Here is a 116866-nt window from a genome sequence, read left to right as displayed (position 1 = left end):
CCTCCAACCAGACCTATTCTGCGATTCTGTATGCACAGCACCGTTAGTCCCTCGGTTCTCCCGGAGCCCCAGAGCGCCGGGCGTCGAGCTGGAGCCCCGCGGTCGGGACGCCACTCCACGTGCGGAGCCACCGCCCGCCGGGACTACACGCCCCAGAATGCCACGCGGGGCGGGGGCGGGACCAGGGCCGGGATGCCGCACCGCCATTGGACCGGCGTCCGCCCGCCCTGCGCGTCACGTGCGCTCGCGCCCCCCGTTCCCTCTCCCAGTCACTCAGCAACGGCGCGCGCGCGCCAGCGGCCTCCCCCCCTCCCCTCCCCGCCCGTTTTCCCCCCCGCGCGCTCGTCACGGCGCGCGTCCCGCTTCCCTCCGCCCCTCGCGCGAGCCGCCGCCGGGAGCCGCCGGAGCCGCCTCGCAGCAGCCGCCGGGAGCCGCCATGGCCGAGAACGCCGCCGCCACCGGCCTGGAGAGCCACCGCATCAAGAGCTTCAAGAACAAGGGCCGCGACGCGGAGGTGCGTGCGGGGCCGGCGGGGCCCCGGCCGGGCCCGGCCTCCGCCTGCGCCGGCGGCCGCCAGAGGAGGGGCCGGGCCGGGCCGCGCTCGCGGCGGGAGGAGGCGGCGGGGGGAGCGCCCGAGGGGGGTTTTTTCCTTCGCCGTCATGCGGGCGGGCGCGGCCGGCGGGGGGCGGAGGCGGCGGCGGCGGGGGGAAGGGTTGGCGCGGCCGGGCCGCCCGCGGGCCCCTCCGCCGGCTCGCCGGGGCCCGGGCACGGCCGGCGGGATGCGGCGCCTTCTCCTTCCCGCTCCCGGCCCGCCGGCCTCCCCGTGCTGCCGCCTTCCCGGGGCTCGGATGGGGCTTCGGACAATGGTGCCCGCCGCCTTTTGTGCCGCCCCGGGGCGGTGGCGGCCCTTCCGCCGGGGCTCGGGGCTGCCCTGCCCTCGCCCCGCCGTGCCGCTGCCGCACACGGGGCCTGGGCCGGTGCCTGGGGCCGCTCCCACGCTCTGCCGAGCCTTCCTACGGTGTGCTGTGCTGGCCCGTTTTGTTCCCTGCCCTACCGTGTATCAACGCGTTTTTTCTTTTCAGTTTTTATGTTTTATTTTCAAATGCTGGTAGGCACATCAGTAATGGTCTGCTGGGCGTCTCCGTCTAAATGGGGGAGGAGTGCGGTGCTCGGTAAGGCTAATGGGGTAGTAGTTTACTCCCCGGAATTTGGGAGTTTCAGGGTTATTGGGAGCTTATTCCCTAGATATGTTCCAGTGGTCTACTAATCCGTGTCATTATTGGACACCTCTTCAGTTCTACTCGCAATTGAAAGAGGAAATCCCAAATCTCGTGTTTAAGTTTCTCTAATAGGAAAGGGGGGGGGAGGGAGCTCTGAAATCAGGCTAGGATTGAAATCGGCTTAGGATTCGCTAGAGTGAAAACCTAAATATGTGTCAGATTACTTTGACTTCACCTGAGGGTGTTTTCCATGTTTCTCTTGATTTTATCACATAACTTTTCTAATCAGTAGACTGGAATTTTAGTCCTCTGAAAGCACATTTTGTATTTTATCAGAATTCACACTTCTGCTGCTATTGTTTGGGTGGAGACAATTTTATGCAGGTCAGGCTTAGCAGCAGCAGTGTCTTTAAGATGACATTCACAGCGTAAAGTAATCTTTAATTTTTATCTAAGTCTGCAGCAGTGAATCTTTCTCACAGAATATATTGCGTGTACGGAGTATGATAACTTCAACACTTCTGGCTAACATTAGTAGATGTTAGAAAGTAACTAAAAATTGCCCATCCTTCTGTTTAGCAGTTGCTTCTCAGGGTAAGGAGGGGGCGTGGTGCATTTCTCTTTCCCCTTCTCATCCAGTGAGGCTCTTCCTGCTGCTCCTCATTCATTTTGCCCTTGTCTCATCTCTCCGTATTGGTTACTGGCTTTGTTGCTGCTTTCTCAGGCACTGGCCTGAATCCATCAGAGCTCTAAACAGGGAAAGGTTAGGTATGTTCATGCCTAGTGTGAACTGATCTGTCATCCACGCTTGCTTATATTATAGCTTGCCTAGGACTAGGGGAATTGAATATCTGCCTCCATGGGTAGGAAGGAGGGAATGGACTGCCTAAGCTTTGCTGAGATTACTTCTGCCAGGCCAGCTAAGGTAGTTTAGCTCTCATTTCCCCCTGAAGGGGAGTAATTGTTTTGGAGTAGTGTATTTTCTGTTATGGAGAAGTATATCACTAGGGTTGTCTGCCAGTATGCTGACTGATTTCCTTTCTGTGGCTGAGCCTAAGGCTGGTGCAGAGCTCCAATAATGGTACTGTAGTTAAAGCTGTCATATCTGCTTTTGAAAAGGGTTAAAATCTGGGTAACATATTTATTTTGCACAAACAAATAGATAAAATGCAGAGGTATTTTAAAGTTATGTACCTATGGAGATATGCTAAAATGAAATTTGGGTTCATTTAAAGGACTTTGAAAGATTGGAAATGTTTCAGTGTCTTTCAAAACAACTTCATTTGTATTAAATGTCTCAGATTTTCTACCAAACCTCCTTTTTGGCTCTTTCCTGATCCGGGTATTTAAAAGCTGATGTTAGGAGTACCCTTCTGGAGTAAACTTTATCTAACTTAAGCCTCTAAAAGTAAAACAATGTAAGTTGAGTTTAGAGTGGAGATTGAATGAGCACAGCAGAGCTATATAATTGCCATTAGTTACTGTGCTTCTCTTGAGGAACTGGTACACAGACTGACCTGCTGATTGCACAGATTGTGTAGTGAAAGTTACTGGCTCTTAACAAAGTATTTGTTTTCTAAATCAAATATACCTAATTCCCAACTGTCAGGAATTAAATACACTTGGTTTGCTCCCTGTACTGCAATAAAGAGTTCTACATGGAGATCTTGCCTCCAATTTTCTGTACTCAGCTTTGGAAATCAGGAGGCATCGGTGTTTTCATTGGCATTGATCTACATCTTCTCATTTTGTCAAATTCCACCAAAGAGAAATGAAAGGTTTAGAATGATGGCATAATAAGTCATGGTCTAGATTATGTCCTCTGGAAAATCTAAAATATTCAAAGCTGTACAGTTTCAGCTGCAGTTTGAAAACAGTGGCACTTGAGTCACCTGGAAACAGTCATTGCCTTTGAATACATCCTTTAGTAATCTTCCTTTGACTGCTATTAAATACTTGTGAGTTACTATTGATCCCCTCTGGGTACAGACTCTTCTGGCAGACAAAAATACTTACTCCTTTAATTTGTAGTTAACTCATATTTTATTGCTGGGTTTGCTGGGCCATATAATTGTCTTTGCTTTTTTTTAATGCAACTTTGAGGGAAACAAAAGATGAGTAAGTACTTCTGGATTTTGTTAGGTACCCCGTGCAACTTCTCATTGTGCTTTTCTAAGAGCAAAGGAACAGATCTGTTGAGCAGAAGCATGCACAGGTTCATTCTTCTTTCTCTAGTTTCAGGTTTGGGTAGAAATTCCTTTCCTCTTCGTTGTTTTCCTCTTTCAGGGAAGTAGAGTTGTTAATATTGAACTGAAATTCTGATTTGGGATATTAATATTCCAAAAAATATTGAGCCCTCAAAAGGGATAATAGCAAAATCAAATGCCAGAAATTAAGTGTTCTTCACTTAATGAGTTTCTGTTCTTTCTTTTATTAGTAAGATTTTTCTGTTTTTATAGGTACTGGTGTGATTAGCAGCAGGCAAGTTAACCTCAGCCTGCAGAACTGATCAGTAAGGATCATGGCTTCATCTGGACAAACAACTGCCAGTTCTCTCCTCACAGCCTTCTGAAATGTGTGTTCTCCTGAGATGTGAATGAGGTTTTTGAATTGTTACACAAAATGAAAAGGCTTTCCTGTGTTGATTGTGGACATGAGTCTTAAGTCTCAGCGATTTTTTTCTTCCTAAATATCCAGCACTGATTATTCCAGTACAGCTGAAGGGGACAAAATTAAACAGTTGCCCTCACTTAATTTGTGACACCCATTGTAACTGTGTTTATTTGTTTATAGTGATGTCTAAGCTAGCCTACATTTTAGAAAACCTAATTTGAGCCTTCTGATTTTTGCAGTTCTTCAGTTTCATTCTTTGCTTAGGAACATCTTTCTTTGCTTTATTTACTCCTTCAATGTCTTGGATTAGAATTGTTGCTTATTCTTTATTGTAATAGCAGGCACCCATTTGTTGACTCACAATCCTGATGTTTAAGGTGATGGATCAAACAGTCAATCCATTTCTTTCTGTCAGGATTAGTCAGCATCCCTGACTAAAACTGAGGAAAATGTTTTGGTGAGCAGAGGTGTTATGATTTGTAGGGCTGTCTGCATGACTTGCTGGTGTTTTTTGTGTGTGATATAATGAGACTGTGTGGTCATGTAATTAGAAAAGTGCATACTAAATTAAAACTCTTATGTGCATTCATTTAAAAGAAAACCAACCAGAGAAAGGAACCTAAAACCTAGGAAGAGGTTAGTGTGTTATAAACTGAATAACTTTATGTAAAAACACTTCAATGACTGGGATTAAAATTTCCTTTTTGTATACTTGTCATGCCCCTAGTCATAAGTCAAAAGAAGACAAGTCCATGATCTTCTGTTGGTTAGGCTCTAGCATTATTGTTCTGAAATTTGTTGAGGGCCATTTATCAAAAGAAAGTATAACCACTCTCTCATCTTTCACCTATTCATGCTCTATTTGATTTTTTAGTTTCAGAAGTCCTAGTCACTGATGTCTTTTTCCCAGTTACAGGTAGTTGTGTAGCCTTTAAGTCTATATCACCTTTGGGATCAGGAACTTTGAAAGATAAATTTTTATTCTGTACATTCAGCATCCTCACCCCAAATGAGGCAGAGAAAGAAAGTGGGCTTAGCCCAGATCTCCATCACCAGCTCTGGCAGATTGTCTGTTTCCTGCTCCTGCATTGCTAACAGTGAGGATTTAGTTTTTGGGGATGCTTGCATTCAGATTTTTCTACCATGATGCCATGAATTTTTTGCAAGCAGAGGAACGTTGTTCTGGGGAGGCCAGATCTGTGCAGTCTCTGGGCATTTGGGAAAAGGTACAGGTTGACTTGAAGCCATGCTCCTGTCAAGTGTCAAAGGCTTTTTGAACTGGAGGTTCCATACCTGCACAGTGTTAGTGAATGAGCAAACGTGCTGCTGCCAGCTCCTTTCTGGATGCTGTTCTGTGCACTAAGTAGAGTTTTTGCTGTCTCCCTGTACTCCCCTCTAGGGCTTCATGAAACAAGTAAGCGTTGTAGCAGTCCCTGAAATCCTGTTACTCCTGGCTACTTTGTACCAATGCAGTTTCTTTTGAGATTTCACAGTACTGATTGATCAGCTCTCTGCTTTTCAGTTTGAGGCAGGAAAGGGTATCAGAAGACAGTAGAGCTTTAACAGCTGATTTAGGTAGGTTTAAGGTACTATGGACCTGCTGTCTTAAAAGGTTCACTGGCTTGTTAAGTCTCAGTAGGTAAAGTGAAAACACAGGTGTAAGGTAACTTCCTATTGGGAACTAGATGTAATACAAGATCCAGTATTCTGTAGAGTAGAGTTTTTAACTCCTCCTGGTTTTTTATTACCCTTTAAACCCAATATGTATACTCTTGGGAAGACAAGTGCACATGTTTGTACCTTGGGAAGAATTACATGGGTAGGAAGTAAGGTACAGATGTGGGAAGCCTCTTTGGTTCCTGTTGCTGCAGAATTTTCCAGTCTTTAGTCTACAGGTAAATAGCACAACACTGTGAAATGTTCGTGACTCTTGGCAGAAAGCAAACACCTAATAATTCAATTTAGGTGCACTTTGTAGTGTTTTCCTTGAGGTTCAAAATCAATTGAATGCATTGCATTTTAAAAGATTTAAATACACAGATACATTAGGAAATCATGGTTTATTTCCAAAATACCTGTGGAGAATGTAATTCGGAGATGATATCTCATGGTGAACATAATCTTCATAAGCTGATTGGGATCTGTGCTTGCTGTATTGAGGCCCAATTACTGTTGTTTGCTGTTGTGATATACCAAGCCTCTGGTAATCTTCCTGTAATTACAGAATTTATTTTTCTTCGTTCTTGTGTATTTCTAACACTACAGCAATGGCACTGGTATCTCTAAAGCTTCTTTTATGAAAGGATTGATTTTTAATTTGTAGAATATTGAAGTCTGCTCACAACTGGTAGCAGTGTAACAGTCCAGTTTTAAAGAGCTCTTTAACTCTTTTTTACGTAAGTTCTTTGAGGCTTTTACAATTGTACAGTTCTAGCACATAACCAAGCAGGATGCTTGCCCTCTAAAACTGCTATATGAAAAGAAAACAATTAGGAGGATGCACCAGCTACAAGTAATAGATCAGGTTTGTATTTGTTTTGGGATTAGACGTGGAATGAGGCATCTAATTTATAACAGGCTAGGGGAGGCCATGAATGAGTAGAAATGGGTTGTGTCATCAAGTAGTAAAGATAAATTGTCAACTGACCTGATTTGAAAAAGAAAGCCAAAACCTGTATCTTTTCCAAGAATAGAGTCTGTCAGTTATTTCCAAAATACCTGCTATGGGAAACTCTTGTACTGAATTGACATTCCTGACTGCTAATATAGTAGTAGAAACCAGGCTTTGTATTCCATTTCACAAAATTTGATGTGTGTCTTCAAAAGCACGTTTTTTTTTCCAAAAAGTTAGTTCTGCATCAGAACTGTCTGTGCCTTGGGCTGAACTAGTTGCAAAGCTCTTCATGTTTCTTTAATTTTCTGCTCCCTTAGCTTCCTGAGCCAGCCCTTCACATTTGGAGAAGACCAGTGGTGGCTCAAAGAGGTCAGTGTGAAGGGGAGAAGGTGTATCTTGTCTAGTGGTATTTAACTGTTGGATTGTTATCCCTTCACAATCAGATTAACACTATTAAATCTACGGGAAGGCTCCTCTGGGTCACCTGATACTTGTCTCCTTTCTCAGGCTAAGAAAATGTTGCAGTCAGCTTTAAACTTGATTTTGTATATATTTAAAAACACAGCAAGTACAAAATAGGAATATACAATGTACTAGTGCCTGTAGAAGAGGAGACAAATTTGTATCTTCTTCATTCAAACACCCGTTACTGAATTACTCATTTCCCTCATACTCTGTCGTGTCTCATCAGCTGAGGACCTCTTTTTGGGCATTTTTAACCTTTGCTATTATCAGACTCAGTTACAGGCAGACTTTGGAGGTGGTGGTAGAGTAAGTGATTTGCAAAATCAGTTTGGAGAAAGAGCTTCCTTTCAAGACTTGTAAGCCTTGTTGGAGTTGTGTTTTATTGAGTGTTCAAGCTCCGCTGCAAACTTGCTTGTGTGGAGCATGGTCAGAGCTCATCTGTATGGGGAGAAGGTTTCCAGTCTCACAGGGTGCTAGGGTGGCTTGTGCCCAGGTTTTCAGAGGTACAGTAGGGGATTCCTGACCAGGTGCAGTGTCAGATTTCAGGTTTGCAGTTCTTGGAGTGCTAGTTGTTGCCTTTTCTTAGTCAACCGCAGTGTAAGTCAGGTGAAATTCTGCTGAGAGATGTCTTGCTGGGGTAACTGAAGTCACCCTAACCAGCAGGTACTCTTTGCATGCAGCTTTCTGGCAGCAGGGCCTCTCACTTCTTTTCATGCACGTGTAATGTTAGATGCAAAGTCAGTGATTTCTCTGCAGCAAAAATCTGACTTTCAGCCAAATACAGGAAGGCTTTCTACATCAGGAGAGGGTCCTGAAATGAGAGCCCCGCTGCGATTCATCAGGGTCCTGTTAACCACTGTTCGCCAGGTGTGCAAGGAGAATCTGCAGTGCTCATAGTGATGATCAAACAGCACTGAGGAGCAACCTTCCAGACAAGAAGAGGCATTAAAGGAGCACTGACATTTGCAATCAATGTGACAGCACCTTTTTTTTAATGGAAGGATGTATAAATTGGAATTTTGAGAAACTGAAAGAAATCTCAAAGAGAGAAGAATGATAAGCAAAATGTTCAAGTAATGTAAGCACACTGATTCTGTGTTTCTGTCACATTAAAAAGTGAGGTAGAAGCATCTAGAATTCAGAATACTGAAATGATTAAATCAAAAGGGCAGCTGACAAGGTTCATAAGACTGTGGGATGTTGCTAGAGTGTATTTTCTAATTCCTCATGCTCCATCTTCTTCCTGTGTTGTCAGCTGGGTTTGTTGTTTTCTCTTGCATCTTGAGCAGAATGATCTCTTCATAGATTTAATTAGGCAGTTAGCACATGTTTAATCTTTTTTTTGCCTTTTGATTATATCTTTCAGAAAAACAGCAAAGAAAATCTGATTTCATTTGAGCCCTGTAATATTCCAAAAAAGTTTGCTGTGGTTGAATATGGCCTAGCTCTCTAGGGAATTGATTTGTTGTTTTGTTTTTTTTGTTTTTTTCATGGCACCCTGTGAATATATGCAAGTTGCCATTATTCTCCCATTTTATAGATGGAATAACTAAACTTCTTTCTGCACTTCACAGGGAGGTGCTTATAAATATATCATGGATTCATAGAATGATCATCTGAGGTACTTTGATATTACAATTGAAGACTGTTTAAGTATCTGAAAAGGGAGTGTCTTTATTCAAGCACAAATTGCACAATAAAATATCTGGCTAGTATTTAGCTTTGTATGTTTTCTTTTTTTTCTTCCCAAGGGAAACTAGTATAAATATTTGGCAAGCTTTAGAATTTCTGGTCTTGTGGTGTTTGCCCCATAAATCTGTGAAGCCTTTCTGACCAAACACTTAATTTTGTAATTAATTTCTTGAAAGTGGTTATCTACAATTTCATCTAAATTTTTTCATTTTCAAGTATTTATGTTGATCTGTAGATCAAAATTTTAGTCAGTTGTTTGTACTTAGTTACCATGAAAGGTCCTAATTTTTGCTCTGCTGCTTTGATGTCCTGTATCCAAGTAGATATGGTGTTTTGTCTGTGAAATGTGGTATTAGGTAGTGGGTTTGGTTTCTGCTAACATGTATTAGTAAAAAAATGAAATTGTACCTGAGTTGGTCTTTTAGACTCTTCCTCAGGCTCTTCTAGGAGTGTGGAAGGGAAAAGGGCCTTCTTGTCTTCTGTGGAGGCAGTCAGGTTTTCTGCTTGACTAGACAGGTCTGCTGCTTTCCCTGCTCAATAAAGGGATGGGAGGGATGCTTGCTTAGAAACTTTAGGAGAGGACAGAGGGTGTGTCATATCTTGGGCAAGATCAAGGAGCTGTGTAGATACTTCATTTGTTCTCCCTCAAGGACAGGTTAAGCTTCTCTTTCCAGGAAACTAAAGCATTTACTGCACTGCTCATGCAATATAGGAAAGTAAATAATTACCTTTTTTGAAGTTTGTGTACTGGCAAAAGCAGATTCCTGTAACATAAAAGTACCAAATCTCAAGTCTTTGTACCTATTTAATGTGTCAAGAAGCTTTAATCTTCTAACTTACAAAAGAGGTATGAATAGGAATCACTTGTAATTAGACTATCTTGGTTTCCACTATTCTTGGTGTTTATTTGGTGTATTACAATATTCAGATAAGGCAGAGTTGGCATCTTTGTGAAATTCAGTATACCCTTCTCTTTCCAAAGGTTACAGGAGAAGAAAAACTTGATGCTGGTATCCATCAGTTTCTTTTGCGCTGCAGCATAAATGACCAAACACCACAGTTAAGTTTTTCAGGTTAGACCTTGTCAAAATGGAGATGGCAAGTGACTTCATTGCCACTGGTTTTGTGACATTCTGTGGAGAGGTTCCTTGCCTTGTTAGGACCAAAAGTAGGTCAAAAGTAGTACTTGGAATTAGTTGGTGATCCTTGCTGCCTGCCTATTGGTTTGTGCAGACCAGCTGTTGTGCAGTGATGAGTTTTTCTTGGTATGCTGTTATATTACCTGGAAACTTGATTTTGCCTTCAGGTGTGGTCTTTGGTCTGATGCCAGTAAAGGTGTGATGAACAGTGTTAAGATCTACATCTGAATGGAAGTGCTGTACAACTTCTGACAGGAATGTATTCTTCTTGATTCACACAACAGCAGTAACTGGAAATCAGCTAGGTTTTGTATTCCTTCCTTGGGTTTTGATGTTGAATAGAGAATTCCAGCTCTTTTATTCTGTATCAAACCAGCAGATAAATGTTCATTGTATTCCTGACTGCTTCATGTCCTTCAGTATTGGTGCAGTTTATGGTGAATGCAGCCAACGAATTTGCTTCAAGTCCAGTCTCCTGAGGGTTGTTTGATAGATTTGTGCATGTAAACTGGGTAATTGGTATATGGGAATGGAAACATGAGTGCTCACTTTTCACTTCTTTGCTGGTAGTAGCTCAGTATGGTGGTTGAACAGTTGCAGAGAGGACATCAGGACCTCAAAGAATATCCTTACAGAAGAGGTGGTATGAAATAAACATGGCATTTGCTTTTCTTCCAAGATCTTTTGGAGCAGTAGAAGCAGACAGTGTGGATAGGCAGCACTGTCTGCTTCCACAGGGCTTTCAGGTGAATCAGCATCATGAACGGTGATAATTGGAGGTTTGTGGCTTTCCATATTGGCATCAGAGTCTGACTTCAGTGAGTCATTACCCACCACTAAGTAAAAGAGTTACGGTAGATCTCTCATTCATCCAGTTTGCTGAGGCTAGCCAGGTTCAGATACTTGAATTGTCTTGCCACAGGCTAGTTAACAAAAGGCAGCTGGGCTTTAATTTCAGGGGCCCCAAACTGGGAATTTAAAGAAAAAAGTGTGGCTGCTCTAACTGCAAAAGAACTTGTTTTCTTTTAGTGGCCTTTATTTTAACCCTGAGGAACAGAGGTCCCAGACAGATCATGGCATAAAATACAGTAGCATAGATACTGCACTCTGCTCTTAATGTACTTAGTACTGTATTAAATGTTACAAGCCAGAAGGAAGCTTTAAAATATTATGGTCCTGCAGCACACAGGGAATCTCAACAAAGTTTTAATACCTTCTGCAAAATAATAGAATTGCTTACCTAAAAGAGGAGCAAATACCTTTTGACTCAAATAGTAATCAAATGAAATAAAACTGTCTTGGAGTATCAGACACATTTTAAGTTTGTTTGGCTGCTTGGGTAAATCTGTTGCTTGTACTATGGAATTCATGCCCCCTGCCTGTATTTTTAACTGGGTCAGCATAATTTAATGTGAGGCTGTGATAACAAAGCTAGAAGTGAAGTTGTTCAAACTTTGTAGTTTATACAACTGGGGAAAAAAAATCCCTTATTTTCTTAGAAGGACAATTTGGTGCTTTATATAGGAGCACTTGGTAATTAGGTAAGTCTCAAAATTTGGCTTGGGGAGCAGGAGTCTGCCTGGAACATACACGGTGGAGAAAAAGATGGGTAATAATCCATGTTGCTTGTGAATAAGGGAATAAACCTAGATAGAAGGGTTAATTTGGACTAAGCATTTGGCTTACTTTGGCATGGATGTCAAATCTTTGTATGTCCAAAAGAACTAGATGGAGTTGGTGTCCAGGGCATCATTGTTTTTGATTCCTCCAGTTGTGCTTAAGTAGTTGCATTCAGATCATCATGATGCAGTCCCAGAATTCTTCCCTCCTGTATTGTGATATACTTGCAATTCTTGGAGTAAGGGATATGCACTTTGAAAGTTTGAACAGGTAGAACAGCAGTGTCATCTCCTGTCAGTCTTCTTTGTCTTTGTTTTTAACTGAAGCCAGCTGTTATCAGAACAAACAGAACAATATAATCAGTTTAAACCTCAACTTTACACATACTAATTATATGCCTATGCAAATTAGGAATATTTAGCTTCTGATGTTAACGAATGATAGGTAGCTGACAATCATTTCATCAATTGTATACAAACAAGCATTTTTATGGGGAATTTTCTGCCCCAAACCAGCGTGGCTCCTCAGGCTTCTGCATTTTCATATACATTGCAGTATTTCATACTTGTTAAGAGGTGTCAGGGAAGAAATAGGGAAAAGAGGCCAGTAAAGCAGTTTCTAAAAAAGCATAGTGTTTACTTCATCAATACAAAAATCACCTTTTACTGTCTTGCAGCTGCATCTATGTTGTGAAGTATATAAATTCTACTCAGGGATATCCTCATATGCAAGAGGGAAGGCAGTAGTTAAGTCCAATCCAGCTGTTGGAACTGGGCCAGTTTTTTTCTTTCAGTTAGGCAGGTGGAAGTGGTCTAGAATTGACTTGCAAATGCTAAGCTGTTTGGGCATCCTGTATGTTTAATCAAGCTGCTTTACTAACCCAGCTATGTGTTCAGGGTAGCTCTTTCCTCTAAGCATGTAACTTCTGATTTTCTGAGACCTATTTCTGTAATGTGGAGAGGCAAAGGCAGAAATAAAGAATTTAATAATGTTTGTAGATTCAGAGGAATTAGAATTGGTCAGTGAATTTCTCACCATTTAATAGCTGAATTTTCAAGGAATTAAACACACATCATACTGAAGTTCCTGGAAACATAACTTTTGTATCCACAGAATAGCCAAAACTGCCATTGGGTTGTGTTCATCTTGTCAAGATGATCCTGGCTTTCTCACCTCCATGAGCTAGCTTGAGACTGGTATGTGCTGGCTGGCCTGCAGGAGAGTGGGGGTAGGCTGTGGGTAGATTGTGGGGCAGCTGGCAGTATTGCCTGGATAAAAACATCAGTTTCCTGTGTCTTCATTTCTGTTGGTTTGTGGACTTGCTTGCTCAAGTTGTAATGCAGTGGTCTAAATGTGTTGATTAAAAGTTGACTGCTGGAGGTATCCCACTTAATGAGGTGGATGCTCAGGATGAGCACCATGCTGAGCTCTCTGTCTTGTTGTTACAATGGTAGGTAGATTTTTAGTTGTTAAATGCTGGTTATGTTTAACCTTCCTTCTGACACAATTGGTATAGCTGTAAGTAGTTAAAATTATTAAAATTCATGCCACTTACTGTTGCAGCATTTGATTTTTTTTTTCTTTGCAGAGAATGTGCATTATTAAGCACCCTGTACATGAAACTTAATTTTTAATTTTGCTTAAGGATTCTGTGTCCCAGCATACAAAATGAAATGTAATGACCTGACCTTCTGACTAGCTGTATCACTCCCACGTTTAAATAGTTTTGGTTTGCCGATTTGTATAGTAACTGGGGATGAAGTAATCTTACCAGGTGTCCAGAATTCTGTGATTCCAAAAGTGATATACTTAAGGGACTTCAAAGTGTTTATAATCAATGAAGATTGATTTTTAGATATTAAGTAGAAACTTAAAATTAACAGAAACTCTAAGACTATTTCTGATACATAGTTGTGGATGAGATTAAGCTTGCTCAAAGTAGTAATGTTGTTTTAAAACATTGTTTCATAAATCGAAGACTGTTCTGACGGCTTTGTTTAAGGTGTGATTTTTTTTTTTTTTTTTTTTATCCTTTTGGGTTAGCTTGATTTACTTTTTTTTTTTTTCCCTACAGCCTGGTATAACTATAGTAGGGTTTGGGTTTTTGTTCCCCTACACTCTGGTACAACACTTTATATGTTTGCTACAGAGGATTTTAAAAAATATCATCTTGTTCTCATGTACAAGTACAGCTGATTGGTTTTGGGGTTCCTTGATTTTTTTTTCTTTCTATTATTATTTTTTTTAGTCTACAGAAGCTGTATGGGTTGCCTTTTCAAGTAGTTTAAGATGTTACACAGTTAAATGTTTGTAATGTTAAAAAATTACCCAGCTTGTTAGACTTATCTCCATAGAATCTCAATGTTATTCAACACTTCAAAGTAATCCTTTTTCATTGCAGAAAGGTCTCCATGGCTCGTGGTAGGGCACCAAGTGGCAATGTGACAGTTGTATTGGCTCTTTAACATGTATTGAGCATCCAGTGCACCCTCATATGCAGTTTCACAAATGGTACTTGTGTGGCTTGTGTGGTTCTTTGAAAGGTTCCCAAATATTTGGTCACTGAAAAATAATTCTTTGAATGTGCTGGCAGTACAGCTTACACTGATAATTCAGAATTTCAGAGGCTATTGCTTTCTGATATCAAGAGTTTGATGCAGTTTTATGTTCTGTCATAAAACAAGTATCAACTGAAAAATAAGGAAGACATTTCACTTCACCTCAGGTGGCTGAAATTGAACTTTTGAGTTTCTTGTCATCTTGTTGAGAGAGATGCCGCCCTTGTTGAGAGATCTGAAACCCTGATCTGATGAGGATAGCTGTTCTGTGTTCCTTCTGTGCCCATTGAGTGTGTCAAAGGCAGTTTTAAAGAGTCTGTGGCATTCTTTTCCTCTTTTTTTCCCGAAAGTCTAATGTCTCTTAGATCTCGTCTTTTGTCAGTTTAGCATTTTTGTGTTCTGCATCACAGTGAAACAAAGTTCCCTTGCAGCCCTTAACAAAGCAGCCTTAATGTGTGCAGTGATTTTTCTTCTTTGGTGTAAGAAATTAATTTCAGATTTGAGGGAACTAGGAATTATTTTTCCTTCAAGTGGAAGATAAGGAGAGATTCTTCATAGGTAACTGTTTGTATCTGACTTTAGAAGAATATTCAGAAATTCAGGATTGAAGTGAAATGCTGATTTTTCTAACAACATCTAGCAGATCTTTTGGGGGGGGTTTTATGCTTTATTTTATCAAATAACAAAATGCTGAGGAACTTGAAATTAGAAATACTGCTCAGCATCTACTTTTGACTTGTAACAAGACTTACAGTACTTGGCACATTACTGTGGTTATGTCAGCCTGTCAAACATACTGGTAAATAATTGTTCCTTACATATGGTGAACTGGGGAGAAATCTCATGTTACAAAAGCCTTATGAGCTTAAGTGTGCTTTGAGTCGTGTATAACAATTGAGATGTAATGTTGTAGTACAGCTTGATGAGTGTTGTGTTCTTATTTCTTAGTACTGACTGGTAGTTACTCATTTTTACTGTTTGCACTTAGTGCATGGTGCATTAATACCTTGTGTTTAGGAGTGTCCTCATAGTTCAGATGCTGCAGGATTTGTAGGATTTTGCATGTGCCATGTTTTCCCTGTCTGATATTTGGAGACTGTATTTTTTTATTCAGTGAAACAGTTGAGCCTTGGCTTGGGGGTTAGTGTTGAGATGTGTTGTTTCAGTGTTCCATGAAGTTACTTGTTTAAGCACATTATGCTGAGATGTGATCATAGTCAGAAGCTGTAGATGTCAAACCCTGTATTAGATCCATTGGTAACCTCTTGCTAGGCTTCAGCTGGTTTGGTATCTGTAGACTTCAGCAGATGCCCTCCCAGCCTGGAAGCTGGGAATGAATCCTGGGTTAAGTTGCAGAATAATTTTGTCTCGTTCTGTTTTATCTGACCTCTACTGGCTGGGGAAAATGTTTAGCCTTTCTGCTAGTGTATAAATCCATTGTAAATGCCTGTCAGTTCCCTACATGCTGGGTTTTGCAGGTTGTGTAAAAATGTGTTATTCTGCTTACAGTGGTAATGATTCCTTGAAGGGAGCCTAGCAGTGGTACTTAAGACTGCTTCTTTTATATGCTATTGCATTATAATATATGTGTTTCTTCTGAGTCTGTAGGAAGGTGCTGATGACCTGCTGTATTTCTAAAATGGTTCATCTGAAACACAAGCTTTAAATACTTTCCTCTAAAGAAATGCCAAATCAGGACAAAGAATTACCTAAATCATTTAGGTCTGTTTTTTGGGGAATAAAATCTGGGCTTTGTCAGTCTTCCTGTCCTATCCTATCCTACTCTTCCCACCTCACCCCTCCAGGTAAGATTGAAAATTGTGCCTTTTGATCTGCAAGTTTTAAAATAAAGCTTCCAAAAGTCCATCAAGATATGCAGGATGAAGTTGAAATATGCTTTAGGTCTTCCAAGGCAAGGATGACTGAATTGTGAACATGCAGAGTCTTACCATAGAGCAGTCTGTCACTAGTGTGTCAGCTCGAATAATAAAGAGGAGAAACAAGCTGGGCAACAGTCTGGAGAAATCCTCAGTAAGCAGCATTTAAAATTAGGTAATCAAGCCAATGTAAAGTGCATTTGTATGTTTTTCTTGTGCAGTCTGTAATTGCCACAGTTAACAAGTATTAATTAAATGGAATCCGTGGTCTTAAACACATTGATATGCAGCGGTCATCTCATGTGTCAGGGACACAAAGTGTCGGATTAGAAATAGTGTCAGCAGACTTCAAGCAAGGAGCACTGATCATGATCCAGCCATGGCAACCAAGTTAACTGCCAGAATGCACCACAGGCTCTTTGGGAACTTCAGTCCCATATGCTTGTAGGAAGACTCTAACCCCAACATTGTATCACTGATTCTTGGTGATCCTGACAAACAGATTTTTTTTTTTTTTTTAGAGGTACTGTGCTAGCAGGAGTCCCTGTAAGAGACTCTGGGAGCCCTTAGTTTAGTGGGGGGCAGATAACAATCATTGGTCCATGGAGTTAAAAGATATCCCAGTTATCAACCTACTTGCTCTGTGAATGGAGAGGCATCACTGACTTGGTGATGAGTACTGCCTGTTCTGCCTTTCAGGGGAGAAAGGTAAAAAGAAATGTAACGGACCAGAGCTGCTTTAAAAGATAAAACACTCAGTAAGTTTAAAATTAAATACAAAAGAACAGCTGAAAGGGTAAAACTCATAATATGGAGATTGCCTGAAGAGTATTAGAGCTCAGAAAATGTATGGTACTGGTCACCAAAAATGTCTGCAGAGGTAACAACATTTTTTATGGATCTTTCTAAAGAGTGCTAGCTCTCTAAATGAGGAAAAGATGGGACATTTTTGCACATTAAGTGTGAAAACTTATGGAATAGTGAAATATTTTGAAGATCAGCTTGATAAAAAACAAGAAGAAAAAGAGTAAAAAAATATTGCGACAGAATCAGAGAGGCTGGAGTAATGCAAGTATGAAACAATGAAACAATCCTAATGGAAAATCTTTGTGAATTATTTGCACTTAGAAAGGAGGTTGGAGTCTTCCCAGTAGCAACTTTATGGATGGCTGACTCTGAGTAACTGTCTTTAGTCAAAGTATTGTTAGAGAAGGTTTTAGAGTAAATTGATGAAATGAGTAGTAATGCCTTGCCTGGGACTGCGCTGTATTTGGGTTTCTTCTGAGCCAAAAATATCAAGCTGCTGAACTGTTGAGCACAGCATATAGTATTCCTTAAATCTGCACTGCTTCCAGAAGACTGGTAGGTGATAAATGTTATCATTGTCTTCTAAAGAACTTCAGATTTAGTGTCTTTTTTTTTTTTTTAATCTGTTTACTATAAGTGTTCTAGAGTATTCTTGCATAGAAAAATGAGTAAATTGTAGATAGAGTGCAAATCCAGAAGTCAATTGTGCCTTGCATCAGTTAAAGCACTGAGACTTCAAATTTGGACATACAATATTGGATTTTGGAGAGGAAAATTCCAGTGGACACTAGAGTTGACTGATTATAATAGGGTATGCCTTAAAATTTAAGTAGGAATAAAAGATGAGCTTTTAGGGGAAGGTGGGATGATGTTGCTAGCAAGAAGTTCAGTAAAGAGTTTTGGTATCTAGAACACAGAATTATCAAGAAAGTGAGAGGTTACAGCATTTTTTAATTACATTTTTTATTGAAAGGCAGAGTTACAGAATCACAGAATGATGTGAGTGGAAAGGAGCCTTGGAGATCTAGTTCCAACCCTCCTGCCACGAGCAAGGATACCTTCCACAAGACTAGGCTGCTCAAAGCCTCATTCAATTTGGTCCTTCACAATTCCAGGGTTGGAACATTCACAATTTTTCTGGGAAGCCAGTGCCTTACCACCCTCACAGCAAGGAATTTCTCCTAATATCTAATCTACATCTGCCCTCTTTCAGTTGAAAGCCATTCTCTCTTGTCTTATCACTCCATGCTCTGGTAAAAAGTCCCTTTCCAGCTCTCTTGTATCCCCCTTTAGTACTGGAAGGCAGCTGTCATGGGGAAGAAGTGTTAAAAAACTTCAGGCTATATGGTGTCCTTAAATTTGACACCGTTATTTATATTATTGAAATATAAAGTTCTAATAGAACAAGAAATTTGAATGACTGGTCTTGCTAATTGAATGTGATGAGTTCTTGAGTTCTTTATTTGTTCAGAGAACAAATGCCCTCCCATTCCTCAGCTATCCAGTCCTTATCATACTGAGCTGTTGCAGCAGGCTCAGAGTGTCCCAAGTATCAAATGGTTTACCAAAATGATGAGGGGGGAAATCTGTGCATTTCTGGTAGATGCTGTATTACTGGTGTCCTCTTGCCATAATGAGGACTTGCTTTCTTTAAAGTAATAAGAGTTCAACCCTGTAGATGTAAAATGAGAATTTTGTCCGTGTTTACATGAGTGAGCTGGTTAATTGATCAATGGGCAGGAAAACAAACCTTCCTTACTTTAAAGTGAACCCAAGGTAATGAATTTCAGAATGGAGATGAGACTGCTTCAGGGGGACCTCATTGCAGCCCTCCAGTACCTTAAGGGGGCTTATAAAAAGGAGGGAGAGAGGGTTTTTAATATGGGCAGGTAGTGACAGGTCAAGGGAGAATGTTTTTAAACAGAGAGAGAGTAGGTTTAGATTAGATGTCAGGAAGAAGTTCTTTACTGAGGGAGTGGTGAGGCACAGGTTGTCCAGAAAAGTTGCTTGCTGCTCCATCCCCAGCCCTGTTCAAGGCCAGTCTGGATGGGGCTCTGCGCTATTGGTATAGTGAGTGGCACACCTGCCCATGGCACTGCTGTGCAAGCTGGCTGAGAACAGTGAAGCTATTGTAGTTACTGCCTGTATATATTCATGGTGTGAAATCTGCTCATTTTTTCTACCTGTGTTTCATCTTTAGCATGTCTGGTATTTTCTTAGATGGCTGATGGGCAGTGCTGGTGTTTATTGTATGCTGCTGGTCTTCACGGGTTTTGCTCAGGGTGTTATTTGTCCTAACTCAAAAGGAACATGATAGTGGCAGTGAAGGTCAGTTGCAAGGATAGGACATAGAAAGTATTTTAAAAGGCTAATTTTAGTTGGTGTGGGTGATCTGTCTGGACTGCCAGCAGTCATCCAGTTCTGATCTCCTTTGATTTGTGTTCTGATGGTACATGTCTTTTCCTCCCTAGGTTCACTCAACTTCAGCAGGCTAGAATTATTTTTCAGTCTTCTGGTCTCATCTAAGAGGTGCAGCAGCATTGTCAGGAATGTGTTCTGAGTGCCCAGAATCTTTAAGGAGCCGAGATGCTTACATGCTAGATTTCCTTTGCAGTATTTAGGCCGTAGATCCTAAGGAGACTCAGTACCACTGTGCTACTTTGTGTCCTTTTCCTGCAAGTCTGATTGGTCTTGTTGCATTGAGTTCAGTCAGTCAGTCGTGATTGATTTTGGCCAGAGAACCGGTACGGTTTATGTGTTTAGGTTGTGAATGTGATTATATGGGATTATGAAATTGTCTAACCTGGATCTACTGCTGCCTTTGGGTCTGCACATGTAAACACCTGGAGAGTAATTTCAGTGAAAACATCTGGAGAATCATTCTAGTAAAACTCCTTGGGGAAGTCGATATTTTGTACCTTTGTGGTACTTCTTGTGTTTTATGACAAAGCTTTCTATAAGGTATATAATTAAAAGAAAAAAGAAAAAGAGGACAAACCAACCAACCAAAAAAAAAAAAAAAAAAAAAAAAACCCCAACCCAAGCGAAACATCACAAAACACATATGCATCCTCCTAGGAAAGATTGAGTTATAAATTATGCACAATTTTTCATGTCTTTAGATAAATAATCACTTTTTTCCTAGAAACAGCTGATTACAAAAGAGAATACTACTTTCTTGACATACAATTTTTTTTTATTTGCAGACTATGAGAAGACACAGAAATGAAGTTACAATTGAATTGCGGAAGGTGAGTCTGATTTTGTTTATCAACTGTGTTACTTTGCTAACAGTAGTCTGGTGTTTTAACTAAGTATTTTTCCATAAGCTTTGCTTTAAATCCCCATACTTACATAGAAAAGGTGTAAATTTGTTAAATACTAGCTGTTGATTTTAATTTATTTTTCTTCTCCAATTTGTGAAGCTCATACAACAGAACAGTACTGCTTTACTTCACTTATCACTTGGAAATAATATTCAATTTCTGTACCAGTTATTACAGTGGAGCTGTCAGCTGTTCAAATGTTTAAAACCTCTGAATGGGAAAAGAGTGAGTTCTAACCTTCAGAAAGTGAGGTTGTTAATTTATTTTGTTTCCTGAAAATTATTGTTTCTGTGCTGTAAAGGGAGTTAATTTAGGGGTCAGATTTTGGTTATATTGGGTAAATGTCAGTATAACTGGGAAGATCATGAGTATGAGAGCTGATCTAGTTTACTGCTCTGCCTAATTAGAGCATTAGTTACACCCTTGTCTTTCATAACTCTTCCAACAGCCTTTCTAGGCATCTCAAAGACTTGCTCCTGAAGGATGTTTTACAAGCTAAGAGAAAGGGTAAACTTTTATTGGCTTTTGGGGTACCTTCAGTGTATTTGAGGACTTCATACTGGCCCCTTTAGCTTTATCCTGTTGAGACACCTTCCGTTCTTCACCCTTTTCTTGAACATTCTCTTTCCTTTGATTTGACTTGTTGCTGCTTCTCAGATCCAAATTGCCTGTATTTTTTTGAAGGTGTGGAAATCTGAAAGGATGGAGGCTGCAGCTGAGTTTTAAATAGAATAGTGAAAAACAGATCCTAACACAGTAATCCTCTTTATATTAAGTATCTTGTTGGTAGGCACATAGTCTGTGTATGCTTTGTACACTTCTTAGAGTACCACAAAGCAAATGTAGTTGTTTGTTTTGTTTCCATAGTTAAATAAATGCAGTTTTGTTTTTCTTTTTTACTTCTGAATTACATCAGTTTTTTCCAGGCTTTCCCATTCTGTTCCCATGTATGTTTCAGGGCCTCTCCAGCTTGGTATAACCTGTATTTTGTATTATTTTCATTAATGACCTGATAAGTGTTTGATTTGAATATTCTCAGTATAGCCCAAGCTCCTTTTGGTCTCTGATTTGTTGCTTATCTCCCCTTTGCCGGTTGAGTCCTTGATATTTTGAGTGGTGCTTGCTTAGGAGTGCACACCTACCAAATTCCATCTTCTTTTTTTTTTTTTTTTTCATTATTTGCAGACTGAGAAGAAAAAATCCTTTTTAAAATCAAAGTAAATGGTTTGTAAATAGAAGCTATGTTGATAGAAATCAGCCTGACTTGTTTTTGAGAAATTTTGTCTGCACTTATCATCTGATTGTATAGGAGCAACCAAAGAATCTTGTGCATTTTCCTGGGATCCTTCTGTTCCTCTTGGGAAAAGCGACTTGGTTTTTTCAGGTCTTACAGAAAAACTTCTCTATCTTATTACAATAAAAATAATAAATATTTCTAAGATTCATCCTGAGACTGTAATAATTAGTCAAAGAAATCTGATTTGACCCAGATGACTGGCAGATGATCAGCAATGGGAGTTTATGCTGGTGTGTTAGAGGCCCTCTTTGTTTAGATCTGGTGTAAAACTTGCTGTGTTACTGTGAAATCTGTACTGGGAAGAGTCATTCATAGCACTTGGGCAGCCTGTGCCTGCTAGCAAAACAAACCTGTAAAGATGGCTTAACTAATGCAGCATTATACATCTCATTAAATTGAGATGGCATGTGAACGTTCCAATGCAGTCTTTGGAGAGAACTTTGCAGTGCAAAATGAGACTTTAAATTTTAAATTAATTCTTATAATTGGTTTTTGTAACAGGTCACACTTTCAAGGCCAGTTTATTACAGAAGCATGGTGGGGAGCAAGTCAGACACTTAAGGCAAGGGATTGTCCTGTGTGGAAGGAATCCAGCATGTGGCAGTAATATGTGAGTGAAAATGAGGAAGGAAGCCTATGAGCTGCCACTGACTTCTCACTGAAAACTGCTTGTGCAAAGATCAGTTACACATTGAGAGGAGAAGGCTGAGCACTTAATCTAGGTCAGACTGTAAATCAAGAATGAACAGCAATTGCAGCACTCTGAAATGCAGGAATTGGTGTTTTTCTGGAGTGTTGGTTAAACATCTTCACTGCAGAGAACCCGAAAAAATCTCCTTTAATAATAAATTCAGCATGTGTCAACTCAGCTGGTGCTGGTGGACAATTGGTTTGCTATGGGAACTCTGGCAGATGAGATTCTGTACCATTGCTTCTGGTACAAAATTGGGACTGAAATGGAAAAGGATATGTTTTATCAAGCTCCAGTAGTGGAAAGGTGAAGTTGTAATATCATTGCTTCAATCTTTACAGTTAACACTGCTACTCTAGCATGAGTATGCCAAAATCAGGAAATTTTTGCCATAACCTTAGTAATCCACCGGTGCTTCTTCAAAGAAAAGAGATGTCTTCTCTTCATCCCAGCTACCCAGATACTGCATGTGCACCTGGCTTTGAAGAAGAGACAAATTGAGTGTATTCTTAATCTGTATGGTTGAAGCACTGCGTACGTAGTCATGGGTTTATCTTTTGAATCAATGTGGATATAAATATTAAATGAATTGATCTGATGAATTTGCTTACATCTCTGTTTAGTAAGATGGAATAAATAAAAAATCATAGCTTTGAACAGTAGTAAACAATTTCTGCATGCCATCAGTATGAGATGTTTATTTTCTTGAAATGACAGACATCAAGGTGCATTTGCAACACATTCTTTGTTTCAAGAATATATTATCTCTATTCAGTATCTTCACACCACAGCTCTTACTCAGGAAGAAACTCTATTTTTTTCTCTGGTTTTTATTTGTCAATCACTTATTATTTGTTTAGGCATTTAATTAGCAAAGATTAACAAAGCTATCTGACACAAAGGTAGCAGTAGTCTGTCAGATTCCAGGTTGAGGCATGGGTCAGCATCATGAGCCAGTCAGATGACACTCCTCATGGTCAGGTGCCCTTTTACTGATTCCATATTGGCTTTGTGTTCTGTGCATTTTGAGAATGGATCTATTACATTTCTGGAAAGATGCTCTTGGTCTCTGATTATATTGTTTGTACAGTAACAGGTGTGAGAGCTTAAATAATAGCTATATCCCAGTCCTGACAGAAGAGTGTCAGTTTTGACCCTGTCAGTGTCAGGTGATAGAGAATGAATCAGGATTCAGAATATAAAACTTTTCGTTGCAGTGTCTTGGTGAAGTCTGATTTAGAGTGTTCATCACTTGATTTCAGCATCCCAGAAACCTGAAGGCTGCTCTGTTAGTAACAGGGACTCTGGAATTAATTGGCTTAATCTGTTAGTCTCAATCTAAAGGAGTGTATGGTGGATGAGCAATGGTTAGAATTCAGTTTCAGGTTCTATATCTAAATAAATCCTGTGACTCCATTGCTCTGAGACATCCTTTAGTTGTGCATGCTTGGCTTTTTCTGAGGATAAAGTTTGACTTGGGCCACCATGTGCCTAAAGAAAGGTAGTCCTTAGCCAGGTCAATGATATTGTCATTGAGTTAGATGTCACCCTTCAAAGGAAGCCTTAGCACTCCTAACCTCAGCAGAAGCACAGGATACTGTGCCACTAACTGGAATCCTAAGAACTTCCATGATCTCTTGCAAGGTTTATTTTTGGCTTTCTTGGCAAACTCAGCTGCCCCTGAGAGCTCATAGACATAAGCTCATGAAAGCTCTAATTGCCAATTAAGTTTGGTGCAAGGCAAAGCAGTTATTTGCTAAATAAGTGGTGGATTAAAGAGTCATGGGTATATATCTTTTTTACCTCTTTCTCTGGCATACTGTCCTTGTTTCTACTCTGATCTTTCTTAAATGTGATTGCTTATGTCCACGATAGCCCCTAAGTAAAGTAGAAGACTCCTTGAAGAAAGGAATCTGTCTTTCATGTTGCTGGAAACATTGTATTGGAAAAAATTTTCTAATTCTCAATAAGTCTGAAAATCCAAAAGAAAAAGAGAATACTTAGTTTCAGGATAGTAAAACATATCAGTTAAGTGTCTTTTCCATTTCAGTGTGTATGTATATCTTTTCATTTGCTGAAAAGAACATATTTCAATATATAAGTGTACCAGTTTGAAGGATGACTAGAATGACAGGGACACTGAAGCACTATTAGTATGTTTTTCTGGAAGCTTCCCTATCAAGTGTTCATAGCACAGATTCTTGGAAAAGAATTTGCATTTACCCTGCCTCAACAGATTCATCTTTAAAAAAATTTCCCTAAGAGGAAAATTGAATTCCTGATGGATTCTTTTAGAGGTTTAGTTGAAAAGGACTACGAAGAAATTCTTTGGAGGCTTGCTTGAATCCATTTTGGTGAGATCTTGCTGTTCCCTGCCTTAAGAGGTTTCAATCTTTGCAATCCATTCGTAGAGCTTAGGCTGTACTGTGTGTGTCTACTTATTTTTAGTGAATCTTTTCTTCTGAGAAAGATGAGCACTAACCAAACAGGAACATTATGATTGCTCTGTGTCACAAAGGTGAATTGGCAGAAATCAAATGTAGGAAAAGTTGCCTATGTCTTCTGTGTATCTGTAGCTATGTGCTTCATCTGAAGAAGAATCTTGGCATCTGATTTGGAATCATGGTAGCTTAAAAGGGATGTCCAGAAAATCTGAATCTACCTTCGTTACTGGCTTGAACCGTTAGTCTTTCCTTGGATGTAATTGCAGGGGCAAGAGCTGCTAATTGTTTTCTGTGAGTATATCTAATACTGACTAGCATTAGGAACCCCAGTTTCTAATGTTGAAATGTTCTTGAAGTTCTGCTTTTTGTCCTCAGAAGACTCTTAATTCTCTTAGTTTCATGCCACAAGAACTTCTACTGGCTGCTGAGCTCCTAAACTTTCCCCTGACCTGAAGAAACATTTTGTATTGGTACTTGTTACCTGTCAGCGAAGATTTTCTTGTTTATTTATTTTTCCTTTTAATCTTGAAGCCTGCCCAGTGGTGAAAAATATGTAGAAATTCATATTTGAAACCTTTCACAGTTCCGTTAGAGCATCCCATTGGCCATGTCCACTAGTACTAAGTGCAGTGCAGCACAGAGCTTTTTGGATGTTCCCTTTACCCACAAGGACTCTTCTGTTAATCATGTTTTTGGACATTTGGAACTTGCTTGCATTTTTTTATATTTTTTTTAAAATCCTGTGGCCATCTTCCAAGAAGATACACAAAAGAAGTACCAGGATCTGCAGGATTTGAATACTTACTGTTCATGTAACTTGACCATCCCACTGTTAGTGAAGCAAATTATGAGCATCTGTCATAAAAACTGGACAAGAAAGTGCCCTCCTAGTATCATTACTATTATCTATTCATTTGGCATGTTTATCAATGCCTTTTGTTTGTACAGAAACCTTTGTAGGCTGCTGTAGTGAGATCTCTACCAGAATGTTGGCAGTGCTTATAACCAGCAGTCAGCACCTGTTTATGAACTTCCATACTTACTGTACGTAGCACACATGGCTCAGGCAGTGTTGAGGATCTCCCCTTCAGAAGGAGATCTACTGAATTTTGTTTGTGACAAGGTTTTAGCCTTCCTCAGACATTGCACTCTGATGCCTCTACCTTTGAAAGGGCTCCCTTGGCAGGCTTTGAACAGGACAGCCGTATCCAGGTACATTCATTTGTCTTTCTTTTCACCACAGGAGCCTGCAGAAGAAGTCAGTGTTTTGATTTAGGCAAAACCTTTTTGAGTTTGCTACAGCAGGTCAAAATACAAGTATTTTAAAGCCATGGTGGGCTGCAAATCATCTTCTTTTACCTTATGTAGGAGAGTGACTGGCCTATCAAAATTACTGGAGGGAGCAGCTTAACTGTCCCGAGATCAGACACTTTTGCTGATGGGCAGAGCTATTTCAAATAGCCTTGGAGACACTGTTTAGGACTGAAAGGTTTCATGAACACTTTGACTTTTATTATAAATGCTAATTAGAGTAGAAACTTTTAGTGCTTCTCAGTAAGTACTAGCCTCTCTGCCTCAGGCTGCTGTGGAAGTTCCTCTGTATTGGATCTGACAGTTGTTTTTCAACCTAGCCACCTGCAAACAGTGAGTAGCTACAGGAACATTCTTGCTCCTTTCTTTCCTTGGCTGAGGTAATTTTTTCTGGAGGCCATCACACCATATGACTGATGGCCTGAAGACATTGCCTGCACTTGCAGAAATTGTAGCATTGGTCATTCTGTGGTCAGTTATGTCCTGTGAAGTTTCTTTCTCTCTCTTAAGGGGGTGTAATGTCTTGGCCTTAGAATATGGTCTGTTACTTGTACATATTTTGGTTAAGGTTAACAGTAAGGAGGCATTTCTGAGGTATACTCATGGTGCCAAAGGATTGGATAGTTGTGTGTGCAAGTATAGAGGGCTTACTGGAACAGGAGAGAACCAGGCTCATGTTCAGCTCAGGGTCTGGTGTGGGAAAATCAGGTAAATACATTACAGGTCTTTTTGGTCAATCTCTCAGTTGATGCATTCCTACTTGATGCAGTTTATCTTCATAACACTACTTTCTCAGTGTTTAACTGCCTGCTCCTTTCCATCTTCCTTCCCTCCAGATCCACTTGCCAGCAAACTACCTGTGGTGCTTGTTTGTATGCATGTGATTGATCCAGTATGCAGCCATTGCTGCACAGCTCTGTAGAGGCTGCCACAGACACTCTAGGTGGTTTGTGCACTCTTTGAGGACCTAGTTTCTGTACTTAAAACTTGGCTAAAATTAAACTATGCTAAGCCAGTGGAATGTTGTCTTCTGTATCAAAGGGTTATTCTCGTGCTTGTTTGTTGTTCTAGCTTTGTCTTACCTGAAAAAAAAAAGCAAAAACAACTATATATTGACTGGGAGGATTTCAAACTTGTTTTAAGTTCTAAGATGTCTGAAAGGTAAGCAAGTCCCAGAAATGTTGGACCTGGAATTGCTGGTTTTTATAACATAAAATAAAAAACACCTTCAACAGATCATTCTATTTAGAGGCTTTTTTATGTATTACAAACAAGTGTGGTATAATAAAATCTCTTTATTGGGTACTGTAGTTGTCAGATAATTGGAGACTGAAAAGCCTGCCTTTCCTTGCTAGTATACTAGATTTCTTCTAGATAGCTAGCTCTTACTGTTTTTCAACATCTTGCATCATTAAATACTTGAATCTTAATTAGCTAACAAAAAAAATCAAAACCAAACATAAAGACTTGTTCAGATATATATACTGCATCATCATCTTCCATTGCCCCTATCAAACAAAATATGAAGTCTAAAATTTAGAAGAGACCATTTAATATTTTTGGTACAATACTTTTAATACATTTTAAATTTGTAAAAATATGTAAACAACTGATGATTTGTTTGCTTTCTTTTTAAATTACTGCTTTATGTCTTGAAATTCATTAAATTAGGAAAGTTAAAATGAAACATCAAATGCGTATTTGATCACTGAAAAGATAATTTTATTTTTTTGTAATTCCTTAAAGGAGCTAAGACTGGAGAGTGCCTTGTTTTGAGTCAGAAATTAGGCTAACAGCATGAGTGGGAAATGCAGCAAGTGCCAGTGTGCTTGGAGCATGCTACTTTACACAGAAAATGCAAATAGATGTGACCAGGGAGCTTCAAAACAGGTCTAGCTGAAAAATAATCATACACTGAAAAAGAATTTTTGTTATGTGTGGCTAAATGTTAATGTCATGCAGAGGTGTGAGTATTGTGAATGCCTGTTAGAAAACCAATCCCCAGACTGTAAGTTTTAATTAATTCAAATGTAATGGATTGTTGTAGATCTGTCTGATTAGCAAGCTGTCAGATTATTACAGCTAAAATACTGCAAATTCTATTTGCAGTTACAAATGCCTTTAAAAAAAGGCAACCTTATCTATACTTATGTGTTGAAAGGGTCCATTGTGTATCACCACCTTGTACTAATAAGCATTAAAAGTGGCTTTATTTTTTGTCATTTCTTTACAGAACAAAAGAGATGAACATCTTTTGAAAAAAAGAAATGTTCCTCAAGAGGAAAGCTTAGAAGATTCTGATGTTGATGCTGACTTCAAAGCAGTAAGTTCCTTGATTCTGGAATTATTTTTAAAACTTTGGTGATGCCTTTAAACAATGTATTCTGTTATCTTGCAGTTACTTGAAAGCATAACTGATACACTGATAAAATAAGCTTGCTTGTATTAGATGTTTAAGAAGGCTATGATCTATCAGCAAAATTACTAAAACTTTTTGTTTTTCCCCCCAAGCAAAATGTAACACTAGAAGCTATACTGCAGGTATGTTACGTTTAACTTTTTTTTTTTTTTAAACCAGAAGGATGTGTTGTACATTTTTAATTTTTACTGGGTTTTTAAATTATTTTTTCAGAATGCCACAAGTGACAACCCAGTGATCCAACTGAGTGCTGTCCAAGCTGCAAGGTAATAATAAATAAAGATACAGAAACATAACTTATATACATTTTTTGTTATGAAAGTTACTTACTTTTATTTTGATTTCACAGAAAACTCCTATCCAGTGACAGAAATCCACCTATTGATGACTTAATAAAATCTGGAATTTTGCCAATTCTGGTAAAATGCCTAGAAAGGGATGATAAGTAAGTATTCTTTTAAAAATCTTTACTGTTACTAGAAATTTGCATTTAAAAAAGAATATCATTATTTGAAACGAAACTGAGGATTCCAGCACCCTATAATCTGACACAGTATATCACATTCCATGATGATAAATCACAAGTTCTCCAGGGATATTTATTTTGGCATTGAAATGTCATTTAATTTTTTCAAGCTTGTTTAAGCATATCCAACTAATGGAGAAAACCTTACTGCATTTCCCATTGGTTTTGAGCACTTCAGCCTTTTACCAGCTCTTCTTAAGAAACCTGCCACAGACTTCCTGTATTTGTGTGAAGGGAGAGAACATGCCTGGTTGTGAACAGGGTTTTTTTCCAGAATGCATTTGTCTTTTCCACTAAGATTACTAGGTTAAATTTCTGGTTTCTTCTCACTGCAAGGTGTGTTTCCTTCTGGCTCTCTGCTGCTCTCTTATGTGATGGTAGAACATGGTGAGCATGCTCTGAGTCTTTTTTGGAAAACTAAGGGCTTCAATAAAGAACGTAGAGAGCACTGAGCATATAGCTGCAAGCATTTAATGACATGTAAGAAACAAGACATGCCAAATTCAACAAATCTTGTGCCCCTGATTCAGATAGATAGGGATTAACACAATTGAGGTAAATATTTTGGCCTTTGATCTCAGGCAGGCATGAATGTATTTATAGTATTTCCATTTTCAATGTTATTTCTGCAGCTATGAGAGCTAGGAAGTTAAAAAATATGGTTTGGTATATTTTGATGGCTGCAAAACTATGAAGTGCTAGTAGGTTGTTTTTTTTTTTCCTAGCTTGTTTAACAAAACAGTTGCTTAGAAGGCAGCTGACAATAACATTCAAATCAAGAAAGCTTTTTAAAATGGGTTATGAACGCTTGTCTGCTCTGAAAGTAGATGGTTCAGTGCTTTGAAAATTCTTTTAATTCAAATCTTCTGCTAGTTTTTGTATGATTTACCCTTGTAAATGTTTCATAAGTCTTCCAAAATTGAACTCAACGTTTTTTTAAGCAGTTCTTTTAATCATGATTGCTATATAATATTTAGCTGAGTTAAACTCTGAAAAGACTTTGCATAACAAATTATTAAAGCTGTTGTTCATGTTATACTTGAAGGCTTATCATGAGAGAAAGAAAAAAGAGACTGACCTAAAACTAGAGTTTTAATGCACTTGATCCTAAAATTTAAAGGTTTATAGGTAGCTGCTGACAGGTATGATTTGTTTTTACTTAGTTCTTTTGCAATCCTATCCACAATAAAACCTCAAATTGCTTTGGAAATTAATACACAGAAAAGTTTAAAAGAAGCAGGTACTTATTACTGTATATAAAAAACCATGACTGATAAAGACACAAAACCCATGGAAATGAAACAGTCAACCTAACAGTAAATATTCTCTATTCATCCTAAATCCAGACACTTACAGTTGTGCTAATGACCATGGGCTGTAAACTCTTTTTGTAGCTTGTGGAACTCTTAACTGCTGTCCAAGCAAATACTTTTTCATGCAAACTGTTTTACTCAACTGCTGTTGGCATAGACAGCAGTTGACAGACATCTTGGAAGAGATTTCTCCCTTGAAAAAGGGAAGAGCTTTCATGACATTTGTAACTAATTTTATCTGTATTTAATAAGTCAGGTGTGGTGCTGTCTTTTCATACTGATTCCAGATCATTCTCCTGTCTGTGATGGTGCAGAAAAATATGTATCCAAGTATACCAGCTTGCACTTGGTCTGAAATGTAATGTTGGAATAATCAAGTTTGATTGGTGGCTTGGGTTTTTTTTGTTGTTTTTTTGTTGTTGTTGTTACTAATATTAATTCAGAGTGATGGATGGTTTATAAAAGGTCACAGAATGCAAGGTCTCTTTTTGCTTACAGCTTTTCCCCTGAAAAGTCCAGGCTTAGATATTGGAGGTTTTTTTTTTAATTTAGCCCAGTAGTAATGCCTAAATGTAGAATATTTTAGATGGATACAGCTAGTAATACTGAAATTAACCATAAAATAGTCTTCAGATATGTTTCAACTTACTGGTATAAAATTCTTCCATTGCAGTCCTTCATTACAATTTGAAGCTGCATGGGCATTGACTAACATAGCATCAGGCACTTCTGCACAGACTCAAGCTGTTGTACAGTCGAGTAAGTATTACAACTTCAGGGTTTTTGGGAAGGAGGCAGTGGGGGTGGATATTGTGGGGAAAAAAAGGATGTGGATAACAAATGCCATTTCTTATCATTACCATTAAAATAATAAATATATGTTTATCCTAAAGATTTATTGAAGATTTTTGAAAGATTTCTACATTTGCTCTTAAACATTAATCTGCTTGTCATTAACAATTAATGTTAAGGATCCCAGACAGGATTTTGTCATAAAGTAGATAGAGAATTACAGATGATGCAGTATCTAGGACAAAAATCTAAGTCCTTTCTCATTCTTGGTTTGATTTCTGAAATTATATACCATTAATTTCTCTGTGGCTAACACTTTTGGTAGGAATTAATTCTTTCTACTTCAAAGGTATGTTTATAAATCTTACTAAAGTTGTTAAATACCTACAGTTATGTAAGGTTACACATTTAAATACATTGTTAAGAAAATTACCATCCTTTCCTTGTCTGTATGATTAGTATCTCCTGTACACACAAGTTTGTTGTGCTGCATTAATTTCTTGCTTAACCAGATAGTGAGAAAGGAAAGAAACTCTAAAGTTAATCAAAGAATTTTTCAGGATTATATCTGTAGCTTTTATGGACTGGCAAACTTATCTTAAAACAATCATGCTAAATACAATATGTTGTCATTAAACAGTAGATTATAGATAAGCAAATATATAATAAACTGTTTTGACTTACTCATATTCTCATTTTTATATGGAATAATGGTGAGTTGGTTGTTTGATTTTTTTTAAAGTGTATGAATCTGCCTTTCAAATGAAAATGCTGGTTTGTATGTTTTCATGTCTAATAAAGTAACTGAATAATTATTAGATTCTGTGTAGTTAAGATACTGAAGCAGTATAATAATAATAGTAATAGTAATAATAAACAATGAAAATAAGATTTTAATAAAATGATCTTACCAAAATGAGTTTTGGATAAAAATCCAAAGGCTTAAAAAAAAAATCAATATCTTGAATTTGTTTTTAAAATTCCTGATGTGATTTGGGCACCTCTGTTTTTAGATTGCTTTTCTGGTGTCTAAGTACCTTTGAAAATCTACTCCCAAGTGTTTTTCTTCCTTCTCAACTTGTTCATTGGTTAGTCATTGTTTTCTTTATTTTCCTGTCTCACAATGTTGTCCTGTTTGAGTGAAGCTAACAGAAAGGATATTTTTAGTATTAGCTGTGCAGGAAAAAATCTCAAAATAAAAATTAAAAGTAGAATAACAGTATGTACAACACAACCAAAAGCACTGTTGTTACCTGAGCAATTACTAGAAGTTCAAGCTCGACCAAGTTATTCCCAAAATCTGTTTAGTTAATGCTTGAAAAAAGAAAATAAGCTAAATTGACTTCAGAGAATAAAAAAACATTTTACTCATGAAAAGAAAACGGGTAAAGTTTAGTCTAAAAGTCTTGTTGCTTTGACTGAAAGATGACCAAGGGAAAACAGTCTCCCACCTCTTCTCCATTTAAATAAGGAAAGGTTTGAGGAAACAAAGCAATAGACCCTTGCAGCTACAGAAGAGGCTGATGCAGCCTTAATACAAAAGAAGGCAGCCTCCTGCAATCAGGAGAGACAGATGGCACTTGGAAAGCCCAGCAAAAGAGGACAAAGTACTATATGCACAGAATACCTCTTGGCAGGAGCCAGTTTGTAGCAGGAGTAATTAATTTTTGTAGAGTGGTAGGTCAGATAACCTCAACTCATGCTCTCTCAGGTTGTCCTCCTGCCTGAGTGCTATTATGAAATAGCTTCATTCCTGGTTTTGAAAGCATACCAGGATTGCAGTGTAAAAGAAACTACATAGTTGACCCTCTTCTCTGAAAAATGTTGAATGCATATATGGCTGAATTGTAATCTCAGTAATTGCTGAGAAGGAAGCTAAAATATTCCACTTGAGCTAATGGAAGTGGGATGATTATTATAAGAGTGAGTGTTCTTAAGCAAGTGTGTTGCTATCCCTGCTTGTCAGTTATAGGCAAGGGCTGAATCACCCACCTGGGTGGGGTATGAATTTTAGGTTGTCGTTATTAATTGCTCTGTAGTTTTCAGGAAAATACATAAATTTTTTTTATCTTATCACTTTGCATTATCAACACAATATTGATTCACAGTTGCTCACAAACTGTGTTGCACTTTCTAAAAATTCATGAAGCTATTTCTGCAAGAAGAAATACTCTTTAACAGTATATAAATTGATCTAGTTTATTCAGACTATAGGATGAGTATGATCATATATAGATTTTTTAAATTGCTGCAAGAATTACTGTCTTTCAAACAGTATGGGTTGTCTGAAGGAAAACAGTGTATAGGAATAGTAGTGGGATGGTTTCTTAGCTCTATCAAATATATTTAATTCCACAGAGAATGATACTAAAATCAGTACCACTTCCTTAATTTGGTATGTTGCTGTCATTATATAAGAACAAATTGAAACATGTCTTGGGACTGGCAGATGGATGTAAATCTTCACTGCATATGGAAACTAACTATAGCCACCTCTTGGGAGGAAGCTGTTTTCCTCAAGTCAAGATATGAAGCACGTTTGCACAAGTAGGCATGTCGTTCTGCTTGGTATGTCTTGTGATCCTGGATATCTGGAAAATGTGAATTACTGGGACGTGAAACCTCATGCCTGCATACTTGAGGGTCTGCCTATCACTTTGAGAAATACGGGGAAATGTTTAAATGCGGGGAGCATGAGCAATAATTCTGTTATCAAGTCTATTTTTCCCTTCTATGGATATATATAGAAATGTTCAACCCTGGTTCTGTGCACCCTTCATAATAGAAACATGTATAAGGCATGGTAGAGAATTTGATTTGTGTGTATCAGTTAAAATGTTACTCATATACTAAGATTCAGTATTAAACAGATCCAATCTTTGCATTCTGCAGATGCAGTACCCCTCTTTTTGAGACTACTTCATTCACCACACCAGAATGTTTGTGAGCAAGCTGTCTGGGCTCTCGGAAATATTATAGGTAACTTATTGTTTTAATGATTTGAATTCAGGGAGCATTCCACTTTAGAACTTGACTTTTTAACATTGGCATTACCATAAGAGACTATGTTTCCTCTGAATTCTGTGTCTTGATAAAATTTTTTTTAAGTATTTAATATGGCCAGAATTGCATACCTACCTCCTGGGTTTTTTTCCTAAATAATAGTATCACTTGCTATGCGAAAAATAGCAGGATAAATTTTGTGTTTCCTAAAATATACATACATAAATTTACGTATGTATATTTAACAAAGTATGTCCTTTTAGTAGTAGTCTGTTGGTGAGGAAACATAGAATTTCAGTATCCCAACATGTCATTGCATACATTTCAAGATTTTCCATTTTTAATGTAATTTCTTTTGCAACAATTTTCATTTCTGTAGGTGATGGTCCTCAGTGTAGAGATTATGTCATATCACTGGGAGTTGTCAAACCTCTTCTGTCCTTCATCAATCCCTCCATTCCCATCACCTTCCTTCGGAACGTCACATGGGTCATTGTAAATCTCTGCAGGAATAAGGACCCCCCACCGCCTATGGAGACAGTTCAGGAGGTAAATAAATATGAGATAGATAATGTTTTATACTCTGGGCTGGACGCCAAATGTTTTACACTGTCATACTATGAATTTTTGCTGGTTTTTTTGGTCACTGACATGTGTTGTGCCATTCTACCATTTGTTAGATGAAACAATTTGACCAATTTGGTGGTTCTTACAACAGCTGTAATAAAATGAAACTGAGTAGGACTGAAGTGATGTGCTATACAACAAAAAATTAACACACTAGAAAGCATTAAAATACTTGGCATTACATGTTTTCACTGAAAAAAAGCTAGAATTTGATTCTGTACATAAAGAGTTAAAATGTAATTATTTTCAGCAAAAGGAAGTGTAAGTAAACTGTGACATGTAGCGTGGTTTGTGTTTCAATTCATTGTGCTCATGCAGTCAATGGCAAATCCCAACCTGAGCAGAAATCCTGAAAATCTTTTTAAACTGGTGAATAGAACAAATGCTCGGTTGATAGGGTTGGCACAGTTAATGAAATTGAGCTATTTGACTAGAACTGTAATTGCAGGTAAAGTTCTTGACTTTAAGATAAATTCAAAAGTGTACATACAGATTTTGGAGCCATGTGAAGTATGTCACTGTTAATAGCTAAACTTAATGAAGTTTTAAAAATGAAGCAGAGAAACAGGGAAAATTTACAAGTAATGCTTTACTAAACAAAACACTGTTCAAAGCAGTTTTATCACAGCCCGTTTTTATATTTTTCCATATGTGATTATAAAATTTAAACTTTAATCCAAGAGATTTATATACTGTTGCTAAGCTAGTAATTGTTATTGTGTATGATAAAAAAGCTTTTAAAATAGCAGGTTGTCTTATCTCTGTTATTTGCTTGTTATCCCTCAAAATACAGTCTACATTCTGTGTCTGGAATATGGTACTGTCTCATATTTTTACAAATTTGAAATACAGATAATACAGGTATTTTTATACATACTTTGAGGGAATGACCAGCTGCTAGAAAGTGTATGATTACAATATACTAAAGCAGACTGAAGCTAAGCTTTGTGATTGCAATACTTGGATTCATAACTTATACCACCAATTTTGTTCTACTGTAATGACTGGTGGACTTCTTTTCAGATTTTGCCAGCATTGTGTGTTCTCATTTACCATACAGATATAAACGTAAGTAATTTCTAAAGTTTTAGATATTAAGATTCTTTGTTTTCTCTAGAAAGATAATGCTGCAGGATTGTGTTGAAGTGGTAAACTTGGTTTTGTGTGTTAATTTATGTGTAATTGTCATAAATGCATAATTAAACATGAAGACTAATGTGATTGTAGTCATTCAGAGCATGAAAAATGTGCAAATACCATTTCTGAAATACCTTTTGTAAAATATGGCCTTTTTTATCCTGTACATTTGAAATAGCTTTTGAAAAATCCTATCTTGAATTGAGAGCTAGAAAATTCAATAGCCAGTTTTACCATCAACTGCACTTTAATTCTGCCCCAATTTATAATTTTGCATAGATGATATGTAATATGTGTAAAAAAAGTACATGTAATTCTGTATATCAGTCCAGTCAAATTTTGTGATCATAAGGGTAAACCTAATTTCTGTAATCTGTTGGGTGCCTGACTTTGCAATTTTTAATTAAAGAAGTCGCAAATGAAAATATATTTAAACAAACAGCAATAAATTATAAACTATTGTTTTGTGGCACCTTTGACAACCTTCATGTTTTTAATACTAAACCTTCAGTACTTCCCACATTCCTGATTAATGAGTTTACCTGTATTTTTCCAAGTAATACCCTAGGGATTTACATTATGAAGCCTTATATACTGGGACTTTAGAACAAAGATCTGTGTAACTGAAGGATATTTAGCTGCTTTTCTCCTTCTATCAGGACTTTGTAATCCTTATAGTAATCCTTTAGTTTAGGAAGGAAGGAATTAAATCCTTGTGTTGGATTTGGGGATAACATAAAGCACAAGATCAGTGGGACTGTCATTTGTTAGTTCAACCCTGTAGTAGCAATGTTTCTGCTGCTTTTTTAATGGTAAAGTGGGCTTGTCTCCACAAAATATTTGTACAGTTTAAGCTGGGATTTTGCCAGGGTTTTCGCGGTGTAATGTGAGTGGGAGACAGCACATGGTGGCTTTTCAATGAGTAATTTGGACAAAACCGAAGGGAATTAATTGCAAAACCAACTTACTTCTAACCTGTAGGCACTTTTTCCCTGCCAAATTTTAAAGCTTTTTTACCAAGCAATGATTGTATGAGAGCTCACTTATGTAGGTATGAGACTGTGATGCCAGGTTTTGACTGATCTCAATTAGGGTGTCCGTCATTTTGATCCTGAGAGTCAGGTGCTAGTTTGGAGGTACCAGTCTGGTCCCAGCCTCTCCATACTGGAGCAGCAGACCTATCTTTGGAGATGAGTCAGTGATGCAGGTAGGTCAGCCTACAGTCCTGTGAGTGCTTCTGGCGGCTGCTGCTCTCGTCACCAGCAGGGCTGTGGGGCAGCAAACTGGTGAGGCACCATCTCTCACTGCTTCTGCTGCCATGGTGGCTCCACTGCAGCACGTTCTGCTGTCCCTGCAGCACAGGAGGTGAGGGCAGCAGCAGGCTGTGGCAGGAAAGCTTTTGGGCAGTGCTGCCTGGCATCCTGAGCCGGGCAGCAGCAGCCTGTGGATTAGGACTTTGAAGTCCTTCCTGTGTTCTAGTGCTGCAGTATTCAGCTGTTCTCATAACTGGAAATTTTAAATGGGTATCTATTTTAAAAGTAGGCTAGATCTAGGTACTTTAACATATTCTGTCCTTAGTGGGGTCCAGATTTCTTTTCCTGCAGCTCCTAACATCATCTCTATGTGATGTGATATCCCTCTCTGCTGGCTTTGTTTCTGCTTCAGGTACTACCTTTCAATGACTAACTTTTGTACCTGTCTACTTTTGAGGGCTTTCTAATCATCGTTATCAAGTCATCAGTGACTTTTTTTTTTTTCTTTTAAGATTCTCCGATGGCCCTGCATGATAGACATTTCTCTTTGGGTTTTGCTTTGCTTGAACACTTCAACAGTTGCCACATTACAATAGTTGCTAGTCCTTTAGCTGGTATAAGAACTCCTTTCCTTTGCTGTGTTTTTATTTTTAATATAAAGGTATACATCCAGACTTGTTTCACTTCAGAACTGTGCTATTGATCAGAAATGCTAATGTGTCAGATGGACTAGAGACTTAAGGGAATTTATGTATTCCATAATCATAAGATAGCACAGCTAACAAATTACAGCCATACTGAGTAGGCTGTATTGGTATTTTCTTCAGAAAGTTACTAGCACAACTACTTGCCTAAGCTGGTTGTCTATCTTGGAGATGCAAATCAAGCCCAACAGTTTACTTTTGTGAAATTATGTATGCTGTCACTTTATGCACCAAAATATGGTATTTAATTAAAAAGGAATTTGAGAGGACATACAGAAATTACTCCGATGGAACAAATGGCCCTGGTTTTCATAGCTGTACATAATAATCTAACACATTACTGATTAGGTCTCATCACAATCGTGTTTAAGCTTTTCCTGTAACTAAATTGCATGGTTTCCCCTGTCTACCTCCAGATAAGTGGAATGTTGTTCACTAAATTAAGCCTTCATTATATGGATTTTTCTGTTCAATGTGTAAACCATGTTCTCTCCAATTTGTAGATTCTTGTGGACACTGTTTGGGCTTTGTCCTACTTAACAGATGGTGGAAATGAGCAGATACAAATGGTGATTGATTCAGGAGTTGTACCTTTTCTAGTTCCCCTTCTGAGTCATCAGGAGGTTAAAGTTCAAGTAAGTCTGATTCAGTTTTTTGAATAGTCCTTTGTATGCTATGTTTGCAAAAACAATGTTCCTTACGGTATTTATTAGTGCAGTTAGTGAGATGAACATTTATAGCTACTTTTTTTGCAGGTAAAACTGAAGAAAAAATGTTTCCTACACTGGGGAAAAATATTAGAAAGAAAACTCAAGCAAAACAGTAGTAACACAGTTTTAAGGAAAGTGACAAATTAATGTGTAACTTCTATTATGTGATTACTAGGATAGCCTTCCTTTTGTACTTCTAAAATATATAATGACAATAGATTTTGCATTTTCCAGAATTCAAGTAATATGCACTCTTTCTGGTGCTGCATACATGGATTTGTGCATATTCTATCTGAATAACTCATGGAAATGGATATTTTGGAAATTTAGAGTATGGAAATATTTGCAAATGCTGCATCCTTTTAGTAAAGTAAATTTGTAATTAGCTGTGAATGGTTAACTGAGCTTACTTGATTAATTTTAAAGACAATTTAGTTAATGTGTACTGGGTATTTTATGAACTATCCGCTGTAATACAGAGCTCTTCTGTGTATCTGTGCATTTGGCATGTTTGCCTAGTTTGTACTTTGGATGAGATTTGGCTGTCTTGAAATTTGTCAGACTAGTTCACCTGATGAAAGAAGTCCCTCCAGTGTTCTGTCACTTGTAAAGCGTTTACTGACCGATACATAAAGATGTAAAATCCTTTTCTGTAATCACCTGAGACACTCAGTAGTTGTGAGGTTTTGAATGGTGTAGTGGGGAACTGAATGGAGAAATGAGCAACCTCAGCACACATAGAGCCTAGGAACTGTTGTTAGAATTGTAACACAGATCAGGTACATGATGAATTAATTTTCTAAACACAGATCAGGTACATGATGAATTAATTTTCTAAACACAGATCAGGTACATGATGAATTAATTTTCTAAAGTTTTAATATTCTTTTAATTTCTAATCTTTGCCCTTTTTGAGTTGAGCTGCAGTGCATTTATTCTGTGATATACTGTGTCTTTTGATGAAAGAGTATCCATTTTTCTGATGTAGTTCAGAGGATGAAATGCTAAATTGTATTTTGCAAAGTGTTTTTATAGAGAGACATCTTAAAATTATCTTTGTTGTAGTGTAAGTAATAGCAATGTCTTTAACCTGCAATTTTTTTTCCTTTCCACTTTGGATATTCAGACAGCAGCACTGAGAGCAGTAGGCAACATAGTAACTGGTACTGATGAGCAGACACAAGTTGTTCTCAATTGTGATGTTTTGTCTTATTTCCCACATCTCCTGACGCATCCAAAAGAGAAGATAAACAAGGTATGATTTACTTCTTCCTAACTTAGTAATTTCTTTTAAGAAATAAAAGAGTAACTTGTGGAATGTTACAGAGAAATTTCCTACAGCTCATATTTCGGGCATGTGAGCAATTTTGTATAAAGATGCAACCTTTGAGGCTGGTGCTTAATTAGGACTGAAACCAGCCATACGGAGTATCCGTGCTTTGGTGTGATGCCTCATGCTTTCTGGGAGGCCTGAAGGGTTTTGCTTTGGAGTGAGATACTTTCTATTTGCAAAGGTAGTAACTAGCTAACTTCAGTTACAGCTTTTCATAATTTTAGTTGAGTCCAGTGAGTTGCATAAGACTAATCCAGTTTTCCCACGCCACCTTTTCATAGTGAAGTTTGGTTGCTTGTTCATCTTCGCCTTCAGGGAAAGTGGGTGTATCACTGTCCTTTCCTGAAAATTGTCTCAGCATTTCATCTCCTTCCTTTTGGCAGAAATAACTGCTGCAAGGATTGAGTGGAATAGGAAGAGTTTGATGAAAGTAATCAGTGTCTCTTTTTTCAGAGCTGTATTTCATGATATTTGGGTTTTTTTAGTCATGCCATTTTCCATTACAAAGATGTGATGGAAAGGAGGAGAAAGCTGAGGAGAAGGCTTTTTGGTTTAGATTATGTGATTCCCTATATAATGTATCATTGAGGAGAAATCTATTTATGAGGAATCTCTGTTTCTTCTGGCCCTGTCAACTATGAAGATTTCTGAAGAAGTTATCTTTGACAGTCAAACTGATATGATCTATTTTTGCCTGCCCTCTTAACTCTCACAAAAGAATGATGAAGAGCTCTTTTGAATGCCAAGGAATTCTTTTTGTACCAAAACAAAAAAACAAAAAAAAAAGTCCAGAAATGCTTTGAATTTTGTTTAAGTCTGTATTGTGAGTGCAAATAGAAATAAAAACAAGATACACATTCCTAAAAAGGCGGGACTCATGTTTTTTTTCCAGCAGTGCTTCATAATTGCCTGCTTACCACATCTTTTACTTAAGATTGGATGCTTTTGAAGATATTCTGGATTGTCATGACAAGTATCCCTCTTTCTAACTGGGAATTTATAACTGCCACGAGATAGGTGGTAGCTATGAGGATGAACCTTCCGAAGGAGTAACTGCTGAGCAAAGTCACAGGATGGAGTGTCGTGTGATACTTCAATGAGATTTATGAACACCATGTTACACAAAGAAAATGGGAGGTGGAGTCTTCCTTTTATCATAGCAGAAAGGTACTACTGAGCTGTCAGCAGCAGGATTACAGGGCAAGGCCTTTTATTATGGTATTTTACCAGTTTTCCTATGTTCCTTCTAAAACTGATTGAAAGTTTAAAGCCTGTCTCTCCAGCAGTGCAAACTGGATATAAGGTTTGCATCAGTATTACTCCTGATATATGGAGACACTACTTGTGTGAGAGAGAATCTGGCCCTGTGAATCAATTAATTTTACATTGATTCCCTGTTGTCTTTCACAGTAAAAGTTTGTGTGCTAGAAGTGCTTTTGAGAAGGAAGCCTGTTTAGTGATTGCTCATGGTATGATTAGGTTCTGAGGTGGTCAGGTTTGGTTGAGTTCTTTTTTTCATCTGCTGACTAGTTTTTAAAAGTGCTTTGCTTTTTTGCTTTATCCCATTGTAGGAAGCAGTTTGGTTCCTTTCCAATATCACAGCAGGAAACCAGCAACAAGTTCAGGCTGTAATAGATGCTGGGCTAATCCCCATGATCATACACCAGCTGGCTAAGGTCAGTCAAGCTATCAGCTATGCAAGTTGTCATCCTCTTTTTATAAATCTGACATGACGAGTTTGTGATTTTTAATAAGTTTGACAGATGTTTCCATGCTGATTTTAATGAGCTATTAATTTTATTTTTCAGGGGGACTTTGGGACACAAAAGGAAGCTGCTTGGGCAATTAGCAATTTGACAATAAGTGGGAGAAAAGATCAGGTATGTGTAGTGGGATTTCAAGTTGTCACTAAAATGTTGCGCATGCAGTCATTTATGTAGAAACACAATGTTGAAAGCATTTTTTTTATTTTAATTATTTAGGTTGAATACCTTGTACAACAAAATGTAATCCCACCATTCTGCAATCTACTCTCAGTAAAGGATTCTCAAGTGGTACAGGTTGTGCTGGATGGCCTGAAAAACATCCTGATAATGGCTGGTGATGAGGCTAGCACAATAGCTGAAATTATAGAGGAGTGTGGAGGTAAGAGCTTGCTAGGCTTTTAAAAAATTTAATTGGCTGCATGGTATTCTGTCTTCCCCTTGCTGCTGTTGATGTTTACTGCAGTGTAATTTAACATGGGCTATTTGAGTAAACAAAGGAGACTTTTTAATGAGAGACATTACTTTTTTTTCCTGTTTATTTCAGTTTGGAGATGGCTGTGTAGAGACAATTGTTGAAGGAATTTTCTATAGCTTAGGTATTTTTTAGATTTCAATGAGAATTTTAATTCTTTTCATTTGATAATTGCGCATACTTCGTCCTGCAGTAAAACACAGAATTCTTGCTCTGGTTCATTGCCTTGGAAGCAGTTTTAGGGTCATAATTGCATTACAGACCAAAGCAGTATGAGGAGTCTTTTCAGTATCACAATCCAAGTTGTAATGTATGCTAATTAATGTATTATAATAAAGAGATCTTGAAGAACATAATGCACTGGAATCTTTTCCCTTGCGTAATTCCACATCCAGTTTCAAAAGGGGACTAGTGTTTTAGCTGCTTTGTCACCTTGCTGTTTTAAACTTAAAGGCAGCACACAAATGTAGCCACTTCTTTTGGGAGATGCATAGAAAGCACAATGACTACCCAAAAATTATGTAGTTGACAGAAGTTTTAAAAAATAAGAGTTTTATCTAAAAAAAGAAAATACTCCATTATCCATTGTTCATAAAATGAAATATTCCCTGGCGTGTAAAGTTTGTAAATTACTTCTTTCCTCTTAGAGACAAGATAGCTGCTGTGTAGATCATATTTTCAAACTGAGCTGCATCTTTTCTGTTTAAGTAGTAATGTTCAATAGTTTTTCTTATTTTTTAAAGTAGTCAGTAACTCTGGTTTAATCTCTCCCATTTTCTTTTATTCAGGGCTAGAGAAAATTGAAGCCTTGCAACAGCATGAGAATGAAGACATTTATAAACTAGCATTTGAAATTATAGATCAATATTTCTCTGGTGATGATGTAAGTATGCTAAAGATGGAAAAATATATCCACTGTGCTCTTAGCTTAGTTAAGTGCATTGTCACTGTTCCTCAGCTCCAGTGATCACAAACATACATTATCTCCAAAGTCAATTTTCCTGGTCCTTGTTCCAGTAGAGTTTTCCTCAATTTAAAGTCTTGAAGAGTTTCTCAATATCAGGGCATTTTTTTTCAGCAAAATCAAGAGGACTACTCTAGTTTTGCCTAATGAATTAATTGATGCTCACTTAATTTTGTCAGATTGACATGTAATTACTTGTGATTAGAACCCAGACAGTTCTCTGACTCTCCTTTTTATTTTTTCGTATATCAGTCTTTGAAAGGGGCAGCAGATCCTTACTTTCAGATAAATGTTTGTATTTCAACTCTGTATTTGCTCAGTCGGGATTCTGCAGTGAAAAGAGTCATCAAAACTATTACCTACTTTTTGCAACTGTTTGATCTGGACCATCCAGTATTTTGTTGCACCCAGATCAGGTATTTTGACCCTCTGGTTCTAGCTCCTCCTGCTACTGGCTGCCTGTGAGTTCCTGAGGAGCACTTTAATTTGAAGACAAATCATCTTTTCTAGGCTGTCCAGGGTGTCTGTAGTTCTGCAGCCTAGCAGAACTATGTTTTCAATTCATGGGCCCATCATGCAATTAGGAAGTTAGTCACCAGAGGTTAAGATATATGAAAAGTTCCCTATGCCTGTCTGTAGTGATTCTGTGAGCAGTGTCTTAGAGTCTCCATAGAGACCCTAAAACAACTTGATCTAACTGAAAAGCACAGTCTTGTTGATGTGAGTGCAAAAATATCCCAGTTGAGGTTAGTACTCCCTTTTGTGCATTTACTTTTTACATTGACACAGTTTAATCTATGCCTGATGGGCTGAGTATGTCTCCTTTGCTCAAGAGCAGGACTTACCTTCAGATTGTTATATTGTTGCTATGCTTCTGAAAGTCAAAATTTTAGAAATTCCATAACTGCTTCAGGGAGACAAGAGGTTGGTTATGGTAGTGTTAAGATTGATTGTCCAGGAGTGTTCTCGGTTGCCTTCTGTCACTTTATTCCCATGAGATATTGCTGGCTGCTTGATGTCCCTTCATTGCTAATCCCATCTGTTCATTTGCTGAGCCCTGTCAAGTGCACAGCCTGTACTTTAGGACCAGCACTAAGACCTTCCTGACTTCAGTTTCTTGTGTTAAAGGCAGGTGATCTTAGGTGGGGTTACTTCATAGTACCCCTGCAGAAGGCAGAAGTGCCAATTTATCATAACAAAACCATTTTGCGAAACATTCTGAAACCAGACTCTTCATGTGGGCATGACATGCAGATTGCTGTCACGAAAGGCCTCAATCTCTTCCCCCCAGTTTAAACAGTGTCTCCCAAGGTAAAGAGAAAGATTTTAGTTGAGTCAATTCTGATGTGTGCACTTCTGCAAGGCCAGGTCTCAGAAAGCTGTTCAGACCCCCCACACAAGGGCTCTTTCCTGCTTCAGCATGACACAGGATCTCAAATGAGGCTCAGAAAACAGCTCTGAGGAAACTGGCTGAAGTTTGCTGCTGAATCCTTTTGCTCCGTATCCATAGAGCAGTGAAGTACTTCTGGTTTAAAACCAGATTCAGATTGTGCTTATATAAAACTGCTCTGAAATGAGTAGTTCTAAATCCTTCAAATTCTGGTAGGAGATACTGAGAACTCTTATAAGCTTTATGTAAGTATTTCTATCAGCTGCTGATAAAAATATGTTTTCATGTTGAAAGAAAATGGGAAAAAGTACAAAACTAATTTTGGAATCCACAACTAGTGATTAGCCAACTCCAAAAGTACTAAAAATTGGCACTGAAAATTAAATTGCGCAGCTAAAATAGCAACTGCTTTGACCAAACAGAGCACTGTCCATAATCATTACAATTTTTGGTTTCCCTGATGGTATTAGAACAGAGTTGATGTGTTGTTCCTTTTAAACATATTTGGGGAATTGAATGGAAAAATGGATCTAATTTTACTGCAAGAATATTAAAAAAAAAAAAAAAGCCATGAACTTTTGTGAATATCTTCTCTGTGTAGCCAGCCATGCAGGAAATTGGTCTCTCATGTGTTTCTGCTGTTGTGTTTTGTAGATCGATGAAGACCCCAGTCTCATTCCTGAAGCCACTCAAGGAGGTACTTACAACTTCGACCCAACGGCCAACCTTCAAACAAAAGAATTTAATTTTTAAGTTCAAAAAAAGTGCAGCTTCTCTTGTCCCACACCAGTACGAAGCACCACCAGATGGCTACCAAGTGAAGAAACAAAAGGCTCCAAGACACACATGCCTCTTCGTTTTGATGCTTCTAAAGCAAGCCATGTATTGGTCACTTTGCAGTTGCCAAACATCACTATCACATGGACTGTAAATGCATATGCATGATCTCTTAAACTGTTTCAGAATTCTTTTTAACAGTCCCAACTACCTTTTTTTGCCTTTTTCCTGGTGCCACATGCTGACAACCGCAATCTGCAGTTTTGTTAAGGATATTCCATAGTGGTGGCACATTGGCTTTCCACGGAAAAGTAGCTTCTTTGGAAAATGGTGCGCTGTGGATCAAGACACTTTGGTATGATGCATATATTTTGGAAGACTTTACAGGGGCCCAGTTTGCTCTGAGCCTCCATCATCGTCCTCCACAAACATATTTTCATAAACTTTATGTGGAAGAATAGATTCAAAAATGCAAGCCAAATGAATTTCATTGGTGAAACTGAAATAAAAGTAACTTATAAAAACACAACACTTGGCAATTGATTAAACACTTAAGTTTAAAGAAACAAAAAAACTACTTCAGCTATCAGTAATTGATGTGTGTTCATTAACTGCCTCAGAAACCAGGGTTGGAGAATGAACTGTAGATTTGGACTGGTAAAGCTTTTGCCATTATACCTAATTTTTGAGAACAGCGAGCCCTATTTGACCACTCACTTCAGCCTGTGTGTTCCTGCTGTTTTGAAGTAATCAAATGCTGTGCATGGTATTTTACCTGAGCTACAACCTGTTATGGACTTGAACTTCTGTTTAAGCTGAAAGCAAGAGTCCCAGACTGTAGAAAAAAAAATTCTGTCCAAAAAATGTATTAGTTAAAAAGAATCTTGCTTTCAACTTTCAGTAGTCAATATCTTCTGTTTTAAATTGATAATTGGATATGGTTGATTTATATTGGGTTTAAACTGTGGAGCTTTCATGTTTACTGTAATTTAGTCTTAAACTATTTTTTACTAGTAACCAGTGCTTATGATGATGTGGTTGGCAACAAACCAGCAACTACTTAGAAGCGTCATAAAAGCTTCATTCTTGGAGTATTGGAAGAATAATTCACAAGTTAGTCTCAAATCTTATTCATGTGATTAAAAACATACAAACTGGTTGATGTGTGAGGCTGTATCGAAGCTGCCGTTACTCAGCGTAAACTGATGTGCAGCGCACATTAAATAACTCTACATGAGGTATGTGAAGTCATTGCTTTTGGAAAATGGCCTGACCCAGTCACTTTCAAAGGGATATTGGGGCGAAGATTGGTAATTTTGAAATTCTGTAAGCTATCACACAAACTGGTTTTGTTGCTGTTGTTTACTGGGTGTAATTTCCCAATGCATTGATGTGAAGGGATAGAAAAATCTAAACTAATTTAGTTATTGGATGTGGGTTGTATTTACTGTGATGAAGATAAGGACAGATGCCATCAGAGCTTTGTGGATCAGCTGTTTTTCCACTGATGAACAACACATAGCAGGTGTGCATTCATTAAATATATATCTGCCAAGGTGGAGCCACTTTAAAGAGTGAGTTGTCTTGTATCTCAGCTGGATACAAGCGTATGTTTAAACTGCAAGATTTTTACTTGCTAGATAATCTGTTTTAATATAGTGGTTTGGCCTCTGATTATTTATAGGTTTTATAAATTTTAGAATCAATTTCTCTTTAAGGTGGCTCAGATTTTTCAACTCTTGTGCACATAAAATTGAGTTGAAGTTCATTGTGCCTTTTTTCTTTTCCCAGAAGTTGAGTTGAAGCTTCATATGGTAACTGCATCCTATTCACACACTATAGTCTAAAATCTTGAAACTGTGTGGTGTTCGCTAAAAAACTAAACAATAAAAAGTCAAAGTTAGGTAAGGTCACAAAGTTTTTGTGAAATTAGAGTTCCAGCAGATATTATTGTGAACAAATATTTCTCTCCTTTTAATTCAGTCTAGTCTCCTGAACGCCATATAGACTGATGCATAACCAGTTCAGCCTACACTCACTGTTATTCTAGAGATTACGTACAAATTGATACTGAAACAACAGTTTTCCTCTACTGTAAAGATTCGATCCTTTTCTTGCACTCAATGCATTACAATAAAAGTGAACATCAGAGAACTGGGTAATGCAGAACAAAGTGCTTGCTCAGTTCTTTCTGCTGTGACCTTATCAGCTTTTGATTGGGATTGCACCATTTCATAGTTAATAAAGGAAACAAAGTATATTGCTGCACTTTTACGTTTTCAGAACAGTGTTTAAAATTGCATTGTTTTTATTATTTTTTTAAACTATCAGTTAAAATAGACTAAAACGTTCTTTCAAAGAGGCATCTAAATGTGTTCCTAATTTTGTATATGGGCTTAGGTTTTGTAACCAATAAAAAGCTGCTATCAAATACTATAAAACATTCAAGAACTTATTTTGAAGGTTATGGAACTGCTTTAGTCTTCATGGATTGACTTAGGGGTTTTTGTCTTTGACTAGATATTAGTTAGCAGAACTCCGCATCAAAGTTTGAAGTATGTTACAAGTATGAATAAAGTAAGCTAATGCAGTCATCTCTGAAACTTTGGATACGGAGTTTTATCCTTTGTATGGAGATGTTTTCTGGGTGTGTACAGGGGGCTGTGGTTAAGTAGGCTGCAGCTCTTCCATGTAATTATTGGAATTGTGACTTCAGTTCAAAGGCTTGAAGGTGGTCCAAGACTGTCGAGGAACTGCCACTGTTGTCTTCTACCTCCAAAAACATCGTTTCAGGCTCCTGGTGCAAGGCTGAGTGCTGTTCAGCATTAATTCAAGCTCAGGATGCTGCACAAGGGGAGCCCAACTCCTGGCCAGTGTGGGTTGGGAGGGAGTGTGCACCAGAAGTGGCCTTGGGCTGGACAGCCTTTCATGGCCAGTGTCACTCCCCTGGCACAAGTGAGCCCATGGAGGTGCTGTTTGGGAACAGCTTGGAACTGTCAGAGACTCGCATTGTCCAGCAGCCTCCTAATTAGTACAGTCCTGCTTTAATTGCATGAGAGCACCAGTGGAAGGAGACCACTTGACCTGTTTGAAAGGTGCCTCTGACTGCATCTGTGGCTTTGCCACCCTTTCTTTGTGTCAGCTGGCTGAGCCACCTGGAGAAACCTCTGTCCCTGTGGGTGGGAGATGGAGGTGAGCTTCCAGTGCTATATTTAAATCTTTACAAATGCTCATCCATGGGGATATAAAGGACAAAGATTTCAGGAGAACCTAATTCCCCTTTTCAAAGCTGTTTAATCCCTTTATTCCTTCAGCTTTCATTTGCAAACTGAACTGTGTAGAGTTTTTGCAACCTGTTAATCATCCTTTAGATCCTATCTGGAGGACTTGAAAGACACTACATTGAAATAATTTATTACTTTAAGACATATTCCTTAGAGCAAAACTTAGATGATACCTTAATGTTCCCCATACTTGTAAAAGTACAGGCACTTCCATTTTGTTTGCTTGATCTGCTAAGCAGAGAAATGAGTAAGAAGAGCCACTGACAGGCAAATGTTTAATTGATTTTTTTTTTAAATCTCAGTGGGCTCAGTGATAGTTGAGGCCCACTTTGTTATTCTGTTCTTCTCTTAATGCCCTCTAGATTCTGAATGTCTTTCAAATTAGTCCTTTCCTCCAAATGCAGTGTGCTGTGTTCCTTCTATTTTGTTGCATAAAAAGTACTCCTTTTTGTGGCGTAATTATGCTTCTATTCAAACATATGTAGGACAACAAATTATGCCAAGCCATTAGGAAGCCCTTTTCAGGAGGAAAAGGAAAAAACCCAATCAGTAGAAAACTGTGGGCTCCAACAGGCAAAACCTTGGGAGATTTTGCTGCGGGGGTTTGTTGTGATTGTCACTGTCACCTTGACAGCAGCATGAGCTGGAGCAGCCTGAGCTGCACAGGTCTGCTTCAGGCTGGGACATTACTGGAGACTGCTTAGGAAAACTGGTCATGTCAAGATGCAGGGTTAGGAGCTGGAGCAGCTTTCTGCTTCTCTGGTTTGTGTGTGCATCATCCTGCCCCAGAAATGGTAATGGGCAGGTCTGCTCCGTGCTGCTGGCTTGGCCTCAGAGCTCTCCAGCTGCTGCAGGAACACGAGCAGCTTTGTGTTCAAATGCACTCATGATACAGATTTCTTGAGCAGCATCCCAGTTTGTAAAGGAACCTAAAAAGCTGGGGTTTTTCCAACCTTAGTTATAAGGTTTTAATGTTGTAGAGACTGCAACATTGTGTCACACCTAAGAATGTTAATGATTCTCTTGCTTGTAAATGAAGGTTGGGTCATTTAAGCTGCTCTCTGCCTTCATCTATAGCAGAACAGGTGAATGTCACCACACAGCCTCAGAGGAAAAACGGCAAGTTGTGTGAAGGATTTAGATACCCTGCAGGGAGACTCTCCTGGACATAGTGAGGGAACTGCAGGAGGAGGTTGGTTGTCCATTTGCTCAGTTCATTAAGTAGGCTCCAGGGACACCTACCTCTTTACTAAGCAGAGTCCTGTGGAAAACTGGTGGTTGTTTTTTTTTTTTTTAAATATACTGAAAGGAGGTGTAAGGGAGCTCATGTCTGCATCTGCTATTTGCAGGCTGATCATCTTTGGTGGCTTAGTTTGTTTTTAACCCTAATTCATAGAGCCAGATGATCACCCATACAAAATTGTTTGTACATGAAGAGAGAGGATGAAATTGAAATACTTCGCTAGTGGGCTTCAGCAAGTTCAGTTATAGGTTTGTGCAGAGAAATGCTGAAGGGAAGCTGCAGCTCTGAGATTAGACCCATCATCATTCCACTCTGATGCAGTTTGCAGCTGGTTTCCCCTGCATTTCATACTTTTATATCTCAGTAGAGCTCCCTCAAATCTGCATACTGCCAGCATGTTGTAACATTGAAAATAAGGGATAAATTCCTTCTGTTCTTGCCATAATGATCCCAGCTTGCATTAAGAGTATTTATTTGACATTGGTTCTCTAGGAGTGGTTTGCCTGGTCCTAGGTTTTGTCATGTTAAGCACGGCAGCACATAAATCTCAGGAGGTGATAGGTATAGAGGGAGCATTTGGACTTGTCAAATTCTCGTTTAAATCAAATATGTAGAAAATGTCAGAAAATGTGTTGCTTTGTCAGAAGAAAAGTGCTCTTTCAGTTGATTCAGATCTCAGTCACTGCCTTTACCAGTTTAGAACAAACATCATTTTTTTAAAAAAAGAGGCTAAACCCCCCACTTTTTTAATGCATGTTTGTTTCAATTGCTGCTAAAATGTGGCATCTCACATGGAAAAATGTCTGTCCAAAGGACTCATTTGTGAACACTTCCAGGGAGCTGGATGTGCTGGATACTTAGCGATAATATTTCCAGCTCTGTAATCTCAGTCTCAAATTCTCAAATTTCGGGGCTTTGTGCTGAAATATTTAACCCTGTGGTGAGAAAAGGGCCCAGTCCAAGGGGAGTAATTAACAAGGTGGCACCTTGCTCCTGCAGCAGCAGCACGCTCCTTTCTCCCTGCTATCAAACTGCTGGGGTTTTAAATGCAACCTTATTGCCAGCACAGAGCCAACTGTTTGCACTGAGCTTTGCGTGGCTGTTGGTATCCAAGGAGGTTTTATTTCTGTGAACTCAACCAGAGGTCTGGTCTTGAAATATTAAAAACTGATGGAAAGGGAAGAAATCACTTCTTGTAAAGGTCACAGTTTTCTCTTTGTTTGATAATTTAATCTAAACTCTTGAATTTTTCCAGTAGTTTTACTCACCTCAGTTGTGTATTAGTTAAAATTTAATAGAAAAATTACTTGGCCCCTAAAGATGGGGAAGAAAATTTGCAAATGTGGGTCCTGCATGTTTAGAAATGGGAAGTTTACTAAGGTCAATGATTTTTCCTGATGTAACCTGGGGGCTGCTTCTCATGCTTCCAGTTGCAAGAATACAAGTACTCTTGTATTATTTTATCCCAGGGCCTTTGCTCTTACCCCAGTCCCAGTCACCTACTCAAAGAGAAGCACTGCAAGCACTAAAGTGTTAACACTGAGAACTTGGGGACTCTCTTCTCCCCTCCCTGGAAATCATTAGATAATCATCTGATAATAAATCAGATAAATCATCAGGCTGCTGAACTGCACCCATGTTCCTTCCAACCTAAGACTGTGCAAGGGCTAAAAGCAGTGGCAGAGAAGGAAAAGCTCCTTGCTGGATGGGTGTCAGTGCCAGCTGCAGGCTCCATGCCTGGGGACTGAATTCCCAAGTCAGGCTGTCCCCTTCCATTACACCAGAGAAAGCTGTGCACACATAACTGGCTCCTTACTCAGACTGGAGTTGCTCAGGGTTATAAAGGACATGGCTGGAACTGAACAACTGACTTGAGGCTGCCTGGGTTTTGTTTTGCAGCTGAAATTTCCTGCACTGTCCCTGTTGTTTAGGGCTTGGGTGTTTGTTTTGGTGGGGTTTTTTAACAGTTGTATTATTTATATTGCTATTCTATCACGGGTATAACATGTGGTAGGGTGCAGAAAAGAACAACAAAAATACTGAGTCTGGACTTTTTTGTTTAAGATAGAGTGGCATTTCCCTGGATAAAATCTGCTTCTTCCCTGGGAGAAAATACAGGACAATAGAAGTCTTTCCAAGGGAGAAAGCCTGGGGGAACCAAGGGGTCAAACCAGCACCTTCCTGCCAGGCTAAGGTGCCTGTATCACTCAAAGGCCTAGAGCTGCTTGCAGCCATCTCCAGCAGGACATGTCCCTCACCCTCCCAGTCATTCCCAGGCACTGCCTTTGCAGAGCTGCTTTTTCTCAGCAGCTCAGCAGACATCATGCCCATTCTTCCCAGGGAAGCTGGGAAGACTCAGGATTCTTTTCCCATGTTTGCAGCCCAAAACCTGCTCTTCCTGGCTGAGCTTCCCTTGCTTTGTTGTGATGGGTCCACCACATCATGCAGAAATGGGGCATCCCCAGGAATGATCTGTCATGTTTTGTCTCTGTATTGTCCTTTCCCAAGGAACAGGGGGAAGCTACTTCTCCATCCTTGTGCAAGCTCCACCCGGTTGTGCAGACACCTTGCAGCTGGTGCAGTGCTCAACCCCTGCTCCCGCTCTTTACTGACCCAAACCTCATATCTCTGAAAATACTGCCTGTGTTGAAGGGTGGACTTTTAGCATTGGTCTTCATTTACACCATTATTAAACAAAAGGACTACTGTTAAGTGCTGACAAAAGCCAGAAAATCATGAGGTGTAAATTTTGTGTCTTTATGAACAGAACAGACTCTCCCCTGATCCCCCAGGAAATGAGGGCCCCAACTCTCAGCTGGTATTGTTATTCCCCAGGAAACCCCCAGTTTAGTCTTTCCAGAGTCCCTTCCCAACATTATCAAACCTCACATGGGCCCATGTGACTTTGTTCTCCCTCTGCAGAAACCAGTGGCTTTGTAACCCCACCACTGTTTGGTTAAAAGGGAAATATTTCTCCTGTGTCCAAGGCAAAGCATTGCTGCAGCCACTGATCACCAAGCAGAGTTTTTTTGTGCAAGTGGTTGTGACCTGTTGGAAAAACCCCTCATTGCCACATCCAAATGTGTTTAGCCAGCACAGGCCAAAATCCCTAATAAAAATCTGAGGTGTAAGGGAGAACTAAAGAAAAGTTTGTCAACTCTAGGAGCTCCAGGCAGATTTTTTTCTCACAGCAATTAGCAGACAAGACATTGATGGTGGTGGTCTGCTTTAAAGCATTAGAACTTTGGAGGGGGGAAGTGTCCAGGTTGGGCTGGAGCAGAGGTTTGTGCTTCTGGTCTGACCACAGAGAGGCAGGTGGGGCACAGGCAGAGGAGAACACACTTGTCAGGTCTGGGTCACAGCAGTTGGTTACCTTTAATTTTTTTCCCCCATTTGGCAGGAATTTAAAGCAAATCACACTGTGAAATATGAGATGTGGGGATGATGCACTCCTGGCCATGGATGCATGGCGGAGTTCCTAACCCAAATCCCAGACTTCACCTGGCATTTTTAACAATCTCCAGAAGGTACACTCAGGGCTTCGACTCAAGCAAATGCATCATGAAAAAAAAACAAGTGTGGGAAAGCTTATATGAAGGCCAGATAATTAACCTTTTGAAGCTTGTGATATACTGAACAGTAGTTTTTATTTGTCTTAATCATTATTGCACAACTGACTTTTAATACCATTTGGCACCAGTTTTGATTTTTTTAAAGATGGCGTCACACGTGGTTTTGCTTCTTGTTTTTTGTTGGTGAGTTACCTGTGGAGAATCTTTATAGATGGTATTTCAGGGTTTCTTTAAGAGGAACAAATTACTTTACAGCTGTTAGGTGTATTAAGCAGAAATTCAGGCATTTCACTGCATTATACAGCCCGTCTTGTAACAAAAAAGAGGGGATAGGGATCTTTTTTTCCATATTGTATTTGAAAAGAAAGCTCTTCTTAGCCTTTAAAAAAATTCTAACTGACCTTTCTTCCTGTGCTGGTTTTGCCTGAACCCGAGCATTTTCCAGGTCTGTGGCTGCTGCCCTAACACTTTGCTCCTGCTGTTACATCCGGTCACAGATCCCTCTCATGCACCCTGTGCCTGCCTGTTCCCTCTTTAAATACTTTTGGCAACTGTCCATGCCCTCACCCTGCAGCCCTGAGATCTCATGGCTCTGATCTCAGGTCCTTCAGTAATACTGAAACCCATCAGGGAAGTTCCACCAGAAACTACAGGACAAATGGCACGTAGCTCCATCTGAAAATAAAGCAACAATGCCAACAGCAGAAATCAGCTACGGTGAAAATAGAAACTGTTTTGTGTCATGGACTGGCTGAAAAATGGAAGTTGTGAAGAGAGCAGGGAAAAGGTGAGTCACTCTTCCTGTGCTGGTGAAGAGGGAAAGATGAATCCTGCTTCCTGGTTTTAATGTTGGTTGGTTGGGGATTTTTATTTTTTTTCTCAGTTTGCTGCTTTTCTGCACTCTGAAGGTGAATGCAAAACTTCTTGACAAGAATTGAAAAATAAATCTGTGCTGGGTTCATACTCAGGAAGCTGCTTTAAAAACCAGTCCCACAGAAAAGTTAGTAAATCACCTAACTGAGGAATAAGAGATGTCCTTTCCTAAACAGTGTGAAAGAGCAATGAAGTGTCTTGATGTCCTTGAAAAAGCAGCAAGACTTGCTAATAGGCCCGAGCTGGGAGGCTGCTGTGGCAGCTCCAAGCAAGGATAGATAATTACCTGTATGGCTCATCTCAGAGAGATGGCTGGGAAGATTAATGCACAATTATGGATTCTGGTTATGCCATTGTAAAGGTTTAGATTCACCAGAGTGCCTCCAGAAAAGTTTCAAAAAAATTATCTTGAGCAACTAGAGTGGGCTCTGGGACAAACAAACTGAAAGATGCTTCAATTTTGTGAACCTGAAACAAAGTCCTAAGGATTTTTCTTTTACTTGCTATTCTGAGAGAAGCTGTGTTATTTTTAGAAATCAGTGCTGAGACTGTGACATCTATCACATGCCCAAACTAAGTTTGAGGGTGCTCTCCTGGCTGAAATCCATAAGGAGACATGTTTTAGGGATTAATATCACTCCATGTGATTCTGCTCTCCTGCAGAATTGCCAGGAAAGAGGTAACAAACTTCCCTCCCTAGAGCTGGCTGCTTCCTGCAGACTGCCCTGCTGCTCCCTTTGAACCAGGCAGGAGTTTTGACTCTGAAACATTTAAGTGCTGCAAGCCTTTGATTAGAGCAATGCAGGGCTCATTAGCCTGACTTGTTCTAGCAGCTGTCCAACACAGGAGAAAAGAGAAATCATTAGAAGTAAACTCTGTGTTGCTATTTCAAATATTATGACCCAGCATTGTTTTGACAGTCTCTGGACAAGGGCATTAATGAGTAATGTGACCAAGTGTCCAGAAAAGCCTTATTCCAGAAAACAAGGATGGTAAATCACATGATGCCCCATGAGATAGGGTGTTTTGCCAAATTACTGCTTCAGGGGAAGTGAGAACAATTTCAGTAACTGGAATGTTGCTTCATCAGGCTCAGACACTTAAGATTCTCATTGCCCTTTCTTCCCCACCTCCCACCTTGCTGTTTTCATTTTTAATTGGTGATGTCTACCAATGGCTGGTGGTTACCTCTATTTTCTACCAGAGGAGCCTATTTTTTATCTTTTTAAAGAGCTTAAAAAACACTCAGAGGAAAATGGGCAGGCTTCAGTGCCTTTTTTAACTACCAGCAGACAATCCTGTAGAGTTAAATGCAGCTATCAAGGGACACTTAGGAGTAAGACATCACCACAACAGCTTTTTTTTTTTTCAGTCTCTCTTGAATTTACCTTAATGCACAATTCTCTGTTTTATGCCATGTGAGACACAAGACCAAAACACCAGCAAACTCAGCAATGACAATTTTTTTTTTGCATGGCAATGCAGCACAGAGCCTTTTATGTTGTGCCTCTAGAATTTGTGTCCAAAATGGCCAACAGGTGTGTTGGAGAGGCAAAAAATGACCACCTGCAACAAGCTGGAGGTAGATCAACCAGCTTATGTCACATGCAAAGATTTGAATAGGTGATATTGTCCTCCTCGCTATGCACATAGGTCATGTAATTAATTATATGATTCAGTGATGTTTAAATACAGTCATAATTGTGATTGCATAGGCCACATCAATACTGCAGCACTGTTTTATAGCACATAGTAGTTCTACATTAATGCAGCTAAAACAGTTGGGAAGGATCCTTTTATTGGGATTTTCCTATAATGTCTGATTCTATTTCTTTATGACTGGGCTCTCTATTCCAGCTGCTGCTTTCTATGAAGTGTGGCTAATAACAGCACCAGTAACAGCTGGACAATTAATCCTTTAACAACTGTAAAATGCTCTGGTATGAACCAGAAAAGGATTTTGCTGTGTATTTCTTCTTGGTGTTTCTAGGCTGAGTGTGCCGTTCCTTGAAAGTAGCTGATTTCTGAACACAAACAGAAATGGAAAATAAAAATAAAAATGATGTATCCTGTACCTCCCCTTCCCCCATTCATTTCATAATGAAGCAGGAACTACCATGAAATATTTTAATTTTAATTCTGGATAACAGAATCTTGGATACAGGGAGCCCCCAGGCATGCATTTTGTAGGTCTTTCCAATGGTAAATTCAGCAAGATTGGACAAAGACCATCACTGCCCTGGGATCTGGTCCTGTTGTGAGCTGCCAGGGGCATTTTCATTTGCCCTGGACATGGCTGAGTGTGGAGAGACCACTGATCACCAACCTGCCTGTGCCCATAGGTGCCCATGGTTACCAACCAATGCAGTTTCAAAAGTCTGACAGACAGGGTTTTGTCTTGGCTGTTCAGGCCACAATGGGGATATTTTAAGGTTGACTGGCCATGGAGACATATTTCCAAGCATCTTAAAGACAGGTCAGATTTCTTTATATTTAAAACATAATCCAAGGAAAATGAGGGACCATTTTCATTAAATAATTCTGTGATAAAAATGATGGAGAAATAAAGAACCATTACAAGAAATCCATAAATTAATACACACACATCCTCAAACTGCATTACACCATCAAATCCCATATCTCTTCCGTGGCTTGAAGATTATTATACCTGTAGATGCCACACTAAAACCAAATAGCTGCTTGGCCATTTGAACTCCTGAGCTTACACTGCTCCCATTCAGCCATTCCTTTCAGTGCCTTCCTGCATTCCCAGCCAATGAACATGTGGTTCATGCTGAGAGCAGCAGCATGGGGCACATCCAGGCTCTCCCCGTGTGGGGATCCTCCCATCTGGATAGATGGATCTGGGCTGGGAGCTGCAGAATGAAGAAAACCTCTGTTCCTTGCACACATCTCTGTTACAATTCATGAATGTTAAAAAGCATCCTTGCTGAACATCTGGGCACTCAAGAGTGGTGCATGAGTGGAACATGGGACAGTGCAGCCAGAGATGAGAGTCCAAGAGACGCAGCCAAAACTGCTCCACGCTGGGAGTTTTGCTCAGAGATCCTCCTGGCGGGTGTTGGTGGTGAGGAGCTGGGAGCTCCTCAGCGTGTGACAGTGCAGCTCTGCTCCTCACAGGGGGTGCCTGGAGGCTGGAATCCTCCCTGACAAACCTGCAGGCAGCCGTGAGTGGCAAGGGTCCCTGTGAGGTTCAGGTTTGCTCTGGGGCTTCCCTCCTCTCTGCCAGCTGCTCCTGGGATAGGGGGCCGTGCTCCGAGCCCCGCAGCAGCATTCCCAGGATGGCCAGCACTTCCTGCAGGCCCTGGCCAGTGTGGGCACTGCAGCCCCGCAGCATCCAGCGGTGCCTCGCCAGCCCCCCCCGCCGCAGCATCTCCCCCAGCTCGGCGGGTGCCAGCGCTCCCGGCACATCCTGCTTGTTGGCCAGCAGCAGCACGGGGATGCCAGCCATGCCGGGGTGGTCCAGGGCCTCCTCCAGAGCTGCCATGGCCTCGGTCAGCCGGGCCGTGTCCGTGCTGTCCAGCACGAAGATGAGGGTGCTGATGTCCTCCAGGTAGTTGGGCCAGCTGGCCCGCAGGCTGTCCTGCCCACCAACATCCCAGAGGGTGAAGGATATGCCGCACGGTGTCTTCAGAGACTCCACGTTGAATCCCACCGTGGGACAGGTCTCCACAGCCTGGCTGCTCTTCAGTCTGTACAGAAGGGTGGATTTGCCAGCGAAGTCGAGCCCCAGCATGATAACCCGAGCATCTCTTTTCCGCCAGCCTTTGGAGAACAGCTTCCCCATCGAGATACTGCCGCAGCTGGATGGGGGGGAAGGGGGGAGGCAGCCAAAAAACAAACAGCGAGCAAGAGTATTTCCTCAGTGAGGTCAGTCATTAACAGAGTGCTCAGTCCTGCCTCTCCGAAAGAGCCCCTTAGGTTTGCTGAAGAAAGGCTCGGGCAGCCGGATTCTGCTTCTCTCTGTAGCTCAAATGAGGTGAGAGCGATTAGTTATGATTAGTTATGAGTAGTTATGCAGCAGAGCCAGGGAGTGATGTTCAAAACTCAGCTACACCCCAGCTCCGCCGCCGCTCACTTCTTTACATTCGGGACCCGAAGCGATTGGTGCAAAAGAGAGCTAACATTTTGCAGGAAGAGGTGGGGAGATTGTGGAGCAAGTTTCCTCCTCACCACATACATAAATAAATGAGCTTCTGTTCATTGGCTTGTCTAGGAGAAATCCACCCCCGGCAGGACAGGACAAGGAGGAACCCGGGTTTCAGACCAGGGTTACTCTGGGAATTTGCTGAATCACAGCTCAAGGGTGGGGATTTAAAATCTCTTGAGCAACAAGACGATTTTTCTGCCAGTCTTACGGTAAAAACTACAAAACAAATCACTGTATCATCAGCCTTTACTACCCTTTGTATAAATGGTAACAACAGCAATTTTAAAAAATGCACACAAGCATATTTTTTATTGTTTCACTGAAATACAATGAATCAAAATGCCATTCCTGAGGCAAAAATCCATACAATTCTTTAGAGCAAAGTATTTACGACATTTTAACATTTTAAAGTGAAGCAAAGTCAGTCCTCTGTGCCTGGGGGAGTACAAAAAGAAGAGAAACTTAATTAAACAGCACCCCTCGCACTTTAGATGCCAGAGGCAAAAATGTGCTGCTGCAACAACTCCCAGACTCGCTTGTGCAAGAGCAGCTGATGAGAGCCAGCAGAGCGCCAGCAAAGCCAGTATTTATTTCCCTTCTTTACTGGTTGGGTTTTGCTCCTGAGAGGCTGCTCAGAGGTGTGCAGATCTCACTTCACAGCAGCAAGGCAGAGCTGCTCTCTAACCACTTTATTTGAGAAAGAATTGGGATTCACCCCTGCTTCCCTGGGAGCACAGGGGAATTTGTAACACATCTGTGGGAGATGCAGCTTCCTCAGCAATAATCCCCATATGACAGCTCCACGTCACAAGCATTGATGGGAATGAAGTTCTGCACAGCATGAGGAAGGGGCTGTCTGGTCAGCTGGTCACTGAGAGGCATATTTATTCCTCTGGGGGCAAGGTACTTCAGTTTTCCATCTTTTACAGAAAGGAAGATGAAAGAGACAAAAGAGAACACACTGAGTCCAGCCTGCTTAGGTTGCATGGGATTGCAAGGGGTCCAAAACAGACCATGTTTTGCAAGATACCTCTGTGATAAAAGTCTCTCCCAATGTTAATCCACAGAATGGCTGGCACCAAAAGCCTCCACAAGATTTATGCAGCTTGTGGATGTGTAAAATGGGTTTTAGCAATAGTGAAATATCAGGTTGGAAGGACCTCAAAGGAACATCTGGTCCAAGCAACCTTTCAAGGCAAAAGCATGGTCTAAAAGAAGCTTGGCACTCTTTTCAGCCAAATCCTAAGTGAACCAGGGTGCTGGGGAACACACACTTCCCTGGGGAGGTTATTCCAATGGTGGATTGTTCTCATTGTGAAAAGTTATCCTCTTGTACACAATCAGAATCTCCCCAGGACTAAATTGTACCATTACTGCTCATTTTTTCCTTGTAAAAAGGGATTCTCTATCTTCTTTGTAACCACCCTTTAAATATTGGAACAAGTGATAAAGACTTTCATAAGCTTTTTTTTTTTCAAGATTCAACAATAAAATTGTGTAGTGTATGTTCACGTGTGATCTTTTCTAAAACTTTTGCAAGTGCAAAATGGGCAGAAAGGTCTCTAGATGTGGACAAAAAGAAAGAACTGTAATGTGCAGTGGATTCTGGCCCTTCAGGGCACTGCTTGCACACCCTGAAGTGTGTGTTACTACCCGAGGGTTATACTTTTGTCCATGTTCTTCACTTTTTAAAATAAATCTTTGGAATAACATTCCTTCTTTTACTTCATTGTCCTTTAAGATCAGTAGAGTTGGGTTTTTCTAGACATAATAGTAGGTCAAATGAATTGTGTCTTGATCTTTTCATGTTTCTTCTGTCTTTTCTGCTTGCTCATCTTCTCTGAGATTTGACAGGCAGTGGTGACACACATCTGTTTCATCTGACCAGACATTCATAGTGTCATAATTTATTTCAAGTAAATTAAAATACAGATACAGGAAGCAGGGATTTATTTACCATTCAGTGAATAATTGAGCATTTGAAATATAATGTGATGGAATCTATGATTGCATCACTCCCTCACATACTACAGAAGAAGGCTGCTGCCAAAAAAAAATAAAAAAAAAAAAAAAAAAAAAGAAAGGGAAAGGGAAAGGGAAAGGAAAAAGAAGAACTAAAGCCAGAATAAAAGATGCTTCTAAGCACAATTTTACTGATTATTCCCTTCAGGTTTTCTGTGGCACAAAAAATAGTAATTCAAGGCCAAATAGAGGAAACTCAATGTTCTTCTTTTTTTACATGCTTATACTCTATGTATTGAACCACAACCTATTTTCTTTCTTCCTGACAATTATTCCAAACACAGGGTGCAAACTGTGCCTACAGAGCCTGTTCCACCCACAGCTATGTTACAAAAGCATCATATTTCCAATAAATAATACATAGGAGCAATTACAAGTCTGTTTAAGATAGAATGAAAGAAAGGAAAGCAAAAGCAGACAAGATGAGCTTGGAGTGCATCTAATGCTGGAACAGAAAGGCCAGGTACTAAATAATTCAGACATTGTGTTCAGAGACAAAGGACAGCCCCTATTCAAGCTGTGTCTTCTGTGGGCAGAATAAATGTTCTTGTCTTGTGTTTCATGTCCCTGAATGCTCAGGAGCAATGCTAATTCCAGAATTTCATAGAATTTCAGTCAATTTATTTGTTTGCTGGTTTTTAGGCATGCATTTCTCTGCTTCCTAGATATTCATCCCCAAAAAAGCAATAACCAATACCATAATATAGGAGAGAATACCCCTCCCCCTTCCCATGCCCCAAAAATTCCAATTACAGGGGTTTTGTCCTGATCACTATATTAACTCACATTTGTTCCAACCTGTGCCACTTCTTTGGAAGGCAGCTCCAGGGAGACAACCCTTCACAAAGCCAGGAACAACAGGTTTATTCTGGTCCTTACTGTGAGCGTTCACCCAAACAGCATCTGCTTGGAACAACAAGTACATCTCAGTCCAGCAAAGACAGAGTGTGCCTCCCCATCCAGGTGTGCTTGTGTCCCTGAGAAAGGCCCCCAAAGCCATCTTGCACCCAGCCCTGGTTGTTTCCTGCAGGATGTCCTCACTATATCACAGGTGGGAGAACCACCCACGGAGAGCATGTTCAGACCAGCAGCTGGTGAGAAAGCCCACTGGGAGCTGAAAGAGGCCCTGGAGGATGTCTTGGCCTGCAGAGCCCACCTGTCTACTGCTGGCAGTCACCTTGAAGGGGATTTCTTTGTGCTTGGCCTGTGAGAGCTCCTTGTGACCAAATGTGATGGTTCAGGCATAGAGAAGTTTGGCCTTTTTCCTTTCTGCATCCTGCTCCATTCCTCTTGCTCTGCCCCTGATTTTTGGCATGCCTGCAGGAAACTCACTCCTGCTGATAGACTCATGCCAGTTCACTTGGCACATGCCCAGGAAGCTGCCTGTTCCATCAGGGTCACTGGGTAGCTGTGAGAGCTGGCAGCTGAAGGCAAGCTGCTTCCTCCCCGAGACAAATTCCCAGGGGCTCGAAACATGGCTTAGCATAGTCTGCAAGTTACACAAGACAGCCACAGGCTATGACATGCCCTAGAAAAGCCTGCCCAAAATGATGTCCCTTGACAAGATATGATGGCTTAAAGTTGTACCAACACCCTAAAGTTCAGAATGACAAGACTCACACATCAAAAGACACAGCAGATGTTAAACACTTGTTCTTCATCAAGCACTCTGAGAGGTGTTGGTACCTCCAGGGCATTCCCTGGAGTGAGGTTGGAAATAGGACATTTTCTTCGTGTCCAGCTCATCCTGTGGTCCTTGTTTTCCCCTCATTTCCTGGGACAAACATTTGGTGAAGAAAAATGTTTTCCAGTGGCATAACTGGCAGCAGATATCAGCTTTGTGCTTTCCAAAGTTAACTCTCTCCAGCTGGCAAGCACAAAACCTCACCTGCTACACCCTGGCTGATGCCATATCACAGTTCCCAAGGGAGAAAGCTTGGTCTTTGTCTCTTCTCAGTCCCCAGCTGTCTGGCCTGCTGGGCCCCATCCCACTAGGATACAAACATGCCCACAGGTGTGGGATCCTCAGCACAGATGCCTGATGGCCAGGGCTGGTGGTGCCCCTGCATGAGCCCCAAGCCTGCCTGCTCCCTGCTGGGGACAGTGGGACAGGTCCTGACCATCAGACCCTGCCACAGCTCCCTGCAATGCACCCTGACAACAAGGTGAATGTGAGAAATGTGGTACAGACTTTTTTTCTGTCATGCTCTCTTCTCTTAGCTGGCAGGTGCTTCAACAGCAGGATGACATGGAAAGGAAAATTATGTGCCATGCTTTGATTTCTGTTTGAATCATTATGTCTTTGATAAATAACTGTAGAATATTTTTCATAAATATAATTACTCTAGTCACTAAATTTATAATTTCCAATGCTGTTTAGAATTTTATCAGGATGCAAGTCCTCTCTCTAGACATACTTATTCAAGTGCTACCCAAACTGTTTTAGTTTTTCCCACATAAATTGGCAGTGGTCTATATTCTTCTGTAGATGTCACTGAAACTCTCATTCCAGGTCCTTCTTTGTATGTCTTAAATTTGCAGATCTCTTCCTCCTTGACCCCTCACATCTTAGATTTGTCTCCTCAGGACAACTTAAAACTAAGCTTCTTTGGCATCCTTACCTATCCTGACACCATCATTCCCTTTCCTGATATTATTCACAACTCTTCTGGTCTCTATCCCAGCTTAGGTCACACCCTCATCTATGCCCCATACCTTACACCAGCCATATTCACCTTAGTAACTAATTAAAATACAGCTCTGACTATCGTGAGGGACCTGAAGCTCAATTCTTCACTATTATTAATGTTTCTAGTTGAAGAGAAAAAAGAATAAAAGAGCAAAAACATTGATGTTACATGTACCAAAAAAAGGCTCCTGTATCCTAGTATTTGCTTCTCTGTCTGTTGAATATAAAAGCCATGAAGCAAGGACTGGCTTTCTGGGGGCCTTTTTTAGTATTCCTTTGGTTTTTAACAAGAGGAAGCCTTAAAGAGACTATCTAATGATGCTTAACCCTACTCCCTACCTGCACTAAATTTAAAACAGATAATAACTTACCTGTTACTTCTATGGGAAGTAAAAATTATGCTTTGGAGGTATGCTGATGAAGTTCATCTCTCCAGATTAGTCTGGAGGAAATCCTGATTTGCAATACACAAATCCAGTTCCCTTTAAGGTTTCCTCCCTTGTTCCTGCTCCAGAGGAAGAAAATGGGATTAGAATTATAGTGCAAGCATGGACCTGAAAATGTACTTGTGCAGCTTGACAGGCTGCAGAGCAAAGGTGGAGACTCACTCTCAGAGCTCCTCAGATTCAGGAGGTTTGGATGCAAAGTTTTGTTTTATCATTTGCTTTAAATATTTGTCTTAGCTTGCCTGTTTAGGACATTTTATACCAATAAACAAAATTTACTGAAAATATACTGGAAATTTTCAACAAGAATAAAAGATGCAAACTGTTGTTTACTACATTTCTTGAATGAAATGAAAGAAAGTGACAAAACTCCGTGGAATTTCAGAAACTGCATTTTATCTGTCTGGCCACAGTGTGTCAATGTTTTCCCACACATTTCTCAGTGGAGAGTCTACCTCCAGTGGAGTCAGCTCCTGCCAAACAGCAGCTGTCGGAGTTCCTGCTTTGATTTAGGGAAAGGACCTTGACACCCTTTCACAGCTGGATCACTTTGAATAAAGTTTTGCTGAACAGCAGCTGGGGTTTGTTTCATGTGCCACAGAAGCTGATGTTGAGCACTGCAGAACAGAACTGGAGTGAGATATCAGCTCCATGCAGGTCACACTTAGCTCCAGATTGTTTTCACATCAGGTGTAGCTGGCATCATTCCTGGGACTCCACAGTTTGAGTGAAAACAGTTAACCTACTGATGGAAAAAATAATGCTTAATGAGGAGAAAAACAAAGGACACTTTGAAGAATTTTCTTCCTTTAATAACCTTTAACAGGTCACTTGACAGCTGCTATCATGACTCTTTACAGTTTGTGGTCACTTACAGAGCTGCAGATACAGAAAAAGCTTTTAAATCCACAATTAACAAGATTATAAATTTCTGTAAATGTGTGTTTACATATGACTATGCACACTTCTGTGATCTCCCTGTTTGACAATGTATCATTAGGAATGAAATTACAGAATCAGGTTGCATTTGGGGTATAATTTCATGCCAAGCTATTCTCCATTTTGAATTTCCAGTGTCCCCACTTTGGTCACTTGAGGAAAGCCCTTCACATCCACCTCCTATTGCTGTTAAGAGATGTAAACTGAGGCTGTTGGTGTAAGAGAGAGCCACACATTATCTGTGTGCTGTCTTGGGCAACAATTCCTTTTGTCCTACAAAACTTGTCTCTGAACTGCACTGCCTTGCCAGGTTGGCCTATTTAATGCTTTCATAACATTTCCAGTCGGTCATAGCTTTTCCAAGATGGATATCAGGTTTCATAACCCTCTTCCACATTGAAAAAGAAATGTTAGAAGATTGCTTTTTGTTATTGCTGGCTTTTACAAAAAGCCCCACTGAGAGAAAAAGAACTCAAACTAGCTATTTGCAGGATAATAAAATTATTTCTGCTCCACACAGAGCACTTTTTGTAGCTGCTTCAGCTGCTTGTAAAGCTCAGACACAATATAAACTGCCTGCAACTACTGTTTAAGGACTTATTGCATAATAAAATTAATGTGGAAACTAACTAGTGATAACTAATAAGAAGAAAAGTAAACACATGTGAACAAAAAAACCCCTAACTTGGAGTTTGTGTTCTGATGCTTGTTAAAAGAACTGGGTTTCTGCATATGGTAACTAAGCAGGGCTGTCTGGCAGAACTAAAATCACAATTCTGCTTATGCAGCTCCACCTTTGCACCATTTCCCAGCAATGTCAGGAAAGGCAGCTGTTCTTGAGAGACAACTCCTTTGCGAAGCCACAAACACAAGCTGAAAACAAGTGTTGTGTATGTTCCTTTTCTGCCTCTTTTGGGCCTCCCATAGAGGTGCTGATGACACTTTTCCATGTATCTTATTTATGCTTTTTCTTTCTCTCGCTCCAGGATTCCCACAATGTATTCAGCAGTACTTTCCTGATGCTGGCAATGCAGCAACTTGGCAGGAAAATTCTCTTTTTACCCTGGACCTACTACTGTGCTTTCCTTGTCTCATATTCCAGAGCAGAATTTCTTCAGCAACACTGATTCCCTCTCAGAGCAATCCATCCACACTTGATCCCTGGGTTACTGAAAATGATTTTTCTTTTTTAAAGATTACAATTTCTTCTTTGAATTTAGCTTTTTCTTAAATTGACCACCCTCAAAAAGAGATTTATACCTTCAGTGGGCTTGAGCTCACTGCTTTATGTTTCAGACCCATCAGCTCCCCACTCCCTGTACCCCCCAGCTGCCTTCTGACCCACTGTCAGGGAAAAAAAAGTAAATTTTGAGAAAGGAGGAAGCCATTTCCTGGTCAGTTGTGTTAACAAAGGACTTCTCTTGGGAAGGCCAGTTCCCAGTCTTCCCTTTCCTGGATCCTCCCTGCTTGGTCTGCAGGTGTTGAAACAGGACGGTAAAGGGACAAGACTGCCAATGTTAGGGTCTAGCAGGGGTTTATAGGCTGCCTGAACTCTTTTGAATGAAGAGAAGCACTTGGGTGACTGTGTCCGAAGAGCTTTATCCCTGTCTCTGGGATCCATCAGGACTCGGGCGGCAGCAGAGCCAGCAGAGCGGCTGCCACAGCCGGGCTGGCTGTGAGGAGGACTCGCCTTTCTTCCTCCTTTTAAAATCCCTCTCCGCGAAAACGACCCCAGACTTAATTTAAGAAGTCAATCACACATGCTTAATAGCTACTCAAGCTAATTACCATAGGAATCGGGGCATGGGAGGGGCTGCTATTATGAATATGTATTTGCTTGAATCCTTTGTCAATAAATAGACTGTGATCAGCTGTGATTTTGCAGTGCGTGTTAGAGGGTTACCTCACGCTGTTGCCCAGCGCTGAATAAACACACACTTTCTAACTTTAAACTGTAAGACAGCTTTTTGTCCGTCACAGTTGAGTATCGGTATTAGACCAATACGAATATTTTGGTAAATCAGTCAGCCTCGTCTCCCAGGTAAATTAGTGGCAGGACTAAGCCTCAAGCTGTGCCAGGGAATTTCTTCACAGGAAGAGTGACTGGGCATTGGAATGGGCTGCCCAGGGAGGTGGTGGAGTCACCGTCCACGGTGTAAGGAAAGGCTGGACGTGGCCCTCAGTGCCACGGCCTGGTTGCCGTGGCGGTGCTCGGCCAGAGGCCGGACTCTGGATAGTACCGGGGCCATTCCCAGCCCGCCATCCCCCTTCCCAGCCACCCCGCCGGGTCTGATGGGAATAGCGGGCAAGGGGACGCGTCACGCGCCCGCCGCACCCGCGGCGCCCAATAGGGAGCGGGGAGCCGCCCACGTGACGGGGCGCGCGCGAACGCTCAAGAGGGAGGGGGGCTCCCGCTCCCGCGTCTCCCTGCCGAGTCACGTGATGCGGCGCCGCTCTGCTCCCCCCGCTCCCCGCCCTCCCTGGTCACGTGCGCGGGCGCCGGAGGCGCGCGCGGCCCCCCCGACGGCCGTGAGGGGCAGCGCGAGCGGCGGCCCCGGGCGGGAGGCGCGGGCCCCGCGCCGGGCGGAGCGGGCCGCCGGCAGCGCGCCGGGAGCCCGCGGGGAGCGGCCGCGGGCACCGGGTGAGCAGCGCCCGGCCCGCGCATTCCCGGCCCGTTAGCGCGCCGCGGGCAGCGGGGGTGGCGGTGCCCGTGCGGAGCGGGAGAGCGGAGAGAGGGAGGGAGGGAGCGGGTCCTTGCCGCCACAGCAGGGCTGGGGTGCGGACCCGCACCCGCGCTCTGTCTCGCCGCCAGCCGATTTCCCTCACAGCGCTCTGGAAGGCTCCTACTGCGCGTCCTTAACGTTGTGTGTTCTCACTGATTGTTTTCTTTTCTATTTTCCTGGTTCGTGGTGTTTCGCCGGCTTCCTGAAGCCTGGCCGAGGCAGCCGGCTGGTTGGGGGAAAAAGCAACAACAACAACAAAAAAAAAGGGGTCAGGAAAAACTCAACGCTTTTTGTTTTTTCTCGCCGGCTTTCTCTGAACGTTTACAACGTTTGTTTGGCTTTTTAACGCCCTTCTTCTAAGCTGAAGGGATATTTGTTTTGTTTTGCTTTTTAAAGGAGCTCGCAGAGTTCCAATTTAGAAAGCTCTTGTAAATCAACGCTAAAGGAATTTACCTGTTTTACAAGGAACTTTCCGAGTTCTGATTTAGAAAGTTCGAGTGACCCATTTGTGCTGTCCTCTACTGACGAAAGGTAAAATGGGCTTTAATCGTTCCGACAAGGGGTGGGGTTAAGAGAAAAGGGTACAAGGCGTCATAAATGGAAATGTGTTTAGAGCACAGAGTTTTTTGGGAGAAACTTTAGAAGCTGTTTGGAAAATGCATTCATTCTCTAGTGCCTTTACATGAATGTTTGTCCTTGTATTCTTATCTCTCTATGCGTCAGATTGACAGACAGGTGCTTTAGAAGATGTCTTGTAATCACTGAATGGATTTGTAAAGTTTCACTGATGGCTCAGCAGAGGAAAAAAAAAAAAAGAAAATAAGGCGAAGTGTGGTTGTAATTAAATTTTTGTAATTGGAGGTTTTTTGAGCTGGTTGCTCAAAGCAAACAGGAGGTCTGGTTGTCACCCCTTGTATCAGCAGTTCTTCCCTCCCCTGTATGGCTCATTAAAGTCATCTGAAAATAAATTGTGTAGAGAGGTTTGGAACACATGAGTTTTGTCACAGAAATGTTGCTTTCTGTAAGGTTCGAGGAAAGTAAGTGAAGGCACATGTTTTCAGAGGGTGCAGTCTCTTTGTTGGTATGGGAGAATGCCTGAGTAACATCACTTAGTTAATACGTCTACTTAATATCAATAGTATTGTTAATATAATAATAATATGTTGTTTCCATATTCCTTCTTAACGCTGAAATATGAACTCAAGGCAAATGCAGACTAGAGGAAGATAGATGGGTGTGATGTGAAGGATTTTATTCTTCCTTGGTTAAAGTGTACTTCAAATTAAAAAGGGATTAAGTGTGCCAGTCACTCTGTGGTGTTCTAAAGCTAGATATCCCAGCTTTTGTGTTCTCACTGCTGTTCATAATTCCCAAAGACAATTAGGAGAAATGAAGGCCTGAGCCTGCAGTTTTTCTGTGCAGGAGTAGGTCTGCTCAGCTGGAATAAACTGCAGCATTAGAGCCTGAGGAAAGAGTGAAACAAACAAACAGGCTGTTGTGTTCCAACAGCCTTTGCAATAAGGGGATAATCTTTGAGGAGTTAACTGTGGTATTTTTGTTGCAAAGACAATTGGTACTGTTTTCCCGGTAGGATGTTGTGTTAGGCTATTGTTCTATCCAGCATGGATTTATTTAGCTCAACTATAAACTCTGTAGAGCGGTATCTAAAATAATTTTAACAAAGCGTTTTGTAAACGCTGCCTTTTTTCTTTTTTTTTTTTAAGGCAGGAATTCATGTTTCATGTGCCTCTGTGAATTGGCTTGCAAGCTTTTTATTTAGTAAGCAAATTACTGAGGAGGTGAATGTGTAGGCAGCAGATTAGCACAGAATATTTGAGGGGCCTATTGCTCCAAAAGTGTGTGGCTTTTTAAAATTGGAATCAGATGTAGCTGTTTTCCCCTGATGTTGATGCCTACGCCAGGTCAATTTCTTTTTCATCACAGTATGTGGTTAGTTCAGTTTCCTTTCTTTTACAAGTCACCTTTTCTTGCTTATTTTTAGCCTAAGTGAAATTCAAGGAGTGATCTCTGTTTCTGTGTGGATACTGAGGTTTTTGGATAATTTTGGATATGTCAGAGCAGTGAGAAGAGGTGTTGTTAATGTAAACTCCCTCTGCTGGTTGATTTTGCAGCAGAAATAAAGCTGCATTGTGTTGTATAATTGTTTATCTGCATCATGCAGCAGAAGTTAACAGTTGAGAGGAGGCATGCAGTGTTTCTGAAAACAGCTAGAGCAGCCAGTTTAAGCTCAGAGGTTTTATACTCATAAGGTTTTTAATTGCAGTTAACTTGAGAGCTGTGTGTTGATATATGACATATACTCCTCAGAGCCAACTGAGCAGCACCTGCTGCCTTGCTGCACACAGAATCTGAGCAATAGCTTGAGAGCTATTAACATGCAGATTAAAATACCTTGACTGCTTGGGGCTCCATCTGGTGCACTTGCTCTTGCACAGTGTGTGATGTAGCAGGGTCCTGACAGGAAAAGTAAATAACCTTAGTTCTGGGACTGACACGCTGCAGGAAGGGTGAGTGAAGGACGCTGGGTTTCTCTGTGCTGCTGCTTGCAGTGCTGTGTCTGGAGTCTCCTGGATCATCAGCTTTTCATGGCAAGGATTTGCCCAGAAGAAACTCTGCACATGCCTGTGCCCCCCAGATTCAGGCAAAGGGGGATGAAGTGTGAGTGTGGTTGGTGTGAAGGGTTGGTCATGGTATCACAGAACATCTGCTCTTTTGGAAGGTGTGCAGCACATTTTGCAGGGTGCTAGAATCAACTTGGTTTCAGTTTTGATAACACTGAGTTACTTTACTGACACTTCTGTTTACAGTCCTACATTTAAAAATGGATTGCTCAAATATGTGTTTTTCTCATTGTAGACTTCTATTTTGCCTTCCTATGACTGCTGGAACTTTTATTGGAAAACTAGGAAATTGGCTGGGGTTGTTAAGGAATCTGTCTTTTAGAGAGAATAAAGGTGATGCTTCTACCTAGGTGGAGCATTTGTTTTCTTTGGAAAATGAAGAATGAGTAGTTAAATCAGCTTTTTATGCACAATTACAGTTAAGAAATAGTACTCAGTGTATAAGGTGCAGAACTTACTGGTTTGGGTTTAATTTCTCTCTTAGACAAAAGGATAAAGGAAAATAGCTGCTGTTGCTGCCATTGAAATGTTGAAACCAATTGTTAACAATTTTAAGGATCTTCACCTGTGGTTGGAGTTAATTGCTCATATCTTCAATTTGGGAAGTCTCCTGTGCTTGAAAGCTTTTATCTATCAGTATTAGTTTGTCTGACAAGATGTTAGGTTGAGCTGTGAGGTGTGGGAAGTGCAGTTTAAATTGCATAAGTTTTGAAAGTGCTTGGAAAGGTTTTGTCAAGGAGCAGTGATTGAGTCATACAGAGCAGAAGAGAAGTCAAATGGATTAGAGACCTGGTGCACAGATCAGGAAGGGAGAGAAAAGGCAACACATTACACTTACTACTTTTAGAGCAGAATAAGTTCTCTGAGTGCTGTAAAAGTTGTCAATTTGCTGGGATATTCTCTAGCAAAATAACAAAATAATGTCTTCATGTCTTAACTTCACAAGTTACTTTGAAAATTACTTCAGTGAAGAAAATTGTTTTCTTAATATCCAGGTTAACATGTTTGTGCTTTGGCTGTTGTATATTATATGAGACAAGTTAAATAGGTGAAGTCAGAGCTTCCTTGGTCTGCTCGAAAGAACAAGTAATTTCTGCCTTTTTTTAATTGATTGATAGAGTCATACATTAAAAGATTTGCCAAGGTGAGGTAACAAATCTTAGCAGCTAACTAGCCTATGCTTGTAACTGGACTAGAAATTAAGAAGGCTTAAATGCATCCAAACCTGTTTAGCTGTGTAGAATGTGCTGTGCCTTGGCATCAAGTAGACTCCCCCCACCCCCCCCCAAAAAAAAAAAAAAAAAAAAAAGGCAGTTGTACAAATAAATCTGTTATTACTTTCCTGTCTGGAGATTTCAGGTGTTTTCAAGACCTGCTTCAAATGTGAAATTCAGAGTTAAGTCAGGCTTTTAGTAAGAGAGGTGCCTGTAGAACAGAGCTGGATTTGTTGGCTCAAGGTTATGAAATCTGATAAGAAAGCAACCGTGCCTGAATTTTGTTTGTGTTAGGGGTATTTTTTGTGGACATAATTCCACAGTGACCTCAGTGTTTCTCAAACTTCTTTTTTTTTATTGTTATTATTCCAACTTTTTTTAAAAACTCCCTTCTTCCAAGAAACATCTGCACTGAGTAACAGCTGACTGTTGTTGCTAAATGGCTTTCTGAAGCCAAGTCTTGGTTGTCAGCATAGTTTTGAGAACCAAGCACCAGGATAAAAGCAGAGAGGCTGTGTTGTGTTCTCACTCTTATCCATATCTGGTGCCCAAGCATCATCAAGAGCTACCCTGACTTGAGAGCACCACAGCAAGGAATAGGGGGATTGGGTTGCACTGAAGCAAACATATGAAAAGGAAAGAGCCAAGTGTTGGTGAGAGGATGGCATCTGGGCAGAGAGTGCAGTTCTTACCCATGGAATGATTCCCTGCCTTTTTGATTTCTACTGTTGTATGATGATTTGTCCTGTCACTGACATTCTGTTGAATTCTTCACCTAATGCTCTCCACATTTCACAAAACTTGCTCGTAGCCCTGGGCGTGGATCATAGATTGTAAGTGGCAGAGTCCTTTGGGGTGTGAGTGATGTTATGTGCAGGGTTGAATGCCTCAATAAGCTCTGGATGTTTGTGCTGTCAGCTTTGCTCTTGAGCTGCTGCAATTGTCCTGAGGAAACTGGGAAGAGGGAACACTGGGGAAGGATGGGTTGTGTTCATTGGCAAACATCTCTGTACTCTGCCATGTTTCCGGCTATTAATGTGATCCACCTTGTTTCTAAGTTACAGATTCTGGCAATTTTACTTAATTGCTCTTTCTCTGATATGTTTCACTGCCTAAGTGCACAACTGTGTGCTTTTCTGCCCTCACAAATATTTTTTGACCATAACAGCTTTTGATTACACTGTAGATGGCAGATTTGGGTCATGTTCACAACAGCTCCAGCCCTATTTTTATTTTCATGTTTCTCATATGTATCAACTGCTTGTTTACATGGCATTTGTAACTTTTAAGACTGAAAAAAAAATTCACAAGCGAAAATTTTGTAAATTGGAATTGCAACTGAAATCCCCTTTCAAAATTCCCTCATAATTCTACTCTACTACCAGTGGAAATTTGCTAGATCACAAATTTTTACTGAGTTTGCGTGTTAATCAGCAAATGTTCAGCTGTATTGGATATAGTTTACTTAAATACTCTGCTAAGAAAAGAATCTGTTTTTCTAGTGACTAGCTTTTTGTTCACCTAAATACATGGAAATACAATGACATATTTCATACAGAAAAGAATATTCACTTTCTGAGCTATGCCTTTTTTCTCCACATAAAGGAAATGACATTGTCTATTAATGAAAGCACAAAATGCTCTTTTTAATAAGCTTTTTGGTTTGTTTTTTGTTCCAGCAATGTCCTTATGCTTGTAAAAGCATCATGACACACAGCAGCATCATGGTGGATGTGGGCAAGTGGCCAATCTTTACCTTGCTGTCCCCCCAAGAAATCGCTTCCATTCGCAAAGCGTGTGTGTTCGGAACGTCGGCCAATGAAGCCATTTACATCACGCACAACGACGAGGTGAGCCTGGCGTGGAGCTGGGCAGCTGCTCCACAATCAGCTGTTTGCAGAGTGTTTGGAGATCAAGGGCTTCTCAGAAGCATTATGTGAAATTCCTGTTTTCCAAAACGTGGTGGATGTTTGATTTCTTTTTTTAAGTTTTGTGTGGGACAATATAAACGGACCATTTAGAAACCTTTCACATGGCAAAAGCCAGGATGGATCATGTGCACTTTTGAAGACAGGTAGAATTTAAAATAAAGTGCTGTAGCTTGAAGCTAAGTGCTGACAGGTATGAAGATAGAAAATGAGGCTATGGCTTGCTAAGTAAAAAATACCATGAAAGATTATCTCTGGATTTTCATGTTTTAGAAACTTGTAAATTAGCATAGTGCTGCTGAAAGGAAACAAGCCAGGTGTTCTGGGATGTATTAATGGAAAGGTTTCTCATAAGACTGGGTAGAGAAGGACTTTTTTCCCCCATGCCCTATCAATAGTGGCTGTAGGATGAGCTTCCCACAGTATAGCTCTTTACATGCTTATTCTTTATTTTCTATTTACAAACTGCTTTTAAAGTAAGGTGTTGTCTTCCACTTTTCACAGTTTTAGACTTTTTATGGTGCAGTTCCTGAGAATAAAAAGCCTAACTTCCAGGACTGTACAAATCTGAATAATTCAGACACATCAGTTAACAGCCAAAGTTTCTGTGTGCTGACTCTTGAGGTTGTTAATTTCCATGCAGAATATCTCTGGCCCTTGGAGGTCCAAGGTGAAACTCTGTCCCCAGTTAATGAAGACGTGAGTATTACACATCTGCATAAAACATTTGAAGTGAGTATTCTTTTGTTTTTCAGGTATTTGTTTTTGGACTGAATTGCAGTAATTGTTTGGGAACTGGAGATAATCAGAGCACAATAGTACCAAAGAAATTAGAAGCCTTATGTGGAAAGAAGATCTCCAGCCTCAGTTATGGAAGTGGACCCCATGTTGTTCTTTGTACTGAAGGTAGAAAATTAACATTTAGTATAGAAACACGGGTTAGAGATTTTAACTTCCACTTGCATTTAACAGAAATGGATTATGGTGTAATTGTATTAACTTGTTAACTGGCTAATGTACACTAAGAGGTTCTTGTTGGTCTTAAGTGGAAGTAAATGGATTTTATAATTGGTAAAGTTTCTGTTTCCATTATGTTAAGGTTGCAGCATTTTACTCTGTCACTTATGATGTACTTTGTCTTACCTGTGCACTTCCATTTATTTCCACAATCTAGAGGATATGGTATGATATATGAATATGAAACAAAGTATATAATTTTCTAGCATACAGGTGATTCTTTTAATAGTTTCACTTTTTGTTAACATCCTTTCAATTTCATGTTGGTAGTTGCTAACTTCTTAAAATTCTGTCTTAACCTCCATGGAATTTTCAGCTATTTTCATCACGATTATTTTTGCAGATGGTGAAGTGTATGCCTGGGGACATAACGGTTACAGCCAGCTTGGAAATGGCACAACCAATCAGGGCATTACTCCTGTTCAAGTTTGTACAAATCTGTTAATAAAGAAAGTGGTGGAAGTAGCTTGTGGCTCTCATCATTCCATGGCACTCTCATTGGATGGGGATGTAAGTTGAAACCTGTTCAAATCTCTTAATCTCATTGTTGAAGTGAGTAGTGGAGGTGACCTTGCAGTTTGAACTTCTCTCTGTTTTTACAGTGTCGTTACAAATATAACCTTTTCTCCTGCTGCCTCAAACTATGGTGTCCTCTTCTTCAGAGCAGATTTGAAAACAAAAAAACCCCAAAACCAAATTACTTGCCCCCCACCAAAAAAAACCCAAAACAACCCCAAAAACAAGGGAAATGCAACTTAGTAAACTTTTGTCTTTCACAGGGATGAAGCTAGAAAGATGTGCCATTTAAAGGTGAAATAATGGTTTGTGAGGTGCAAAATGTAAAATATTTGCATGCAGTTGTTAGTTAGGGGCTGTGTTGAGTTTGTATTTACTGGGTTAAAATTTAGTCTGCTTCTTATAGAAATGTCTTGCATTTTCACACTGGTACTGCAAAAGAATGTTGCCCTGCGCACCTCTGAATACCTTGGTGTGTAGCTAATGAAAGAGCACTTGGTTTGTATCCAAGCCTGCTTTATGCTGTTTGTTTACATGGCTTCAGGCTATGTGTCATGGGAAACACATACAATTACTTTCCAGTTATGCAGATTTGACCAATGTATGCACAGCAGAAAATCTGGTTTCAGCTGTGCACTAGCAAAAGAAAAGCTCTAATTTTGAAACCTTTTAACAATGAAAGGGAAACTAGAGTTCTCATCCTGGTAATCTGAGCATGTCTGTGTTGTGGTCTAGTATGGAATAATAGTGCAGAAATAATACCAAGTGTTTTAAGGGTAGGAAAGAGAGATTTGGTTAAGTGGTCTGTGTTTTATCTGAAAGAAGAGCCTACACTTAGGAAAGATTTTGTGCTGTCATGTCTGACTTGGTTAAACTATAGAACTTGATGAGCTTGCAGGAAGGAGAGGGAATTCATGCATTACTTACACTAGAGGTGCCAGCTGCTGTGTGGTAGCTACCTGTGAAGGCCGTGCTGTCTCATGCCAGAAATGTGACATGCTTGAATTCTCAGAGAAAGCAGGGAGATTTCTTTGTGTTAACCATGGAATTGGTATTTGCAGCTGGCTCGCCAGTGTGGCTCATTAATCCATCTTTAATCTTTACTTTAAATCCACCCCTCGTGTACTTTGGAGTAACTTGGTCTGTTTGTACTCTGAGCTTTTACCAGAACTGAGTGCACTGAAAGCAGCAAAATGTGTTAAGCAGGTTTATAGAAAGATTTGGCTGCCAGCCCCCTTGTGTCCTGATACATCTGAAGCCTCAGAGAAATGCTGAAGGTGGAAGTATTTGTGGAAATACCTGGCATAATTGATTGGTATGGTTCAGTTCAGTTTTAATGCAGTGCAAATATTAAAAAAGTATTTTAATAATAAAATTAAGGGAATGCAGACATTCATGCTTCACTGGCACTTCCTTTGGCCTTTTGACCTACCTTCTGAGATTCTCGACCTAAATATTTGCTGTTATTGAATTTAAAGTGTTTTATAAAGCATCTTCAAATATTCAGTAGGAATCAAAGATTCTGCAGTTAGAAGTAACAAAAAGCAAAGAACTGATGCTTTCTTTTGTTCATATTATTCATTGTAAATGAGTTGTGTTGCTGGGAGGTCTTTTGTTCTTGTCTTTGGTGGGTTGGGTATTTTTCTGATGCTGATAGAGGTGTTTGTTTTTATTGACTTTTAATGACTCTTGGTTTCATGTTGCTATAAACAGTCAGCTTCTGGCACCAAAGGATGTGTAGGCTTCTCATGAGGCTACCTGTCAGTGTGATTGTACTGCCAAGCATGTCTGGAAAGTGTTTCCAAGAGGGCAAACTTTTTTACTGGGTGAAGAACCAGGGAATGAACCATCAGAAAGTTTCATACCAAATTGTGGGCATTTTTGCATATAATAAAAGCAGGAGGCACTGAAAAGTGTTATAATTTTTTTTATAGCAAACTAATTCCCTCTCCTCCTGACTTTCAGATAAAAGGGTCTCATATTTTTCCTTGTATTAGTACTAATTTGCCACCAGAAACTTTAAACTGACAGAAATTGTGGATTTTTTTTTTTGTTAATACTGCTGTCTGAGAGAATTTAGCTACTGTGAAACATGGGCTGATAAAATCTTGTTCTTTCACAGCTCCTGAAAGATGTAGAAGAGATATGAGTGTCTTGTAAAAAAAAAAAAAAAAAAACACCTGGTTTTTGGAGTTCTATGAAGAAAACTACATAGCTCTAAACTGGGTAGTTAAACTGTGTCTGGGAAAAAAAACGACTTTCTGGCTTGAATTCCAACATCATGAAATTTTAAAGACAATCACTATGCTTTTGTGTCTTACAGTCTGACTTATATTCAGTATGGAAATATGCTCCTTTTGTTTTCTGTTTTAGTCAGATGCTCTCATTCTATTGCAACAAGTTGGAAAAAGTGCTATATTCCTATTTTCTAAATGAGTCCTAATGATGTTTATAATATTCATCTGTTGAAAATGAACTTTAAGCATTTCAGCTTGCTAAATAGGATGGTTTACCCAATCTGGTGTTGACTATGGGAAGATTGCTATCATTACTATTATTAAGCTTTAAACTGTGTGGTTTTGTTTGTTTGTTTTTATGGACAGCTGTATGCTTGGGGCTACAATAACTGTGGTCAAGTTGGATCTGGATCTACAGCCAACCAGCCAACTCCTCGCAGAGTTTCCAACTGCTTGCAGGGTAAAATTGTGGTTGGCATTGCTTGTGGCCAGACCTCCTCCATGGCTGTTGTAAACAATGGCGAGGTGAGTGCTGCTGCTGCATTCCCTCACTCTCTGTTACCTGAATCTACTCAGTTGATGTCTGAATATGGAGAAATGCTGACAGGGAGTGCTTAGGTTAGGGATGTGTTGACAGAGTTATCCTGACAACTTCTGTGAGACCAGCTGCAGGAAAACCCTGAAGATGCAATCTTTTGATATTCCTTCTTATGGCAAAGACTGTATTGGAACACAATTCTCACCTAGTCTGCAGCTGCAAGAATTTGTCCAGTTGTATTAACCATGTCTGTCTTCATGTTGCAATAGATTATTTAACATAAATTACATTAAATTCTTTTAATTCATTAAACTAGATTATTTCTTTAAAGCATGCACAGTTAAACAGTTAATTTTTCTACAGGGATACATTGACTGATCCTGTTTTTTAAGCACGCTGTTTAATTACCAGCAGCAAACTCGAAGGATTTTTTGAACATTACCCTCCCATTGTGCAACTGTTCCATTTGACTTAAGTTTATGGTGTTTGTCTTGCTTTTAGGAATGAACTGTAACCTCAATTTTACTTCATTTCACCAAACAGAGGGTAGTATCTCCTTGTGAATGGAAGGACTCCAAAGTCTCTGAGGCTGAGATGGGCTTTCACTGTACTTACATGTCATAGTGTGTCCACTGTAACAAAACTACAGGAAGAATTAGAGATAAACTGGAGACTTCCATTTAAACTGATCAGTTCATCAGAATAACTAATCTAGTGTCCTCCTTAGGAAAAAGAAAAGGAAAAGTAATAAGAACAAAGAATGGCATAAAAGTCAAAGTGCTGATGCTATGGGAGAGATTTTGGTGTATTCTAAGTTTATTGCAAAATTTCTAGTACTTCAAAGACATGTTTCTTAGATTCTTTCAAAGGTAAATGCAGAGCAGAGAAATTGAGTACAGTAAGTCATTGCAGTTTATTTAATATTTTTCAACCTTCTCTGTATTGCTCTTCAAATAGCACACAATTTTTTTAATAATAAGTAATTTTTTTTTGGCTTATGCTTGATACTAAGCCTTAAATGCTCTGTATTCCTAGTAAAGAGTGGCTTAATTTGTTTTCCTGGTGCCCTCAGGTTTATGGCTGGGGTTACAATGGCAATGGGCAGCTGGGCCTGGGGAACAACGGGAACCAGCTGACCCCGTGCAGAGTGGCAGCACTGCACAGTGTCTGTGTGCTCCAGGTATGCCCAGCGTGGGACTGAAACAGCACTCCTGCTGCTAGCTCCTGCTGGAACCCTCTCCTTGGAAAATTACACCTGCTTCTAGGCTTCACTTGTTCCAATGCTGAATTTTTTTTTAGCTACAGTGAATTATATTTTGCTTATGCAACATGCAAGTAAGCTGTGAAATATTTGCTTTGGTAAATGCTTGGAAAGATTTGAAGTTAGCTACTGTAACTGCTAGTAAATTATGCAGTGTATACAAATTGCATTTTGTTACAAAGTTGAATGAAATGTGCTAGTCAAAGACAAGAAGTGAAGGCAAATCAGATGTTCAAATTTGTTCTGAGTATTCTAATTCTAGTGCTCTAATTAGCTCTTTAGAAGCAAGGGCAGGGAAAGGCAAGAGGCATAGGGGTGGGTTTGATCAGTGATTTGGTTTACTTTAGTTTGTTTGGATTTTGGTTGGTTTTTTGTTTTGTTTTGTTTTTTTCCCTAGCTAGAAAATCAAACTAAAATTTGGGATTTCCTGGGTTTTTGGGAAGATTCTGAAGTGTTGAATGTGATAAGTTAGGTTGAACGATTGTTGGCTGTTGAACTGCAACTCTCCTCATGACAGAGTACTCATACTGTACAGTATTCAGAATAATCCAGCTCTGAAATACTTTCAGAGTATTGCAAGATGTGGTGAAGAATTTCACTGTTGCTCATGTGAAAAGAAAATGGGTAGAATGCAGTACCTACAGCCAACATACCTTGTGTTAGCTGCAAGTACGTTGTGGTGCTGAGTGAGGAATGCCTGAGATACTTACCATGAGCTAGCTGAAGGTAATGTGTGCGATATTTTGTTTCTCATCTGTGTTTGGTTCAGGAGTAACGCTTTATACATTTACTTACAGATTGCCTGTGGCTATGCACACACTCTAGCACTAACAGATGAGGGCTTGCTCTATGCCTGGGGAGCTAACACTTACGGGCAGCTGGGGACTGGCAATAAAAGTAACCAGCTCAGCCCTGTGCAGATCATGATGGAAAAAGAAAGGTAATCTTGCTGAAGCTCTTTCTGGATTTGTAAACTCTGAGCATGTGTTATGCAGTCTCTAGCACTGGAAGCATGCATGTGTAGGGCTTGGTGGATTGTTTTTCTTTTGCCAGTGTTAAAAATATGGGAAAGGATGGTAACTTGCTGTTTACAATAAGCACTGAGTGCATTTTGCTGACTGTAATGGTTATTGAACACAAGCACACTTTGCGTTTACCTGATACTGCAAGATAATGAATGAATAAGTGTTATACTATTCTGTATATGGTTCATTTGCTTAAAACTGGAGCTATGAAATCAATAAACCAAGCCATGTATTGAGGCCTACATTAAAAAAAAAAAAGTGGGGAGAAAGGAAACACCACCTTTGCAAGAAGTGACATGTGAGGAAAAACTATTTTTGAGAGATTGAAAATGGTCCACCATGAAAACAGAACTCAAATTGCAAGGTTGCTTGAGCTAAGGGCAGTTAGTACCCATTTTTATTACTTGTACCAGCTAGTAGTTAGTAGTTTTTTAGTTTCCTGAACTCATAAACAAATGAAATTAACCCTTGTCAATCCTTTTTTATCACCTCTTCATCTTGCTCATATTTGGGGATAGCTCTTTTGCTCCTGACCTACAAATGTGGACCTCAGTCCCATTCTCTGGGACCTGTACCTATAGGTACAAATTAATGTACCTAGTCTTGGTCTATAGATCTCTTAATTTGCAATCTCCTCTTCACTAGGAAGCATTTCTGCTTGATTTTTCTCCTCCATCTGGGAAGTCATTCCTATTTTTTGGCGCTCCTCCCACTTAGCATTAGATTAAAAGCTTCACAGTATTGATTATGTTTAAGAGCTTAAAAAATAGGGGGTGGAAAGAAGAAAGGAGCTATCACAATAAAAACCACTGAAGTGAGGCTGGTTTGTCTGTGAAGGAACTGATGCTAGCAAAGGAACATAAAATAGTCTTTTTAAAAGCAGTGGAAGAGAAATGTTACGTTTGCAGATAAACTTTGTTTTGCTAGTGATTTATTTAATGAGTGAACCAAGGGGAACTATTGTATTTAGAATGTATGTGAACTGAAGCATGGGGTTATAATTAAACTGGCATTTGTTCAATGAATAAAGGAGGGGGAAAACAGAACTTCTGCTTGGGATCTAAGGGAGAGATAAGTCACTTGCACTTAGTCATCTTGCTTGACTTGGCTTCCTTGGAAACAGTGCTGAATGTGGGTGAGCTGTCATTTCTCATGAAGCACATTACTGCTGCTCCTGATCTTTTAGTTTATGTAATTCTTTTGTCATTTATATTTCATGCTGGCAGCAGTTACTTAGGAGGTTTCATTTGGTGCTGTCTTGAAAAATATTGCACATGCAGCTTGTAAGGAATATTTAGACTTTATTTTGTGTTAGCTTGGAGGAACAGCTGTGGAGGTCAGCTTCCTGAATTTTGGTGTTAATCACATGCTTAACATGTTACCCTGTACATATACTGTAAGTATGTGTACATGTACTATGTGTGTGCTATAGTACATGTTCTGCTGTACTACTGAAGTGTAGTATAGTCTGTAAAAAGAAGAATTTGTTCTGCTGAGAAAAGAAGGTTTGGAGAAGGAAGTAATTTAGCTTGATAGCTCTGATAAAAAGTAAATTGTCCCTAAAATAAATATTCTGTTATGTGTTATGTAGAGATGTTGCACAGAGGTTTATAAGTTGATAGTAATGTCAAAACAACCAGTTTTCTACCTACCAGAAATTGCTACATATATACTGAAAGTGATATAGATTCTTTGAGTTTCATCTTGAAATAATTTTTGCACTTAAAATATGAACGTTGTGCTAAAACTTTTTTTTTGCCTAAAAATCTAACTCTTCTTGGATATTGTTTTCTAAAGGAATGCACATTTTTGTGTGTGTATTCTTAGATTGCTTGGAAAGGTATTTGTTTGTCCTGGTTGATATGTTTCTGGCACAAAAACATGAAATCCTCTGATGTGGTTTTACCACAGAGAAAAAACAGGAAAGCATAGCTTTTATTTTGAACACGGGAAGCTCCTTGTTTTGCTTGTCACATACACAGAAACTCTGGCAATGTCTTTATGGTGTTTTAATTGAACTTGTGTTTCTTCTCAGTCCTTGCAATGTTTCAGATAAGCATCTAGGGATTGCCTGAGCAACGGGAGAACAGAATAGATAAGTGAGCATCAGAAGCTTTAGTATTTTAAAGAACCTTGTGAGGTGGGTGAAAGGACTATGTAGACTTTATTTAAAAACAAGCATAGCTCTTAAAGGATTCATTCCCCTCAAATGAAGCACCATGTTTCACGTTGAATTTCAGTGTTGAGGAAAGTAAGCTTAACAGCAAAATAAGAATTCTGAAGTACAGGCAGCGGGTCAGATCTCTGTCAACCTACAAAAATCATATTAAAAGGAGATAGAAGAAATTTCTTCTTGAGAATAAGTTTCTGATGTGTGTTGGTTTTAAGGGGGGAAAACCAGCTTGATGTTTCTTGACCCTTTTTCCAACATCCGTGTTCCGTGTGCCCGCAGGGTGGTGGAGATCGCCGCCTGCCACTCGGCGCACACGTCGGCGGCCAAGACGCAGAGCGGCCAGGTGTACATGTGGGGCCAGTGCCGGGGCCAGTCCGTCACCTTCCCCCACCTCACCCACTTTGCCTGCACCGACGACGTGTTCGCCTGCTTCGCCACCCCCGCTGTCATGTGGCGCCTGCTCTCCGTAGGTGAGCTCCGGCTCCCGCAGTCCCCGCGTCCCTTAGTGCAGCGTGCTGCTTCCCTGCCAGGCTCCTGTTTCAGGGAGGGAGGCTTGGCAGCTCAGCAGCTCCTTGGTTGTTCCTTCTGAAGAAAACAGTCTATTTCAGCAGCTGGGGTGCAGGGTAGGCTTAAGATTGTTTGCCACTGTACATCCAAAGCAAACCCTGTTTTATCATTGCAGGATGGATGTTGTGTATTTCTTACGGTTGTGTTGTTTGAACTCCAGCTGAGGTCCAGAAAGAAATCCTGAGTCATTTAACAAAACTCTGGGGTTTTTCCCCCCCTTTTAAAACTATTCTTGCTTGGATGATTATTCCTGAGGCTTGTTTTGGTATCTAACAGCTTTGCATTTTAAGTGTCATCTCTAGCTTTCCTCTTGTTAGTATTTGCTCTTCTATGTGGAAATCTCTTCCCTATGTTTTCTTGTTTTGAAAGTAACAGAATTCCAGGCTTTAATTTCATTTGTATCAAGTCTACTTAGTCTGATTTTTCTCAAAGACTGGCAGGCTTGTAAATAATAGTTCCTGTGAAACAAGACTCTTAAATAATTGCTTTTTCTGTTGGAACTTTCTTGTACTGCCTTGGATTACTCTGTGGGATACAGTCTCTGTGTCCAATATATAAGCTTAAACCTTCTTTATTTTCTTTGATTCACATGCCGCTAATTCTTATTTGACCCCAAATAGGATATAAAGGGCTTAGCTTGTACTTCCTGGAAAACATGAAGGTGTTTTCATGTTCAGAAAAATAAAAATGCTTCATCTTACATCTGCTGCCTTAGTTCTCAAGATCTCTTAGGACATCTAATCTATTTTCATATTGGCAGCAGACCCTAATTTTGTTAGTCCCTGTATGAATTGCTTTTGAGGAGTGATGGATCACATCCCGAGTAACTTCTCTCCAGTAAAGTCTCTCAGACTTGGCTATTGCATTTGGCTTGTTCTAACCCAGCTGCTCTGTGATAACTTCTCATTTAGTATGTTGCCACACTTGTAGAGGTCCAGGTAACAGCATCTTGCCTGTAAGGGAGAATTGAGTGGAGTTACTAAAGAGAGCAGATTAACTTTGAGCAGTCTGCTCCTGAGTAAATCTAAGTCTGCTTTTATCCCATTTGTCACTTTCTCCATTATCTAATCCTCTGCAATATGTGCTGGTCTTGCACTCTCTTCCCTCCACCACTTGTGGAGGTCTCATGGCTGTCCAGTCTGTTGCCTTTTGCTAATAGTGGGAGCTGTTTAAATGAGTTCTCTCCCTGGTTTCAAGTTCCTGGTTTTTATGAGGTATTCCCAGACTGAGTGTAGCCTGGTGTCTGACTTCTGTTACCTGCCCTTTAATTCCTCTTAGCCTTTGGGGATTCTTCCCTACTTATTCTGGCAGCCATACTGAATATTTAAATAAAAGAAATAATTCTGTGGGCATTTTAAAATCTCCATTTTCCATATGCATGTTTTCCTTTCCCACCTGTTTGGATCACTTAGGAGTAAATTCTTCTTTTTTCTTATTGCTTTTTTGTTTGTTTGTTTGGGTTTTTGGTGTTTTGTTTTCTTAGGGAGGGCTAACTCTGTGTAAAGGTTATTGTTCTACTTACAGTTACAATGTCTCTGCCAAAAAATAAATCGGACAGTCAGGATTGGCTGTAGGGAAGTACAAATCTGCAACTTTTTTGGAGGACTGAAAGTATTTGGAGTGAAAGTTGATCTGCATAGCTTAAACTAAGCTCATGACCTAGCAAAAAAAGATCACATGAGCAAATGTAGAGGGATTGGAGCATGGTTTAGTTAGGCCAGAGGAGATGCAGTTTCTGTGGGTGATTTGTGTAAGTCAGAGCAGTGCAGGGTCTTCTGTGGCACAGGCATGACTTGCCAGTTCTAAGTAGTTTGTTCCAGCAGTATTTCTTTTTAAATACAAAATAATTTAGTGTCTCTAGTGGTGAAGAGTGGTGTGCAGATTGTATAGGGGTGAACATAGGCAGTCTTGTGGGACACAGGAGGCAGATTGCATCCCATTTAGGAGAAATCCATTGCTTTTCTTTTCCATGCTTCACTTCTTAGATGCCATGTGCTTTGAAACACACTTTCAAGATGCATCAAAATAATGGGTTAAATTAGGTGTTCCAAAACTTCAGAGGCCTTGCTTTACCAAAAGCCTTAGATGACTTGTGCTGCAACTCCTGTATGATTTCTAGAGACAAAGAGTGGGATCTCTGTGCCATAACACTGGTGCCATAGGCCTCAAGAGAGAGAACTGTGGTATCTCTTACTTTAATCCACTTCCCAAGTTGCTGAGGTTCTGTGTCCTTGGTTGTACCTTCAACAGCTCTGCTGTTGGATTTTGTGTTGTTATAACTGACTCATAAACTGAGTAATTGGTGTCAGTGTTCATTCATGTTAATGAGCCTGGCAAAGACCTCATCAGCCTGCAGGCTGTATCAGATCTGCCAGCACAGAAAGGTGACCATGTTTTCATTTTAGGCCCAGCCCTAAAGTGCTGCAGGCCACATCCCCAGTGAGTTCAAGGGTGTTGCAGCATCCCACTAGCAGCACTGTGTGGGTCAGGGACAGAGCTGAGCTGGGCCAGCACGAGCACTTTGCTGCCTGGAGGCTGGGAATGTCATGGGTGGTGCCCACATGGAGATGGAGTTCTCCAGGTACTTCTCTTAGTGCTGTGCTACTTCTGTGCAGTGATATGGAATGGGAACTGCTGACCACTGCTGCCTAGAGCTGTTGTGGATCAGCCCTTCCCAACAGGAAATGCCTTTGGATTCATTAATCCTTCTTATTTTGCTGCTTAAGCCAATGGATCCGTGACATGGATCTGTTTTCCTTGAAACACTCTTACTGAGTTGCTAGCTTTAGTTAGTGATGTGTGTGTTCCATTTAAGATGCTTTTAACATCTCATTTTGTTTGTTTGTTTTGAATTTGTTTCTGTAGAGCATGAAGACTTTTTAACAGTAGCAGAGTCTCTGAAGAAAGAGTTTGACAGCCCAGAAACCTCAGACCTGAAGTTCCGTGTGGATGGAAAGTACATCCATGTCCACAAAGCTGTTCTGAAAATCAGGTAGTGTTCGTGGTTCACACCTCTTATTTGTACACAGCAAACTCTTAGGATATCATCAAGGGGGCAAAAAGAAAATAAGAGGGAAGGAGGGACTCCTAAACCTGTAATAGGTAGCATCCATGTATCCATAGTAGCTTTAAATGAAGTGATTGTAAAAGGGGTGGAAGGGGTGGTCCACATTAATTTTTCACTGAGCCTGTTTTTCCTGGGATAATAAATTCTGTTAAGTTGGTCTGATTGCAATGTATACACAGATGTTTCTGTAGCATGGACAAAATAAGAGTTTTATTTAAATGCATAACAAAGTCTGCAGTGTTAGGAACCAAATGTGGACCACTGGCTCTGATGGGGCATGGTAAAATATTTGTGAGTTTTGCAGAGTGCCCCAAATATGTGTTTTAGGGGGACTGTAATGTAGCATTTGTGTGAACATAGTGTTCCAGATGATGTTTATCTCCTAGGTGTGAACATTTCAGAACCATGTTCCAGTCATACTGGAATGAGGATATGAAGGAGGTGATAGAAATAGACCAGTTTTCCTACCCTGTGTATCGTGCCTTTCTCGAGTACTTGTACACGGACAGTGTGGACCTCCCGCCTGAAGATGCAATAGGTACTGCTGGGGGGCCCGTTGTGTCAGGAAGCAGCAGCCAGAAAAGCTGGGGCAGGGCATGCAGAACAAATGAAGCCTAAATACAGGCTTCTACTCTAGCTTATAATGTGTTTTACTGGTGATTGATTAAGCTGTCTTTAAAATGCTGTTGTAGCAATCTTAACTACAGCAAAAATGGTGTGTATTTAGAAATAAACTATGAGCAGTTTGGTCAAGGTTGGGAGGGAAACTATTTCTCTGGGTGAAAATGCTTGCATATTTTACTAAATTGAGTAAGTTACTGTTTGGCATACCATCAAAGAATCTCAATAGATCTGATGGGAAGGAAACTTGGACAGCAGAGCAATTACAGCAAGCTCTAAGTCAAGCCCATATCTTGATAATTGTAGGGTTTTTTTTGTTGTGATGCCTGCCACTAGGTATGCAAGTCAGTAGGATACCTTCCATATTTACAGAGATTAACAGGAGTGCAGAATGAGCTAATAAAAAGCCTTTCTTTGCCTGTAATCTGCATTTTATGAATAGTAACCTATGTGGAAAAAGCCCATTATAGAGATACAGAGCTTTGCAGGAGCAAAGTTGAAAGAGCAACAATCATTTTACAACTGACTGATATGATGGTGTTTTAATTGCAGGGCTTTTGGATTTGGCTACTTCATACTGTGAAAACAGACTGAAAAAACTGTGTCAGCACATTATCAAGAGAGGAATTACTGTGGAAAATGCATTTTCATTGCTCTCTGCTGCTGTCAGATATGATGCAGAGGTAAACTTCTAAAGTTTAGTCTCTTAAATGGGTGGCTGCTTCCTGACTTAAACCGTGGAGAAAAGCAGCTGGTTACATTTTCGTATAAGCTCTCTTACTTTAATACTATTTGCCATTTTCAGAATTTGAGAATGTTGGATTTTCATCTCATGGCAAATACAGTTTTTGTATTGCATTTTTAATTGTTGTTTTTCCCCACAAACCAGTACTGGGAAGGTGAACTAGTATGCAGATATTTCTGAGGATGGAAACACTAACTCTGAAACAGAGGGGAGGGTTTAAATAGGAAGAAAAAGAAGTAACATAATGAACAGCAGGCTTTTAAGCCTTAAGTTACTTATTTATAAGGCTGTGTGATGATGTGGTGGTAGGTTGGGGACTGAGTGCATTTGGGATTTTTTGTTTTGATTGGTGGAGTGGGGTTTTCTTTTTTGTTTTCTTAGGTACAAATACACTTGCAGTTTTCAGAGTGTGCTAATGAAGTGTCAGGATAAAAACTGCTTCATATAAACATTGAAGACAGAACAAGTGTGTTAAAAGGGGAGTGAACCTCCTCACTATGAAATGTCTGTCTTCACTACTAGACCCCTAACATGCTGCTTTAGGAACTAATTGGGAAATATTCCTGGGCTTGCTTTAGCTGTTTGTGTTCAGTTGTATCTGTGCATTGTGTTGGCAACTTTGCAATTGGTTGGTTTTGAACTTGCTACTTACGCTTCTAAAGCAGTTTTTTGGTACTCAGTAAATCAACTTATTGCTTTTTTTTGTACTTAATTTCCAGCAGCTGGCACGCAGGTTGCCCTAACTTATTTAAGAGCCTTGAAGTGTGTTGCTTATTTGATAGATCTTATGCAAAGGCAGTTTACAGGCTGTTACTGTCTGTAGTGCCTTCTGATCTATTGTGATGTCTTTAACAGAAGTTCATGAAAAATAGGAAGATTCCCTTATTTTAGTCTCCAAAGATGGTTTGCAGGATAGGTCTTTGGTGTGTGATTCTGCTTGTAAGGGCTGTAAGAAATCCGGTTACTTTGCCTCACCTGTACCTCCTTAGCTAAGTGAGGCTGGAACCAATGCTGCTTCCAGGGGAGAATGGGTGATGCTGAGGGGCTGGGTGTTAACAAAAAGTTGGGTTTATATGCTGCAGTGCTGGCAGGGGGCTTGGACTTGCATGGCTGATGTAATTAATTCACAGGGGTGTGTGCCTGGAAGACAATGTTTAAAAGAAGCTGCTTCACTAATTTAAAATACCCCCATGACATGAAACTCTTGCAGTTTCTTCTGGTGGCTGACATTAGGTCAGGGCTAGTTTCTCATTGTAGCTTTTAAAATAATCCTTAGCTGTACCTTGTGCCTTCATTCACGTTAGTCCATATTAAGTACAGTTTGATGGGAGCTCATCCATCTGCAAGTGAAACTCAGCCTTTCTTTTTATACAGAACTTTAGATTTTCCACAGTTACTTACTAATACTACAGTAATTCTGTTTATTGTATGATTCTGTTGCATTGAATTGGAATATGATTTTTTTAATAAAGCAGTGCAAAATATTGTAATGTGTATGATGTAATTTTCTTTAAAATGCTAGTTAATTCTGCTATTAAAAAAACAAACCATCAGTGTTCAGTTCTAATAAGCTTGTCTTTTTTTGTTGCACAGATGCCACACAAGTCAAGATCTGCAGCTTCAGAGTGCCTGGTTTTAGGCCAGGATATATTTTTATATTATTGTTGTGTCAAGAACACACAGAGTTGCTCTAGTTTCAGTACTGACCTTAAGAGAAAACATGAATATTATTCAGTCTTTCATACTCATGGGGCTTAGAGAGCTCTACGAGTTTATGCCTTCCTGCAGTGCCCAGTCTGCTGAGCAGCCAAGGAAGAGTGTGTTCTTACATGTAGAGTCCTACAAACATCTAACAAAGAAATGAGAATAGCGTGGGGAGTTGCCCTTTTGCCAGGGCTGCAGCATCCTCCTTAGAGCAGCTTAGATCTGCACCACAGAGCAGATTTCCTCCTCAAAGGAGAGTTGGAAATAATCTGAGTGGGAAGTGTTCTGTGGGGAACCTTAGACTGACAAGGACTGTGTCTTGTGTTCTTTAAGGCATCCTCTCTGTCTGACATCACCCGGGTGCAATGATGGTTGTGAGGCTTTTCTAATTATTGCATGGGAGGTGCTTCCAAGTAAACTCAAATATCCAGAGCTCACTGTCTGCAAGAATTGCTGTGCTGCACTGTGATCCAGTGCTGCTTTTGAATCACATTTGAGAGACCTGTGAAGTACTTTGTAGCACAAATCTGTTTCTAATGCACAGAAAGACCTTTTGCCTAATCTGCTGTACAAACTATCCAGTCAGGATACACGTACACTGAGCCTGGGGGCATAAAACTTCAAGGCTGTAGCTAAGCCCTTCAATAAGCAGGAAGGAAGTCAAGCAACCTTACAAATAGATTTGTTTATATTGTGAAAGAGCTGAATTTTCTTTATCCACGGTCTTGGTTATGTATCATTATTCCAAGATCCCCTATTTATATTGGAGTTTCAAAGTTGTCAGAGAATGCAGAAACTCTTCAAGTGTGAGAACTTAAAATATATATTGCTCAGAACAGCTGTTTTTTGTGGCTGCTGCTATATAGTGAGAAACAAATTTTGGTTACTTCCCCTCATAACTGCATTTACATAGTGACTGTTGGGGGGGAAAACACTGAGAACCACTGGGTCTGTTTGTCTAATTCACTGCAGAAATAAAAAACAGGCATTTGTGCCTCAATGAAACTTTCTGTGTTTGAAAGCAAAGATAATAACTTGTTCTCTTTTTTTTTTCTGCCCCTTTTTAGGACTTAGAGGAATTCTGCTTTAAGTTTTGTGTCAATCACTTGACGGAAGTGACACAAACTACAGCATTTTGGCAAATGGATGGTCCTCTGTTAAAGGAATTCATTGCAAAAGCCAGTAAATGTGGAGCCTTTAAGAACTGAAAAATTGAGGCTGTAAGTCAAGGTGTTTGTAGGGTTCTGTTTCCAGCTGCAATGTAACTGTATGGGTCCAGGCAAGTGTTATGTGCTGTCTTCCACCACAGGACCTGAAATGCCACAGTGCAAACAAATATTTTCAGTGCTCAAGAGTGAACTGTTGTAAAAATGTCAAGCAAAATGCTCACTTGCATTTAAGAAACCCAGATGGTGGAACCAACTCAAGCTTTCAGGCAGAGAGGAAATGCTGCAGTGTGCAAAGAATTCTGGCTGGTGTTCTGGACTTGCCTTTCCAGCCTAGGAAATCTCTGTTCTAGCACCACCTGCTCCTATTTCAGTTTACTGTTTGGGGTTGGAAAATAGTCTGACCTGAGCCACTGAATGATGTCACTTAAATCATTAACTCCCTGGGATTATAGAGGTGCAAATGGCATGGTTATCTGTTCCTGCTTTTGCATGATTTTGAATGAATTGGCCATTTGCTGTGTGTAATTAACCAAGTGTATCAATGCTTCAAGTGTGCAAAAATAATGTATCCTCAAAGTCTACACAAGTGACTTTGAAGAAAGGAGTTACTAGGAAAACTAATTTGAAGTAAATCTCTATATTTGGGTATATTTTAATATAAGTTGTAATGTGTACCTTGTATAATCTGTTCAAGCAATATTTATAATGCTTAATGGAAATAATTCCACTCTTCAGTGACTTCAGATTACGTTGCTTCCCTTGGAGGCAGGAGGGAAAGCTGTGTGGGGTTTTGCTTTTAATTATTCTCTAAATTTAAACTACATGTAATAAAATCCACTTTTTTGTACCTCTTCACTAGCAAACTTTGGATTTTGAAGAACATTGCAAGCTTTTTGTGCTACATACAGCATCTAAGTTGTTTCATTTTAAAAATCTCATCAAAACAATGAAGGAAAACCCAAACAAATAAAGCCAAAACCCAACTCACCCCATACAATGAATCTTGCTGATTTAACTGTGCCTGACAAAATACCTGTGACCTTGATTTCAGAAATGAGCAAATTTTTTTGTAGGCACTAATTTTAGACCTCAGTGATTCACTCTATGGGTCTGATATTTTATACTATGGTATCCTGAAGTGGCTGTAACCCTTCAAATGGTATGTATGGTTATATTTATCATTCTTACTGTGTTTAATAACAGAGCTCCTTGTTAACGCTGTTTTTGTTACGCTGACACTCAAGTCCTGATCTTGGGCAGTAAACTGGTGCTGTTTCTAGGCCCAGAAGGGCAGCAGACTTGAACTGTGTAGGCAATTAAAATTGCTATTATTTTGTTGAATCAGGCACACCTTACAGTTCAAGAGCTCCTTTTGAATGCTGTTATTCTGTGCTTCTCAATCCCCACCTTCCAACAGAACAAGCTCAAGGGAGGATTTGCGAGTGGTTATGGAGAGAGTACAGCTGTTGTAACAGGATGTCACATGTGTCACACCAAGTGCTGTTTGCCTGTGCTCTGCTTGTCCTTCAGCCAAGGGCTGGGTAAAGCACAGCTTGACAGTGTTCCCTCTTGGCCATGCCCTGTGCAGCAGCAGGGACAGGGAGCACAACTCCACACACAGCTTCTTTAAAAAAATGTTTTATTTTATTAACTTAGCCTGTTGTGGCTAAACAATGCTTTGCTGTATTCAAATAATATTTTCAAGACAAAACATGTGAAAGTTGAACCCTTTCTTAATGGAGAAAGGAGGATGCAGTCACTGCTTTGCTCCATTTGACATTGTACATGGTCTAAGTACAATGCCCAACCCTTTCTGGACTGCCTGCAAACACTGCTTTATCACTGATATTACAGCAGGAACAGCTATACCTTGACCAGTCAATAAAGAATAATTTGGCTTTTTAAATTAAGCTCCTGTTTATAATCCAGAAGGCTTCTTTGAGTGCAAGTTCTGCTCATTTATCTTTTTTGGGAAAGCCAAAGCAGCACTATGATCTGTCAAACATCACTGTCCAGACACGGACAGTGAGTTAGCTACTGCCCAGCCAGGAGAGGATTCCCATACTTAAAGTGACTTTAGGTAGTGTTCTGTGGCAGCTGAACACTCCCTTGGCTTTGAGAAAAAAAGTCATCACTGGAGCATTCTGTTTGGGTTTTTTTGCAAAAGCTAAATTTAGTTATAACACTCATTTATATTCCATTGTGGAATATAAACAGAACTTCATAGTGGAACCAGGGAAAAATTTGAAGATTTGAAAACTTGAAGAACTTTAAATATTGTAAGAGTGAGGTATAAAAATGAGTATAGTGCCTCATTCAGCACCCATCTTGGGGCTGGGGAATTGGGCACTGACCAGACTGCTCTATGGTTTTTATCATTAGAAAACCCTAAGTATTGCACCATCACAGACAGAGGTTATTCAGACATTGTACTGGATGTACTGGCGATGCTCTCTGGAGTAGGAAGGATGACTTCTTTTAAGTCCTGCAGTAGCTCAATCTTGTGATCCAAGATTTTTCTGTTTTCCAGAAGTTTTTGGATTTTTTCTTCTGTTCCTATTATGAATGAGGTAAAAAGCTTTTATTATTAAGAGATAAAAAGATTTTTTTATTATACATAAATATTCCAAATATAAAGTAAGTTACATATTCATCAACTCTGCGGAGCCCCCAATGGTTGGTTTAACCTATAACAAAACCTTTGCCTTTCTGCAGCAATGTCTGTAACCTACCACCCTGCACACCTGCTGTCTTCACGAGGAGCTGAGCTCTCTGTCTGCAGAAAGCACAGAGCAGGGCTGACATACTCTGCCATCCGTATGCTGAAATCTATAACAGCTAGTTTTGAGATTAAAATTAAAACAGCATATGTAAAAATTACTACTTTAGCTACTAACCCCATGTTAACTGGCATACGAGCTTTCACAGTGATGTTTTCAGAACCCATTTTTGTGAGAACTCCTCCAACAACATATTTTAAATCTTTCAAGATACACTCTCTAAATGATACTCCTAAAACAAATTTACAAGCCTAATGGCTTTTAGCCAACAACAAAATGAAACCTAACAACAGATGGCTTGGACAACTGCATTCACAGAGGTTGGTATGAACAACAAACGACTTTCTCAGTGTGTGAGAATATCGAGAGTTCAGATTCTAGTAAGAAGAAGGAGACATTTTGTAGGAACTGAACATATTTTTCCTCTTTTGGGAGGAGAAGATGTTGAAAGATGTCTCCAAAGTTGCAATGAGTAGAGGGGAGAAATTCTCTCCAGATGTTTACCTTATGCCATGCAGAATAAGAGAACCTTAGAGATTTGGAAAAAAAAAGCAACCAAAAAACCCCAAACAACAAAAAAAAAAAAAAAAAAAAAAAAAAAAAAAAAAAAAAAAAAAAAAAGAAAAAAAAGAAAGTAAAGCACTTTGGCCTTTTTTGCCTCCCTGCTGCTTCTTCCTCTGTAGTGAGAAAGCACAGAAAGCACAGCATCTGCTGTCCTGTGGGTGGATGTGGAAGGTGATAGACATGGACACTTTTTAAATATTACCCAAAATTGGGTGTGGGTGCTGAGAACAGGCAGCCAGAGCACTGTTGGGGTGTGCTGCCTATGGGAAATTCTGGTAGCGTTCACTGAGGAGGGACCTCTTGCCCCAGCCTGGCTCTGACTGGAGAGAAGGAGATGTCCCTTCCCTTCTGCCATCAGGTGACACATACTTGAAGAAGCCAAACATGTAGAAGTGGAACTAGGTAAAAAAAAACCCTTAGAGAGTATCTGGATATGAATTAGTTATCACTCTGTGATCCTGCTCATTCAGCATTTGGGAGAGCTACAGATGGGACACACACAGCTCAGTTTCTCTCCTGCCAAAAGGATAGAGCAGAAATAGAAGTAGCCCAGAAAGAGATGTCAGTGATGGGAATGACTGGCCTACAGAAGTGCTTCCACAGGAAGGCAGGAACCTTCCACCTCATAGAGGAAATCACCTGAAGAGAAAGAAAATGTATTTCTGTAAAATCAGGAATGGCCTGAGAGACATGGACCTGGAATGACTGCCCAAGTGCTATGGGGCTCTCAGTGAAGGAACTGCACAATAGTTTTAAAATTAGGTATCATGGCCTTTTTCTCCACAACCTTTATCTGAATTGCAGAATTTGCTGCTACAAACCCCCTGAAAACAAATGCTATTAAAAGCTCCTGGCCAGACTGCTGACCAGCACAGAGGAAAAGGAAGCTGATGGAGGCATCCTGCCCCAGCAGGACACACAAGAGAACTGAAAGCAAAACTAAAAGAAGTCACTTCTCCTTGGAGGAGAGGAAAAGCACCTCCAACCTAGAAATCTGAAATTGCTGCTGAGGCAGCAGCATATCCTGTGTGGAGAGTTTTACATGCAGTCAAGTTTGCAGTAAAGCTGCATGCTGCAAAAGGAGTGTGGATCCCTGGGATCCCTGTATATAAAGGGATTTTAAAAAGCCTTTTCAACAGTTACAGTTCAGAGTAGCCTTGCTATGCTAGCACATAAGGCTTTAGAACAGGTTTTGCGTGATGATTTAGGTGACAAAAGAATTGAAATTAAAGCATGGCCAATGACCCAGAACCATCAGCTTGAGACACAGTATTTATACCAGTCCTACTTTAGGTAGTCCTTGACTTAGTACGTCACCACTGAGACTAGCCAGCTAGAGCTTATGAGACTATGACAACAGTAACAATAACCCAAAAAAAAAATGAAAGGGGGAAAAAGAGCAGCTGGTGATTTGCTTTCCTCTCTACAGTTCCACTTGTAATTAACATGGGTTTTGTTCCTTTCTCACTGCTTCATTTTAAGAGCTCCTCTTGGATCAGTTTTGCAACTAACCTCATTATTGACCTTGAAATTAAAAGGTCTCAGAAAAGAAGATTGTATGGTACAGGAAGAACTGAGCTGCTTGAATTGTGGGGATTTGGAGAGGGAACAACTAGTACCCATGAGAATCACATGGTTGTGTGCAGGGAGGTGCCAATATAAAGAGATTTTCCTGTAAGCTGAGAAGAGGATGAAATAATTGATGCAGCAGTGAAAGAAACAAGTGTGATCCAAGGTTGTGTCACATGAGGAATTCCGAGCAGAGGTATTTTAATGTCCTCAGATGAGGCAGTGGTGGAACCTTGTGTCAGAAAACTGAAACACTGGACACTCCAACTGCTGAAAAAGGAATTTAAATGCAAGAACAAGAGACTGAAGGGGAAACAGCAAACATCTTCACATACTGAACCTCAACATGAGCTAATTAAATTAGAATAAATTAAAGCAAAACCTGTTGGAGAGGGAAATGGGAAGCATGAGACTTGCCTGTCTGAAAAACAGCTTCAGCCTTGTTGCTTCAAACAGCTGAGAGTTCAAGCCCCAGAATTTCCTTCCACACTGGTGCTCCCATACAACTGTTCCTGCCTTTGCATTTCACTCTGAGCATCCTCATCTTGTTTTTCAAAGCACAATTGCCCCTCAGTCCAGGTGAGTTCTGCTGGCCTTTGGCTGTTGTGTTTCAGTGGAAAGCATTACTCTGACCAGCACCTGTCAGCCAGCAGCAGAGCTGTAATGCTGGCAGGTTGCTGAAGGGAGGCTGTGGAGAAGGAACCCAAATAAGCTGCAGGAGAGGGGAGTTTCCCTGGGGCAGAGACCCTTTGGCCTTTAAAGCTGTGGAACTGAGTTGCTCCCTCCTTCAGGTCAGCCAGTCAAATCTGATATACTGTATTTCTAAAGATTCAGCTAGCCATGGCTTTTGTTCAACTGTTTGTATAACACTGAGAAAAAAAGTTCCTTGGAATTTTCATTTTAAATGATTGTTCTGTCAAAATTCTCATTGGCATAATTTCAATGTCAAATCCCAGACCAACTGACAGCTTTTCTGCACATACCTGAATAAACATTTGTCAGTATATTTTCAAAGAGTCCACAGTCAAAGAGTGCTATCACTGTCTCTTCATACTCTGGGGAAAGAGAATTTGATGTAATATTACTGAGTAAAGGTTTACAGAGCCTTACATTAGAAGTACAACAAAACAGTAATTACTTATTTTGCATCGTACTGACTGCTTGAGGTTTTAAGATGTCTTTCTTCTCAAAAAATCTATATTAAAAAAGAAGGATCAAGTTGTTAAGTTGTATTTCTTTTCAGTTTTATACAGAAAATTATTCCCTTTTTAGGTCTGCACCACATTGAAAGAAGAGCAATATACTTAAGTCATTTCAGTTCAGTGTGCCAGGACTGTGTGATGGCAGAGCTGACTGTACCAACTCCTCCTGACAGATCACGTGTGGGACTGAGCTATCCCTGTTTGCTGTTAAGAAACATCCAAGAATTACTCCTCCATTCCATACCTGAGGCTTCTGCTGAAGCAAAATACAAAACACTTAGAGTTCCACTAACAATTGACACACAAGCTGCTCATGAAGGCAGACTTACCAGGCTGGACATTTCACTTGCCATGCATGCACTTCAGTTACTCTGCATAAAATAACATTCTTTATGCAAAGGCATTACTCCTAACCTTGCAAAACTGGGAGGACAATTGGAGAGGAAGGTTCAAAATTTTCTTTAACTGTGTTGTGGACAAAGCAACATTAGATTGGAATTCTTTAAAAACAAAGTACTTCATACAAGGTGATAAACTCGTAAAAACCCCAAACAGACACTAACAGCTGACAGTACAGTTGTAATAAATCCAAAGCCTTAAAATGTACATACTTAGGGACTTTCACTCAGAAGAGAGTGCTGGTATTAACAGACAGCTGGTCCCTCTGTGAAACTGCAAGAGCAACGCAGATTTATGAACCAAATAAAACCTTGTTCTCTTCACGACCTCTCTGTTCTCCAGTTCCTGGGAGAAGAGGCTGGACTGAATATTCCTATGCTTATGCCAACATGTAAAAGGTGGCTTCAAAAACTCAAGTCAGAAGGTCTCACTAGAGATGCTGATTTGGCAGCTCTTACATAATTTTGAGAAAGAAGTTCATTCCTTGGAACTTTCACTCTAAGTGGTCATTCAAAAGGGAAGGTCATTCTCAACCTCCTGTGCAGCTGCAGAAATAAGGACTGAGTTATTTAGCACCACGGTATCCCCAGAAAGGTGGCCCAGGATTCAGATCTGCACCTCTGCTCTGAAAGCAGAGTCCTTGCCATGGCCCCCTGAAACATACCTGTTTCTGAAGTGTTGTCATCCATCAGTTTTTCCTGAGCAAGGTGAAGTGTGTCCAGCATTTCTTCAAATATATCATCCAGAAGCCCAGCTTGTTTGCACTTCCTAACGAATTCTATTCGCACTGTTAAAACACAAGAGCACTCTCATACAGAAGTGATCTGTAAAGTGGGCTTTGCTCCCTCTCTTCAGAAACTGAAACTTTGGCCAAAGCCCTTCCACCAGTAACAAATACTTTTGCAGACCTCTGGCTCCTCCAGCCACCCACACAGCCCTTTTCAGTGGGAACAAAGAAGTAGCCAGGCAAACGTTAAGCACTGTGCTGGGTGCAAAATTCCCTAAGCTCTAGATTTGGCTTCGCTCATCAGAAGCCAACAGCTCCACGACTCTAAAGGTGCCATTCCTAAAGCTCGTGATACCCCCTAGTGATTTGTCTTGCTTGTGTTTCCACCAATCCTTAGGACCACACCATGGATCGAGCAGGCTAAAGTACAGAAAACAGTGTAATAAATTATTCATAATAAATAAATAATATTCATAATAAATAAATAAATTGAGGCTACTTTTACTCCAAGTGATCCAGGCAACTAAACTTCTTTGTTACAGCCCATTTTATAAACCTACTTTGTCAGATTTGGATTGATAGAGAAATAAGCAGTTTTTCTTTATGCCAGAGTAGCAGGTCAGTGACAAGTTTTAGTAAGATCAATGCAATGATCTTGTTCAAAAGCAAAGAGCCATTGGATGGCTCACAGAAGTCTGCCACTCTCCATTAAAAACAATGTTGTGAGGAAAGGAATGAATGCCTTCTCACTCACAGGAGATGCTCCAGGAATATTTTAGGATTCTTTATAGGTTTCCTGTTTTTTACAGTGGTAGTAAAATTCAGAAAAAAACTACTAGGCAGTCACTTGCAATACCATGCCCATAAATTGAGCATATCTACAGTGATGTGAATAATCATCACTAGCACATCCCAAACTTCCAAGTGCCAGCAGAATCCCAACAAGCAACTGCAGCAGGAGCTTCAGGGTAACATGAAAACTGCAGCACTAAAGGATAGGTCCTGTGATCCATCTCACTGCTGTGTGTTAAGCACCCTGTGTACACCTAGGCTTCCAAAGGTGAGGTGTGCTGTCCCCTCCTCAGAGCACCTCATCTGTTAAATCCTTCCTTAAAGCCTTCAAGATTTAACTGTACTGCTGTGGAGGAGGAGGAGGGGCATCAGGCAGAGGCAGCCTGTCTGCAGGAGCCTGGGCTGAGTGCAGCAGCCAGCCAGAGTGAATCACCAGCTCCCATCACACAGCAAGTGTCACTCAGCCAAACCACAGGCATCTGTTTGCTGCACAGTTATTAACACATTCTGCAAATCAGATTTCTGCTGCCATGCCAGAGCACCGAGAGCCACTCGTCTCAGGAGAATCATAAAGATACATTTGCAGCACAGCATTCGCTACCAGCCAGCACCAAGGCCTGCACTTCAACATAACAGACCACAGCACCTCCCAGTTGCTCCATAAAGTTGTTACCAAATGTCCAAAATCTCAGAGTAAGGCTCCCTAACACAGAAGTTGTGTCAACGACAGCATCCTTTCTTCAGGCCCGAGGACCTGCAGGGGATGCTCCTAACCTTACGTGGACACCTTGATTCTGTGGTTAAGACTGTTGCTTATATACACTCCCTACATACATATTACAATTTATCCATTATCATAAATCCCACCCCAGGCTCCTAGAGACTTAGTCCTTTGTTCCATCTATCACTGCATTCTTGAGCCACGTATCTTCTTCTTATCTTCCCACTGTCCTTGCTGGAAGAGCAGTGTTTGCATGCCTTGTTTCTCTGCTAAAAGTTTCACAGGCACAGTAAAAACTGAATTAACCCTTCTGGTATCAAAGTGAGTCTCACCTTTATGCCTGTTGTTTTTTCTTTTTCGTATTCGTAAATGGTTTTCTTCTGCTGTCTCTTCTGTACTCTGTAAGAAAATCAACAATGCATTTTTACATCATCCTGACATTCACTGCTGTTCTCCTTATCATAATTTTGTCTTAGCAGAAAGATACAAAGCAGTCCACATTTCTGTGAATACAGACAGCTTTTCTAGATGGTCAACAATATTCCTCTCCAGACATTCTATTTTGAAAACGGAAGCAAAAAAGGCTTCAAAGCAAAAACACTTTAAGAAAAGCCAAACACCTGGACACCACCTTCTTTAACAAATACTTTGATAAATAAGTCCTTTGCTGTAGCAGGTGTGGGTCCCCTGTTTTAGCACTACTGAAATTCAGAATTACCATTTCTTCTGTGACAGTGGGAGATGTCCCTGTACGTCTTCTTTTCTTCTTAGATGCATCTAGGAATCATAAACAACAAAGTAACAAAAGTGACAACCTCAGACTGACCATCACACATCATTCAAATTCCTTCTTTTCCCAAAAAGCTACAGAAGTCAGGCACTTTGGGTGGCAGGGCAAAATTATGTTTCAGCTTCCCCAAACACCTGACATTTCAGCAGAATTCACACTGTTTTCATTTAAGAAAATTACAAGCATTAGGAAAAAGTGCAAATCATTATAGCATTAGGGTATCACTTATCCTTTTCAATTCAGTAGATTTTTAACTGCTGCAGAGTGAACTTATTCTTCCTGGCAGCAGCATTACCTCTAAGTGGTGAAAAACTTTGGTTTCTTTTCTAAACAATTCTTACATATGTTAATACACCCTCCAAACTAAGACCACATAAATAATTATTTAGGTGTCTCAAAGACATACAAATGGCATTAAGTTTTTCATCAACATAAGGACATTCCCAGAAAAACTCCAGAAATAATTTTACTTGTCAGCTTATTATTATTTATACAAAGTGTTTGTACTGATGTGGTATGAGATCCCTGAAAAATTATCTCTGCTTTCATTGTTTCCATCAGCATGTACCAGACTCTTGCCAACATCATAACTGGCAGCTTTTGGAAACAGCTATACAGTAACACAAGCAGAGGAGGATAGCTCTGGCATGGAAGACATGGTAGGAGCAGAGAAAGGCAGAGAAAAGTGCAACCACCCACCAAATCCTGAATGTTTAAAGTACAGTGAAGTTATACTTCCCCTTCCCTGTTTTATTCCAGAACCTCTGGGCAGCACTTAGTAAGGTCTTTCCTGATAGAAATCATCCTGTCAATAGGAATGAGGAGCCACTGTTGTACTATTGTATAGGGAGGCTGTGGAAACAAGTTTGGGCTTTGGGCACTGCTGCTGTACCTCTGCGTTTTCCATGGCCTGAAGGGAAATTGGTCTCTCACTTCATCCAAAACAAACCTGTAAGGCCTAATTTGGGGCAGTGTGGGAGATACTGCTGTAGGTACAGTGTTCCAGCATGGTATCTTTGATACATGATGGGATTTTCTCAGCTCTCCCTGATACCTGCTGTAAGGATGCCTTATACAAGAGGAACACAGTTTGAAGAGCAGCCCAACCCCTCCTACCCTGCACAGTGCTGGCTGCTCTCCTTGTCAGCCTTTACTCTGTCCACATCCAGCTTTTCCAGTTAAACAGAGGTTGGAGCCTGTTTCCAAGTCAAAGCTGCTCTCCCATCCTTGCTGCACAGAGCTGCAAGGACAGTTCTTGGCCCATAAGGCACCTTATCCCCTTCCAATCACACAGCAGAGCCCTGACATTCCAGCACAAGAATATTGTGGGAACCAAGAATAAGGGGATCTTCTTTGACCCCATTTTCTCTGAAGTATGAAGAAGAGACAGTGGGCTTGGGAAACCAAGTGTCTTCTAGTCAAGTCTTCCATTTGCTCCCCATTTCTCAGGGTACAGCTACTCTTAGGAGGTGAGAGAAATTCATTCAGGAGGCAAGATAGACACTGCCAGCAGAATCCATTTACCCCTCATAAACAGATAGTCTCTAAATTAAGTGCCTCTGGAAAAACCCCTAGGATAACACTCTCTTCTCAGAGAACATTGTATATGCAGAATTTGAAGACACAAACAACATCCAGTATCTAAAGAGGGCTACAGGAAAGCCAGATAATTACTTTGTACTAAAGAATGTAGTGACAGGACAAAGGGAGATGGCTTCAGACTGAAAAAGAGCAGGCTTAGGTCAGATATAAAGAAATTCTTTACTGTCAGGGTGGTGATGGTCTAGAACAGTTTGTGAAGAGAAGTTATGGATGCCCTGTCTCTGGAAATGTTCAAGGCCAGTTGGGATGGGGCTTTGAGAACCTGGTCTAGGTGTATCTGCCCAAGGCAAGGAGGCTGGAACTAGATAATCCTGGGAAGTTCCTTCCAACCCAAATCATTCTGTGATTCAAGCTTGTAAGACTTAAGCCCTCCTTATAAACAAGGTGGTGTAGAGGGCTGGACCTAATGCCTGAATATTATCTGGCACTGGAAACAAAGCAATCCTGGGCCTGTACTTGCACAGGAGACCACCTGGGACAATGGGCAGTCCCAACAGACACTGACAACCATTAGACCACAGAAATCAAAATAATTTTGAAAGGGGAAGAACTGCGGATAAGTCAAAAGCAAAGCTACTAAGTAAATTAAGAAGATGCATTTGATCAGTGAACCACAGCAATATCAGGTATTAAACAGACTATGTCTGGCTAAGAAGCCCCAGCCCTCATGACTAAAAGTTTAAATAATAATCACCTAACCCATCCCTTAAGTGCCATCAGGGTAGAGCAAGACTGTCAAGAAGGTCAGCCAAAATTTGCTAGACTTCATGGGAGCACACCAATGTCAGCACAAGTGCTCACAGTTCAATTGAGGTCAAATCCAAAGTGAAGGCCAGCCTAGGACCAATTCACTGTGAGCAGAATTGTATGCCTTAGGTTAACAAGGTCCAAGCTTTGGGATTCCCAAATACCCCTGAATCAGGAAGGGCCAGGACTGCCAAATAAAGCTGCATGTCTGTAGCACAGGAAGCAGGGGTTGTACAACCCTTTTGTTACACTTAAAAAGCAATTTGGGATCCTTCAGAATGAAAGGCCCTATTTTAAAAACTACTGCAGTGAATACAGAAGATGCAAACGTGAATGTCAGCATAACTACAGATAAGATCCCAAAATGACCTCTCCTGTAACAGCCCTCTCCTTGCTAATCCATTGCAAACTAATGTGCAGCTCTCCTCTCCCACATGGATTTTACTTGCCCAAAGAAGAGGAAGAATGATTCCATGAAGAATTTGGTCCATTGTGCTTTAAGTCAGTTTTCAAGGAGATCTGGGGAGGATTAAATTTTAACTTTTCCCACCTCAAAAAACCTTCTGGATTTTTCTGCATACATGTGGATCTCAACCAAACCACTCCTGCAAGATTAGAAATCTGCCACTCAATATGAAGATGGAAATATTTATTTTGTTCATATGAATTAGTGTAGGATGCAAACTTTCAAAACAAATGAAATCAATGAAGTCATTAAAGAAACTCACCATAGTGATTGGTCCTATTCCCCGGGTCATGTTTTGGGCAGAACACTCTAAAATTTAAGTTCAATTTCAAGAAAAAGAAAAGAAGTATTAATAAATATGCAGAGTTACGTTGTCCAATTTTAACAGATACTCTTTTCACTGAACATAAATTGAAAGACACTTTAAAAAAATCAGGATTTTTGTTCAGCATTACCCTTCTCAGAAACCACCTGCTTTAAAGTCCCGTGCATGCACAACCTTGTATCTGTACTTCCAGAGCCTCAGTGGACTCTTGAGCCCTGAAGCTCTGAATAACCAATCCCACCAACAGGCCCTCTCTGGGCCTGCCCACTGCACAGACACATTTCATGTGTGTGGCAATCACTGTGCCAGAGACACTGACATGAGATTAACACTCCCAAGGGCCTGACACTGTTCCATCCCAGCCACTGCCCCACGCAGGCCAGGAGCCTCCTCAGACACCTCTGCTCAGCAATCCATTCCTCAGCCCTGCAGGAGGCTGGCACCACCACGTGCAGCCCCAGGCACTCACTCTCCTGGAGGTCTCTGTGCCCCTCCCTCCCACTGCCCTGTGCTCATGGCCCCCAAATCCTGAGTAAGGCAACCCTGTGTGAGATCCAGCAGCTTAAAGCTGCTCAGTCCATTTGGTTTTATATGCTTCAGTAATCTGTGCAATGGGAGTATTTTCAGTGGTTCTAGGAGAGCAATGTGAATTCCTTGGAAGAGGCAAAGTGCAACAAATTCATCTGATAATATTCCTTATCTTTTTGGATACAATGATGTCCAGAGAACATGAACCAACTTTTACAACATGCCTTTCTTACAGAAGGATCCCAAGTCACTTTTAAAGCAAGAATGCCTTGTCAGGAGCATGGCTTAATTTATCTCTTCCTTACAAATCTATTTGCAAAGATTGATGCTATTTTTAAAGGGAAACATTTTCTAATTATTGTCATTCTTGTAACAGAAACAGAAGCACTGCCCTTAGAAATGCAGACTGTTGCCTTGATGAGGAACTTCTTTTGCATGAAATGCATATTAAAGCACAAAAAATCAGATTTAGGTATGCCCAACAATGCAATTAAACAGCTATATACTGGAGACACCTTATTTACATCCCTGAATTTCTAACATGCCATTCAGAGAATGTTTTTTATTCTTCCCCTCCCTTTAGTTCTAGTCTTTCACAGTTAAAAACAACCCATCCTTAGCACAAGAACATCTTATAAAGTACAGACAATATATTTTACTACTCAGGCCACTTTATTTGGAAGCACTTCCCTACTATCATTTTTGCAAGATAGCAGTGCAAATTGCACTTATTTCTCCACCTCTACACTTAACTGGCCACTTCCACAGCACCATATGCTTTCTCTTTTTATTCTGCTTGATTTGTTTTGATGATCACTATTCATCATCACAATGACAGAAACCCAGAATTTAAAACCACCAGCTCTGCCTCTCTTGAAGGAATTCTCTATTTTCTGTATGTTGTATTTCACCATGAAAATGTGCAGGGGCTGTCAATCCAGGTCAACTGTTTTTCAAGTCTAGTCTCCAAAAATTTCAGCTAGCTACAATTTTTGTGCTTTATTTATGCCACTGCTACTATGCAAAAGTTTTAGGTTAAAATCCTTGAAAGCTGTCCTAGTACCTTTCTCTAATCCAGTCCTTTCCCAGCTCTTCAATACAGTTTGCTATAGCCTAGTTTCCTAGGCTATCAGTGTCACACAGTGACTTAAAACAAGGCATTTTTAAAGGTGTCTCTTGCAAACCTCCAAGGTCACCAGCTCCAAAATGGCACCAAATCAAACTGTATATGCAGTTTCTTTACCAGTTTGTATCTAGATTGCTGTCAGTCTCACTTATTTTTCAACATCTTGAATTCAGTCTTCTTGAGACTGAGTTATCCCTTCTTAAGCTATAAGATGAAAGCCATTTATCCTGTGATCACAGAAAGTTCTCACCTTCCCAGCTATACTCTTCCATGAGCTTTGCAGATTCACAAAGATTTTACAAGCATCAATTAGACATCCCACTATCTCTGCACGGCTGGGCTTACAGTCTTGCACAGATGCATTCATTTTAGACAGAGAATGCTGTGAACCAGCCAGGAGTGCAAGTATCTTGACAGAAAAGGACCCATCTTCCACTGCAACCAAGCACTGCACAAGATCACCCCTTTGTGAAACAAATAGTGATTAAATGATCCCCAAATTAATCTAACATGACCTGTGATCTCTCTGGCCTTGCACAGAAATGAGCATCAGGGCTTTTATGCACCTCAGACTTTACTAGAACTTCAGCATGTCAAAAGATCCCTGAAGCCCCAATTTGTCAACCCCTTCATCTGCATCCTCCAAACAATTTGTTTTATGTGTCAATGGCAATGCAGACAGCCCAAGGGCAGTGGACACCAGGACTAGCATGATCAGGACAGAAAATTTACTTAGAATGCATTCAATTGTGTTAATGCTAGCAACATACTTGAAATACAAAGCCTTTGGTGGGAATCAAAGTTCTTTGCTAGCATAGAGAGGGAAAATTACCTGAATGTGAGCAGGCCTAGAAGTGATATAACCTGCTCTATGCTCAGACAACATTTACCGGAGCTTCTGAACCAACAAAAGATTTAGAATCTGAGTCACATAAATAAAATCTTTGTTCTCTTCTAGCTAGAGAGGCAGTAAGGACTGACTTTCTCAGTTTTGGCCTTGTTATCTTTCAGAGATGTAAACAGATTCCCTCCCACTGCGGCGAAGTTTCCTGTGAAATAAAACCACGTGTCCCACAGTGTGCAAGCAGAGCATCAAGCACCACTTGAGGAGAGGAGAGGACTCCTTTCCTTCCCTGTAAGCCCCAGCAGTGAAGACCCTGGGAGAGGGGAGGCTGGCTGGTACCGGTAGACGCCGTTGGCCTGGTCGGTCTCCACGGCCGCGTCGTCGCACAGCGCGCAGAAGTAGTGGTAGCTCCGGCGGCACGCGCGCTCCTCGCAGCCCACCGTGGCCCCCTTCTTCTGGCAGAAGTTGCACATCTGCAACAGGAGGGGGTTCACCAGGTGAATGACACAGGCAGCTACTGCAAAGCAGATCCTGCCAGACAGGGCAAATGCCATTCTCTGTGTATTCCATTTCAAGTCACCCCTGTGTAATTCATCAGGCAAATTCACTCCTGCAAACTCCCACTCATGTCATTATTTCAGCCACCTCTTTACTATCTTACCTCTATTTCATACTGATAAACTTGTCAAGTGACCCAAAGAACCACGTGAGGGCACTGAACAACTTTCCCAAATCATTTCAACATTAATTGGTGTAAATGTTTGTATTTTTTTTCTAGGCTAACTTTACAATGAAGAGTTCCAACCAGGATGTAGGGGAGGCGGGCAGCTGAAGACAAAGGCAATTTTAAAAAACTTTCACTTAAATAATCATATTTCTGCTAAACTCAGAAGGTGCTCCCATTTACAATTGTGGATTGCATTCTTTTGATTCAGGCACTGGCTTAGTTCTTAGTTCAAAGTCTCAGGAAACTTCAACTGAGGAGATAAAACCAGGAAAAAATCCCACCTGCAGTTTAATACAGAATGAACTAAATTCCACAAATCCAAATGTTTACTGATCTTACCAGATCAGAAGGACCTGCTACTTTAATGCTTTTTTTAAAGCACAGAACAGGCCAGACAACCTTTAATACTATGAGACAGGACTAACTGCAGATTCAGAAACATTTCCTTACCAGCCGCTTTCCTCTCTTGAGCTCTTTTACCACCGATTTCACATCAAACCTTATTCCCAGATTTTCTGGGTTATGATCTTCAGATTCCACGAATCCTGAGGAAAATAACTAAAGACAAAAGAGACAATTTTAAGAAATGAGAATGACTCAGTCACTAGTGCAGAAAAGAGACAAGGAATACCTCTTTTCTTCTTGCACTTGCCCTACCTAAAGAGGCTGATTTTCCTCTGTGTTAAAAAGAGGTTTCACCTACACTGAACAAGGAGCTGTGCTTAAACATTTCTGCAGTCAAAACAAGTTTCTCCTTCCACATAAGAGATTTCACATAATCTGAAGGCAAACTAAGAAAAGATAATAAAGCGAGAAAGCTAACTTATTATAAACATGAACAAAGAAAATCTGAAATTCCGGGGTGCCCAGAGTAAGGATGAGAAGATCTTCAGGCAACAGACCTCCATATCTTGGACATACTATTATGTGCTCAGTTGTTCAGACCTACAGCTGGATGCAAAATTCCTCTGTAATAAGATTTCCATACAGCTGTTGGAGTCAGTGAGTAGGGGTCTCTCTGAACTCTTCAGAAAGAAATCAGAGTGCAGGGATTGAATTAAAGCCTTTGCATGGATTGAAGTATATTAAGCCTCTCACACATAAAGTAGACATTTAAGTAGAAGTAAATCAGTAATTTTAGGGTGAGTTCTAATGCTTTTAGCAAGTGAAATGCCAGAGTAGCAGAGGGAGTTCTAATAAAGGTTGAAACATACTGATATCTTTAGTAGAGGCTCCAGGACCATAGTTGTAGATAGGACTTAGTCCTAATAGAGCTCTAGTAAGAATATTGCTTACATTTCTTAGATAGAACAAGATAGATTGTATGCATAGTTCTATATGTAACCTGGTGTGCTAAGAATCTAGAATTCTAATAGGTCAAGGAGTGGTGGTCCGAGTTTGTGTCTTAACTTGTTGAAAAAATCCTATGTAAGAGTATGTGTTGAGGAGAGCTGGTGCTTTTAGCCACAGGCTTTTAGCAATTCTGGCTTCTAGGCATTTGCTTATTGCCACTGCATTTGCCACTGCTTTTTGCTGTTGCCTTTGAGACTGATGTGCTGGTAATAAGATGTGCTTTGTAATAAATAACCTTTTTAACTATTAGCTGCTTGCTTATTTAAGATAACCCAACGAAGGAGGAGCCTAAGAGCTCCAGAGTTGGTGCCATAGAGCACTGGAGGTGAGAGAACCTCACATACAGCCCAATGCTGACAACAGCTGACTGCAGGAAAAAAATATAAACTTTGTATATATCCTGGGAAAAATCCATTAAAAATGCACACATGCACACTCAGGCCACTTCAATTCCAATAGAACTGAGCCATGACAATGAGTGAGGAAGGGGAAGTTCTTGACAATTATTTCCTAAGCATTGTATGTAGCAAATTCCAAACAAAAGGGAGTTGCCATTTCATCAACTAGCAGGCACGGTCTGTGTGCTCAGAAGGTGATAGCTGACTGCAAAAAAACCCAAAAAAGTGCACACAAGCCTAAGGCAGACAAATGAGTAAAGCTGATTAGGGGAGAAAGGAAACTAAAAACAGAGAAATCTTAACATTGGAGAAACATTAAAGCCATAATAAAACCTGCTTCAAACAAAACATTTAAGTGTCATAAAACAACACTGCAGTGAAACATTCTGATAAAAAAATAACCAACCAAAAAATATATCAGAAAAATAAAGATGTAGATGTAAAAAAATTGTGATAATAAGAAGGCTGGGACAGCAACAACCAGAAAGCTGCTCTAGCAGCAATCTCCTGCACTAAGCAGCCCTCAGCCATACTCTCCCTCTGCTGAAGGGAGAATACAGCAGCTGTAATTGATTCTGCACACCAAGAACCAGCTCTACCAACATTACAGAATAAAGGGGAGGAAAGAAGAGTAGAAGAATTGCAACACACTTAGAGCTTCCCAGATATTTTTATATAATCAACTTCTGATATTTTTATTACTAGAAAGCTTTTTAACCATCAAGTGATATGGATATTTTCCTGCAAAGGTTTAAGTACATAACTTTCTGTGGTCTGAAAATCCTCATCCAAGAGGATGAGTCTCAATAGTGTCTCAAGAAGAACTATTCCTGTTGCTAGACCATATGTGATCTTTGTGGTGTTTTCACATGTCTGGGACCACTGATCAGCAATAGACACACATGAAAACACTACAGATCAAAAGCTCCAGCTGTGCAGGCACATTCTCTCCTGCTCCAAAATCCTGGCCAAGCCCTGTTGTTTTTCACCCTAATATAAACTTGCTGGTTTGAATAACCAGCCTTTCTATCCAGACATCATTGCAAAATCAAAAACAGATAAGCAGTGGAAACTTCCCTCCAACCCCTCCTCCACTTCTCCTCAGTACTGACCAGCTAAAGGCACTCACCAGACAATCCTGATGAGCTGCAATATCACTCTCTGTGGCAATATACATCACAGAGCAAGCCTCCCCTTCTGCACAAAATGCACATGTTCTTCTCACCATCTTCGCCATTATCCAGAAAGCACCTAGAGCAGGAAAACTGGGACAAAACACAAAGCAATTGACAGCTTCCATAGGCCAAGCAGGACAGAGGAAAGCAGAGCCTGCCAACACTTGCCTTCTAACTGCTCCTTCACCTACATCCCCTGACCCTTGGTGCTTTGCTCCTCCAGTAACAACTACCAGTAGAACAGACAAAGGCTGCACTTGGCACAGCAGTGGGATGGAAACCAGATCCCAGGAACTCCAGCAATTAGAGCAGCAGAAAGAGTGGTTTATCTCCTCTTGGAAAGTCACTAGCAAGTCATAAGGGTCAATAAAAGTTTTCAAGCTTGCTTGGCAATACCTGCTCCAAAAACAGATTAAAGAGACGTCTAGTCAGTCATTCACTAAGGTGTGAAACTCCTTCTATTTGGAGGAGGGCAGCCACTCATAGTGTCTTCTTAAACTACTGCTACCACATGTGGTCTGAAACTCAACAAGGACAGAAAAATATCTGCCCCCAAGCTTCACCAGTGCCTTCCAGGAGTTCACAGAAAACAAGGAAGAAACACTAATTTCTCACTGTAAGGATGTAGCAAAGTAGTGTGGAGAGGTCTGAAAGTATATTGGGGCACAAGGAAAAATCATAAATGGAGATTCAAATACTCTCTCTCAACAAGGTGAAACACTAACAGGAGTGACAGAATTTTCCCTGAACCCTGGGAACTACCACACAGTCTTCTCCACGCAGTCTTTCTCCAGCAGGTGCAAAATTCTGAGGCCAGCTACTTCACAAAAACAGTCCAAGTGTTTCTGGACAAGCCTTTACACACATCCCCCACCAGCAGGTTAGAGCATCACCCCACAACAATTTGTAGCAGAAATTTTACTTTGTCTGTGTTTTTGTGCAAGTCCGCCACAGAAATCTTCAGCAACTTCCTGCTCCTACAAGGTGTAGGAGCTCCTCCAAACTATCCTCTGCTGGAAATGTCACCTCTGACAGCACCAACTCCTGCATGACAAGGGGGAAGAAAAATCTATGGTTACTTTCAAGAAATAGGAAGCTCTAAAGTTAAATAATTCTAGTGAGAGGTAGTAAGGCCCAGGTACAATATAGGCAGGAAACCTCATAGTCCAACAAATCCTGCAAGCTTTTTCTGGGTTTCAAAAGACAAACTGTTTTTGTTAGTTTCCATTTCCCTTGCAAACAACAGACTGGGTAGCCCCAGGTGAAAACAACACCAGAGTGGAAGAGGATTTTTTATGTTTTCTCCCCTCTGGCTCACACTACTGACAATTTACTTATAATCACAAGTCACTTTGCACACAGCTGGAGTTTTTTTCCCCTCTGTCCTATGTCGTGTAAGGAAGGCAGAGTAGAAACCAATTTCCAACACCCATCTATACACTCACCACTAGATCAATTCCAGAACCTGAGCAATAAATAAATACAATAGAAAGAAACAGAAACACAAAGACATATTAGAACTAGAATAGAAAAGAAATTCAAAAGAAGAACGAGCTAGAGTTTGAAAGGCCTAGAATACAGAAAAAGCTCTCTGCAGCAAACCAATACCTGGCATCAATGCAGACACAGAGGCCCTGCTCAGGCCCAATAGAGGATCCAGCTCTAGGAATTTTTTAAGAAAGGGGCTAAAGGTGGAGTCTACAGTCCCTGATGCTCTTACAGGCTCTGAAGAAATCCTGGTGCTGATGGAGAACAGAAGACACTTGGTCAAGGTCAGCCTTGGGGTTACTCCAGCAGCTTTTTAGGAGTCCTGAAGCAGTGGAAGTACAGCTCTTGGCCATCCCTCTGTGCAGAAGCAGCCAGCCTGTACCTACTGCCCTGTTTAGCTCCATATCCTGTCCCCCTGTGGTGGGTTGGCCCTGGCTGGATGCCAGGCACTCCCCCAAGCCACTCTATCACTCTCCTCCACAACTGGATGGGGAGAGAAAACATAAAAAAGGGTTCAAGGGTTAAGGACAGGGAGAGATCCCTCATCAAATACCATCACAGGCAAAGCAGACTCAGCTTTGGGATATTAAATGAACCTATTGCTAACAAAATCAGAGTAGGATCATGAGAAATAAAATAAATTTTAAAATCACCTTGCCCTCACCCCTCCCTTCTTTCCAAACTCTACCTCCTTCCCCCAAGAGGCACAGGGTGATGGGGAAAGGGGGTTATGGTCAGTCCAACACTCATTATTCCTGCCACACTCAAGGAGTCCTTCCCCTGCTCCAATGTGGGGTCCCTCCCACTGCAGACAGTCCTCCACAAACCTCTCTGGGAGTCCATCCCATGAACAGCAGTTCTCCATCAACTGCTCCAACACAGGTCACTTTCCTGTGGGGTGCAGTGATTCAAGCACAGCCTGCTCCAATGTGGGTTCATTCTCCCAAGGGTCACAATCCTCCAGGGAATCTGCTCCAGCGTGGGCTCCCTCTCCATGGGTCTGCAGGTCCCTGCCAGGACCCTGCCCCAGCGTGGGCCTCCCACAGGCTCAGAGCCTCCTCTCAGGCATCCCCCTCCTCCACAGGCTGCAGGTGGATCTTTGCATCCCCATGGATCCTCCATGGGCTGCAGGGTCACAGCTGCCTCACCATGGGCTGCACCAGGGGCTGCAGGGGAATCCCAGCTCTGGCAGCTGGAGCACCTCCTGCCCCTCCTTCCCCACTGACATTGGTGACTGCAGAGTTGCTCCTCTCACATACTCACACTCCACTCCTCTCTGCCCACAATTATATCTGCCCCAAAAATTTTTTTTTTTTCCTTAAATGTGTTACCACAGAGGTACTCCTATCATTCCTGCTGGGCTCAGGCTTGGCCAGCAGAGGATCAGTCCTGGAGCTGGCTGCCATTGGCTCTGCTGGACATGGGGGAAGCTTCTGGGAGCCTCTCACTGAAGCCACCCCTGTACCCCTCCACCACCCAAGCCTGGCCACACAAACCCAACACACCCCCACAGGTGCCTGTGCTCTTCCAGGAACAGGAGACAGAGTTAAACGGTGCAATGGAACTGGCTGGCCACTCCTATGGAAGAAGGGGGAGGCTAAGGGCAGGTGTCCAGTTTCACAGTTTAATTACATTTCATCTGAACAATGCCTTGCTTTTGCAGGGCTTAAGCCTGACACTCAAGGATTCCAGTTTACACCCTTGGATCTGCCAGAAAAGTCAAGAAAGCCTTTCCTCCACTCTTCCAGTGGCACTGTTACTGTTTCAGTAGCTCTGTTACAGTTTCTCCAGCTGCATATTTTTAAAGTCGAGGAATCTGAAACTATTTAGCTTTTCTGTATACAGAAGTTTTTTTCCCCCTCTGTCACTTCTATATCCCTTCTCTGGCTACACTCAAAGAGGACCAAACCACCTCCAAAAGGAAGGGCTACCATTTCCACTACAAAGTCACAACATCACTCTGTATTTTCCTTCTTTCCTTAATAATTCTCACTATTCCAATCACATTTTAGCCTGCTTCTGAGCTCAGAGCTGACACTTCTGGAGACTTACTGTTGGAAGCACAAAGCAGTGAAAAAAACCACAAAACTCAACAAGCAATGGGGCTCACGGTAATCAGAGCAGAAAAAATTGGGTGGAAGGTGGTTTGTGCTGCCACAAGTCTGGGGAGGAACATGAGGCAGCGTGGGAGCTGTGTGGCCTTGTTCTTTCCCTTGCTTACTAGGAAATGGTTTACACCAATTTCACCTGCAGGGTATTCCAGGCAATGCAACCACAAACAAGGGAAGGTACAGAAGTATTCTGATTTGTACCTAACTGGAGGGTGAGAATTCAACACAAATCACAGGGACAGATCCATGGGCTTGTCCTCCTGGCCCCATCAGAAGGGACACCTTCCAGTGACAGTCACATACTGGTCACAGAAACAATTAGGTTGGGAAAGATCTCTGAGATCATCAAGTCCAAACAATGACCCAACACCACGCTGTCAACTGGACCAGTATTACAGAGTATTACAGTTCCCCAGATCTCTTTCTTAAGTGGCATCAGATTAAGTAGGGAGGGAAGCAGCCTTATGGTTGTTTCTCTGCCACATCCATCATCTTCCACTTATCAATGCTGGATTTTCACCTGCTCTTTTACAGTCAATTCCTTGCTGTCCCAAAGTCCTTCTGCAACCCTTTGCTTCCACTGTCACCAGCACAGGGAACCCAGGGGGCCTAATTCAGCTGTAAGATTTGGGGGCCCTTCTGCTGCCCTCCGCTCATGGCAGAACAAATGACGCTGCAAACCAGAAGGCAGAGCAGCAGCTGAGAGAACAGCCACACCTGGCTGCTCCTCCTGTACCTGTGCCACTTCCTAGAAGCAGGGCTGCTGGTTTCAGTTCTTCGTATTTTCACAACAGCGACTAAAGGGAAGGAAGCAGGAAAGGAAACAGAAAGTAAAAAGGGAGAAGAACAGCGCTGGCAAGAGTACAGGGCTTGAGCCACCTTCAAATCCAGCAATCCTGCTGAAACATCACCAGTTTGTCTAAGCATTTGCTCTCCAGACACACTTCTGAAAGCATCCTTGTATGTAAATATCCATCTTTTACACAGCAGGAGGCTAAGGCACAGAACCTCCTAGTACATCCATAGGAAAGTAAGGAAAGGAACCCAAGGCCCTGACTTCCATCACGCTATTGAAACCCACTGCCCCAGCTCCTGCTCTGCTCTTCTCTTCCTCCCAGTGCAGTGCAGGACTGGATCTATGGAAGCAGGAAGAAGAAATCACACACTTGTTACCCCACACTCACCGTGTCCCTCGTTTGTGCTTTGTGAGGAAAGAAGCACGGCAGGAAATGCCTCGATAGCTAAGCATGACAGACATTAACTTCCCCATTCTCCCCACACCGTTACAGAACGAACACACCCAGATTTCACAATGAACAAGAAAGAACAAACAAAGTTGTCCTTCTGGTCACCTTTCACTTCTGAGCATCACATTCCAAGCCCCAGGTATGGGCAGGGCACCTTTGGCTACACCGGGCTGCCTAGAGCTCCATCCAACCCGGCTTTGAACACCACCAGAGATCAGACACCCGCAGCCTTTCTGGGGAGCCCGTGCCGGCGCCTCACCACTCTCACTTCGGAAGAAGTGAAGAATTTCTTCCCGGTGCCGCCTCACGGTTTCCCCCCGGTGCCGCCTCACGGCCCGAGCCCCGGCAGAGTCCACTCTGACACTGCGGGGTGAGCAGGTCCCCGCGCTCCCCCCTCCCCCCTCATGCCCGCGGTGGTACTTACCGCCCGCTCGCGGCGCGGCCCGGCCCGCGGGAGCCGTCACTCCCGCCGCCCCCTCCCCCGCCCTCAACTCTCCCGCGCGGAAGTGGGCGTCCCCGGCCGGGGCCCCGAGCATGCGCAGCGGCTCCCAGCCATGTTCCGCCCGGAGCACTCGCGCGGCGCTGATTGGCTGTGGCCCTCGCGCGGCTGGCGGGAAGGCGCGTCGCTGCGGCGCCCGTCACCTGATAAGGGCGGCGCGTTTGGGCGCGCCGGGATTATGGAGCCGTCCCGGGTTCGATACCCGCTCCAGGCACTGCCCCGTGCCGCCGGGCAGCCATCTCCGAGAGCTTCCACCATGGGAAAGGGAATATCCTGCCTCCTAGCATCGCTCCCTACGCCGTGTTCGCTTTTCACGGGATTATAGAAACGCTTAAACCTCCCCGGGTGGAACTTCCTGTTGTTGAGAAGCCACCGACCCCGCCCTGGCTTCGCCTTCGTTTCAGGGTCACCTGCGAGCCTCCTTTTCTCCAGACTAAACATCCCCAGCTCCCTCAGCAGCTCCGCACGGGAGTTGTGCTCCTGCCCTTTCCCCAGCTCTGCTTCCCTTCTCTGGGCGTGCTCCAGCACCTAAGCGTCCTTCCTGACTTTAGGGACCCAAAAAGTGAACACGGGATTTGAGGTATGACCTCACCAGGAATACAGTCACGCTGGCCACACTGTTGCTGATATTGGTGTTACAATCTGCTATGTAACAGTTGGCTTTCGCTATTATGTATTTGCTTTTGCGAATTATTACAAATTTAACCACTTCTGTAGATAAAAAGTGCAAATTGTAATTGCTTTTATGGACAGTGTATCTAAAATTATGCACGAAGCAAGGCTATCACAAGATGTAAGCCTGCTTGAAAAAGATGTATCACAAGATATGACTGCTCTTCCAAAATGTAAAATCAAGGTAGCACAGGCAGAGAACAAAATACCCTTAAAGGAGAATACTGTGAGAAACGAACCCCACTTTTAAAAATTTTAAAAAGTTTAATAAGGGATCAAAGGGAAAATCCATAACAGTGCTGGGTGCTTGGCTACAGCCAGAGGCATGCCAGCTAACCATAGTACCCCTTCTTATGTACTTTTTCTATTGCATTGGTCAAATACATATTCATAAAGATTATACTTAAACATTTCCTCAAAATTGTTTACATGTTCTGGGAATTCTTAAGTTTGGTTTGACCCCTGACCCACTTCTTTAGAGTATGTGCAGTAATTATGGATGTAGTTTTGAGGGTCGTATGTCACTTCCTCACAACGGCCCCCTGTTCTGTGGTTTCAGCAGGTGACACTTATTGATAATTGAAGGGCTATTTCACAATAGCTACTTCTACAAAAGTTAATGTTATAATGCACAACACATAGTACCCAACTTAATATTTGCAAAAGCCAAAACTATAATAATGTGTTTGTCACGCTGTCCACAAACTAAAATATCATCCATAAATGATGTTCTGAGGATACGAGATACACAGGGGCCGGGCCATTGGCCACAAAAAGCTAACAAATCATACCATATCAAAAGCAGCTAAAAGTGATTACAAACTGTACTATATCAAAATCATTGTGATTACTAATAATTTGCAAAAGCCAATACATAATAGCGAAAGCCAGGAATTGTTATTTATAGCAATACCAATCCAAAGTGACATCAGAAGACCCCCCGAACTGCCTCCCTGACACACCCTCGGAGACTGTAGCTGTGGATTTAAGCAATGCTGTGGTGAACGGGCTCTGAGAAATGTGCAAAGTCATTGGGGGAAACAATGCCACTGCAGCAGTATAAAGGACTGCTTGCTGAAGGAAGAACTGGGTGTGTCCTTGGCTGTTGTCCCTATCCCAGCGCTGTTACTTTTGCTTTATTGATCGTTCCCTTATTATCCCTTATTAAACGCTTAAATTTGGAGGAGTGGGCTTCGTTTCTCACACAGGCCAGGATGCCATTGGCTCTCTTGGCCACCTGGGCACACTCTGGCTCATGTACAGCTGCTGTGGACCAGCACCCCCAGGTTCTTTCCTGCCAGGTATCTTTCCGTACACTCTGTCCCCAACCTGTAGCACTGCCTGGGGTTACTGTGACCCAAGTGCAGGACCCGGCACTTGGTCTCGTTGAACCTCCCCCAGCGAGTTCACCAGCCACATCAACAGGCATATTCCGGCTCATCTGGAGGCCACACCAACCACAACATGGAGCTTTTGAGATCAGCTCCCTTTACCACCTAGATCAGCTTTGGCTTTTCAGCACTGCTGGCATCATTCCAGCTGGTTTCCCAAGTCCCTTTGCACCTGCTCAGACGCAGCATATCAGAGTAAGATCAACCCATGTACAGCCTTGGAATTAGATTATATCTACTAGCCAAATGCTGCTACACAATTCCAATTCCCAGATCTATTATCTATGTGATAAACATGATTCATGCTTACTAAAACTGTAACTGTATTAGCAAAATTTTTGCTTCATATCAATAGAAAAAATTGTACTCAATTGTTATAAAGAAAAAGGATTAAGGAAATGGTTAAAGCAGCTGGAATCATCCTTCAGATGTTTGGTGGGAGTAAAGGATAGTAAGGATGTAGATCTGATAGCAGCACCAGAAATAAAACTTTTGACCTTGAATTGGGCCAAACTGGGATGATTCCAGGCATTGGACACTTGGATGTGGGAACATAAGCTTAATTCTATAAGTCTAAACTTAGTGTGCTAGCGTTACCTGCAAGGTCAAACAGCAAATGCAAAGACCCAGAGCCTTCATCAGAAATACAGACCCCCAAAAGGATGAGACCCCCAGCTATGGTGGAGCACGTGCAACACAACACAGTGACGTAGATTTTAGGAACAGAAACTAGGAGGAGCTTTCCAGAAGATTCTGTATAAATATGTATTAGCAAACAATATATAAATGAGATTTTTAGCTTGATTAATGTGGTGTGGGAGGAAGGACCCTACCCATACCCCTGGTCAGTGTATTCCCCAGTCAGTTTTGCTTATGCTTTATTCCAACCTCAATTATACCAAATTACTCACTGCTAAATTTTGTATATACTAAATTCTATTTATTTAATTTTTTTATTGTATTCATTTATATACAATTGCTATTTTAAAAGTTGCTGCTAAATTTAATCATGTTGATTGATTAATTTGACAAATTGAACATCCATTCATAACATCTAGATACTCAAATGAGTCAACATGATTCAAGCACCCTCAGGTGCATAAATCTCAAACTAGTAAAATCTTCCTCACAGAAGTCTGTTCTTCAACACAAGAAACAATTCTTTGTGGAGGAAAATCAAGTCCAAAACTCTTGTGAGCTATTTTTCCAAACTGTGCGCTATCAAGCCATATAGCTCTGTGAAATACAGAGCTAGAAAGTAACACTCAGTGACTTTTTGGCAAAAATAAAAATAAAAATCAGTTAATGTGCTCCAATCCAGTTTCTTTTATACTTGTGCCATAAGTGATCTTCAGCTGCCTTTGCATTTATATGCTT

General features: G+C 40.7%; 4 protein-coding genes across 12 annotated transcripts; 2 read left to right on the top strand and 2 right to left on the bottom strand.

Annotated features, from left to right (window-relative positions):
• Positions 1–255: 255 nt before the first annotated feature.
• On the top strand, positions 256–47463 carry KPNA3 (karyopherin subunit alpha 3). 3 transcript variants are annotated; one of them, XM_079314164.1, is made up of 18 exons: positions 1135–1172; positions 6765–6816; positions 19812–19856; positions 27908–27997; positions 28186–28215; positions 28307–28359; positions 28443–28538; positions 30606–30691; positions 33617–33703; positions 34107–34276; positions 35378–35422; positions 37952–38083; positions 39285–39413; positions 41063–41167; positions 41300–41371; positions 41474–41636; positions 42518–42612; positions 44738–47463. In XM_079314164.1, exons 1-18 carry the CDS (start codon positions 1150–1152, stop codon positions 44834–44836), a joined length of 1572 nt encoding a protein of 523 aa, XP_079170290.1. In that variant the 5' UTR covers positions 1135–1149; the 3' UTR covers positions 44837–47463. The 3 variants fall into 3 exon arrangements, with proteins under 3 accessions (XP_079170289.1, XP_079170291.1, XP_079170290.1); XM_079314163.1 differs by lacking the exons at positions 1135–1172; positions 6765–6816 and adding an exon at positions 256–514; XM_079314165.1 differs by lacking the exon at positions 6765–6816 and having other exon boundaries at positions 709–1172.
• Positions 47464–56200: 8737 nt separating this feature from the next.
• Positions 56201–58003, bottom strand: ARL11 (ARF like GTPase 11). The gene has a single exon (XM_079308351.1). It carries the CDS (start codon positions 57638–57640, stop codon positions 57047–57049), a length of 594 nt encoding a protein of 197 aa, XP_079164477.1. The 5' UTR covers positions 57641–58003; the 3' UTR covers positions 56201–57046.
• An 8606-nt stretch (positions 58004–66609) lies between these two features.
• On the top strand, positions 66610–90093 carry RCBTB1 (RCC1 and BTB domain containing protein 1). Of its 3 annotated transcripts, none has more exons than XM_079319059.1 (12): positions 66610–66740; positions 72358–72528; positions 73362–73512; positions 73967–74133; positions 76743–76901; positions 77987–78094; positions 78973–79115; positions 81653–81843; positions 84806–84932; positions 85394–85545; positions 86181–86311; positions 89145–90093. In XM_079319059.1, exons 2-12 carry the CDS (start codon positions 72385–72387, stop codon positions 89283–89285), a joined length of 1614 nt encoding a protein of 537 aa, XP_079175185.1. In that variant the 5' UTR covers positions 66610–66740; positions 72358–72384; the 3' UTR covers positions 89286–90093. The 3 variants fall into 3 exon arrangements, with proteins under 3 accessions (XP_079175185.1, XP_079175186.1, XP_079175187.1); XM_079319060.1 differs by lacking the exon at positions 66610–66740 and adding an exon at positions 66787–67353; XM_079319061.1 differs by lacking the exon at positions 66610–66740 and adding an exon at positions 66944–66963.
• Positions 90094–90868: 775 nt separating this feature from the next.
• Positions 90869–113469, bottom strand: PHF11 (PHD finger protein 11). Of its 5 annotated transcripts, none has more exons than XM_079318961.1 (11): positions 113352–113447; positions 109004–109125; positions 108036–108170; positions 105606–105713; positions 104768–104901; positions 101868–101914; positions 98719–98777; positions 98333–98399; positions 96425–96547; positions 95143–95214; positions 90869–91802 (listed from the first exon to the last, which is right to left on the bottom strand). In XM_079318961.1, exons 3-11 carry the CDS (start codon positions 108141–108143, stop codon positions 91663–91665), a joined length of 858 nt encoding a protein of 285 aa, XP_079175087.1. In that variant the 5' UTR covers positions 108144–108170; positions 109004–109125; positions 113352–113447; the 3' UTR covers positions 90869–91662. The 5 variants fall into 5 exon arrangements, with proteins under 5 accessions (XP_079175087.1, XP_079175088.1, XP_079175090.1 ...); XM_079318962.1 differs by lacking the exon at positions 113352–113447 and adding an exon at positions 113033–113248 and having other exon boundaries at positions 108036–108171; XM_079318964.1 differs by lacking the exon at positions 90869–91802 and adding an exon at positions 93037–93106 and having other exon boundaries at positions 108036–108171.
• Between the last annotated feature and the right edge of the window lie 3397 nt (positions 113470–116866).

Source organism: Erithacus rubecula, assembly GCF_903797595.1.
Source record: "Erithacus rubecula genome assembly, chromosome: 1".
Taxonomy (NCBI): Eukaryota; Metazoa; Chordata; class Aves; order Passeriformes; family Muscicapidae; genus Erithacus; species Erithacus rubecula.
Note: the sequence above shows the minus strand (reverse complement) of the source record. Positions and strands in the feature narration are given on the sequence as shown.

What these genes read in the sequence shown, in the direction of transcription:
- KPNA3 (XM_079314163.1), top strand. Translation starts at nt 437, where the DNA reads ATGGCCGAGAACGCCGCCGCCACCGGCCTGGAGAGCCACCGCATCAAG. An exon ending in TGCCTAGAAAGGGATGATAA is followed by an intron (nt 28,539 to 30,605) that starts GTAAGTATTCTT and finishes CTTCCATTGCAG; the next exon opens with TCCTTCATTACAATTTGAAG. An exon ending in GGCTCTCGGAAATATTATAG is followed by an intron (nt 33,704 to 34,106) that starts GTAACTTATTGT and finishes TCATTTCTGTAG; the next exon opens with GTGATGGTCCTCAGTGTAGA.
- ARL11 (XM_079308351.1), bottom strand. Translation starts at nt 57,640, where the DNA reads ATGGGGAAGCTGTTCTCCAAAGGCTGGCGGAAAAGAGATGCTCGGGTT.
- RCBTB1 (XM_079319059.1), top strand. Translation starts at nt 72,385, where the DNA reads ATGACACACAGCAGCATCATGGTGGATGTGGGCAAGTGGCCAATCTTT. An exon ending in ACAGTGTCTGTGTGCTCCAG is followed by an intron (nt 78,095 to 78,972) that starts GTATGCCCAGCG and finishes ATTTACTTACAG; the next exon opens with ATTGCCTGTGGCTATGCACA. An exon ending in GTGGCGCCTGCTCTCCGTAG is followed by an intron (nt 81,844 to 84,805) that starts GTGAGCTCCGGC and finishes TTGTTTCTGTAG; the next exon opens with AGCATGAAGACTTTTTAACA.
- PHF11 (XM_079318961.1), bottom strand. Translation starts at nt 108,143, where the DNA reads ATGGCGAAGATGGTGAGAAGAACATGTGCATTTTGTGCAGAAGGGGAG. An exon ending in CAGGCCAACGGCGTCTACCG is followed by an intron (nt 101,915 to 104,767) that starts GTACCAGCCAGC and finishes CTTAAATTTTAG; the next exon opens with AGTGTTCTGCCCAAAACATG. An exon ending in TGACAACACTTCAGAAACAG is followed by an intron (nt 95,215 to 96,424) that starts GTATGTTTCAGG and finishes CTCTTTCCCCAG; the next exon opens with AGTATGAAGAGACAGTGATA.